This window comes from Falco biarmicus, chromosome Z, assembly GCF_023638135.1.
Source record: "Falco biarmicus isolate bFalBia1 chromosome Z, bFalBia1.pri, whole genome shotgun sequence".
Classification (NCBI taxonomy): Eukaryota; Metazoa; Chordata; class Aves; order Falconiformes; family Falconidae; genus Falco; species Falco biarmicus.
Genome location: NC_079311.1, coordinates 8,276,185 through 8,420,363, shown reverse-complemented (window position 1 = coordinate 8,420,363; position 144,179 = coordinate 8,276,185). Strand labels below are relative to the sequence as shown.

Genomic DNA, 144,179 nt, shown 5'->3' with positions numbered 1-144,179 from the left:
TCATAGCTCCAGGTGTAGAAAGAGCAGATCAGTTGTGTTGCAGGGGCCTTTCTGTGCACACTTCAGCAGGACTCCGTTGGGCACCGGTGGGGGTGGCACGGACGGACGGCTTTCAGCCAGGGAACAGCGGACTGTGTGCTCAGGTGCCGCGCAAAAGGAGAAAGGCAGAGAAGGGGGAGACGTGAGGTGGCAGGTCTCTCCACAGGCTGTGTGCCTTGAAACAGTCAGGACGCTGTAAACAAAGAAGAGGCATTTATGGGTGCTGGGGACAGGTCAGGACAAGCTGCGTGTATGCAGAATTCTTCTGTCCGTAGCGGTGAGAGGGGACCATTCCTTCAATTTTAAATCCTCGTTGGTTCCTATTATATATATTTGCCTCATTTCTTTCTTGGGAAAACAACTACTTAAGGCAATGGGTAGTTATTATACTACACTAATATATTTACATATATATATATATGCACTATACTAATATGTAATAACTATATTCTTATGACATACTAAAATATAATATGATGAGGAGTTACTATACTATATGTACCAGACATAGAGGATTATTGTTTCTCTGTCTCGCCTCACTTAGACTTACATTGTTAAATAATAATAATGACAATTATATTAACAACAACAATAATAAATTTAAAACCATTCTTGATCTGGATTTAAAGGATTATTTTAGCCTCAAACAATTTTCTGATTTGTTAATTTTTATGTTATCTTGAAAGTGGATTTTTTTCAATCAGAAACAATATGATTTGATTTGATTTCTTTCATCTAGTGTAAGTAACATGGAATTTGACTTAGAAAAGAGAAAGCCGGTACTTTTGGTCCTGGAAACAATGTCTGACAGCAGCATTTCCGTCTGTAAAGTTATACACCTGCTTTAGAGAATCTGAGATAAGACAGCAGAAAGCATGTTTCAATTTCACAAAGTATTGATGCACCGGAAAAAATAAAATAGAAAAAAAAAAGAAACTCATTTTACCGTTGCGTTGCAGTGAAGTTCCCTTCTCAGCAGGATAAGCCCATTGAGGAGTGTGTTCCACGCTGCTTTCAGCAGCAGGCTTACACAGGACTGGCCTACGAGAGGTACCCGGCTGTTTTAGCTGAGACGTGCTAACTTTGCTTCCATCTCTGGGTAGCTGCGCTTGAGGTTGCACTGCTTTTCCACTATAAAAATATCTTAGCATACGGCTTTAATTTTTTAATTTTCAACATCATATTCAGTCTCTGTGTGTAATTATCAAAGATGAACATGGGATAATCACGTGAATTGCATGATTCAGAATGGAGCGCATCATGGCTTCAGACAAAATGATAGCTGCTTTTGGTGAGGTCTCAGAAGTTAAGAAAGGGAGCAAATGTCTGTCTTGTCGTGATGGGACAGCTACAGTGGAGGTAGGGAACCGCCAGAAAGAGAATTTTGACCTTTAAGAAGTGCTGACTTGGCTGGTTGTCACTTGGCTGTTAATGGCCCTCAGATGATGATTGTTCAGTGAATCGCTTGGAAGACAGCAGAGAAGTGCCTGCATGTTGTCAGGTCAGTGTTAATATAATCATCTTTTTCTTCTGGACTAAAGGAATGGTTTAGCACAGAGCCTGTAAAGTAGGAAAGATGCTCTTCCCAGGAGTAATAAACCAAAGAATTTTATGATTCCTGCAATTGAGAAAATAAAAAAAATGGAGAAACATCCAATTCCTCTTTTTAAAAGCTGTTAATAATCAGTGTTAATACAAATGTAAAAAGCGCGGAAAATGCTAGAAGACAATTCTGAAGCACACATTCCATTTCTCTGCAGACTGGAAGTAAATTAAAATGTGAAACATAGCAAACCTAAGGACTTAACAGGGAGAATGTAAAGACTATCCTTAAGTTCTTAAAGTTTAATCAGCTATATCCATAAGAGACAAACAGAAATAGCAGAGCAAGGAAAAAAATCTAGTTCATAATATATTGAAACAAACAGTATAATTTGAAGAAAACAAACTGCATACTTGCAGTGTATCATATACCTTTATTAAAAAAAAGTTGTAGTTGAGCCTGTTTAGAGCACTCAGAACTCAGTGAATAAATCCATTAAAACTAAAGTCATACATGTAAGATTTGAAGGAGGATTAAAGTTAGTACATTTAGAAATCTTGGATAGTTAAACCCAAGGAATTCTTTAAAGACAGCTCATCTAATGGATGCAACAAAACCTTTTTGCAGAATACTCTTTTTCCTGATGCAAGTACCCATTGTCAGTTGATTATCTGCAATTATTGTTTGTGATTGCTGAATTCACTGTAGCTCTTACGTGGCTGTGAGCTGGGATTTAAGATTATGTTTGGGCGGAGAAATAACACGGGGGTATCTGTGAGTATCAATTCAGCTAGCAGAGTAATAACCAAAGCTTACCTTTGAAAATGAGCGGTTTACAATTCAGCCAAGCATGGGCAGTACTGTTTTATTGCATTACAAAGAAAACAGAAGTCCCATTCTTCCTCCGTTCTGGAGTGCTTTGAGTTCTGTGTAATTAGTAAGTCTCATTATTTTCATTTAGATGAGTAAACTGAGTTTTAGAAAATGAAGTCTGAAAGAAGTATATCAACATTTGCGTTGTCATTGCCCTAGTAAAACCAGTAGCTACACTGATGAAGGCCTCTATGGAACTAGATATCAAGTCCTTCTCAGGTCTGGGTACCTGGAGGAACTGGATTCAGCTGTCAGAAAAAAGCTGGTGGGACTTCAGGTTGGCAACAGTTTTGAGATAGATTTGTCTAGATCGTCTCCCCTAGTGAGCTCACCCAAAAGACCACTCCTTGCATACAGATGAGGCACGACTTACAGTTTGCTTTGTGAACAGAGAAGACTCTTCAGTGATTAAGTCAGAACAAACCCAAAAGCTATTTCCACCTCACTGGTACTTGCCCACGGTGTCTTTAGGAGAATCTCTTGCTTCCACATTTGGAGTCAGGCTTGAGAGCTGTAGTAGAGCCCGAGTAATTGACTGCAGTCCAAGGGAGATGGATTTTCCTTATTCTGTGAGGCTTGGTTCCATGTTCATGGTTTCGTGTGTCACAGTGTTATGCTGTATGTCTGGGACCTGCAGGTTCCCAGAGCTGTGGTGACTTTCTCTCCCATGTGACAGCCACATTTTGCGGTATGGTGCTTGCCCTGAACAAGCTCTATTTCTTCCTGAGAAAAATGAAGAAGGTGTATTTATTCTCTTTGTAAAGGGTTCTGCTTTGCTCTGCTTTGCTTTCAGAAAGTGGCACAGCCCATAGTGAAAACAAGCAGACTGTATGTATCATCTCTGTCGTGATAAAAAGGAAACCTGAAGAGGCCAAGAGGTCAAAGAGCTATTCATTGGGAAAACTTCAGAGCAGAGCTGTAGTGCTTGTGACCTCTTCTTCTGAGGATTAAGCTGGAGAATCTCATCATGATCTCTAATTTAAGTTTTTAAATGACTTACACTAAAACTCTCAACAGCACATTGTAGATTAGGATGTGCTGAGCAGCAGCTTTGAGAATATAAACATCTTTAATGTTACCAGGGACAGAAAGAATAGGAGAAGGAAATGGTGAGAGAAAAAGAGTAATTTGATAAAACTTGATTGCTGAGCTTCCTCCCCTCCAACCCCGCCATTATTTTTCTGACATCATGGGACAATCACGAGATGGCAGATGGTGAGATATGTTAAACTAGAGCTAACCTGTTGTTGGGCAAATAGTTCTTGAAAACCTTTTGTAACAAAGCAGACTAGATTCTTCATGAAATGCCACCCAAATGCTTTTCTTTCCAAAAGGTCCTGCTGTGCTGAAAATACGGATCTGGTTTTATTGAGATTCAGCATTCTTAAGCGTAATTCTTTCCTCATTTAATAACTCTCACCTAAAAACTTCCTTTTAAATTCTTGCACCAGCTTTAACTGGTAGCACCCCTTCCCCTCACTGTATTTACTTGTGTTCCAGGCTTGCCTGAGGTATGCAGATGCCACTTTTGCCCCAGAGCAGTTCTCTGGGGTTCAGTATGAGTCTATCACCAGCAGAACCCACTTCACTTGCACTTGTCTTCTTTTCTCACCTGGGCTGCAAGATGCTCAGCTGCTGTCCGTGCAAATGAGCAGCCACAAGAGTGAAAGAGGGCTGCTCTGAAATGGCCCTAATTACTCCAAAACAGCTGAAACTGGCTCCAGATACGTCAGAGCTGGCAGTAGCGCTTTGCTGAAGGAATTATCTTTCTCTGGTGGATGAATGTGCAGTGGCTAGGTCTGCCCACTGTTAATTTCTCTGAACGTCCTCAGCAGAAATTCAGAACTAGTATAATTTTTAGGCTTATTTTTAGTGCAGAATTTCCCTTCCTTGATTGTGAGCTTGTATGAATTATCTAGCAGCAGTCTGCACATTGATACAGAATTGAGCAGTGTGGTTGGTAGGAGAAGCTACAGCATGTTTATTTTTACAGCCTTTGTGCTTCTTACTTAATTCTTGCTTGGGGGAATTGTTTTTTCTCCTTCTTCAGCTGCTGATGCCTAATAATCTCTCTGGAGTTTGTCTCAGGCCACACCACAGAACTTTAAAAGGGCATGCTGGCATATTTGAAATCACCTTTTTGTGACCCTCTGCTTCCTTCTAATTACTCAGTGCGCCATGAAGTCTATTCCTTTTCAAAACTGGGAGAGGAATGTAGGAAAAGAACAGTAATTAGCGGAGAGCCAGAGGGCATAAAAAGTGAGATTCTTCAAGACTGATACTGTCCTCCTCTTACAGTTAAATTTGTCATATTTCCATAGAAATACAATGTCTTCAGATGCACCTGAAGTTCAGACCATTCGTAAGAAAAAGCCAAGTAATTAAAACTCTATGTGATGGGGCACAGGCAATGAGAGGTAAGAATGAAAGACGCCAACGAGCTTAACTTTAATTACGCTGATCTTCTGATTGGGTGAATTTGAACCCTTTGGAAGGTAACCATTAGTGCCCTCATCAGTAATATTTTACCAGTTTTTCCTTCTGTAAAAGAAAATAAGGTGTGGATCTCCAAAGACAGAAGAGCCGGGGAGTACCTGCTGCATACAGCATGCTTAAATGCAAGGTGTTGGCCAGGATCACCCCGAATCTGTTGTCATTACAGAGAAATTTATAAGACGTCTAGCAGAGAAGACACTTCATAGAGGAAGAGCTAGAGTAAGTTACCAAAAGGAGAGATTTTCACTTGTTAAGTGAGAGAGTTGTTAATTAACCAAACAAATGCAAAAAGTAACAACTGAACTAAAAGAGACTCCTGAAAGAAAGTGAAAATGTTTCAGGTGATAGGAAAAGACAGGTCATTTCATGAACAGGAAGGAATGACCAAGTTTTGGAAAGGACGATCTGGTCTGTCTCAGCCCTACAAGTCTTCCAAAGGCCAGGTTGGCTGTACAAGCCAGAATGTGCCATAAGAAACGGACTCTCTTTAACATGCAAACAGATTCTCCAGCAAAGTACGCTTTAGGAAAAATGATGAGTCAGTCTGCTGGTGCGGGAGGAAGACCACTTCTGGTTTAATTTAACCATAAGTAATTTAAAAGTGCTTTTTCCTTTGTTTCTTCACTTCAGTCTCTGTAGCTGTTCTCTATACTGAATGTTATGATACTTTTGTTTGTGTTTTACTTTAACCTGGCTTGAATTAAGAAAGATTTCACAGTAAACTGGCTAGCAAGACATTCTTCACACAGCAGCACAGCGAAACTATAAGCCAGGACACTGAGCCTCTACCTGCCTCTCTGCACATACAGAGTATCCCAGGTGTACCTAGATAATGTCGCAATGGGAGTGAGTTAGCAGCTAGAGCAGTGGCATGAATGTTAAGAGAGTAAGAAGCATCTTCTAATGAGGAAGATTATCCAGGCAAGCTTTCTAGTACTTAACAAAATCACTTGGGAGCATTCTCTTCTACAAGGATTTTCTCCAGTAGAATTAAAATTTTAAGAAGACCTAGGGAAGGGAAGTTTTATGATGAGTATTCTGGCTCTGGTTGTGTTCTTACAGGAGCTCAAATACGGCAAAGCATAGCTGTACCCCAAGGAGACAGGGAACTGGTGCTGCACAGAGAGGAGGAGACCCTGGCAGAATTGACAGTTCTCTGATAAAGTCAGAGAGCTGATGTACTTTCAGGTCTTGGCTTTTCTCTGGAGCTTTGCTTTTTTTGGTGCTGAAATATTTGGAGAGATTGTATAACTGCTGCTTACGCTTATAACTTTTCTAGCAGTAAGCATAGTTTATAGTCTGTGATCAAGTCAATAGATAGCTGTGGCAGGAGCTAAAGATTACATGCAAGGTAGTTCAATCGGTATCTGCATGCAAACATTCTGGCAGAGGGGAGAATCGCAGGCAGCGGCATATATACTGTCACATAGTTTCAAGGGCAAATTTAAGGGTTGACGCCACATTACTGGAGAAAGTCTCTGTTGGAAAGTGCAAGTGTAAACAGACCTCTGAAACCTACTTGTGATGAAGCACATATTCATACTAGTTACGGCAGCATACAAATCTTCAGATTTAACAGCAGACTTTAGCTCAAAGCCTGTTCCTTCTAAAACTTGGAAGATGTTAACAGCAGAGTAAGGACAGTCCTTTTTTAATTCCAGAACCCTAGTTAAAAGGACACTATGACATTTGCATGAGATGCACATAAGTTACTTTGGACCACAAACCTTCATTTAAAGAAGCTGCATAGTTTTTAACATGTTTGATGTGACTGACTTTAATCTATGTGAAAGTGAGTTGAAGGTACTGACAACTACACCATACCCCCTGCCCCCGACCTCCAAGTTTTGAAGCTGGAGTCGGTGCATGCAAACATGATGAGGGGAGACTCAAACTGATATCTCTTCTGTATTGAGGGTGTCCAGACAGATGACGACCTTTTCCCAGAGAATGCCCAAGGCCTGATGGCTAATAACTGGGGTTGCAGAGTTCTGGGCTCGTTGCTAATTTGTATTCACAATATGCAAAATAGACCAGTGATGAAAGAGAAACTGAGAGCATCTCGTCTCTGGATTTTCACTAAATCATTGATTTGACTAGGTATATTAGATTCAGAATAGCCAGCTTTGAATTCTTTTGCGTAAGGAGACTTGAAACTGAATCTTACTTAAAGGATTCATTCTTTATCATAGATGGCAGATGTCTTCTGATGCACAGGGTGGGTCAGGTCAGTAATCTGCAGCATATAGCTTCTAAACAGGCTAAAATACTTTCATTTTTGTTCAGGTTGCATAAAATTTTAATTTTGGCTCTCCCACCCCCCACCCCCCCCCCAAAAATAAAATCCCTGTCATATTGGACATGACTGTAATGAAAATATCATTAAAGGTTGTTTACATGTTCTTCCCTCATGTATTTTTTTTGATTTCACTTAGAGATGCTACAGCTGGTGTGCTGTTTCTTAAGATTTCCACCAAAAGTTTTCAACTCTCCTACCATTATTATCTGTTTGGAGTCCTCGGTTTACCTAAACCAGAGAACGTGGCTTCCTTGAGTCAAAACGAAGGCCTACTCTCTCAGTGACCCAGTTTGTCCCTTTCTTTATTCAGTCTCATATGGTTCTTAATGTGTCACTGAGTTTTTAAAATGCAGGTATAAATGTAAGCATCACAAAATTCTATTACAGTAAAAACGGTGTCTTTAAATTACTGTTTAAGGTCACATTTTCATTCAGTGAAAGGAAGTCTGGGCTGTGATACCATCTAGTGACACTTAAAGGAGAGCACTTCAAGCCAGTCTTCAGAGCACTGACATTGTTTCAGTGCTAGTATGCATTAAAAAAAGTAATAAAGGACAAACATTTCATTCATTTTGGAAAAAAGCTAACCAAAAAAACCCCCAAAGCCCAGCAGTGTTTTTTCTTCCTGATACCTTTATTGTTACAATGAAGAGGATAATGAAATAGAAACTTCTGGGTGAAAGAGAGTTTTTTCACACTCAGTTACAATCATTGTTATTCCTGGATCGACTGATGCATCATAGATATCAAATGCTTTAAATTCAAATGGCTTCAATCCCTGATTTAACAACTGATGCATCATAGATATCAAATGCTTTAAATTCAAATGGCTTCAATCCCTGATGTAACAGCCATGTTTCTAGTTTCAGGCTTTTTGTATTTTCAGGCTTTTGCAAACCTGAGAAATACAACTTCATGTTCCTTCAACACTATGGGAACACTGGACTTCACCATAAAGATTGACTTGTTTTACACCTAAACAGCCAGCTTAGTAGTGTGAGAAAAAAATCAGTGTAAAGTTTTCCTGATGTAGTACATAGGATAAACATTAGGGCCGTTGGCTGTAAACCTACTTAATGTTCTCAGTAGTCATGTTTTCACTTTAAAAAAGGACTTGGACATTCCAAATGTGTTCAGATGCTATGTAGCCCCATTCTCTACAAGGCATTGAGACCTGCCTTCCAGCTGCTTCTTCACCCAGCACACCATGGACCCACTTAGCCCGCAGCTGGACAACTGCTCCAGAAGGATGCTGTGAGGGACAGCACCAAAAGCCTGCCTGCAGTCCAGAAGAACTACACCCACCACCTTCCCTTCATCCACTGGGCGGGTGACCTTATCATATAAGGACATCCAACTAGTTAGGCGAGACTTTCCCTTTGCAAACCCATGCTGACTGTGCCTGATCACAGAATCACAGAAAGTCCCGAAGAGGAGGGCCTCAGCCTGTGCGCCTCGCTGGCCGACAAGAGGCCATGGGACTGGTAATGCTGGGCTTTCCCCAAAGCCGGTGAAACCAGGGCTGAACCAACGCCTCAGGCGTGCGCAGGCCCCCTAGGGACTTTGATGTTCCTCTTTTTAACCTAATTATGAAAGCAGAAAATAAAATCTTAAAACTGCAGGATGCGTCTTTGCCTCTCATGACAAGCACTGCAGCTGGCATTGATGTTGCTGCCACCAGTGGTGCTGCCTCCTCCCTCCCTTGGTGCTCTGCAGACCTTCCCCCTCATGGCTCTGCCACAACTTCTGCAACACTGTCTATCAGGGCTTGTCCTGAAGCCCTGATCCAGCAGTCACAGAGTGTATTTCTTTCAGGTTCTTCAGGAGATTACATTCCTTTAGCTACTGCCATCTCAAGTCTTACTTTCAATGTGTCTCAGTTTATTACCAAATAATGAATTCCAAGCAAATAGCATGTTCCTTTGTACTGCTGTTTAATTTTAGCTTATTTTCTCATCCTATGTGATCCTGTAATACTGATCAATTAAAATTAGTTTTGTCAGTTAAATATCTTTTCAAACTTAGTCTAAGACTTTTCCCCTTTTTGAATTTTTTCTTGGGTTTTTTGTATAGACATCCTTTGAGTATACAGACTTCATTTTTTTCTGTGGAGGTATTAACATATTAGCAACCCTCCAGAACCAGCTTTTCCCTTTTTTTCGAAACTAAGGAATAATAGTAGGATGTTTGCAATGGAGCTTTTATTCAACAAAACAGCAGTCATTTTGGAAATAAGTGGTCCTGAGCCTTGGTTGACTACAGGCGGACAGACCAAAGGAAGGTGGCTGCACTCTGCCTCAGCTGGAGGGATGTTTCCCTGAAGAACTGCACCTCTGTCCAGTTTCCAGCTTTCTTCACCTGTAATTTGCACGTGCCAGTCCCAGAGGGTTGATGTGTGTTGCAGCAGGAGGCAACTGGGGCACAGCAAGGAGAGCCTAAGCTGGGGCTGGACACTGTGCCTTGGAAACTGACACGAGTGGTCTTCCAGAAACCTGGCCCACAGGTGAAAAACTGGCTCTTTGTGGAAAAACATCAGTATGGCATGACCACTTTTTTCCATGGGATTTCTTTCCTGTCCTGGGAATCATGCAGTGTGGCTGCCTCTTCATGACAAACAGCCAAGGCCATCACCCTGTGGTGAAGGTCACTGTGTGCCTGCAGAGCTTGAGGGTGGGGTGGGTGATGAAGGGATCCAGCTTCAGCTTAGAATGTCTGCTGAAATGAACGTCAAAACACCTAGTACTTCAGCCGTGGAGGACTGCACCTGTAGTCTGTGGTTTCACAGTGAAATCCCTGGACAAGCTAAGCATGCACAGAGGTGTTCACAGGTCCTCAGCGTGAAATTTAAAAATACACATACAGAATTTCACTAGTAATTTTTGGTTTAATTTCTCTTTCTTGTTTTTTCCCCACAGGTTCACATGCGGACTTTTTGTACCCTTTCTTATTATGTTAAAACTGCAGCATCGTTCCCGGTTGTTTTGTTTGTGCTACTGAGAATTACCTCAATGGTCTGTGTAGAAGGTTTGATTTTTTTTGACAATCTTTTTCTTTAATAAATACCTTTTGCACTAGCCTACTTAAGGTAATAACAGCACTTGTAATAAGACTGCATTTCTTTATCAAATCCTATTTCCCCTTCTAGATACATTGAACATCTGTTTGGGATTTATTATTTTGGTTTCCATTCTCTGCCCTCCTGCTAAGGAATAAAGCATTTACCAGTTTTACTTGGCTCTGAAAAGTGAAAGGCAGCGTGGTCTCGTTGAAGTAACAGGACTAGAGGCCAAGGTCTGCCACTTCCTTCTGCTCACTTTGCAACAGAATCACTGGAAAAAGTTTGCCAGGCTTTGAGAGGTACTCACCAGCCAACTATTCCTGTTAATGACGATGATATTTGGAGCGCTGGGCGCATTTTAAAGCTATGATTTTCTATTTAGCTTGTATTTAAATGAAGTCAGAGCATTGCTTTACATTGGTGATGGAACGGGCAGGTTATGCTTGCAGCAGGTTTTAAAGCTGGTGAGTCCTTCCATTGCTTGTATCTGTCCCCTGGATACAGTTATCCCACCACCTTTCTTTCCTGCTTCCTTCAATGATGTTTTTCTCTTCTTTTGTTCCTTTGTTGTTCTGCCTCTTGTTATAGTAGAGGGGTTCTTTTGTATTTCCAGAGAGCTCTTTCACTCTCCAGATTCCTAACCCCGATGTCACTTTCAGCTTGGACACATCCTGTAGCTTTTCATGTTGTCTCAGCAGAGCAGCCATGGGATGGGCTGGATTATGTTGGTTTGATGCTCCTGTCAGTCTCTGCAAGCTCCACTTAAACCCACCTGAAGTCCCTGCAAACACAGACGGCCTGCATGTAGCCCTTAAGCAGGCATAACACAGGTGTTATCTCCCTTCCCAATCTGTTTAAAAGCACGGTATTGGTGACTTGCCCGAAAGACAGACCTGTGTCAACTGACTCTGCTTATGTGAAGTTCACTTCGTACTGTTGTTGTTCTCAATATTTTTAAGGCTTTTTAAATTGTACATTTATTATATAAATAGTCTTACAGAAATTCCAGAGCAGCACAGGCTCATGTTTAAGACTTCTGGATCTAGATTCGCCATACCTTGTTTTTTCTGCTGTCTCAGTACATTATTGACATTGAATAGTATTCACTTGCCAGCACGTGTTCTTGGAATAATCTAGCAGTACGCTAACAAGGCGTTTAGAAATTGTTATAAGAACTCATTTTTCAGATCCCAAACCCGTCATATTTACTCTTCCAGAACACTGATTTCAGTGATATTTTCCATCGTTCTGTTTAGCCAAGCGGTGCTAAGGAGAAAAAGACTGTGAGATTAGTTTCTGATGCTCTCCTGGACTCAGACTCACCGAGGTTGACAAGGGGTACAAGGATGGGGTGTGGAAGGAATCTGAAGCTGAAACAGATCATAGTGTACAGAGCTAAGGTGGTGTATCCAGAGCAACTCAAATACGTAGTTAGCATTAGGTCTTCTGAGTCCCAGTCCAAAACTTCAACTAGAAAATTAATCTTTGCATGTTCAGTGAATGCAACATTTATAGAGACAAAGAAATTATGAGAAATAAACTCTGTTTTTATCCCCCTCAAAGTTATTTTGGAATTTATATCAATTCTGCAGAATAAATGAATGAGATTAATACAAATATAACAATCAAGTTTGGGGGAGTGGGGTTTTTTTGGGTTTTTTGTGGTTTTGGGGTTTTTTTTCCTAACATGGTTTGGTTAAAATAATTATTTTTGTTCAGGAACTTAAAGGATATTAAAAAAATCGGTGTCTTTTGGATTATCAAAGTGTGGGAATGGAGCTGCTTTTACATCCAGAGCTGTTTAAGGGCTTACCTTTACCTGGCAACATAACGAGTATTTGCATAAGGCTTTGATCTAGGTGTCTGAATAGGACACCGTGGTAGTGTGCTAAGAATCACAGAAAGACGGCACAGTCGGTGTTGGAAGGCACCTCTGGAGATCACCCCCTCCAGCCCCCTGCTAAAGCAGGTCACCTACAGCACGTTGCACAGAATCGCATCCAGGCAGGTTCTGAATGTCTCCGGAGAAGGAGGCTCCTCCAGCTCTCTGGGCAGCACGTGCCAGTGAGCTGCCACCCTCAAGGTAAAGATGTTTTTCCTCACATTCAGATGAAACTCGCTGGGTTCCAGTTTGGGCCCGTTGATCCTCGTCCTGTCACTGGGCACCACTGAAAAAGAGCCTGGCCCCATCCTTTTGACACATGCCCTTAAGATATTTGCAGTCATGGACAAGATCCCCTCTCACAGGCACGGCTCTCCTAGCCTGTCCTCATAAGGGAGATGCGAGATGGTCCCCTCGTCAGCTTCGTACTCCTCCGCTGGACCCTCTCCAGTAGTTCCCTGTCTCTCTTGAACTGGGCAGCCCAGAACTGGGCACAGTACTCACATTAGTATCAAGTGTTCTGAATTTCTTCTCTCAGCTGCTTACTTCGCATTGTAACACGTTGCTATTTCATACGATTTTCATCGCCCAGGCAGACACTGGCACAGGTGAACCCTGCCTGCAAGCATCACTGAGCAAAGGGTTCTGAAAGCTAAACCAAAAAATTATTTACTGCTTTCTATACAACTCTATTTGCACACTTTTTTGCAAATCAGTTTCGTTATGCCACCAACTCTGCCAAATAATGTGTCAAGAGGTCTGCACCAATCCCAGGATATGACGATTTTTCAGTAGGGAGCTACTGTGGAAGTTTTCTTTTAGCAGCTTCCCCGAGTTCCCTGCAGACTCTATCGCCCAGCCATCTAGCAGCGTACGGACAGAAATGAATACTCCTTAAGGAAGCAAAAGGTATTAGCCAATTACAGGAACATCAGGCAAGTTACTGCATTCAAAGTTACCTTTGTGCTGCTTCTTCTGAGTGCTGGGAGGCGTGTGGAGGGCTTGGTAATAAATGTGAGGCTCTTTCAAGGCAATTACTCTCAATAAAAAATATTCTTGGCAGCAGAATACTTTCAACGAGAAAATGTATACCTACCTCATACAAGAAGTGAGATGCCAGAAACAGACACAGCAAATTGTGACAAATTGAGAGTCATGAGATGAAATGAGTGATGAAATTAGTAAATTTCCTCCATTGGCTGGCCTATTTAGGAAGGATACACCTCAGTAAAAAATAAACTGCCAAGCCACAGTAACGTAAAAATGTGAACACCTGTGCCAGAGATGTGTGTCACCTTACGCCAAATTAGACGCAAGAACAGTAAGTAGGGGAGAGGCAGTTTAGCAGAACAGGCAGAGAAAGCAGCTCTAATTTCCCTTTTTGACATGGTAAAAAAAATATATAAATTAAATTGGAAGGCAGCACATATTGCATACGATAGCAGGTGAAAAGTATAGTGTAATACAAACATACACTGCAAAAGTGAAACCTAGCCACAAATAATTAAGACATCTAATTACCTTTTTTTTTTTTTCATTTTTGGATGACACTTCTTTGCAGCATTTTGCTCTTTCAAGGGAAATAAAAAAGCAATTAGAGTAGAGCTGAAGGGAAATGTTGATTCTGATTTTCCGACAAAGGGCTTTCCAAAGCCCTTAGCTGTTACCCAAACATCTTTCTGATGCCAGTAGTGGTGGGTGCTACCTGTCTGTGAGTTACCTATGGCGAGCAGAAGTTTGAATGAGGGTTAATCAGAATAGTAATGTGCCACAAAGGAGGATCTTTTGAAGGCAATTGCTCATGAAAGAGAGAAGTAGAACACACAGGGAGCAATGGGAAACAGGCAGGGCAGGTCATATGCAGTTACTTCCTAGCCTCAGGTCTGTGTTTTTATAAAACCAGAAATGCTTTTGCTTATTTGCAAAGAACGTGTGGAGAAAAAGCAAAAGCCTTTGCTTGGCTGCAGGTTGGGAAAATTGCCTGTGAAGGTAATTCTTAGTATTTCCGCCATTACTGGCCAAGTGGATGAAGGGGAGTCCTGTGGCAAGGCTACGGCAGTAGGCAAAGGGATCTTTGTTCTCTGGCTAGATCTAGTCAAACAAGTTGTTGCAGTCTTCCCCACTACCTTACATCTCCCAGTGCCTCAGTCTCTTAAAGGAGAACAGTGTTAACAGTGAAGAGCGGGTGAGATCTACATAGCGTCATTGTAGTACCCTTAGCCCGTATTGTAGGAAACAACAGCATTTCAGGTTGTGGCTGTACTGCCACTTAGCTGGGGGTTTGACTCCGTGTCTCAGCTCCACTCCACTCCTTACACTTTGCTTTGGCAGAGTCTAGCCCAGGCAGCTGCCTTCAGGCCTGAGTTTTGTCTTGCATTTCAGCTGCACAGAGAGGGTGAAGGCATGGCTGCTGATAGTCAGTCCAAGGGCAGGTGTTCTTTTCAAATGCTCCTCTCACAATGAGCTTTGGAGGAATGAGCTTCCATCAAGCCAAATATCTTAAACTTTAGAAAACACAGAGAGGTCTTTGAAGTGGAAGTCCCTTCAAAGGGGCAAACGAGTGTTGTTACTTCCACATTGCTGGCTGCTGAGTGTAAAAATTCAGAAATAGTTGTGGCCCTGCTTTGGAAGGGAAGAAGATGCTTTATGAGATTGCAGTTAGGCAGCAGTGGCTGTGTATCCAAAAGGTAGCCATCCAAACCTTCAGTCTGCCAGCAAGAGAGCAACACTTGCGTGTAGTTCATTGGGATGTGGTGGCAGTCCTGATTTCAACAAGTCACTTTGCCTTTCTCAGAGTGGATTCTTTTTTTAATTCCTGCAGCCCTGCCTAATTTGTCACATGCATGATTGCGAACAATTGAAATAGCTAATGAACTTAAGTCAATTAATGACAATGCTTCCAAATAGAAGTGGTTAGCTTAGCTTCTTTATACCTGCCATTTACAGCAGATGCTGCAATGGATGGTGATCCTAACAATCACTTTTTGGAAAGACTGGGGCAGCTGCCCTATCCAGCCTGCTTAACATTCATCCTCCAGGTAGCTCCCACTGCCGCAGCGGGAGGCATGGGCTCCCTCACCAGGACAGTGCATTAGCAAGGGCATTAGAAACAGCACACTGCAACAGCTGATATTTTCCCAGGTTTGATAACACAAACATGAATTAACCTTAAACATCACAAGCTGTCCTAGCTCCCCGAGGACTGTTCTGTAGCTGTGAATTTCCCCTCAGTAATGACAGGCTTGAGTTTTACGTATTCCATGCAAACCACAGGGCATTGTTGGAAAGTACAGCCTGCACGTGGAGACAATTTCAGTTGATGGTTCAATGTGCTGGTGGCTAAGAGCTTTCTAGTTTGAGGGCTGTGTGTGTGACCATGTTTTCTCAAGTAGAGGACATGTAGGACAAGGATGGGTAAAACTTTGTAAGTTTGCTCCATTTGAGGTGTTCCATCATTGGCCACCATCGTTGCTTAATTTTCTATTAACGCCTGCCAGTGCTTCATCCCTGCCTGCTGGCCTGAACTCTTTGGGGGCACCTCAGCAGCAGGGCCAGGCTGGCAGCCCTGGAAAAGAGCAGGAGAAAGAAGGTTTGTGTGCTGTATGGCTGGGTGTGATCAAAAGGAACAAGATCTCTTTGCGCCTGATGCTGAAATCCCAGAGAAGGGTCCCCTTGCTTGGCATGCTGCCTGGGATGGAACGAAGAGGAAAAATAGGCTGGGTCCTGAAGGATTTTTTGTCTGCGGCAGGCAGGGAGTGTCTTGTCTTGAGGAGAGTGGTCTCAATGTCATCTAATCTTTGCCAGGACTGCTGGTTTGGAGAAAGGACCATTTTTACTTCTTGCCAGTAAGGCTGGCATTCAGGGCTGTTCATAATCTGTACACCAATTATTCCAGCGAGGCTCCAGCTCAGGAAGGAGAAGTCGCCTTCGCTGTGCCCATGAGGAGCCGTGGTGCAGCGGACAGTGCAAGGGCGGGAGCTGGGAGAGCTGCGTTTTGCCTCCAGCTGCAGCAATGGCCTGAGCTGCTGAAGCTCGCTTCCACCAGTGCCTCATTTTCCCCGCCTAAAAACCTCGGAAAGTCATGTGGCCTCGAGGACTTTGGGATTTATGGAGACCCAGGTGGGACTTTGCTATTGAGTGTTGGTGGACGTGTGGGATCACAGGAATTCCAGCTGGCACTGAGAGATTTGCAGGGAGGACTTCCAATCCCAGGACTGAAGGCTCCAAAGCAAAGTTCTCCTGGTAAGATGTAAAGCATTATTTCTGGTCTGTGATACCTGCCCATCAGTCAAGATAAAAACCCTGCTGCGTTGGGTTATTGAGGGCTCTCCTGGAAACAATCTGTCTGGTAAAATTTCTGTCTGACATACTCGAGTATATATATATATATATTTATATATATATGTATGTGTATATATATATATATATGTATGTATGTATGTGTATGCATTTCTGTCTGGTATAGTGCACTCTGCATATCTGAATATATTTATATACATGTATATTGTTATAAAATTTTAAGCACTCTAAAAGAAAATGGGTACTGGTAGTCCAAAGGGGGTATTTTAAAGAAATCTCTGTTGGAATGTATTTTGGGACATTGGAAACAAATAGGGGGTGGTTCTGGGGGAAATGTAACTAAAGGCAACCTGGCTAAAAACTGTAATCTGTGGTGGCCATTGTATAAACTGGATGATGCAGGAAAATGGCCAATGAACAGCACTTTGAATTATACGATGTTACAGCTGATGTTTTCTTTTAAGGCAAGAAATGGGACAAAGTTTGATATACTGATATGTTTTCCACTGTAAAGAACCAACCTGAATGGCAAAGAGAGTGTGGTATAAATTTACCTCCCAGTGGTGCTTTTGTCTTGGCTTTGGAAAAGGAGAAGAACAGGTGCTGCTCTGCTTGTAGTATAGGACAGGGATGTTTAAATTGTATGAACAAAAGAAAGATGATGATTTAGAGATAATGGTTGCTCCTTGGCAGAGACTATGAGAGAGTTCTGACGAGGATGTTAGTGATGTGAGCAAGGTAATAGAAAGTGGTGGCAGGTGAGCAGATGAGGCTGGTGGCAGGGCAAGTGGCTGTGGACAGGGAGAGCAATTTAGGGGGCAGAAGGTTTTAGCTCAGTAGCAGGGCGGGCGTGGGCCAAATGAAATGAAGGACCCATGAGAGTGAGAGTCCTGTTTTCAATAACAGGCTTCAGTAATTGGAAAGCAACTGCTGGAAATTACAGGAACGACCCCGAGAAGGTGGGTGGTGCTTTTGAAATTATAGTCGTTGAAACACCAGATCCAGACTGGAAGGATATAGAGGCAATAATGCAGGTTTTGTTTGATAGCACTGAGAAGGAGATGACTCTTCGAGCAGCTAGAATACATGTGGAAGCTCAGGTTAAGTCAGGAGCTTTACAAGGAACTGTGGAGCATCATTTCCCCTCTGTTGATCCGAATTGGGACCTGAATATTAACGCACACAGGATATTTTATAACTCAGTATCAGAAATGGATTTTGTTTGGCATTCAAAATGCTGTGCCTAAGGCAATAAACATGTCTAAATTGCAGAGGTTAGGCAAGACAGAGTCCCCCCACAGATTTCCTGAATAGAATGAAGTATCCCACAAATATACAAATATTAACCCTGAATCAGAAGAAGGACAAGATCAATTAGCCTCTCTATTTGTGGACCAATCCTCAGATAATATTAGAAGAAAATTATAAAGTCCAAGGAAATGATGCTTGAGATTGGGGAAAGTTGTTAGTTGTTGACTGGATTGCATATAGAAATAGAGAGAGTCAAAAGGAAAGAGTAAACAGCAGATTGGTGGTGGTATCAGAGGACAATACTACGATCTGGAGAAGGGTCTGAGGATGGGGTGGACCCCCAAGAGAGGGACTCTAGCCTGGGCCTTGGTTGCGTGATAATCAGTGTGCACAGTGCAAAAGGGATGGATACTGGGAACAAGAGTGTCTGCTTAAGAATTGGACCCCCTCTGCCCCCTTGCTCCCAGTAACCAAGGAACGAGGGGGAGCGGAGGAGTCTCTCCCAGCAGAACCTCTGGTTAAAGCAGGGCTTGGAAATGACAAGTTGAACTTTCAGTAGATACTTGGGCTACTTACTCTGTTCTGAACACTTTAAGGTGGGAAGTGAGCAATAAGAATATAAGTATTGCTGGTATTACAGGGACTCGTGAAACTCAGCCATTCTTTAAACCTTTAACAACGAAGCTGTGAAAACAGTGGGTTACTTATCAGGTTTTATATTTGCTGAATTCTCCAAAACCATTATTAGGGAGAGATGTACTCGAAAAATTGGAAGCAGAAATTTGAAAAATGTGGAAATAGAAATTTTAATTTTGGAAACTAAATATGTCAGGGCAGCAGCTTCGTTATTATAGGATATGATCTCTTGAAAGGAAGAAGATATTTCCGGAGGTCGAAGATGCTGTGATTCCTATTGTATGGGCTAGAGAGGTTCCAAGAAAATCCAAATGGTCAAAGCCAGTAAGGACTGACTTAAAGCCAGGATCATCCATGGTAAGAATTAAACAATATCCCCTAAAGCTGGAAGCTAGGAATGGGCTGGTACCAATAGTTTAGAAAATCTTGGAAGTACAAACTGTTGGTGGAGTATGAGTCAAAACCCAACACCTGTATTTTGTCATTTAAAAAGGCCAAGGCTGAAGATTACTGATTGGTGCAGGATTTAAGATCAATAAATCAAATAACTTGAGATATTTAACCTGTAGTAGCAAATCCGTGTACATAATAAATAATCCTTACAGGGAACAGGGATGGTGTACAGTTTTCCATTTAAAGGATGCCTTTTTCTGTATTCCCCTGGGCACTGACAGTCAGGAGCTTTTTGCTTTCAAATAGGAAAATCCAGAAATAGGACAGAAAACACAAAGCTTTAAAAATAGTCTGACAATCCTTGGAAATCAGTTGGCAAAGGAGTTAGAAATTTGGAGAACAGAAAATTATCGGGGACCAGTTCTACAATATGCAGATGATATTCTGATCACAGCAGAGACTAGAGAACTGTGTCTTCCCCTGACGATAAGCCTTCTCAATTTCTTGGGAATTAGCGGATATCAAGTATCAGAGTATAAGGCTCAAGTTATCCAGGAGTGAGTTATGTATTTGGGGGTTGAAATCCTGAAAGGCCAGAGACAATTGGGATCTAAACAGAAAGAGGCTGTTTGCCACCTCCCAGAGCCTAAAACTCTCAAGGGATGATGGGCATTTCTCAGAATGATCGGATGCTGTTGGCCTTGAAGAGCCAACTATGGATGATTCATGAAACCTTGGTATGAGCTACTGAAAACTTCCTGCAATGGGTCTATTGATGGGACAGAAGAGGGTAAAGCTGCTTTCAGGTGGCTGAAGCAAACCTGTGGAGGCCCCCACACTGGGAATCCCGACGTAACAAAGACTTTTGAACTTTTTACTCCTCAGAGAAAAGGTATTGCTTTAGGAGTTCTGGCACAATTTTTAGGGCCTCAGCGGCAGGCTGGAGCTTACTTCTCCAAACAGCCGGGTGATGTGAGCTCAGGGTGGCCTGGATGCCTTAAAGCAGCAGCAGCAGCAGCAGCACCTGTGCTACTGATGCAGGAGGCCCGTAGGTTCACCGTGGGGCAGAAGGTAACCGTCTCTGTACCACAGTGGTCATCATGGTACTAGAATGAAAAGGAGGACATCGGTTGGCCCCCTGCAGAATGTTAAACAAACGGGTGGTATTAGTAGAATGAAGTGACATATGTCTTAGAACTACTTCAGTTATTACCCCTGCTGTGTTTGTTTCTCTATTATAAAATGTCCTTCAAACCAACATCTTCATTCAGACAAACTTTCCTTTTGATTAAAAGGCGCTTTTTGAAGGAAAATGTTCTAAGAAAACATAAACTGATTGGAAAATGTGACCAGCTGTCATTGCTACTGTGTGCCAAGAGTATGCCAACATGTCCCTTTCTTGGAGGGCAGCAGGAAAAGGGAAGTTGCCTGAGCTTTTTTTTATCTAACAATTCAACAGGTCACTGGCTGCTCAAAGGTTACTGGTAAGAATTCACAGGCAAGGCTCCAGAAATGGTCAAATGACCTAATTAATCAAATGAAATAATACAGAGGAAAGAGCCTCTAGGTTGCCCCAAGGGTGATTTGGATTGGATATTAGGAAAACATGCTTCCCCGAAAGGGCTGTTAAACATTGGAACAGGCTGCCCAGGGAAGTGGTTGAGTTACCATTGCCAGAAGGATTTAAAAGACATGTAGATGTGGCACTTAGGGACATGGCTTAATGGTGAACTTGGTGGTGCTGCATAAACAGTTGGATCTGATGACCTTAAGGGTCTTTTCCAAGCTAAACAATTTTATGATTCTATGAAAATTTGTGGGATCATCCTTCCCACAGGGATGCTGATAGACTTTTGCCTTAACCACACATACCAGAAGATCCTGAGGGAAGAGAATGGCGCAGTAGTTGATATTCTTTTTTTTGTCAATGGTGGACCACCGAGAACTGGAATGGAAGTTTTGCTCCCACCCCTAATGTACACAGGGTGGTTGTATCTGCCACCCAGGGGATGGAGTGGGGCACACAACAGCTGGTGGGGTCCCAGAGACCTGCCATGAGGTTTGGCTACAGGTAACCCAGGGGACAGGATACTGGCTCTAGGATGCTTCTCATCACGCCCAGACTGGCAGGTTAGCATCTGTAGCTGATATTCACTGGTCCTCAAAAGGACTTGGGAGCAGGAGGGAAATGCCCTTTTTATTGTGCCATGGACTGAGGAATTGGCACCTTCCATGAAAGCAAGAGCATTGCACAGCTGGGGAACAGCCTGCAATCTGCAGCCAACTCAAATGATGACACAGCTAAAGAAGGGAAGGAGGGATTGTGCAGAGCCAGACCTTCACTCTGGGAGACAAGGGGTGAATTTTCTACCAATTCCTAAGGACTGTAAAGACCTGCTGCAACACAGAAAGCTGTTGAATGGAGGCCAAAAGGAAGAGAAAGGTCTTGCCCTACAAAGACATTTGGAATGAGGGTGATTCTTCTACAGACCATTTTATTTTAATGTCACATGTGAGATTTTCTTGTTTGACCAGTCCACCTCTGCTAGTCACAGCTAGGGACACCCCCTAAAACTGCTAGTTATGGCCCAAGGAGGTGGCTGAGCACAATGTTGTGTGACTGTATCCATGCTTTAGAGACCCCTGAGAGAGCTTCTTTGAGCTCTGGTGGCTTGCTGACTATCCAGCAGTATTTTTGCATGCATGCTACTTCCTTTCTGACAGTGTAGCAGCTGTACTTGATGTTCTTCCTGTTCTCCAAGATGGCTCACTTCCTTGAAAAGGCTGTAATTCTGTTACAGCTGTTATGTTGCTCATAATCAAAGCAATTAAGTAATAATTCAAGTTGCCACTTGATGAACCTGTTTTTGAAGTAAAATCTATATAAGGTGCTGCAAGCCCATCTCTGCTCAGTTAATCACTGCTGTGTCAAGCACTTTTCAGGAAAGCTTTCCATAAGACCCACCGCTGCAAGCCAGGGTCCATCAACGGTCTGCACTCCCTCTGCTTGGCAGAGCAATGCAGGAAACGCAAGGATAATCATGCAGCAAGCACAAAGCACTGAGGCTGAAAGCATGTCCTTCGAGGAGAAGCAAGCCTGTGACCCCCGTGGCATGCCCCCCAGCAGAGACTTTCCACAGGGCAGACAGCATTTCTGAACTGCCAGAAGATGCATGAAAGTGAAACCTCTGGATACCCTTTGTTCATTAATACTTACCAAATGATAACATGGTCATGAAGACAACAGTGATACTTGTGAAAGCTCAGACAAACAAACCATTGTCCCCAAAACCCAGGTGTTTCAATCAGACCTCATGTTTACATTTGAGGCACTTAAATGCCAAGTGATTCCCAGCTTCACAACAGCGCGCAGATTGTAGTCAATTGGTTTTGCTTATAATTTACCTCAGTTTCATACTAAACTGAGTGAGCATTAGATAACGCTTGATTCCCTGGCTGTGCATTCAAGCTGAAGTTCATGCCTGTGCAGCAGTCCAGAACAAGGTCAACAAGAGACTTAAATACCACGTAAGTCATTTAAAACACACTGATTCTTGGAACACTTTACCTGTCTCTGAATTATAGCACCAATCATTTGCAATTCATCTGCCTGTCTAAATATGTCTGAGTTCTACTGTGAATAATTATTAAAACATTAGAAAAATTGAAACAATCTACACCCCTCCATCAACTGCATGCACCTGTGTGAGCAGCAGATTTATTCCCACAGCCCTTTGCCACTTAGGGCATACCTCTGCGAGTGCTGGTTTAGGTCACCGCTCATTTACTGCAGAGCCAAAGCCGAATTCCTGGCACCCAAAAGCAGCTGAACTCTATCCCAGAACCATGCTCTCTATTTGTTTATCTTCTATGTCATTTCAGCTCCCTGCCAGGTCATCTCTACACAGGGGTGAACCCCCCCTGACAACTTTACGTCAATGAAGAGCACTCAGCCAAGCACTGACACATCTTTCGAAATGGGCATTAACTTAATGAGCTGTGCAGAGGTGCTGGACTGAATTTGTTTTCAGGCTGATCTCTGAACCCAGATAGAATGTTTCATTAGGTGGGAGCTGCTTGCACCTGCTGGACATTCAGTATCCAGCTGATAGCAGGGGGTTGTTCTTTCTTTATGGTGAGAAATGGCCACTCCAAGGTGAGTGTCTCCAGGTGGGATGGATGTGCCGTGCAGAGACATATGCCTCTACAGTGAGCTGGGGAAAACCAGCTCCTTGCCAGGGAGATGCACCATGCATCCCAGGGACAGCTCGGCACTTGCATGCTGCCTGGCATGCATTCAACCTGCTCCACCCCTTGGCCGTAGCCAATGCCATCAGAGGTGTTCCTTGGGTGATGGCACTTGACGATGCAGTGGGCCATCTGCCTGTGGGCCAGGCTGCTCTCCAGCTCATGCTGGGCTGCTCTGTTGGACCCTCAACACACAAACAACAGCCAGGGGTGGGGATGTACGGGGGGGGGAACTTTTTCCTCCCCATTCCACTTCCCCATGGGCAGCCAAGTGCTGCCAGGAGCATCACTGCCCACTTCTCAGGGACCCTACACAGGTTTTACACCTGCAGCATGCAGGTAGAGGTAGGGGGTCAGCTGGGGGTTCCCGTTACAGCTGCCAACACACATCAGCCCTGCAGCATGAGAGAAGGAGCTCCTCCTTACATGAGCTGGGCTGCCACCCTATCCAGGCACCACTGCATCCTCTCCTGGCTGGACCCAATGACGTCCACTTCCTGGGGAAAGGCAAAGCACGATCCCACCAGTGTCTGTGCTCAGTCCTCCTGGTCACACTCATCCCCTTGGGTCTCTCCAACCTTGCACACAGCAAGAACGCACCTGCCTGTCTGTCTTGCCAAAGGAGACAGGCAGGGAGTGGAGAAAGTGCCCCCCAACCCCAGCACACCCGCTTGTGTAGCTGAGCCTGCCTGCAGTGACTGGGAGGGGATAAGAAGGTGCTGTGGCTGTGGCCTCTGATTCACTTTCGGGGTGGGTGGCCAAGTGGTTTTTCAGCTTAACATCAATGTCAAGTGCTGCTTAGTTCCACTACAGGGAGACAGGGACAGATCCTTACCTGATATGAAGAGGTGTAGTTGTTCCCTGGACCAGCGGTGCTACATATCCCCATCTCCAACTACCACCTTCCCTTTTTACTCCCAAAATGTTTTCTTCCCCATGAGAAATCCCACCCATACTGGACAAGAGGAGATGGACTTGACTTTGGTGAAAATCCCCAGTCATTTCTAAGAAACATTCAGCTCCACAGGAGGAAGGCATGTGTTGCTCTCAGCTCACTTGACTGCAGCACACATCTATTGAATTTGTGAAGCCGCAGCTACTGGAGGGAGGTGCTTAGTGCTCCGAAACTAGTAATTTTTAAGCCATCCTGTCTACACGTGCCAGCTGAAAAGCACAGCCTAAATGTGTCCCAAACACTTAAAATCCAAAATGCCATTATGGTGATATGAGGTCTGATTATTTTCCTAAAATCTCATTACTTTTAAATTCAATCTTTTAATTATTTTATGGCCTGACTCAGAAGAAAAAAACCCTAATGGAGCAGTGGCTTCACAGCCCTAGGGGCTTTAATTTTCTTCCCAGTTTCATGATGCCCTTGCAGTGATTGTATTTTGCTGTACCGTGCATTAGGATCCCATATCTTGTGCCAACTCTCATCATGTTCACTTCTTCTTCATAATTTAAAGCAGACTATATAAAGACAGGCAGGAGTGCATATTTTTATGATTTCTATAAAATACACTGCCGAAGGGTCTAGAGAACAAGTCCTGTGACATGTGGCTGAGGGAACTGGGGGTGTTAAGCCTGGAGAAAAGGAGGCTCGGGGGGCACCTTCTCATTCTCTTTGACTACCTGACAGGGGCTGTAGGCAGCTGGGGGTTGGTCTCTTCTCCCAAGTAACAAGCAACAGGACAAGAGGAAACGGGCTGAAGTTGTGGCAGGGGAGGTTCAGATTGGATATAAGGAAAAATTTCTTCATGGAAAGAGCTGTCAAGCATTGGAGCAGACTGCCCAGAGAAGTGGTTGAGTCACCATCCCTGGAGGTACTTAGAAGACGTGTAGATGTGGCGTTTAGGGACGTGGTTTAGTGGTGGGCTTAGCAACGCTGGGTTAATGGTTGGACTTGATGATCTTAAAGGTCTTTTTCCAACCTGAACGATTCTGTGATTCTAAGCACACATAGCTGCGGTCCTACTGTGGCCACACTGCTCTGAGCAAAGCAAAGCTGGGGGTAGATGTAATATCTTTTATTAGACCAACGCATAGAGTGGGGAAAACCAGACAAGCTGTCGGGCATGCGCTGCTTTCTCCATATCTGTATGTGCATACGTGTGCAATACATAGATAGAGATAAATGTATGTGATACAGATACGTGCCTGTGACATAGATACATATAGAACCTGTTCTGGCAGGACTCTGAAAGGCAGGACAATGTCTCACAAACTCCTTGAAGAGGGACAGAGGACCCTGATATGCTACACAAACACACAGCTGGTTTTCAGCTATTCCTTCCTCTATAAGGGCAAGTCTTACCCACACCATGTGGGCATGCTGCTGTGTGGGGAACGCCATCCCCTGGTCCAGCAGGTTTTCTGGGCTGGAAGAGTTCAGCACCTCACCAGCACTAAGGAATCAGTGAGGGAACAGGGCTGCAAAATCCGTCTGTGGAGGTTTAGGTAACACATGATATGTGTTGCCAAACCTACTGTGAAGAGCTGTTTCTCCATGTTATCATGGACTAGGTTGATGCCCATCCTCTTCTCCCGGTGATGCAAGCACTCCCAAGTGACCTGCTGGGAACTTGTCATCACTGCTGGCTACTGGGGCAGTGTTCCCTACAGGGATGCTCCCCATGTCCAGTAATGTAAGAAAAGAAATTACAGGTGGGCACAGAGGTGACAGCACAGGACCCAGGTTTAGCTGACAAGGAGCAGCTGAGCTGCAACATCAGCATTAAATCCACATGAAGGAGCACACGTGTCTGTGGTGCCACCACAGCTGAATGCAGGGACCTGTGTCAGGCTGGATGCTGACCTTGCCAGAGCCTCACAGTAAGACATGGGCTTTTGTCTCCCAAACCAGGATTTTGGATATACCACTTATAAAAATACTTGGTTAAGCAAATACTGTTCTGATGTGCTTAGCATGTGCTGACAAGGGATGCAGCAGATGGCAAGGGATTTGCTTACTGCTAACTTAACTCATGGTCTCTTAACAAAAACTTTATAATTGTCACGGAGCTGTAATGGAACTTCATTAGATGTTTGAAAGGCTGCAGATGTCTCAGCAGGAGGCTACAGCCTGCAGCCCACCGGACAGGGTGCTACCTGGAGAGGGGCCTCCAGCACAGCCAGGGCTCTCTCCAGTTGGTTCTTCATGTCTGTGAGTGTGTTGCTCTCCCCAGTCATTTCATCCAGCTCATGGCACAGTTCTGACTTCCAAAATCATTGACACGTTCTCCCAGGTTTCTGGTGCTTTTTGCTTGGGTTTTCTTTGTTTGCTGATATTTATTCTGAATCATGTGGGAGGTTTCAACTCTCAGATGCTCTGCACTGTGCCAGGAAGTCTCCAAATCTTTGTTGTTGGTCAGGTTGGAGCTGTACCAGTCATCGGGGGTGTACCGGGTGAAGAGGGCTGCTCTGTCAGAAATCAAAAGCAGCACTTTGCTGGGAGCTAACCCCTGGGAGCTTTTGGAAAAGGGAGCCAAAGCTGGGTTGATGGCAGCTGCTTGATAGTAGGTGTGGGACATCCAGAGGAGGCTGAAGCTCTGAGGCAAGGGATTGTAAGGAAAACAGTTCTTACACCTTGAAGCCATGGTGCTGATGGCAGGTAGGAACCTGGTAGGGCTTGATCTTTGATGAGTGTACATTGCTGTCAAGGGAGAGCCAACCAGCTCTATTCCTGAGCGCTGCTATTCAGGTATGTGTCCTGCACAGAGGAGATAGGAGACAATGTCACTGAGCTGCTGCAGTTGTGTTACATCTTACAGCAACACATGCAACTTATAATACAAGCAGTGATGCACACAGCACCCACACAATACCTGTCCAGGCCTAAACCTCTTGAAAACAAATCCCTTCTGACAGCAGCCCAAGCATTTGTATAGAGAAGATTTTGACTTTGTGGTTAGTATCTAGCATCAGGTCTTGAAACGCAGAGAGAAACAAATATGGCTGCTAAGGAGAACAACAGATATTATGCCTTCCTTTTCCTTATATCTGCCAGTCCAGTCAAACTTGAGTTGATAATTCTCTGCTGTCCATTTGTTTCTTTTGGCTAGCATACTTGCTGATCTTAAAGTACTTCAGCTGAAATTTCCTCTTTAAAAGTTCCATTATCAGCCCAAATAGCTCTGGGCACACAGCTGCTACCTACCCAGCATGATTTGTGGGCAAGCGACTTCATCCTCATCATTTCTATCTTCACTTGCATTAAATGCTTGAGTGAGGAGTCTGCAGGTGAGCTGAGCTTTGCAGGACTATATCCCAATTCGAAAAATCCCCACCTATGTCAACCTAAAAAGAACAGCCACATCTTGACTTGCAAAAGAAGAAAAATGTCTTTGGCTCACCTGATGTAAAATTAATGTGCTTGGAAACGAGATACCCCACAATGTCTTTTCAGAACAGCTCGTAAACCCCAACCTTGCAGTAACCCTAGGAGGAATGGCCACACAGGGAAGTTTTGCTACCAGTAACGGCAGGCAACACTGTGGGTGCTATTGCTCTTTTCAGATTGAGGTAATTCGTCAACTATTACCAGAAATATAATGCAGAATGCCACCAAAGGTACCCAGCACACCTAGTCTGAGGATGAATGTTCAGGAGAGCATGTTGTACACAGTATGAAGTTCTTGTGTGGTTACAGGTGTCACCCACTGGCAGAATAAGTCTCCATGGCTGTTGTCACCACCTGCCATGTTGCACAGATGAGTCCTTCCTCTAACACCGACCTATCCCCACTGCTCCCAGCCTGGCTCAAAGCCCCAATGAAAGATGAGGACACTGGCATACTACAAGATCCCTGGATGGGAGTGGGGTTTGACACAAAGCATGTGCTAAATCCTATTTGTTACAGTATGAAATCAACATTATGCCTTTAAAAATGGGATGTTTGCATGAAATAAACTCACTTCTATTCTAGAACAAAGCATCCACAGAAGCAGTCCCTTGACTAGAGGTGTAATTGTTCCTCCTGGGTTAACCTGATCACTTTGCACGTGCAGGTGAGCTGAGAGAGACTGGCTTGTTTTTAAAATCATAAAAAACCTTGGGAAAGACAGATGCCTTCATTTTAGTCACCTCTGCCATGAAGAATGCCTCTTTCTGCACAAGGGTAGGATCAAGGACTCAGGCTTTCCTACTGGAAAGCTTAACAGGCAATAGATGGGAGACACACAGAGAGAGGCAGCTCTGCCTGTGAGCTGCTGTGACTGTACACCAACGGTAACCGTCTTGAATGCCAGGGTCTCAAAATGCAGCTATTAAATAAACAGCAAATGCAGGAGAGTAACAGGTCCTTTAGCTAGGGCAAGTTGGACAAAAATAGGGATGAGTCAGAGGGGAGAGTGCACAGCCTGCCACTAGGAAATGAACTTTCAGGACTGTAGTTCCAAGCCTTGCCCAAGTTTGGCCATGCTGGCATGGGCTGCCCCAGTACCTGACTTGAAAGCAGCACAGCTGTGGGCACCGGATAGGCAGCAAATGTAGCAAAAAGACTTTCACAGACATGACCCTCTAAGCCAGTTTGGAAGAACTGAGGATGAAATATCTGTGCTTAGGTCCAACAAAAACCACTGTGCGTGCTGGTTCCACAAACCAGTCACTTCAGCCCTTTTGTCCCTGCCAGGGATAAATGACTGCACTTTCCCTAGCTCCCTATTTATACTTGAGCAACAGCATTCAGAGAATGGGAGATGACTTCCCTGGCTCCCACCCCTGCCAATAAATTGCTCCCTTTCAGATATTGGCAGGCACATTTCAGAAAGAGAGGTAAAAACCTTGGGAATGGACTGGAGTTACTTTTCCCTACATTTCCAGCTGAAATAAATGCCCCTGCATCCCCCTCGGGATAAACCATCCCAGGGTGACGCTTACTTCTTACCACCCCTGCACACAGACACACTTGTGGAGCCACTGATCACCTCATTTGGGTACATTTGGATGATATAAGAGATATTGGGGGGGAATTAGAAGAAATACTGGCTTTTTTAGTCCTCCCCTCCCTGTTAAAGTACGTGCTCACCCTTACCTGCCTGGGTGTAGGGTGCGCTCCAGGGTTTTGGGGGTGCCCGGCGTGCAGGGGTGTCTACTCACCACTGTGCAGTCAGGCTCGGTGGCAGCACCGCCAGGCATTGCAGCATCCCCAGTGCAGCTGGTGACACAGGACCAGGGGAGCACTGCCACGGGCACAGGTTGCTCAGTGACCAGGTTCTTCCTAGGCAACATCCTGCAGCCATTACAACAACCTGATGCAGCAACTTGACGGAGCCACCCCTGGGCAACAAAATACCCTCACACTGACATCCTAGTTCCTGCCCTGGACAACCTACTTCCCTCACTAGGCAACTTTGTGCAGCCCCGGGGCAACCAGGTTGGATAGGTGTTGAGCAGCTGAACAATGGTCTTTTTGGATTTAGTCATGGTCATTTGAATGGTCATTTGATTTAGTTTTAGGTAGTCCTGCAAGGAGCAGGGAGTTGGACTTGATGGTGCTTATGGGTCCCTTCCAGTCTGAGATATTCTATGATCCCATGAACTTGGTGCCCTCAGTGGGCAACCCGGGGCCACTACCCCTGCACAACTCAGCACAAACTCTGCAACCTAGTGCCTTTGCTGGGCAACTTGATCCCATCCCTGGACAACCCTGGTGCCATCAGCAGGCAACCCGCTACAGCCCCTGGGCAACCAGGTGCCACCTGTGGGCAAACCAGTGCCCTCACTACATAGCCTAGTGCCAGCACTGGTGCTCCTGGGCAAGCGGAGGCCTTGCTGGGGCAGGAGAGTGCAGCAGGCTGGGAGTGCTTGCACCCCAGATGAGGAGACGTGCAGTGCCCCCAGGAGCCCCACTGCAGCACAGCCTCACACAGCACCAGGGCAGTATTCAGGGGCACCCGGTGTCATCGGGACTACTTCCTGGAAGAGGGCCCTTCCCCAGTTATTTCAGGCTTTAGCTTGAGAAAAGGCATTGAAACAGGAGGAGCCGCATAGTGCCAGTGGGGGCTAGCACAGCTGCTCCGGCTAACCCAAGGGGGTTTCTCTCCAATTTTTTTAAAACACCCCATCAGGTCTGTTGTGAGGATCTCTGTGTCCCACTTCATCCAGAGGAAACCTTTTCATTTGCTTCATTTTACCACTTTAGATTAACTGTGAGCTACGTGGATGGCTCATCCAGGCTGATCCATCTGTCTTAGAGTCATCTTCAGTTCCCTTCCATTTTCCCAGCTATTGCAGCTGCAGGCTGAGATTGTACCAGTGTGTTCTACAGCCTGTCCTGAGTGCAGTGACACCCTGCCCCACTGCTCCTCCTCTCGGTGCACATGCACACCCAGAGCTGCCCCCATGAGAAAGCCATGCCTCAACTGGCAAAGATCTGACATAAAAAATAACTCCAACTGCTTTGTGTTACAAAGTCTGGCACACTTTGATTTTCCTTTAAACATGTGTCCTGCTTTAGCTGGGTGAAGAATCAACTTAGTCAAACTGCAATAAAAAGTTCAGTACACAAGTTGCTTTTTTATAGCTAAACCAGATAAAATAATTTCAATTAAAGCAAGGCAACACACACACCCTTGGACCAGCCTTGCTCTCTGGTCCTTGCATGCTCCCAGCATCCATCTACACTACTCTTACTCCCTGGCTGGAGCTAATTTTGTTTAGATTAATCACTACACAACAACGGACACCACTTATTGTGGTAGGTAACCATGCATTTTTTGAAGTATCTACTACATTAAGCAGAATGTATGACCCTTTGGTCCCAGCAAAGTCTGGGGTGGCTTTTCGAGTGAAGGGCTTGTGACATACCTAAAAGCTACAAAGATGAGGAGAATTGGCATGGGTAAAGCAGTCACACTCACAAGCTGAGTGACACTCAAGCAAGAAGTTATCAACTGCATGCAGTAAATGGTCCCCAAATCCCTCATGCTCTGGGTACCACACTGAATGAAGCAGACTATTCACATCACCTCCATTCATTCAAGTAATGAAGCTCGGTTCCTTAATTGTGACTACAACTCCATGACAGCAAATACACCAAGATGCCTAAGTACAAAATCTACCGCCAAAAAGTGTCAATCTTTCTGTCACAGCTCTACATTCTTGCTATCTATTAATATAGCATTACACTGGATCATAAGCTGCCCTTCTGAAAACACCCAGATCCAGATCTTTTATAGCATCCACCATAAGTCTACATGAACCCGTAACATCACTCAGTCGCGGTTTTATGCCACTTTTGAATGTTGCTGTCTCTCCTATAAACACTGTACCTTCCTGAAAGGGATCAACTGTCTATTCAGTACCAGAATAATTTTCAAAAGTCACATTAATTCCTAGAGGCTTCAAAAAAAATTGAACTGTGTGTGGTGCATCCCATGCTGTCACACTTGAAGCGCCAGGATGCTCACAGGCAGTGCATGCTGCCATCTGGCCTAGGGCTACTTCAGGGAGTCAAACAGGCTTCAAGATTTTATCTATTTATGAAAGCAAGGCTGGCTCCTAGGGACCAGCTGCACACAGAGCTGCAGCCACGGGCATGGTCCTGCAGCAGGCTCCATCTGACTGGGAAACACATGAGACTTTCTAGGGTTTTACTGGGTTTCCCACATTCTGGTGAAAACGACGAGTTGGCCGTGAAACACCGACGGCCAAGGACTCTCAAGGTGAGGCTTGGGCTGCTTTGATCTCTTCGTGTAGCTGATGGAAAAAGATGGCTCTGACCCCTTGCTGCCACAGCAGAGGTTGGGACTTGCAGGAGGAGGGCTGCAGACCAAACCTAGAGGAGAGGAAGAGGAGGCTGGGCACGCTGGTAAGGAGAAAGAGCCAGCTTTGGAGAGGGACAGCCACTGGAGATCATCTGGGCCTCTCCCCTTCTCCATCAACAACCCCTCAAAAACCTTTGTCATTTAGAGAAGCTCAGGAATTTGTGCTGGCTCCTCCAGAGCCCTGTGCAGCACCTGAAAGTGCCACCGTCCTGCTGGTTGGTTAGAAAAGCCAGCTCCCCAGTCTGCTGGCACTGATCTGTGCTCTGCAGGCAGAGCTCCAGCAGGGTAAATATCCATGAATAAATAAGAGGCAATGCCAAATTCCAATTTGCCATTAATTCCAACTCGTTTGAGTCACTCTCTTGATATCCTTAAATAGCTACAAAAACGCAGTCCATTAACAGGTTGCCCCAGAAGGACCCATCTCCTCTCCCTTGCTCTGGTTTAAGGTGGGATTACCTCTGTGATGTACATGAGCCTGTACTGGAGTAAATATAGCATAAGGTAAGGAAGAATCAGCCTACAGTTAGTGCTGCAGTGCAGCCAAGACTGTCTGCACGTGCTGGTGAAGGCTGGAGAAACCATCTCGCGCTGTCAGCACATCAGTACGTGCAGTGCTGTCCTGTGCTCTGTTCTGACACAGGAGCTTTTCACACAAAAACTGTGAAAAATGCTTATTGTGAAACCTTGTCTTTCTCTGAGGTGGAAGCGCGCTTTATGTATCCTGTTGCCCTGAAACAGCGGTGAGCAACAGTCCAAATATTCTGCACAAATCAGTGACAGTTACCTAAGTGAATAATTCCTTATGTATGTATTTCATGTGCATTTGTGGGGTTTTTTTAAACATTGTTGAGGGGGTTAGTGATTGTTTTCCCAGAACCTGCATTTTCTGCCAAAGTTCACATCTCCTTCCCCACCCTGACTTTTCTATCTACAAACTGAGGGGATATGTTTGAACAACTGCAAGAGGACAAGGGCAGGCTGCGGCAAGGGGAGGCAAAGCAAAACTTCTTCCCTGTCCTGCCCACACCCTCATTTCCCTGGTGCAATGGCAGGGGTGTCCATTCCCACCCCTCTCATACCCTCATCCTGATGGAGCAAGCACGTCCCACCTCCAGCCCTGCCTGAGAACTGAGGGAGAGGCTGTTGTCTACAGGGCAACATTTCACCAAATTTCTCAAAGGCACTGGGAAAAAGATGTAGTCAAACCTGCGAGACCTCCTGTGTGGGGACGCAAATGCAATTTGACACTGACATACCTCTCTGTCCCCACACAAAATTGCCCTGGAGCTCAGGAGCTACATGCGACATGTGAGAGAAGCCCAGCTGCCCCAGGTTGGCCCATGAGGACACACTGAATGGGAGCTACCTCACCAAAGTTTAGACATTGCAATCTAAGTAATTTTTCTTTATAGTCAGTAGGAAGAAACAGGTCTCTCCAGAGGCCATTATCTGAACTATCTTAAGTGCTGGTTTTAGCATTAGGCAAATTGTGCAAAGGAAAGTGCATTTCTTCCATGTCCCATAAAAGATGCACAGAGCGATACCCAGACTTTGACATCTAACCGACCATCAAGGGCAGATGAATGCTGACTCTCTCAAAAACACCCTCAGTCCTTCAGCAAGGCCAGACCTACTGAAAATCTGCCCCTGAAGTTTTGGTTTCCAAAGATACCAGGCATGGAAAATTGGCTCTAGATGAAGATAATCCTCACCTCCAAACTTGAAGGTCTTAATGAAGAGAGAAACCAATAAAGAGATCAAAAAGTAGACTAGTAGATGAATTATTCAAGCTAACAATAGTAGCGTTTGGTTGAGCTTTCCAAACAATAAACATGGCATGAATAAATCCCTCCTTGAGCTCTCATAATGAGTCACAACCTCAAAATCACAGATGCTCAGAGCAGGCTGCTCTGCCCATCCACAAGGTTAAGACACAGATAACTGATGTAATCACAGCAATCGCGATCTCAGAAAACTTAATAATTTGCTGGTGATGTTCTAAGCAGTGCCCAAGGAACTATAGGAAATAAAACCCAGTGACTCTGGAGAAAGTCTCCCTGTAGCCACTTCAATACACCATGGGCTTGTGGGTGGGGTCCTGGATTTTGCTTTCTGTGTTGGCCTCACCACAAAGTCCAAGGCTGTGGGACAGTCATACTTTAAATCGCATCCAACAAGCAGAGGGGTTGCTCACACCATAAAGTTCAACCAACTCTACACACAAAGAGGCGTACAAGCAAGTAGGAGACAGTCCTATGCACACCCACTGATTCATAGTCATATAAAAGGTCTAGACATCAGCATGAACAAAGATGAATGCATGCCCAGAGCAGAGGATGAAGAGCACCACACCACATCTCTGGTTCCCTGGACCTGCCAGGAGCCTCACGGGAGTTTTGTTCTTCCAACCAAGTGCACACAAGGTCACATTTTGGGGTCACCTCCTTGGCATACAGGAAAGGCCTTATGAAACCATTCCCAGCTACTTCTCCTTTGTATATCCCAGCTTGCTGGTGAGATAGGCCCTTGATTTACCAAAGCTGCAACCTGCCAACCACCACAGGGGCTGACTTCTTTTCAAGGAGAAGGCCAGGCAAAAACTCTTCAGAGCTGACAGCGCTGCGGTCCAACAACTGATGGAGGGGGCAGAAGAGAAATGAAAACAGTTTATATTTGCCTTGAAATGCCCTACCTGGGAAAGCATTTAACCACATGCTGTTTGTTAACACTACAACCAGCCTCATTATTTCTGTGCAATTCAAACACAAACTTGAAATTGAGTATCTGAGATCTGCCGAGTAGAAATAGACGGCTTGCATAATTGATGCTATGCACATGCTTTTGTGCATAGCTGAAGCGAGTTATTAGTGGCCCCTCCGTGGTTGTGTGCACTCTTATTTCAGAGCAAGATGTGAAAGCAATTAGCACAATGGGAAGACTATCTTTAAGGCTGTGGGGCTTTTTACAGGATAGTATCTATTTTTGGACCTATTTTCTTGAGGTGAATTTTGGCAGGCTACTCATGGACTGGCTTATGTCATGGATGGCTATTGTTTATAAAGTTTTTTACTGCTTTGGCAAGGGCTTAGCTTGGAAAGGGGAGAAGGGTTATGATATTTATTTTTTCCCCTGTCATTATATTCAGGCTACTATTTCACAGAGAGCAAAAGGATCACAAAATCTGCAGAGCTGATGAAAACGACCTTGTCTTCTGCCTCCTCAGGGAACAGTGAAGGCTGAATGCAGTCCTGTTGTGGAAGTGCCCAGAAAACTTGTCTGGAAAAAACCCCAGCCCTCATGGAAAATGCTTCTAAAAAGAAAGAAAAAGAACCTCTCTCCCCCTGTCTCTCCTCACTCTTCAGCTCCCCTTGCAGCACTGCCAAGGTGTTCTTTCCACACTCATTTAAACATTCTTCACCACAGCAGCAAACGTTTGCAAAGAAGGGCTGCACTTCTGCACTGTCCTGTGGCACAAACCCTTACTTGTCTTTTGCTGCCGCTCAGAAGGACACGACTGGAAAGGAGCCTTTGCTGCAGAAAAGCCCCTGATTCCTGGCCTGTAGCGCTTGCCTAGATGACGAAATAATACCGAACAATCCCAACAGACCAGCTACTCCAAACACTGCTGGAGCCCCAGAAGAGAAGGGTCCGTGTAGCAGTTCCACCAGTAAAGCATGGTGCTAGCTAGGTCTGCAGTACCCTTCCCCACTGCTATCATACTGGTCCAGCTCAGGGGGAAGAAAAAGATTTCCTAGTGCACAGTTACCTCCATAAATGCTCAGCAGATGCAGCAAATGTTCCTTACAGCAATGGTTGCCACAAACCTGCTGGGCACAGCATTGGCAGCTACTTGATGTTGTATTTAAGCTGCTGGAGTGCATCCGTTCTATTTCTGCAGCAGCAATGCCCCACAGCTGAGCTGTGAGCAAGGCTCTGCTGGGATGCATGTGGTACATCCAGGTCAGGAAATAGGCAGCCAGCTCAGAGAAAAAATACTCTTGATAAACAAGTGAGACATGGGGGTGTGCTGACCTAACTCCTCCCAGGTCAGAGGAAGTTGGCCAGTGCTCACTGCAGCCTTTCTCCCATGCTCCCTCCCTCCCTGGGCTTAGGATACAGCCCACTCTTCAGGCTTGAGTACGCAGCTGAGAAAAAGTAGAGGGAACACCTACTCTGCTCCAGCCCCATACATCTGCCCAGGGGACCTCAGAGGGCTGCAGCCACAACACAGTAATTTAGATACTAGTTACTTTTATTAGAACTTTCCAAGATACAGGTGGCCTTGGCTGCTCCCTCCCTAACATACACACAAAACGCACAGAGTGCTTGTGCCTACAGTTTGTTTTAAAACACCACCCAGACTGTGCTTGACTGATTTTAATACCTCTGCAAGGAGATAACCTACAGAGTTACTTCTGCTAAAAATGAAGCAATAATTCCATATGTCACTATCACTTATTATTCAGGATTACTCAAGGGGTTTTCTAACTCCAGACAAGATTTCCTTTTATCAGATTTGGCCACTGAAAGCTCTGATAAGCATAAAGCGTGTGTATTTACAAGCCATTTTGATAGGCAACTTAAACTCCAACTACATTTAGTGGTTGGATAACACAGACAGAGCAGCCTACCTCATTTGGCCAAATGTTAGGCTGGAATCACAGCCTGAATCTGAACTGTCTTTTCCTTTCAGAAAATTTTACTTTCTTACCACATTTGTGACTGGCCCTTAGAGCTGTCCCAGAACAAGCCAGGATGCCAGAGAAGGATCACCAGTGAGATGAATCTCAGTCTGCTCCCAGCTGCAGCCTGTGATGCTCAGGGCGCTTGGTGGTTTAGGTCAGCATCACGCTCTGGTTTCCGTACACCAGCAGCTGCTGGGGTTTGAGGGTTACTGAGGGTGTTTACTACAAAACAAAGGGAAACCATTTCCATGTAAAGTTGATAAATAATTAAGACCACTGAGGTCAGCTTAGATCCTGTAAATTACTTGATAGCATTTGGCAGATTTTTTTGCTAGAAAGGGCAGATGAAATTTCCTAATAAAGACTCCTTTTTTTCCTACCCCTGTGAGTGTCTTTCATCATGCATCTGTCCCCCTGGTGACAAGCCAGCATGAGCAGTGTTTCTTTTCTGCCAAGCCCTGCCACAGGCCTTTAGAACTATCATTAAGAATTCATCCCACCAGTATTTTGCCTGATACTTTATCTCATATTACATGTAATTTTTATCCTTAGAACACTGTGGTCCGCTTAGCCAGATGGAGTATGTGGCACGTGCTAAAGATAATGTAAAAGCAGGGTTGAATCAATGGGTTTATTCCCTTGCGAGCAACCAGTATTTTCAAGCAAAAAGTGTTTTCTGATTGTACCTCCTGAAAAAGGTTAATTCTGGCATGTTTTGGAGAGATGAATATTGCTCAGAGAAATTGGTAAGAAGATGAAAGTCACTGAGGTCTCTGCACACTCAACCCTCATAAAAGCCTGCTCCAAAAGGCACCTACAGGCCATTTTGGTTTGGGGTTTGAGTTGACAGCTGGTATTTTCACCTGCAACCCCTGAAGGGATGTGCCAGCCTCTCATTTTTCCTCTAAATCCATGGCTTCTTCCTGATTCTTGCCTTACACAGTTATAATAAAAGGCACAAGCACTTTTCAGGACTCCTGGGACGGAGTGGGGTGCAGAGCAGTTGAAGAATGAGCAACCCACCCAGAGACACAGCCCATGTACTTTACACACAGGTGCCACCAACCCGATGGCAGGACTCCTTATTGCCACAGATTTCCCAAAGCCACCTCTCTGTTGATCTATGGGTGCACAGTAGGATTTGTTCTGCTGCAGCGAGCTCTGCAAAATCCATTCCCGGGGTCTGCCCAGGAAGAAATTCTTTTGGACAACTAGCTGGTGCATGAAAAAAGTCTACAGGGACCCCAAAGCCCCTTCTGCCAGATACCTCCCCAAGGCAGATGGGGGAAGCCATGCCAGGTATCTGCATACCACAGGGGAATCACGAGCATATCCTCATGGAGACAGGCTCTAGTTCTGGTGCTGAAGCCTCAGCAGCGTACCTGCAGCACAGGTCCTTCAGTTCTTGCTGCTCAAGGACTGCATAGATACTTGCAGCTGGGGACTCCTCCTTACCCAATACAGACTGGCTGTATGGCAGGCATCACCCATTTTGTTCTTCAACCATACTTTTTTTCTTAACCTGTGTTAAAAAAGCTGGCCAAAAATGCTTTCTGCCTGGTACCACACAGCACTAACAGAGATACAAGTCTCTCTGAGTAGCAAGATGCGGATAAACAATATTAACAAGAGCATCCCCTTGCTTGCTGTTTTGTGCCCACTCCACAGCAGGAAAGCCACACAGGCTGGGCTTTCCCAGTGTCACCAACAGTCCTTGCGAAGAAAAACAGTTGGACAAAGATGTCCTGCACCCAGAAACTCATCATACAAATAAATCTGAGAGTGGGCAGGAGGGGCCTTGCTGCTGGTGAGCCTGAGCCAGAACACAATCTACCTTCACCCATCAGCTCTACAAAGCAAAATAAAACATCCTGATTTCACCTTAGAACAATGACAATAGATAAAACCATATAAAGATAATGAAGCAAAAAATAACTAGATGTGAAATATATAATGAAAGCCAGAAAAATATGCCAGGAAATTTGCATTTTTCCACCCTTTGCTGAGAAACGGTTCTGTGATGTGCTTGCCCTGACTGTCTGCAATCACTAAATACTAGAGCAGCCAGAGCACCTATAGAGATCAGTGACACCTGAGAAACCAGTAACAAAACTCTGGGCTTTCAGTGGGACCACCACTCACCTAAGCACAGCAAGGTTTCTCAGTGATGTCTGTTTAGCAGCAGTATCTGCCTAGGCTAGAGCTACGGGCAGTGACTCCTTAAAAAGAGTTACCCACTAGAGTGAGACAAGTATTTACCCTGAGCCAAGTAACTACAAAAATCCAGCACAGGAGTGTCGGGGCATGTGCCTTGCTGTGGAGAAGCCCTTTGAGCCCACTTTCAGAGACAAAATATAGGGAACGGAGGTGTAAAAACTGGGAATAATTAGCTGGGAGAGAAGACTGAGAGAGGCTCTTATCAATGTCTACAAATACCTTAAGGGCAAATGTCAAGAGGATGGAGCCCGGCTCTTTTCAGTGGTGCCTAGTGACAGAACAAGGGGCAACAGCCACAAACTGCAACACAGGAAGTGATCTGTGCAATCTGCAAGGGAGACGTATGGAGGTCAATCTGATCAATCTCCTAGAGATGATTCTAAAAAAGCAGAAAAGAAGATGGGGTAAAAAAAGGTCAAAGGAGACAACCTGGCATTTTTATGTACTTGTCGTTTGGCAGCTGGGTCTGAAAACAAGGGCAGGAGCATCATGTGAATCAAAAACTTTTGGTTTACTCAAGGACAGTCCATATTCCTTTGGCACACTAAACTCCAGTGTGCGTGACCCTCACCACCCGCACCCTGAACAGGGATGCCCCGAAGGGCCATTTGTGTCACTCAGTTGAGACCATTGCAGCCACATGGAGGGGAGAGCTGAAGCCCTGGACCCAGCAATGCAAGTTTTCATACATGAATTTCAAGCTGAAGACAGGACTGGTAAAGCATACAAGATACTGAGACCACACAAAGACTTGCAACAAGAGCTGGATGATTAACAGAACAAATCACTGCTTGAAAGAATGTGCAGTAGAAGGAAGGAGTTGAAGTTACTGTTTTGTAGGGCAGTAAAACATGGAGCAACACATCGAGACAGCAAAGGATTAGCCAGAGACAAACTACCCAGCTGCATGGTTTGTGGCCAAGAGCATGACGTGTTGTTCCAGGCTGTGACTGTTGAGGCTAGTCACACAGCTTCTGAGAACTACCTGAAGCAATGTTACCCAGCAGTATTCAAGAGTGAAATCAAGTCAGCCCATCTGAACCTCACCCCCTTTAAATACATGGGGTGGGGGGAAAACCCCTAAGCCACAACTGTGCTACTTACCTCTGAGCTAACAAATGCTTTGCCTCGAATCAGCTCTGGTGCTGCATAAACTGGGCTTCCACAGCACGTGTTCAGGAGATATTCAAGGCCACCCTAGAATAACACAGAAAATTGATCACACAGAAGCATTAGCTTTAACACAGCTTAAGGCTCCTTTGGCATATTAAAGGCCTCAGAGGATTCATCTTGCTCTGCCGTGCTTATACATTCACCTTATATTTTGCTTTGGTGTAATACAGGGCTTCGCTAGGCAAAAATTGTGTGAGGTCATGAGTATCCTCTAAATGTTCAGATCCCAAGTTGCTCATTCATCCATTATCCTAGCAGTCTTTCCCACAGCACCTCCTCCAATAAGAATACTTGCCTTTGCGACCACAGAGAGATGGAAAGAAGTGATCCAAGAACTGCTGGCAGGCGGCTAGCTGGTTATTTATGCAAATATTTAATGCAATAACTTTGTGAAGAACCACTAGAAATGCTTCCTTATTAAAACCACGTTAGTACTTTTCCCAGGCTTTGTTCTGAGATCAGAGTAAGATGACATTATACCATCAAGATGACTAATAGTCTTGATTGCCTGCAAGATGTTCTTTCTAACACGAGTCAAATAAAGTGATCTGAGGACAAGTAGCTGTCTTTGGATCAGTAAGACCTCTTTCCCATTAGCTTGTTTATTAACAGCACCCACCTAGCATGTTAAGCTGAAAAATAGAAAGGGCTCCCAGGAACTAATTTTAAAAACAGGAAAGAACTCAGTACAAGCATACAGAACCAGAGGATTTATAAATGGAACAGGAATAAACTATTTGATTCTATCCACAATATACACATACATACAAGTCTTTTTTGAAGAAATGTGCACCAGCATAAGCTTTGTATTACAAGCCTTTATATGTGGCAGCAGGTGATACACATATAGGATTATCTCTGCCTTAGATTTTGGTAAAAGATGAAGTGTAAGAGAAGTAAACGATCCAACAGTCTGGTCATTACATGCAGTTAACTGCTCTCTCATGCATTTAAGGCCTTACAAAGTAATTAGCAACCAGATGACAGCTTGGATGCAAACACCCTGAATTTAGGGTCTGTGGGCAAGTCTCTGCATTGCACTCAAGTCAAACATGCACTTCCTATGTGTGTGCAGCAGCTGATTTAGCTCTGCTCTGGAAAGCAACCAATACTCTTACCTTTGGTTTTACATGAAGTCCAAAGTCTACCAGCTTCAAATTCTGTTCCTCACCAACCAGCAGATTTTCCTGGTAAAACAGAAAGTGGTAATGAATGCTTCTATAACCTAAGTGTCCAAGAAACTATGCTTTCTTTCCCCTTACTTCTTCTTGTCATTAGCAGCTGGAATCTACCTAAAGCTCTCCTCGGGAGTTTGCTTGGTTGCGAATGAGTACACCCCATATTCCAGATGGGGAATACTAGTTCCTGTCTGCTGAGAGGGGCCTGGGAGGGGCAGAGGGTTGATAGACAGCAAGCTGAAAAAGAGGCAGCAGTTTGCTCTGGCAGAAGAGGTGGCCAGCAGTATCAAGGCCTGTATGAGAAAGAGCACAGCTGGGAGACTAGGGAAAGTTATTCTAGTTCTGTGCTCAGCACAGCTAGTTTCTGTCCCCTAGTACAGGAAAGAAACTGAAGTAAGCTCAGTGGATGGCTACCCATCTGCTCAGGATGCTGGAGCACTTGCTCAATGAGAAGAGGCTGAGGGAAAGATGTTCAGCCGTTAGATGAGAAAGCTTCAGTGGAGACCTCGTGGCAGCCTTTTAATATCTACAAGGAGGGGAGGAAGACTGAATTAATCTCTTCACAGCAGCGCACAGTGGGATAATCACAGACAACAGACATTCAAGCAACACTCAGCTGGGAAATCAGGAAAAGTCCTTCTCCTTATAAGGACAGTGAAGAGCAGAACAGGTTGCACTGCCTCATCCTTGGGATAGTTCAAAGATGTGACTGGGTAAAGCCCCAGGAAGCTTTAGCAGGAGGTTCAAGCAGAAGCCTCTAGAAGTCACTTCCCACCCAAGTTCTTACATGATCCTAGGAATCTGCCAGCTCTCCAGCTACAAGCCAACTCCTTCCACGAGGTACATACAATGCTACATACAACGCAGGGAGTCCTTTGGAGACAAAGGTTTCATGAGCTGCCTAGGAAAACGCTTGTGCACTAAGAATTTGCTTTTCTCAGAGATGTCAGCATCTCTAAAAATGCTAATTCCTAACCCCTTCAAGCAGAAGTGCACTCAAGTCTTTCACTCCCTAAACCTACACTTAAATTCTGCAATGACAGCAAAGCCCCAGCCTGGGTCCTGTAGCATGTATCTCCCCCCTACACCCTCTGTCTAGCCATCGCTTGTTTAAGCCTCCAGTGTCACTTCTTCCTTTGGGGATGAAAACAGAATGGTTTGCACAACAAGGTGGCACCATAAAGACTCTCTCCAGGTACAAGCTGGAATAAAGGGGATAGCAAAAACACCTAAGCAACATTTAAAGTCAGATCCATGTCTCTGCTCCACTCCCAGCTGGAGCATGTTGTTCTGTTTCTCTTTCAGAGGAAGCTCCTTCCTCCATTATAGCCACATCCAGCTCAGCTGAGGAATACAATAGAACATAGAAATAACGCTCTTCCAGAAGACCTTTGTTAGATAAAGAGCTCTAAGCACAAGTGAATGGAGAAGGTATGACTTACTCTGGCTTCTAAAGAAATAAGAGTAGCTGTTCATTATTATTTATGCAACTCTGACTCCTAGTCACACTTACTGGTTTGGGATCTCTGTGGGCATATCCCTGACTGTGAACATAAGCAACTGCTGGCTGAAACAATCTGCCAAAAAAACACACAAGCTTCCTCTTCTGAAAGATGGTCCTCAGAGACTATGTAATCAAACAGCTCTCTGCCAGGACAGTACTGCATGAAGACAGGGGAAAAAAAGACTGTATTTAGAATACAGCAATGAAATCTAAACGACAGCAGCTCTGGACAGCAACTAGAGGATACTATTCCACTCCCTCTGCTTTATTGCAGTAGTGCCCAAGCATGCCCTGGGTCAGCACTGCAGCACACCAAACAAGCTGAGAAGTCAGACTCTTGCCTGACACGTTGCAACAGATGCATCATGCTAACATCACAGGCAATACAAATTGCCAAGGAGGTGACAAACACACAGGAGTTCTGGGGTCCTGCTTGTGCTATTTTAAAACAACTGAAGCCCAAGGTAGGAGTTAGAGTTATCCCACTCACTGTAAAACAGTGAGGAGTGGGTTTTAGAAGAAGAGAAAGCATAGAACATATTACCAGCTTCATTTCTAAACTAAAGTATCTTGAACATACTCATCATTGAGATAAATTTTAAGAATGGTTTCATTTAATTGTTATCATCTACCACTACAGCTAAACCCAGGAACCTTCACCATGGTAGAAACACCATTTCTTACCTCTGAGATCACAAATATTCCCTTGGATGTCTCTATCACATGATACAACCGGCAAACAGGCTGGTGACTTAAGCTTTTCATGGCATCAACTTCTAGTTTAACATGAGGCAAGTCATCGTAAAAGACCACAACAGCAAGCTATGAAACGGCCAACTCTAGACAGCCTGTACTTCACAGTAAACAGACTATAGCGCAACACACAGCTTCACAGCATGCAGCTGAGAGCATACAGCTCAACTGCTCAAATTCAATCCAGCAACAGCTCCGCCATTACTCCCCTACAATTCTGGCACATCAATCAGTGAAACCAGAGGGGCAGACACAAAATAGCTAGTATTCTCATCAGCGTTATCTTTGAATTCCTGTCATAATCTTTAGCTTTCTCAATTTCACAGCCAGCAAGCGTCACCCTCTCTATAAAAGGGCACAAGATTTGTGGTATTCTGTTGAAATTCTTTCAGGTCTACAGCATTCATCAATAGCCAAGAGGACAAGCAAGCAGCACTTTGACCTGCCACATCTGTGCATTGCTGCCACAGGAACAACAAAAGATTCTACCAACCTTTAAGTATCTCCCAGCTTACTCCTAGAGCAAGCTTGTTCATGACCTTTATCGCAACTTGTTCATCACGGAAGCGTTGTACAAGTTTTACCTTTGCAAACCCACATACAATTTAAAAAAAAAAAAAAAAAAAGATGCTTACAGCTCAAGAGTGATGACATGCTTTCACACCTTTAATAGCACGGTTATGCTGGACTACATAGCACGTACACTGTGCAGAGTCTTCACTAGAGGAAGAAGCGATGGCCGCCCAACTTCCCACTGCATTTTCAGAATTCTGTCCCCCAAAACACATGCAACATGACCTACAGATTTTGCAGTAACGGTTATTCTAGAGAGGCTCTGAGAAACGCTGAAGCAGTTAGATTGCACACACGCATTCGTAGATTATGCCTACCTGTTCCAATTGTTTCACGTAATTCATAGTACGGGAGAATTTCCTCATAGGAGAAAGCGTAGCCAGTGCCCACACTCCTCCACTCCGAGCAGACCCACAGAAACTGAAAGCACCGTTGTTGCAGCTCCGGTGCTGCACACCCAGCAATAAAATCACCGGGCAAGTAAGCCCGGACGCCGCAGGCTGACGGCACAAGGCGCTGGCCTCTTTCAGGGGCTCCTCGCTAACGCCTGGGAGCGAGAGCGGGCAGCTGCTCTGCAAAAGCAGCGGTAACGGCCCCGCCACAGCCTCCTCCGCAGGGCAGCGACCGGGACCCCAGAGGACGCTGCAGCGGCCGCCTCCTCCTGCAGCCTGCGCCTGGGAGGCAGCGCCGGGAAGAGGCGGCTCAGAGCGCTGCGCTCACGACGACAGCGCCCAGCTCTGCTGCGGGCCGGGGGCCTCTCGGGCTCCCCAGGGCCCTGCCGCCAGAGCACCGGCGAGAGGCCACCCGGGCGGGACGGCAACCGGAGGCGAGGGGAGCAGCCACCAGAGGGCAGTGCTGGCCGAGCTGGCCGCTGCCGTTCAGTTCTCGCTGCCACTGCGCCCGCTTCCGGGCGGGGCGGCCCAGCGGCCAATCACCGCGCAGCGCTTCACCGGAGCAGGCGGAAGCGCGCAGTGCATGACGGGAGGGAGGTGGGGGCGGAGCTGGGCGGGTGGGCGCCGCCATGGCGGGAGGGTCTCCGCTGCCGTCTCGTTGCCACGGCCCGTCCCGACAGAGACGGGAACCAGCGCGCGCTCCCGTCGGGAAGGCTGCCGCCTCCTCCAGCCGGCGGGCAGCGGCGCGGGACGGGCGCCGCCGGGTCTGCCGCCGCGCACAAGGTGGCCGCCCGGCTCGCCGCGCTGGGGAGACTACGCTTCCCAGCATGCTCCGCGGCCCCTCCGCGCCGTGCGGCCCCTCCGCCCGGCCCGAGACTGCCCTGCCCCGGGCACCGGGGCCGCTCCGCTTTGGAGCAGGCTGGGGGGGGGGGAGGCCCTCAGAGATGCAGGGTTTGCTGTGTTACGGCGGGGATAACGCGCCACAAGCAAATAAAGGGGGACACACACCCCCCAGCTTTGGTGTAGCATCTTGGTTTTATAAACTGCTTCTCCTCTGGAACCCTCTCTGACAGATTAAAGCTGTTCGGAATGAAGAGAAAGACCCACATTCCCAAGAGTAAAGTTAAGGTCTCTCCAGAATAATAAAAAAAAGGAGTGTTTCAGAGAGAGACAATACGGCAGTTCCCTTTGGGCAAAGCAAATGTGTTCTGCTTTGTGGAGATGTCTCTTCCAGGTGGGGTGCTGCCAGTTAACGGCTCCTTGTGTCCTTTTGTCCCGATTACTACCGTCTCCTGTTACAAAACCCATGGATTAATTTCAGTGCCACGTTCTCAGCCATTCCCTGAGGGACTCACACACTAAAGACAAGGAATGAAAGGGTTGGAGTCCACCTCATCACTGATATGGACGAAAACAAGGCAGGATACCATAGTGCTGAGGCTTAACCCCGGGCGAGCTGCAAAGCTACACACAGCTGCTTGTTTGGGTTGGGGAAAGAAAAAAGGGAGAGTAAAAGTGAGCAGCTTGGTGAATCAAGATGAAAATTGTTTCATCACAGGCAAAGGGGAATTGGAAGAAGACAAAAACAAATCTATTTTTTTTTTATTTCACTTGGGTGAATAAATAAAAACAAAGCAAGCAATCTGAAGGCAAAGGGCAAGCACCTACCACCGCCCAAGGGTAGATTTATGCCCAACCAGCTGCCAAGCAAAAGCGGGCTAACCTCTGGAACCTTCAACTTACCCATCAGCGACCTGGATGAAGGCACTGAGCGAGCGCACCACCAGCAAGTTTGCTGATGATACAAAATGGGGAGAAGCGGCCGACATGGCATGCAGAATCAGACTCCAGGGTCTTATCCGATTGTAGAGTAGGTATGTTTATTCAGCGCTGGGCAGCACCAGGGGTAGTCCCACCAGTCATGTGTGCCAAGGGCAACAACTTGCCTCAATGTATATAATCAAATGCTGCATATACGTAAGATTTCCAAATACGCCTATACATATTCATAACCCCTAGCCCCACTTCATATTAAAATTAGTTCCAAGAAGTCATTTCCATAAGTTCCTCCCAACCACACTTGCATAGTGCATCTTGGTGGGCGTTGTGGAGATGAAGGCTTGGTATCTCCCTTGCTCTGAACTTTTAACCTTCTCTCTTCCCGCAGACTCAGTTGTTCCTTGGTCTTTGTCCAAACAGAGTTGGTTTTAGCTAGTTCTCATCACAAACTGTCCTTCAGGAGGAACTGTAGCCTCCCTGCTTCAGGTAATTTACACAATAGTAAAAGAAAGCATTATTTATCAACAACAATCTAGGTAACAGTTAAGCAATTAGATCTACTAAAATTTCTTTAACCCCATCCCTCAGACACACTAGACAGCTGTACTGCCCTTCAGCCAGACCTGGGCAGGCTGGATGGTTCGGTGCAGAGGAACCTTGTGAAGGTCAGCCAAGGCAAGTGTAGGTCCCGCACCTGGGGAGGAACAGCCCCACACACCAGGACAGGCTGGGGCTGGTGGGCAGGGAGGCAGCTCTGCAGAGAAGGGCCTGGGAGTGCTGGTGGGCAGCAAGATGCCCATGGGCCAGCAGTGTGACCTCGGGGCCTGCTGTCTCGCTCTCAGTTGTTCCTGCTACTCACTGTGTGTTTCCCCTCCTGGCCAGGCCGCCAGGCAGAATGTGAGGATACAGAGCTACCAGTGGAGAGGGAAATTGCAAGGACCTGGTAGCCCAAGGAGCCCACTGATGAGGCAGTGGTAATGAGCACCTCCCTGGTTGGGAGTCTTGGCCATGGGGTTGGCAGAGAGACTGGCATGAACCAGTGCATCAGCCATCACAGGGGTGGCACAGACTCACAGTGATCAGGGTGCTGCGGCTCAAGGGCCTCCTTCCAGATCCTGCCTGCAACTGCTGTGCTACTGGCTCTGGAGGGCGAGGGTGAGGAGGACCCCTGCCCTGGGAAACTGCTGGCTGTGCTGCTGGAGCTGTGTGCAGAGCTGATGTGTGATGCTCTGCACACTGGCACCACCTGAGCAGCCGGACCTGCCTCCTTGCCCTGCAGGACACACCTAACCCTGCATCGTGGCCCCAAGGCGCCAGCTGCTCTGCTGGGCTGCAAAACCAAGAGGAAAGGTGCAGGAAAGATTTTGCCTGCCCTGCCCTCTCCAGGGACATCCCAGCCTGAATGTGTGTGTGCTTTCTGCAGCGCTTCAGTTTTCTGGGGCAGGGGACGGGCAGGCCATGGCCCACAGCTCCAGCGGGTGTACTGCCTGTGAGGCCTGAAGCAGCAGCCAAGTGCTGTGTCAGGGCAGTGAGAGGAACGCTTGGGATGGCAGCCCAGGAAGGAACCGGGCATCCTGCAGGCCAGCAGCAGAGGCCTTGGCACAGCTGGCCTGCCTGTGTCTCCCTGCCATTGATAAGACAACTGTGGAACTTCACGTGCATTTGAGCTCTTCACCTCCCTTCTGCCTGGCCCTGCTGCCCCCAGTCCCCCAGCAGAGTTCTGCTGGGCCCCCCATGCACCCCTGCAGAGCCTTGCCACCCCCTAGACAGCTGTAGGGACCACATCAGGTCCTGCATGTGCCCCTGGAAAGCCCTGCTGTCCACTAGGGCCCCCAGACACTAGGCCCCCTACAAGGACCCCAGACACGACCCTGTGGAGCCTTGCTGTTCCGCAGACAGCTGGAGAGGCTCCAACCGGCCACACATGGAGCCCCAAGTGTGACAGTGCATTTCCCACCCAGGGCCACTCTGCAGCCTCAGGGATCCTTGTTAGGCCTTGGCCTCTGTGTAATGAGCTGGGCAGTAAAGCATCCCTTGACCATACCAGCAACTCTTGCATGGCTGAAGGAGAGGAAACTCTGCTGGCTGTACCAGAAACATCCTTTATCTGCACAACACCACGTGCTGGCCTCGGGGCAGCCCTTATCGGGAACAGGACATACAACATGCCTTAGAACCCTGTTACGACTTTTTTTTTTGGTTATGAACACTGTTATGAACCTTTACACCATTGTCAGCCCTTGAAATTAATGGCAGGCCACCAAAATAGGAACATAAAAGTTTGGAAAGGCTAACTATTGCATATGTCGCTCTCCTGCCAAACATGGTTTCTTTAACAAGGTTTCTTGAAAGGTGAGTGGAGGCCAGTGTTTTAGCGTATTAGCATTAACATGAGAAATGCAATGGGAGGAGTCCAGACCACACTGCATCAGTAAAAAAGGTTCCTTAAAAGTCATTAAGATAGAATAAATATAGTTTCATACAGGTTAGAATACAGCAACCTTTGTGATAAATTGTGTATTCAAATTCAGAAATTATTCTCTCTTTTTTACGCCCAGTGGTTTGGCAACCTTGTTACTATGGAGTGGTGGGATGATCTGAACTTAAATGAAGGGTTTGCGACCTTTATGGTGTATGTGTCAGTCAATGTTACCCATCCAGAACTGAGTGCTGTAAGCATCCCCTACTGTATTGTAACTGCCTTCTAAATCCACTAATTAGTAAGGACAAACATGGAGCAGATTTGTGCTGGGAACCACTTCTAAATTTCTGTTTGAGAGGATTATCTGATATGAACGCTGAAGGGTAGGAATGTTGATTTAACTATATGTAAATATTTTCAGGAATTTATGATGGAAATTAATGATTGCAGTGAAAGTGTATTTTTTTAAAAGACATTTAGGCTTCCAAAAATGTAAAGAAATTATTATATCTTATTTCACAGACCTGAAAACACTAAAACCTTTCCTAGTTTTAGCAGAGGTCTGATATAAGAAATTTTCTACCAAAGTGAGATGAACAATGCATCTGAGCAGTATTTAGCCATAGCACTACAGTGGCATGGTAATACGGAAATCCACCTTTTTGGTTGGTTTTTTTCTTAAGATCTATTTTATGGCAACTGACTGGTCTGTCATCAAACCGTTGGAATGTGTGGGTGTCTTTTTGGAGTTATTTTTAAGTCTTACTAGCCTGACTGTTTTAAGAGTCATAGAATAGATCACTGAACAGTTTGGGTTGACCTTTTGTCCTGGTTTCAGCTGGGATAGAGTTAATTTTCTTCTTAGCTGGTGCAGTGCTTGTTTTGGATTTGATGTGAGAACAATGTCCATAGGACACTGATGGTTTTAGTTGTTCCTGGGTGATGTTTATACTAAATCAAGGACTTCTCAGTTTCCTAGGCCCTGCCAGCCAGAGGGCTGGGGGGTGCATGGGAGATTGGGAGGGGACACAGCCAGGGCAGGTGACCCAAGCTAGCCAAAGGGATATTCCATACCATATGATGTCATGCTGAGTGTATAAACTGGGGGAAGAAGAAGGAAGGGGGGGGACATCTGACATTATGCCGTTTGTCTTCCTGAGTAACTGTTATGCTTGACGGAGCCCTGCTTCCCTGGGGATGGCCAAACACCTGCCTGCCCATGGGAAGTGGCGAATGAATTCCTTGCTTTGCTTTGCTTATGCTTTTGCTTTACCTATTAAATTGTTCTCATCTCAACCCTTGAGTTTTACATTCCTTTCCAATTCTTTTCCCTGTCCCTCTGGGAGAGGGGGAGAGAGCGAGTGGCTGTGCGGTTGCCGGCCGGGATTAAACCATGACACCTTTAAAGGTCATCTAGTCCAACCCCCCTGCAATAAGCAGAGACATCTTCAACTACATCAACTGTTGAAGTTACTTCTAACTCATTTGGCTGTCTGTATTACATACTTTTTTTATTGGTTTTTTTTTTAATATGCTCTGGAATAAAAAGGAAGATCTTTTGCTTTCTTTCAGTCCATGTGGATTGGACTGAAAAGTGAATGAATAGGGACCCGGTGGTCACTGAGAACAATATAATAGTAATACTTGTTTTTGCCTTCTGTTAGGAAAACTGTTTCTTAAGGAGATGTTTTAATGGCAGTGAATGCATTAAATTCATCACATCCTGTATCTACTCCTGTGGAAGATCCAGCTCAAATTTTAGAAATGTTTGATAGTGTTTCTTGTCAGAAGGTAAAATATGTAATTGCTATTGATTTCAGTTGTACTGCTTGTACAATTGTATTTTACTGATTTCATCCCTACATATAAGACATCCCTGACACATGGTGTTAATGGTTTTATGACTGGAATAGTTTCTTGTCCAAAACATCTGAGCGGATTAAAGTGGCAGTTGCTTCCATTTGTAAAATGTTTCCTCTGTATGAATGTAGTCTTAAACCATTTTTGGGGTTCTTAAACCATGGAACATTTTTCACTGGAGCATTATATGGTGCTGCCCTGTGTAGTAATTAAAAAAAAAAATTAAAACAAATATCATAACTTACTCAATCAAGACCAGTGATCACCAAAAAACAACGTACTGTTTCAATATACACAGAACCTGACTTTTTTTAATCAGAGAGACACCAAAAGTGAAGTGTTATGTAGATCAGTGGCATGCTGAAAATCTTCTGAAACAAGCATCTTGCCAGCTAATGAGCGATTTTGTAGAAACTTTTGTCACTCTTTGTTCAGGGATCCTGTATATTAAATATGCTGAAGCACTACCTGACTGATGTGTTTAAAGCTGAAGTCGTGCAGTATTTGCAAATGAAGATTTGTGGAACAGCACGACAACTGCAAGTATTCCTTATTGTCTTGGGTTTTTTTCCAATTTAATAACTTCTCATGAATAATATGTCTCTCTAACATATAGTACTGAAGACTGTGACCAGTACTATTGATTATGACATCAAAGAGAGATTACCAGAATTATTTTTTTTTTCCTTTCAGATTTGCCCTACGGTACTGACAAGAATGAACTAAAAGGGGATGTGGGTTTTGCAGAGGAAGCCAAAAATCATCTTCAAATGCAGTAAGCATCTAGGTTTTTACCCATCAATATTTAGGAGTTTGACATGAATCTGTGCCCTCCCGTGTTACTGTTTTGTGCTGTGGCATTGATATGTGCACCTTCCAAAACCATTACCTGCCACCTGAGCATGGTTCTAGCAAAAGTGTAAGTTTCTTCAGTTCTATTGGAAATTTGTTTTTCCCAAGACTGGACACAAATCCTACTCCTGTGCCTAGGGCTGACTGAAAAACGGCAATACTTTAAGAGATGTCATGAACTATATGGAATTGTCTACAAGAAAACCTGCTGGAGATGTTGTGATATCCATCCAGCTAAACATACCTATGTTCAGCAGCTTGTACAGACTTTTTACATACCCATTTCTTGTTTCACTGTCAGAGAACTCCCATCTTCTACTCTTCTTATGTTTCCTCTTTCTCCCTCGCTAAAACCCAGCACTGGACTGAACAAGAGACTCTTGATGTGAGGGCACTGATGGACACTTGGATGCAAAAAGGTTCTCCCCTGGTAACTGATCCAGTGAGAGGGAAGAACGTCCACCTGCAGCAGGAATGCTACATGAAGGGAGCAGATTCTTCTTCATCCACAGGGTAAACAAAATGGGGGAAATCCCAGCACACAAGCCAAAACACTCTCCACTGGCACACCGTGATGTACAGTAAGAGCTTTTACTGTTTCATAAGGAATGCTGCCTGAGTTGTTCGGTTGTGAGTGTTTCCCTGTGTAGCTCAGAATCAGTAGTACTTACAGGCATCACTGGACCCTGTGTGCCTGTCTGAGGTGCCAGGACCTGCAGAGCTGCGGTGACTGGGCGTCAGGGTGAGCTGGGTACACCTGTGCTGGAGACATGCTAGTGGAACTGGACTGGAAACTCTGTGGTGTTGTGGCTTCAGTGTTAGTGATCCCTGGAGCAAACTAAATGACAGCTAGCTAGGCTCTGCACTGAAGTCAGAGGTGTGAGCACAGCCCGTTGCTGTTACAGTGCAGGCAAAAGATATTACTGCTCAGTGGTTAGGCTGTGACAAGTTGGAGAAGCTTTTGCAAAGTTCTTTCATTAAACAATGCACTTCTGTTTTGCAATAGGTACTTGAGGCACATTCCCCTAACCTACATTACCGGTAAATCTGACACTGTTCAGAGATTTTTGATGACAACTAAAGCAGGTAATTTCTATGACTAATTAGGCAATTATTTATTCAAAATTTGTTTGCAAACCTTTTAGTTTTGCAGGGTTTTTTTAAGAATGGGGAAATGGAACTACTGGTACCAGAGAACCAAATTTTTGTCAGCTCAGTAATATCGCTATCACAATATCTTAATATATTCAGACACCATGTTACTCTGTTCTTTAAGTCAGTGAAATGAGAGTAATGTTATTATTGGGTATAGTACTAGGATGTGTTTCAATCACTACGAAAAAAATGTTGAGTTACATTTTTGTTTCCATATGACATTATCCTTCCAGAAGAGGTGGAGTGGATTAAATTCAACGTGGACATGAATGAGTTTTACATTGTGCACTACAAAGATGATGGATGGGGTCATCTGACTAATCTTTTGAAAGAGAACCATACACTGGTCAGCAGCAATGACAGAGCAAGTCTCATTAACAACGTATTCCAGCTTGCGATGTAAGGCCTTCTGTCCAAGTCTTAAACAAATACAAACTCTGTATTTATGAGTATGTATCACTGAGGAAGGAACTGTTGATAATGTATGTAGTACGCACTAAATCTGTTAAACAGACTCAGAGCATATTCTTTTCTTGCTTACAGCAGTGTAAACCCTGGATTTCTCTTGACTGCAGTGGATTTATCTAAGCCTATTTAGTGAAACATGTCATGTTCAATAAAAACATGCTAACGGAAGGATGCTAATGTGAAGTTATGGACTAGTATAATGTTTTTGGCACATGGAAAGATACTGGTGCCATTTGCCAGTTAGAAACCAGGCTGTTACAGTCATGAATATGTGATGCAATGCTGGTCATGATTAGTATTAGTTCTGTGGATGCCTTAGAAAAGGCTGCATCTTAGAGGTGCTTTGTATACCGTTGTGCATAGCCTGGCGCAGAGAGCTAAAATGACAGAAGTAACTACTCGTCTGAGTGTATGGTGTTCAAGAAATAGGGTAGTGGGGAGAGCTGGAAGATAATTAAGACCTTACAAATTTGAGGTGGCAGCTCACAAGGTGATGCCAGCAGGGCTTGTCAGGATTTTGATTTGGACAGCAGAAAAAAGGTCTTTCTAGTTTGAAAAGAGGAGAGTGAAGAGATTGTTCAGCATGTTCAAGGAGCTTAGAGAGGAAAGGAAGAAGGGACAATTAAAGACAGAAACTGGGTCAAGCAGGGTGCATTTTATGATGCGTGACTAGAACATGTATTTTGAGGCTGAAGAGACAGGTGAATAAGGACAAAATGAGTATGTGTGGGGAGCTGAACAGAAACATGGAAAGGAAGCAGAAAAAAAGTTTGGCAGGAGGATGAAAAAATGGACAGGGAGAGTGAGAAAAGACATCTGTCATTTTCTCTTGGAAGAAATCACTGAGATGAATATCCTGGCAGAGGTAGAAGACAGTTTGCAAAGTCAGGTAAAGATAGTGAAGAAGCAGCTGGGATTTTAGCTTTGAGGTTTACTGCAGGCTAAGTATCTGCATGTCATGCTAGAAGAGTGTTGCCAAGGAAGTGATCTCAGTCATTGGGCTTCTTCTGTGGTTTGCAGAGCAAAAGCGGTAGCAGAGAGGGAGAGACTGTACTTGATAACCTTAGCATATGAGGCATGGGAGAAAAAAAGCTGATCTTTCTACATCATTCTCATACAATCCATTTCTTAGTTCAAAGATTAAATATTAGGTTTCATAGCTCAGCCACATTTCACTTCAAAAAGCAAAGTTAAAAGGGATTTGGCAATACCTTTATGGCTTTCCTATTTGTATAGTTTTCAGAAAAACATTTAGCTTGGATTTTGTTTTCAAGTTTACCTGTGAAGCTTAATTATGACTTCTTTTATCCCCTCTCTTCTACTTCCTTAGAATAAAAAACCCCGTCAATTTGCAAAGCTTTAGATTTAACTTTGTAACTGAAATGTGAAAGAGAAATCTTGCCTGTACTCCAAGGTATGAATGAGATGATACTTACATACAGGCTTGTGAAGTGGAGGGATATGGATGGTACAGAGAAACAGTTAAAGGTAAAACATTTTAAGTACCTAGAACTTTCTAATGCTGCTTGTACCCTGTAAAACACACTTTAAAATACATCTTTACTGTTACCTTATTTTAGGGGTATATAATCAGCCTATTTAAAGACCCGATTGACGGGCAGTCTTGGAGTGATGAAGGCTCAGTGTCTGAGCAATTGCTTAGGAACTTGCTCCTACTGTTTGCATGAGTGCACAGGTACCAGCTATGCCTAGACAAAGTGAAAGAATATTGCACCGAATGGCAGAAATCCAATGGAACATTGAGGTCTGTGCTAACTATTACTATTGTTTCTGATACTCGGTTTAATTACACTAGAGTTAATTTATGAACAGAGCTAAACTCAGTCCATTCTGCAATCTGAACCTTCTTAGTTTTTGTATCTTATACTTCAGCTTCCCAGTGTGTTCACTGTTTGGTGCATAACGTGCCCAAACTAGCCCGTACATCATGCGGTTCTCCACAGCTTGGGTTGTTAAAGATGTTCTGAAAAGTGAATATCGCATGTATTCCTTCGTTTATATATCTGAAGACTGACCTATAACCACTGTAAAAATAGGTAATTACTGTTCATGAACTTCACCTAATTTTTGTTTCTTGCTATGATGTAAGAATTCCCTAAAACACCCTCCAAAATGTCTTTGAGAGATTGTTCTGGACAGGCCAGACAGCCATTATCAGTATGTGACTGGGTGTAGCCAAGAAAGAAATATATATTTAAAAAAAAAAAAAGGAGGGGGGGGGGGGGGGAGGGGAGCCACGGGGGGAAGGAACAATGAGTCCAAAATTTCTGGAAGTCATTTCCAAGGCAGGAACAATACCGAGATATAGCTTGTTATATTTAACTGTTTACCAGCCACAGGGATCACTTTCTAATACCCCTATACCCCTGAGGAACCAGTATTTTTTAATAAATTGTCTGCTATGCCAACTGATGTTTGGTGGTGGCATGGTTGTGTTTCTACATACATTTCTGAATAGGACGCGGAGAGTAACTTGTTATTCAACTTGCAGCTTGCCAGCAGACGTGAAAGCAGCAGTGTATGCTGTTGGAGCAGACATCCAATGGCTAGGATTTCATCCTCCGTAAATACAGACTGAACTTGTTCAGTGTAGAGGGAGAGAACACTGAATTAGCTCTTAGCCTCGGTGGAATTAAGGACAAACTGCAGTGGTAAGTAGTTACACAGGAACAGAAATGTGTTTGGGGAAAATCTGCAAACACTGGAACAGGAAATAGAATTATTCACTCTTGTTTCATAGCTTTTGAATTCCATGATGTATAAAATGCTTTACAGAATAAATATGGTTGGAGGAAGTGGCTGCACATTTCCATTCCTGTGTTTTGGTGTCATCAAGGTGCTTAGAATTCGCAGTAGCAAATTAGGACAAAATGCCATTAAACAGCCATTCAGATACCTTATCTTTGCGTGACAGACAGTTCTTGTCTTTGTAGTTACTCTGGTTATAGGTACATATGCTATCCCTTTCTTTTAAAAATTCGAGGGCTCCTGCTTTTAAAGAGAGCTGAGCACCACTGAAGCTTTGAGGTGTAAGCTTCAAACCGTGCATTCTCTGAACCTGATTTCTACTATTTAATGGGGGTGACAGCATGGGACACAGATTTAGCTGTGTTCAGGTATCACCTGAGACATACCTTAGCTGTTTGATTACTCATTTATTCTTGCATTGCACTGCGGTTTGGACACTGTAGTCATGAGCAGCACTTGCAAGCCTAAATTTTCCACTTACACTTTGTGTAGAACAAATACCTTTCTTACAGGAGAAGGAGTGAAGTTCATATTAATTTTGAAATTTTGAGTAGGAGCAAAATGTAGCCTTGTTGTTATCCTTTATATTCAGAATACAGGTCTGCCAAATAACTGTAACTGTGAAAGTAACAGAAATGGGAAAGATGGATGTGGCTGAGGAGTATGTTGTGAAAAGTTGGAAGTAACCAAGCAGAAATGATGTGTCAGGACTTGTAGAAATGTGAACTCTCAACCACAGCACCAAATACTAAGGGAATGGTAATTTGTCAGCTTTATCTATCGGTCTAAACAGCTTCCATTTCTGTTATTAATTCTTACGTTAATGGATCAAGGTCTGCATGGTGACACAAGAACTCAGGATCTTCCGCATATTAGAACATCTAGCTTGGGACATTTTTAAAAGAAAATTGGGAGAAATTTAAGAAACGCAAGTTGTTTTACTGCTCTCTCTACCCAATTGTACTTTAAAAACTCTATACTTTCTACAAAAATAGACATTTTCTGAATGTAAGTGATTCTTTTTGCCAGGTTTGAACTCAGTTTGAATTCCGTAGCAAGCACTGTCACTGGCATGACAAGTTGGTACTTAACGAGGTCACAGCTTGCACAGGTAAGCCATTCAGATTCTGGTTTAAAAAAAAGAGTTGTAGTATAACTGAAAAGAAAATCTGGATTAAATCTTAACATGTTAAAAGCACGACCAGTTATGAGGCATCAGGGTAACAGCCTGCTGTTCCCTTGAAAAAAGATGATACTGGTGATGAGTTAGATTACTTGAGGGAGAGGATTAACTCAATGGCAAGGAGAAAGATGTTCATTGTTTAAGCAGCAGACTTTGCTGCAGAGTATGCATATTTGTCTGCCAAAGTGTTCATGGTTTACCTGCCTCTAGTAATATCTTCTACCCACTCTGCAAAGTACTGAGAAAAAAATGTAACAATCAGGTTTTTTCTCTGAGCAGACAGAAGAAAAATGCTGAAGGACAGTGAGAAATACACCACTGTTCTAAGTCTTCTATTCTGGGGAAAATTCTCCATGCTCCTGGATGTCATATATGATAATCATTTTGCCTACTTGTTCCACAATCTCTGTCAATCTTAAAAAAACTCAAGACTGGTCAGTGTGCAGTTTTAATGGCATCTCTAACAATTTCTTTTCACAAGTTGCTGCTTTTTCACCAGTTTAAAATTTTCTGCTTTAGGGCAAAATACAGCTGTGAGTAATGCAACCATATTAAATATAAAATTAAAGAATATAGGTGCAGTACATTGGTTTTCACTTAGTTCTCAATCTTCATTTTAAATCTTTTTTAAATGACTCATGGAGTGTGTCAATAGCAGTGTTTTGGCCAGTGGCACAGAGTGCAGGGACATTTTTTTGTCCTACCCCGAAATGTGACTGCATCTCCCTGGGAGATCCGCAACACTTAGGTACGAGCCTCTGAATACAAAGTCAGTATAAGGTTGAGAAAGAAAATCCGGCAACTCCCTTCCTCATATCCTATTTGTATCTTTCTTGTACTTTGTACAATATTTACATCTTACATTGCACTCATTGAGGTCAATTATCAGAAAATTATGTATTTGATTTATGCAGTATGTATAGTCACTGTGTCTTTTGAATGTATCGCTCCACCATTAACACCAACTCAAGTGTGAGGCTGTATTACATTCCCACCGTAAGCCTTGCGATTAGGAGTGCCTCCTTTAAGAAAAAAAAAAAAGGGTGTGGGGGGAGCAGGACAGAGGGAGAGGAAACAAAAACAAGTGAGGAAGGCAGCTGCCACCACTTCCAGCAGCAACAGGGAATGCGATGAATGCAAGGAGTACAAGCAGCCCCCAGTTTCCCATGGCTGCATTCCCAAGTGCTTCAAAGATGCAGCTAATGGGTTCCCAAGCACTGGTGGAGTTGGAGAACACCCATTTTGGCTCACAGTCTGGGACGTTAAGTGACGGTCCAGCGAAGGTGTCACACAGCAGAGCAGCCATCAGGCAGAGCAGGGGATACTTGTTCTCCCTGGTGATGCAAGTCCACATTGGAATGCTGCTGTCCTGCCTGCGAGTGCTGCAACTGAAATGCTGAAGGGTTTGTTAAATAAGCGGGAACCAGCTCCTCACCTGACATAACAGCTCCTTCAACTGTGTTTTGTGTAATTTGATTTGAAATGTAATCTTCCTCAGCTGCTGAGATCCAGCCACTATGAAACCTTTATTAAAAACTGTTCTTGGGGTGGAGGGTGAGCAGGAAGAGGGGTGGAAGACCCAAGGCCGGCTTTGAGATTCACAAATTTCTTGCTGGTCTTTCTGTGCAACTAAAAGACACTGCTGTCTCTTCACCAACTGTTCTTTCACACTTTTCTCAACAGGTGAAAGAATTCTTCAGTTCTCTGGAGGAAAAAAGTGCATGGCTTTGCTGTGTCCAGCAATGAAACCATTGAAGACAACAGACAATGGACGGATCGAAAATTTGAGACTGTCAAAACATGGTGGCAAAACAACCACCTGTAAATTAAGGGACCTTGCTTATGCTTGTCAGAAATAACTGAAAAGCACTGAAAAACTGTGAAAACTCAAGGATGGAGGGACAGCACAACTAGTCCCTTTGGAAGGAGCTGTAAGGCAGTCTGATGCTGCTGCTTGGTATTTTTCTCTCTCATGGTTGTGTTTTGCTGGGAACAGAACTAGGCCATTCATTGCTGCCTTTCACCAGGCAACACCTCTACAAGGAACATGGAACAGTGAACAGAGGTGCAGGGGAGGCTGACTACTAGAAATCTGAAATACACTGCTTCTGAAAAAGCAGAAAGAGCTGGGAGACAAAGAACCAAGGTAAGCTTTCCACCTGCAAATGCTGAACCTTCCTCTGCCTTTCCTGCAAAGACACAACTGGCAGCTCTTCTTAACCCCTAAGTGCGGTAAATCTCTGGAGCAATTTATCTTTACGGTTTATGTTTCCAGGAGAGTAACTTTTTACAAACACGTACCTCAGATCAAGCATCACATTATTAAAAAAACCCACGTACCAACTGTAATTAAACTTTGTAATTTACGTCTGCCAAAGTAAATATGAGGACTGTGTCCCTGCATGCTGCACGTAGTCTGTCAGGGGGCTGGAGGCAGCTGTGACAGGGTGACGCTGAATTCCTGCTGCACTTCTGACACCCCCCCGGCCCAAAACACCAACCTCTCCCAGGAGTCCTGCCCGACCCCTTTTGCTGCAGACATCAGTATGTATATCTTGGGGGGTGGGGGGGTGGGGAGGGGGGGAGCGTAGAAGTGGGTGAATTTTACTTTAGATGATTAAACATCAGTTTGTTTTGGCTAATTATCCTTTTTTCACCTCACTAAAATGCAGCTATTGTTACCTGTACTCACAGTCAGTCAGTCTTAACGGTCTTTATATCTTGCTGTAGGGTAATTATAAGCACTGTGAGCTAACTGCTCTAAAGAGATAAATTACTACGCGCTTGGAAGGGGCAGTTACTTATGAAAGCCAAGATGAAATTTTGGAGGTGGATTTTTTAACAGGCAGTTGTGAATGACTGTCTCTGCGTGCAGAAAAAATTCATTTCTGTACTAAAAAAAAAAAATCCAACTAATTACCACACATGCTTAAATGCCCTTGATTCCTTTGCTGTTGCAACCATGCCCTTGCCATGATTACATAGTGTTTATTTCTTCTGCAGTTATGACTGGTCTCAGTTTCCTCACTGATATGCTGAAGCAGCCAGAAACTTTAACAAAGATAAAGACATAGAGAAAATGTATAATCTGGAACTAACCATAAGCTTTTTCCTGTGCCTTGCTCTTCTGTCAGCTAGAAATTATATCTGCCCAAGAAATGGAAACCTATCTTACTGGAGTTCAGAAAGGCTGTTGGGTTCTGCTATTGACAGTGAAAAGCTCTGGCACAATGTTGTAGAAAATACCATTTTCTTTTGCTCGCTGTATCCTTTTATATATGAGAAGCATCTTGTGCATCAACTCATTAAGAGAAACAGGAATTCTGAGTTGGCTGTGCATCATGTGTACAACATTTTCTGGTATTTCGGGTATTGTCGTTTGCTTTAAAATGTCTTCAGATCTGAAAACGGAATGCAGCAAAAATACAGTTTACGTATTCTAGATAAAGCACTTGTGTCATTTTGCACATTCATTTCTTTTGCTGTGGTGAGCAGTAATTTGTGTTCCTGTTTTCTGCTTTAAATGCTTCATCTCCAGTTTCTCAACTTCAGGGAAAATTAAGTAGTGTTCCTAGTATACCACGGCCCCCTTCTTACTCCACACTCCCCTCTTGTTTGTTTGTTTTTTTAATTATGGAAGCACCAGTTAGCCAGGTTTGCATTTTTTTTTGCAATTGCAGTTAGATGCATTGCAGCCCCCTTCAGCATAAAGGGAGCATCACAGACAGGAATGTTGGTATGTCATTATCTCAACACAATAAATGTCATTGATAGAACTGTATGAGCTGATGCTAATAAACACTTCAGACTCGGTTCTGTGACGGCAGTGTGCTCACAAAACCAGAGGCATGCCCAGAGAGAATCCGGATGAGTACAGGGATGTTGGGCAGGGTTCACCTGCTTCATGAAAACACAGTGTTTCTTCTGATGACTGTTAATCATCTGTGTATTATGCTTTTCAACAGAAGTTCTAACTGGAATTTTTCAGCAAAATAATTGCTTCCTTTCTGAAAACTTTTGTGCTTACTGTTTAACTGCTTCCCTACACAATGGAAGTCCACAGGTTCAATTTGGTCCTAGTTAACTGCAATACAGCTTTGAAAACCAAAGGAAAGGGGAAAAAACTGTAGTTGGATCTTGATCAGATTGTGAGGGCCTTCATGAAGCATCACTGATGTATTTTGCAAGTGTATTTTTTAAACACATTCGGTTTTAATATGACAATGTCTGGGTTTTTTTAATTATTTCTAGAATTTCTTTTGTCTTACAGTAGCTATTCAGATAACAGCAACCATGAATGAAAAGTTACTATCATCATCATGCACTCATAAAAACTTTTATTAGTGTGAACAGAGGTTCTGAGTACAGACTACAGAATACAGTCAAAAGTCTAAATATCCCCAACTTAAATCTCCAGGCTGTCTCTGTCTGCAAGGCTACATACTAGAAGATTTTGGCATCGGTACAAACACTGGTATGTCCTTCCCCAGCAAGCTAATGGTGAAGCAGTACATGTCTAAGGATGTGCAAAAAGATGTTTCTGCAGGTTATGAAGACAGACGAAAACACACTGAGGCACTTGGCACACCTCTGTTGCGACAGCCCCGTCTGCAGCAGACTAACGAGAGGTGCCTGCTCTTGCCTGTTCTCTTGGAGAGCAGGTGAATGCGACATTGGTCCTTGCAGCATTGATTTCTGCCCTATTTCTGCGTTCCCTTCTGGAGTGCAAGGAACAGAAGCAAGGACTAGAAACAGTGCAAAATAAAGTAAGAAAGTCTGCCTGTTGACCGGAACTTCTCTGACCTCTGCTAAGGCTCATGTGCCTTCTTTATCTCCTCTTCTGTGATGGTAACCCTGTGGTTATTACCCTAGGATTTGTATCTGTTCAGGCCAGGAGACTCCTGCATTAACAATGTAACAGGACAGATAGGACTGGAAATAAAACAAACCCACTAAAATCCTTATCTGGTGTGTTAACTACAGTTAAGGCAGTATCTAAAATACCTATTCTACTACTAGATGTACTTGAAGCAGTTAATCCCCAGTTTTTCATTCTTTAGCTACCCACAGCTTACCTATGGTGTCATCATCAGGAACTGGCTTGAGAAAAGCTGCACAGCCAGGCTGAAGCGGGCTGAGGATAACTAAAGCTCATTATATTCCAGAATACTTAATGCAATGTTAAAAATGCTAGCACATAAAAAAATCGTTTGAGATTTACAGGCACTATGTGATTATGTGCAAAAGTCTGCAGAATTTTTTTAAATTTTTTTTTTTTTTTTTAGATTTTAAAAATTTTTAGAATTTTTTTTTGGCATTGCTGTTGATTTATGAAATAGTTTCTTGCAAATATAAAGCATTCTTTCTCTTTGAAAACTAAAGAAAATGACATAAAAATCTAAGTATATGAGTATAATAAAATGAATGGCTATGGAAAAAGAAGAAAAGCTACCTTAGTCTACTACTGGAGAAAAAAAATATGAACAAAGTCCAGCAAGTACCACTGTACAAAACCCACCCAGAATAACCACATGCTTTTTGCATCAGCTTTTGTTCGTCAAGAATAATTATCCACCAACAGAAAGATGCCAAGATCCTGAGGGGAAGAGAAAGTAAAACAGTTAAGAGTGTTTATCTTCTTTAACTTGGAAAAAAACTCACATCTGGGAAGAATGATTGCAAACCTGAGTCTATAGTGACAGAAAGAAATCCTGGAAGACCTAATACTACAAGGCATTTGCTACTGTTTGAAAGCAACACCGCAGTAAGGGTAGAAGCCCACTGCAGATGCAGGGTAACGATGCATCTCTGTCTTGTCCATTTGAAGCCAGCTGCCAAATCTTCACAGGGGATTTCACTGCACACCGTTACTCATGGCCTCAGAGGAGCCAGGACCGCCTTGGCGGTCAGAGAAGAGAGGATCCTCTACAGGTTGTTTAGAATGACAGAACCTGGACCCTCCTGGCTGGCATGTGGGTGGACAGAGCCCAGCACTGGATGTGCCCTTGCCTCTCTCCTCCAACACCCCAGGAAACCCTCCAGCCTGAAGCACTTGGACCAAGCACCAAAGTGTAGTGACATGGATACTTCCATGATGACAACGAAAGACTTCAATTATTTACTCTGACATTAAGCATGTGATCGAGCCAAGTACAAAGAAGTACATGGTGGCAGTGGAACACGTGTACAGAACCAGGCTGTGTTTGTGCCAGGAAAGCTGAGAGCAGAACACTGAAACCTGCTATACCTGCCAGCTTAGCTGTGGGGCTTTCTGTATCTGTTCTGGACGCTGCTCCAAAATTAGCCTGGTGCAGAAATAATGATATAAACTCACTGTTCTAAAGATAAAAACAGTTGAGATGTGCTTGGTCTTCATTGCTCTGTAAAAAGGTCTTACTAGGGAAGCAGTATGTCATGCCTTGGAATCTTCCGTTACACGAACCTGAAAGAATTTAGCTACATGAAGAAATCCTATACAAACTGTACAGACAAAGGGTGTTACCAAAAAAAAAAAAAAAAAAAAAAAAAAAAGGCGGTCCTTTCTGCCTAGGAACACTGACGTTCAAAGTCATTCCAAGTGGTGTGTCTAACAGCATCTCTAACCATGTCTTGGTTCAGTTAAAAGACAAATCACCAAAACTCAGCTTTAATAGCACTAGCATGAGTTGTCTTTGAGGTAGTTCAAAGAATAGGGAGGAAGAAAACTCACCCAGTGATGTTAATGTTTATTTCGTTTTCTGCTTCTCAGATTTGCTGCTGGAGGACTGTCCCTTCCCCTAAAGAGCAAGAGAAGCAAGAGATAATAAGAAACTGTGAACTAAGCTAAAATTTGAAATAAAATAGTGACAGATACTCCTCAGAGGTCACAGTTCAGACATAAATATGATCTGCATTTGAAATACAGAAAGTTTAGCAACAGTATTTTAACTTCTGTTGTGTATATGTATTTTCATTTTTCCACCATCACTTTCTTTGCTTCAGATAAAGAGGGCTGTGGCTGACTTCTTTCATACCCTATTTCTCAAATGCCTTTTACCTGTGCTAGTGATCCAGTCACAACTCAAACACTAATGAATAAATCCTTCTGGAGAGAAGTTAAAAGACACACATCCCCAGTTTTACATCGAAAACTCTTAAGACAGTGCTGTTGTTACACAAAAAGCATGTATGGCAATTTCATAATGAAGAAAAACCCCATCAGTTGAAACAGGGCACACAAAATTTTCAGAGCAGATGTCACCATCTGATCCAGGCATCTACTGGATGTATCCTGTGAGAAAACAATGTGATGGGGAAGTCTCACCCTCACCTAAAGCCATTTTCTGTATTTCTGGATGATAAAAGCCAAGCAACCTTTCGGGTTTTTTTACAAATAGAAACTGCCTTCCTTTTCCCACCAGATTCATTCTGCATACTTATTTATAAATGTATGTAGGTTTCCATTCCTTTTTTAAAATAAGTTAATAGTAACTTGAGAAAAAGACATGTGGTTGAAGAAGTACATTCTAATCACTCTTAGAATGCTGTTACTTGAAACCGTCAAGCAAAGAGAGAAGTGATGGGGATCCCGAGGCTGCTGTAGGCATATGAAATGTGACTCTTAGGTCAGCAAATACAGGAAGGAGAAGCCTGTGGAGCATGCACTGAGCCCCCTGTAGAAGACCACACTCTCTCTGAAAGAAACATATTTCAGCTGCCATTTACTGAAAATTTCCCTTGAAATAGACTGGTGCTTTTCTCCTATGTACGTGCTTACACAAATGGATCAAGTTCAACCTATTGACGCCACATTCTCCCCAAAGTAATACCCATGTAATATGAAATCAAAATGCGGTTTCTCATCTTTCATGTTTATAGTGTTTGGTTACCATGACTATCTGTATTATAATACATATGTTTCTACCGTTTTAGGGTCTTTGGTTTTTCCTTTACTCTTTGGGGTTGGTTTCGTGCTGATGGCTTCCTTCTCACTTTTCTCCTACACTCCAAAGAAAAAACAGTGAGTACAGTTATAAAGGACAGAGAACTGACAGCTCCTACTTTTGACAACTGCTGTAACATATTTTTTTTTCTAGATGTGATTGCTGAGGTGGGAGAGAACTCCAAGCAGGACATGTGCCTGTAATTACTGGCCTTAGTCCACAGCAAGTTGGAATCTGGAGCTTTTTCTCATACTGGGGAGACTAGGGCACCAGAAACCATATACAGGTAAGAAAGCTGGTATATACGGGCAATTTTTGTATTTACTACAAAGTAATGATGTTGTATTGGAAAATTTAATTCCAAAGCTCATAACCAAGTAAAAACAGCACTTAAAACACCAATAACTTGTCTTACGCCATTTGCGGATTCGGTGTCAGGGTAAGCACTGGGGAAGCACTGCAGTGGTCAGGAGAGCTATTTGGAAACACAGCTGTTTCCTCCCAGGAATTACATCTGATTTGAACTTCAGTTTCAAAGCTGCTTCTTCTCTGCCCCCCAGGAGAGGAACAAACAGAGCATAAAAGCATAAATAATTACAATCAACATTTTAAGGATGGACAAAATTGTAATTCACTTTTGATAACTGGGTGCCTTGTAGTATAAGCTTAAGGAAGCTAACGCAGAATTTCATTTGGGAACTGGTTATTTTTTCACAACTGTGACTGTCCAGGGGATTTATTTTTTGACTTGTAATAGACTGGTTTGGCAAAGACCTTTGCAGGAAGCGGGCAGGTCACTACTGCAGGAGAAGGGCAGGGACAGGCTGGCAGAAGTCAGTTCCAGATGAGACAACGGCAGCTGCTTTACCCAGCTGAGTGCAAAACTATTCACCATTCAAACAGATGTGTACCATTCCCTCTGCCTGCAGGTGAGGGACCCAGGGCATAGGATAGGACATGTCACATCACAGAACCACAGGATGGTTTGGGTTGGAAGGGACCTTTCAAGGCCATCTAATCCAACTCCCTGTACTAAGCAGGGACACCTTCCGCTAGACCAGGTTGCTCAGAGCCCCATCCAACCTGACCATGAATGTTTCCAGGGATATGAAACATCCTGGGAAAAATCCCCCCCATCCTGGGAAACATGGAAGTGTTTCAGGGTCAGTTTGGATGGGGCTTTGAGCATCTTGGGCTAGTGGAAGGTGCCCCTGCCCATGGCAGGCAGGTTGTCTTTAAGGTCCCTTCCAACTCAACCCGTTCCATGATTCTATGGGGCATCTACCACCAATCTCTCTGGGGAACCTGTGCCAGTGTTTCACCACCACCATTGTAAAATATGTCTTCGCTATATCTAGTCTGAATCTACCTTTCTTTAGTTTAAAACAAATACCCCTTCTATCACTACTGGCCCTACTGAAAAGTCTGTCCCCATCTTTCTTTAAGCCCCCTTTAAGTTCTGAAAGGCTGCTTTAAGGTCTCCTCTGAGCCTTTTCTTCTCCAGGCTGAACAACCCCAACTGTCTCAGCCTGTCCTCATAGCAGAGCTGTTCCCTCCTCCTGACCACTTGTGTGGCCTCCTCTGGACATGCTCCAACAGGTCCATGTCTTTCCTGTGCTGAGGACCCCAGAGCTGGATGCAGCGCTGCAGCGGGGGTCTCACCAGAGCAGAGCAGAGCAGCAGAACCCCCTTCCTTGACCTGCCAGTCTTGCTGCTGGTGATGCAGCCCAGGACACGGTTGGCTTTCTGGGCTGCGAGCGCATGTTGCCGGCTCATGTTCAGCTGTTCATCCCCCAGCACCCACAAGTCCTTCTGGGCAGGGCTGCCCGCAACCCCTTCACCCCCAGCCTGTACTGGTACCGGGGGCTGCCTGACCCAGGGGCAGGACCTTGCACTTGGCCTCGCACATGAATGTAGTTAATACTAAGCCTCCTTTCTGCATGGCACATGCAAGCCATTTGCTAACAACAGGGAGTTACAGGTTCTTAACTAGCTTGAGCACTTGTAGAAAACAAAAGGAGTTCATGATTTTCACACCGATATCCCACCAGCTGCCCCAGAGTGCCCTTGGGCTCCTCTGCTGAGGAAGCATGTAAGGTCTCTGTAGTGGCATGTATCTCAAAAGCCACACAAGACCTCTCCCTCCACCCAAGCTCAAGGTACCAAACACCAGGTTAAGGGCAAGCAGAAAGCACGTCCGACAGTGATTTTTCTCACATGTGGCCAAATCTCAGTCCCCTTCTTAATGCTCTTTTCTAGCACCATACTTTCTCAAACACCCTCTTCAACTTGGTGACCTCCAGATTTATGCAGTCTCCACTGCTAGTTCATTTCAAATAGCCTCGCATGTGCAGCACTTTGCTGGGGGAAGTGTGACAGCTGTTTGTCAGCTGTGTTCAAGATTACATGTCAAATAATCAACAGTCCATTTCTCATTACCTCTCCAGTCAATTCTTTCTTCTTCTTGTCAGCTTTGCTATTTTCCCCAACACATCTAAAACCTTTTTCTACTCCTAGCGCTCCTCTCTGCAAAACCCTCTTGAACTGCTTCTCAGTTCCAGCCTGCAACTATTGCTAGGTAGTGCATGCAACCACTGAAGAAAGATTTCTTTGCCTTTACAGTTTTTGGACACTCTAATCTGTACGAAAACTGTTACCACAATTCCCTGCTCAACTTACTTCTCCAAGCCTGTCCTGTCTCTCTAGAAGACTCTAAATAGCAAACCCCCTCCTTCTTCTAAGTATTAGTACATAGCAAGACGCATCAAATTTCCAGTACAGTGGTAAGACAATCACTACATCTGCACAGCATCCTCAGAACTGGCTAACGCCACGTCTAAACTGAGCTATTGCAAACAAAAGTGAGGAATTTTCATAGAGTAGTAAAAAACTTTATTTTGCAAGTTATTTTCCTATCTTTGAGCGCTTTGGGGCAGCAGAAGCTTTTGCACAAGTAACAAAGTCACCTGAGAGGACATCGATAGCTACAGAATCATCTGTAGGCTTCTGCAACGATTTTAATTCTGAAGTCACACAATATGCAATACTTCCCACAAGTTAAACTAATGTTTCAGGAATTTATGTCTACTTTAATTACCCCTTTCTTAAGAAAAAACATACCGGAGCTCTACATGTATGTTAGAACAGAGATGTCTGTCTGAGGTTTCCAAGATATACAACTTTCTTGAATACTGGACCTGATCATTCACAGTGTAGTTGTTGCATAAAAACTGTATTTATTGTGAAGAGTTACTCTTCACAGAAAGAGGCCACACTGTCAACACTGTTACTATTACCTACTGCATTCAACAGCATTTATAAGCATTTGCAATGAATCATGCCTCGAGCCTACAGTGACACTACTTAGGAAAAAAAAAACTATCAGAGCACACAGCATGAAACAAACACAAACCAAATATATCATAAATGTTACCTTTTTTCCTTTGTGTTTGACATCATCCTTTGCTGTTGGCTTTTCTGGTTTACCCTTGCAAAGAAGAAAGATTATATTCTCATTTTGAACTGGTCAGATTAGTTTTAGGATACAAGCACTTATGTATGACATTGGGAGTTTACAGATTAACAAGGAAGTTGCACCATTCTGAACTGACTTCTCACGCTGTGTACTCAATGTCAGTTCACGACATCTTTTCATGGTCTGTTACTTTGACTACATCTGTGATAGCATCTTTCTATGCCTGGAAAAACAGCTTCCTGAGCCACAAAAGATCAAATCGCTGTCAGAACAGTCATGTGCTCCAGGCAAATGGCAGTTTTACAGGGCTTTAGGTATACCACCAATGTAAAAGTACCTGTACATACACTTTGTCCCCCAACGTGGAACATAAAGAGTTGGAATGAATAAGCATTATTACTCACAGTTTACAAGTACCTCCTGTTTAAAAGCAGACTATAAATTCAAGGTGTTTAAGAGAAGACAGCCTATTTGTTCACCTGATCTTCTGGAGTGCCCAAAACACTGAGCCACTGTAACTGGCATCTACACTGCTGAATCTCCAGGACATTGATTGCTACTGGATGCTTCAAAGTGATTTATTTGTCCACCTGAAAAAATCCACCTAATTCTTTTTTTTTTTCTTTTTTTTTTTAATTAAATGCATGCAAGCCTATACATAGCTACTCTAAGTATAGGATATTTACATGTTTAACCTTAATACATATATATTGTAGACACACTTACTCACTTATTAAGCTTCCCTGCTCTCCTCGTAATTCTGAAGTAGACAGACTGGCTCATACGTGAAATTTCTAGTGTTGCAAATACAGACTAAAAAAGCTTTTCCTTACCTGCTCGCCTGATTCCAGAAGTTTTTGATAGTCAGGTGGAATAGTATCATCTCTTTCTCCAAGTTTATCTCTGTGTTCAGATTTAGCCTCTTCCTGAAAGAAATTTTTTCAACAGCTTAAATACTTGTATTAGAAATATTAGGAAACTGTAAGTCAGAGTGCTCACTAGCTTAGGACAGATGCCTTTTTTTATTTCAGAATTTTAAAACCACCAGAAAAAAACCCCAAACTTATTTCATTATGAAGTGTGTTTCATGCCTAAAAATCTAAAAATTACTAGCTCTCAGTAGGTGTACACATTTAGTAAGTTAAACATATATATACACTGCAGCATCATAACGTAAACATGAAGTTATGTCAACTTTCAGTTCTGCTTTACAACAGTATGACTAGAAGGAACATTCCATACTTCCACATTGAACCTTATCCATACACTGTAACTTTAACACAAAACCGATGTTCCTTCAATGTCTTCCTTGTGAAGGCCAGTACCTTTAGTAGAACCTAGGGCACTATTCTACCTCACACCCAGACTGATCAAGATGAGCCTACACATCTCATCAGGCTTAGAAGCCAGAGTCAGGTTCAAATCCAACACAACTAGAAGGCAGAGCACCACAAGCTCCTGAAAACTCTATCAAGGAGGGAAGCATTCCTTCTGCTACGTTTATCTTTCAATTTAAGCTGCTTTGATTACTGGCAAACACACCAGACCCATGCTGAACAAAACACTTTGTTTAGATACAAGTAGGTTTTAAAACATATTGCTGAAAAATATTTTTGTATTTGTCAATGCAGACATTTTTAAAGATGTCTTCTTTTTCTATTTTTTTAAAATTTTGAATATAAAAAGGCATTTTCTGTGCCTGTGTAAAAAAACATACATGAAGAAAGCTAGGCTCCTCCAGCTCCACTGAAGCACAGGAGCTGCTGAGGTCTTGCACATCAGGCGTACACCCCCTTGCTATGGCAAGGGACAACACTACCCAGGCTATACAAATCTGTTTTGAAGGCAGCCAACAACCTCCACACAAGAGCCTGGTCTGAGATTAGAATCTCCTTCTAGGTTCCAGCCTACATTTATTCATAGGCAGCTTCTGGTCATTTTTTTCCCCAGTAATGTCCTTTACCTGAAGTATCTCAGTTGCCAATTTACTATTACTACTACTATTATGCAGAAATGTGTCTTATTTTCTTATTAGCAGAAAAGTCTTTATGCAATTATATGAAGAAAGACTGAATGTTGACAAAACAAGCAGAAACACGCAAGTTCAAAATGGGACTGATGAACACGATCATCAATGAACTTGGTATTTGTGGGGTTATAAAAATCAAAAGTTTGACAAAAAGAAGGCCACAAAATTAATTTTAGAAACAGAGACCAGAGAAGACACCTGCAAAATAGTTAGAATAACTTCATTTCAGTGCCTTTTACTGATATTATTCTAACTATTTTGCAGGTGTCTTCTCTTTGTAATTTTGTAAATTTCCTGTAATATTTCAACACTCGCATCCAAGTGAATTAGTTAACATACAAATTCAACATTTTTCACAAAACACACAAGTAATACATCTGATTGAAGAGCGGTTGATATGTAGGACAACTGAAAGAGTATGGGTTTTTTTTTCTAGTAACCATAGAAATATATTTTTTATATATATATATATACACATTGAAATACAGAAAGCCATATACTCCTACAAGTATATAAGTAGTATTGCAGTATTAAATTTACTAATTTATAAATTTACTAAATAGATTTAAAAAACCCCTCATAAATCTCAAAGTTAAATATCTCAAGAGATTGCTGGGGAGGTTTTTTGCTTGGTTTATTTTTTTTTATCCTCAGACTGCACAAACTTCAGAACGTGTTTTGTTACCTTTACTTTATCCACAACTGGTTTGTTATCATCAGGGTCGGGTTCCCTCTGTCCTAGGGAATCAGACAGGAGATCCAAGGCTTCATCCATCTCCTTTCCGCCCTAACAAAGTATTAACACATCCATTACAGCAAATCTTCACTAAAAATAATATAATTCATCAAACTAATATAAGTACTGGCTAATGAACTGTCAACTTCAGTTAACAATGAACCATCAGCTCTCCCTTTGTAATTACAATGCTATGTGACAGCGGAGGGAAAAAAATTACAGACTATTTAGACCTACAGAAAACATAATTTCAGGAAGAGTCTATAGAATTTATTTTAATGGCTTTCTTTTGTTACACAGAAGATTAACTGATCTAATGAGAACAGTTCTATGAAATTGCTGGGTTTTGGTAATTGCTATTCATTTTGCAAGTATCACTATCACTGCAGATTAGCTACTAAGGAAGTGTCAATCTGAAAACAAACTTATTAAGATTTTTATCTTCATACAGTGTAGGGTCTTTTGTTAATTTACATCAGTTTTATTCAAGAACGGATTAGAAAAAAAGCCCTTAAAACCAAATGAAACCCAGCTTGGAGGAGCTTCAAATCCAACTTTCAAATCAGTCTGGAGACACTAGATGGAGCTCCCACTGCACAGATCAAAATGGAGAAAGAAGAAGCCAGGCAACATTACCACTGAACCCAAGGAAGGGAAGTTCTGGTATTAAAAGGAGGTCTTGGTGCTGCCTCTCACTCCATTAACCCTTCTATAGGCTTAACAGATGACTTTGGCACTATGGTAATGACATACTATTATTATTTCAAATGTTCTCATTACACAACCAGGAAAAGAAAGGTGTGGTTCAGCTAGGGGCCCAAACCTAAAAACTCCCCGTTAGCCAGTTCTTAGTTGGAGGTAAGGATCCACAGAAAAAGTTCTCACTGAGGGAGAGGCTAGAGGAGCTGCTGAGCACACTGAAGGAACTGTAGCAGCAGCAATAACATCCAAGGAATCTGCAGGTGTTTCATCTTTCTTGATTTTCTGAAACAAGACACAGCCTCATTACTAACCAAGGACTGAGAAAAAAATATGCATCAAATTCCATGCATCTAAAATGCAATGCCGATACCGTGTATTTCTAGGACTTCCATTTTTCTTAGAAGCTCTACTTATTTCATACTGAAACCTCTTCCTGGGAAGCACTATGCAACTGTTTTGCACCTCAGTTTGTTCAAGTTCAATCTTCCATCTCAACTACTGGGTTAAACCCTGGCATAGCTTAAGTCAGACAGGTTTAATGTCCTTCAGAGGAGCTAAATTCTACCAAGCCCATCTATATTCCCAAGTGACACTTGTAAAATTCTCAACTGCACAGCGTTACTTATGCAAGCAAAAGGTAAAAAAGATACAGCAGCTAACTTATCTGATTTTTTTATTATTAGTCCCGCTCTCCTATTAATTTATTGAAAAAAAAATTCAAAATTTGAGTTACTGAATTCTACTTTTAAAAGTTTACATAATCTTTAAATGAAACAAAATATCAAGATTATTGAAACAATTTGAAAATAAAACAGATTTTCAGAAATCAAACATACACACCTTGATTACAGTCGGTGCAGGTAATGGTGAAGATGGTGGAGAACAGGAAAATCCTTCTGTCAAACCTGCTGAAAGTTCATTTTCACTCATAGGCTATCATTAAAAAGAAAGAAAATAAGAGGCTTTTAAGCCTTTTCATATATTAAGAATTGAGCAGATAACACAATCTATCTCCACTTTTAAACTGAAGACTGGGAAACCTTACTGACATTAGGGTAAGTAATTAATTAATGAATATTTATAAGAATATTCATGTTTTTACCTGGGTTTTTTCTTCTGGTTTTGGTAAGAGTGGTTTTCCATCTTTATCCTATAAAAGAAAAATCCCCTTACATTAAACCAAGTAGTCCTTAAATGACCACACAACACGGGAGCACTCTGAGAGCATTCACTGAATGACAGTATAACACAAGAGAATGATCTATCTAGTAACCTCTAACATCTACTGCTGTTATTCAAGGTGTTACTCAAAGAAAATTTTAAAATACTATAATTTAAAAACATCTGAGTGCTGAAAAGTGATTCAGTGTGAGATCCTGAGCTTCCCTCCTTCGTGTTCCAATCTCCATGGAAGTAACATAATAAATAAAAAATCCCAACTTCCAGATTGTTAACAATAGTCCTGGATGCAAAGTCCAGAAAGGTCGTATCTTTTCACAATGGCAAGTGTTGTGCAAGTCTTGGCTATACCTAAGCATTCCATTTATGTCAAATGAGTTGTGTGGTGATGTTTGTATAAAACACCACCCTGAAGCACTGCGGGTTTTTTAAGAGCTTTGACCAATTACAATTTATTAAATTCTAAAATACTAAAAGCTAACGAGAGATTCCAGTGCACTAATCTTAGCCAAAATCATTCACTAATACTTACATCTAAGCCACTTCTGTGCCTACGTATGCATCTAATGACAGATAACAGATATTCAGAAACTACAACCAGAATGTTTATATACTATAAAAATGGGTGAACTAAACATCAACGTTTCAAAATGAAATGGCATTTCAGTTTCATCCACATATTCTGAGGAATGAAAGGGAAGTAAGACTAAGCACATTAAATAAATTACTTTTTCTTCTGTTAATCTGTAATCTGGAGGAATTGTTTCTTCATCTTCACCCAGTTTTTTGCGTTGTTCCTGTTCGTTTGTCTCCTGTGCAGGCAAAATAAAAACAGTATTCAGACAAACAAATAACTACAACCCAACATAAATGCAAATGAGCAAGCTTTCAAAGTCTTCAAGTCTACTGATTCAAATTAGTCTTTCTGGTCCAATCCAAGTACCAGACAAAAATTTCATCAAATTAGATGAGAGCCTTTTCTCTTGAGAAGGCCTTCATTTCTCTGGCTGTTTCTTCATCTGTGTGTCAGAAGCATCTCTACATATTTCAATGAAGAACAACAGAGTTAAGTAAAGAGATGCACTGACCAATAACAGAATAGCATTACCCTTCCAAGCCTTTTAATTCTTGACTTTTTTTTTTAATCCACTCAACAGCTACCTGGCCTGCACTGAATGGAAGGCGCAACAGAGAAATTGGTAGCTGACTTCCCCATACATGTTATGTTGGAAGATGACAACTGAGCAAGTAAAGCCAACTTTGGGAACTCTTGTTTGATAGCATTCCAGCCCACCAGAAGCACTATCCTTTCTACTTTTGGCTTTAGTCAGTACCATCTGGCTCATGGTTTGGGGTGGCAAATGGGGGCAATTCAGACTGTTGCTATGAACAGCATTGCCTTAGACAGACTACACTTACTTCAGTGACTTACTTAAGGGTCTCTGTTAAAATGACAAGATCAGTGACAAACCCCAAATTCTTTTGCATCGTTCCTAGCTTAAACAACCCATCATATATTTTGTTCCCTTTGAAAAAGAACCATACGGTATGCTACCTCAGATATCCATGTTAATTCTGCTTTGGTTCAGCAGTAAGACACTAAGTAAATGCACTTTTCAGAAGCTGAGGGAATTACTGTACTGTAATAGGCAAAACTGTTAAAAAAATGTATTCACTGTGTTGAAATCCTACTAGTACTTCCTAAGCAGAACACAACTGGTTTTACAAGTAAATTTGTTTTTTTAAAAAAGTGAAAATATTATCCCTAAGTTGTTTCTAGCCTGAGAAAATATAGTAATCCTGAAGATAATTACATCAACAGTCTGGTTTTGAGGTCTGACTGTTTCTGTACCTTAACTTTGTCCACAGCAGGTTTCCCTTCATCTGGATCTGGCTCCCTCTTTCCTAGGCTACTGGACAAGGCTTCCAGGGCTTCATCTGCCATGTGACCAACCTGTAAGTGTATCAATGCAGTAAAAAGCAGTTCTTAGTTTGGAGTTCAGCTGCACTGAAGTTCATATAGTACCACCACCAGCCACACATTAGTAAAGGTAAAAATTGAGAAGCAGACTAAAAAACTGTTCACTACCTAACTGTCTTCACACATTTGGGATCTGCTGAGTTCAAGACATAAGGAAACTCTGACACAGGTTGTTCTGTAAACAAGTTTCTCCCTTCCAAAGACTTACAACTAAAATGTTCCACAGGGCAGGTGTTTGTTTGTTTTGGTTTTTAACAGAAGTATAGATATAATCTAAGGAGATGCAAGAATATCAGCCATTAAGGCAATCTTTCAAAATATTCAGTAGGACAGTCAGTTAGCATTTTTTTGCAGAATTTGTGTTTTCCTGCAGACCTATTACATTGACAAAGAGCATCCCTTTTAGAGCATCAAGAGCTAGAGTAGACCACAAAAACTGTCAGTCTGCCTTCCTCTATTAAGAGGGTCACTGACCTTCCCTGTTCAGTTTGTGCTTGACTTGATACTTTTGGAAAGCACTCAGCCTTTGTGCCTCACCTCTAAGGAGGAAGAATATGCAATATTGAAATAAGCATCTTGACAATAGGTTGTACCATTGCATAAATGAAGCGCTGAGTTTTGCTTTAGCTCCAGCTAAGACTACTCACTGAAGACTCAGCTGATGGAGCTGAATGGTGCACAACACAAGTTCTGGCATGAGGGGCCACTTCATCCTCAGTAGTTTTTGCAGACACAGGATCTGAAGGCTTCTGAAACAGAACAATTACACTGCCTTTTACTGAATATGCTCAGAAACCCAAGATGTACCTGTTCCTGTTAAGTGGCCTTTTTTTTTAATACAGTACAAAACAAGTAAGAAAAGTCTAAATTTAAAGGTAGAAGACCCTCAAATAAGGACCAAGTGCTGACACTGCATGTTCCACTGAACACAATGAGGGTGAAGAAAACAGAAACAGAATTAAATATTTTTCTTGAAAGAACAGTAGCATTATCCACTCTCAGCAAAACTATCAGTGATAGCATCTTCAGTAAACTAGAAAGACATACCTTGGATGTGCTGCTGGGCTTTGATGGTATGGATTGCACTGCAGGCTGTGGAAGGTAGTCAAAGTCTTTTGAAAGTTCATCAAAAACATCAGATTCACTCAAAAGCTGCAAGAAGACAGGTGTTACAGGTGACTCACTGTCATTTATTTTTTCAAGAACTACAGTTCAGCTACTCAGAAAGCAGGAAATCTTTTGTAATCTACACTGAAATAACCTTTCACATCTACATGCAACACAACAGCATGAATTTTGTAGTGCATAAAATAAGAAAACTACTTTTCAGAATGAGTCAGTTGCTTTGTTATGAAAAGTCAATATAATATAGAGAACATTACGTTCAATACTGTTTACAGGACTACTGAAAATAAAATCTCTTAATTAGAAAAAAAGAGAATGCTAATATTTACTATATAGTATTTACTGTAACAGCATCATGTTGTTGTAATGCTTCAAGTATAAATTACATTTAGGTAGTGGAAAGCAGCACCATCAGATCATGATTCTCTCATTCTCATTTTTCTTCTTTTTTTCCAGCAGAAGTACAGTTCCTTCAGAGGCAGTATCAGCTGGAAGTTCTCTTAGCTTGTGCACTGGCTGCTGATACTTAGTGGTTTTCACTGCACATGTTTTACGGAAAAGTTAATAAACAGCAGTTTTAGTTCCCTACTGTGTGATCTGTTACAATTTGTTGATACTATGTGATCTAGTACTAAGTGATCTATATACTTCTGTGATCTATTACTAATGCTCCTGGGAGCCTTCCAACTGCTGTTTACACATGTTTAAATCTTTGCTAGCAGTGATTGCCACTCACATGCTGCGTGGAACTGAACTGGTTAGGGCTCATTTGGTCAAATTCATAACATGTAAAATTAGATTTCTAAAGGAGAATTTCTTTTTTTCCCCTCCGACTTTCCTTCCTTTGTTGATCAGTGCCACTAGGTCTTTACAAAATGCCTCATCACGTAAGGCCTCACTTTTCATAAAATTTTAATTCCCCTTTAAACCACTAAATAAAAAATGCATTTAGGCAATAACAACTTTTTTCCAGAAGTCATGCCACTGCATGTGCTTAAGGGTATGCAGATTGGAGACCCAAAGCAACAGAAGCCCTAGTTCAAATCATCAAGAAAAAACTTTGCATTTACTAGGAGATCAAGAAAGAACTGTAAGTGATTGAAGATTTTTCAGCTATTAACATAACTTTTCTGTTTTGCTGGTTTTGGTTTCACAGATCTAAATTATTGGTGATACTACAGGAATACTGGTGAACACATCTTGTTCAAAATCACCTTCTTCAAATACTGCAACATATGACTTCAATACCCCTGTGACTCACTTACAGAACAACTATTGTGTCTCTGATTGACAGAGGTGGAAGAGCATAGGAATACTTATTCTTCTGCTAGCCACTTAATTCTTTTGGCATAAGACCACATGATTCTGACTGAGCTCATCTTCTACTTTGGTTTTGGACTGCACTTCAACTATGAACCAATCTCCCTTAAATCATGCCATGTTCCTCTTCTGGAGCTTTTCTTTTTTTTTTTTTTTAGTGTGCCATCAATTTTGTGCTCTCTGTGAAACAGGAAGGCTTGTCTCTTAATGTTTGTGCCTCGTTCCCTCTCTTTTTTTCCTTATGACATGCTTAGCTCTACAGTTATCATACATCACCCACTCAAGACAACTGCATGTCCAAGACCTGACCTGCAGATTTTCACAGATGTAAATTCTTTTGATTGCTGTCTTTGCATTCCAATGTATTTCAAGCTTGAATCACACAAATGACTTCATATTTCTGCTAAAAAGGCACAGTGTCATTCTTGCTCAGATTGGTCCTGACCTTCATTCACACTTGTTTCAGAAGAACTGAGGTTGCCTGTACTTTTCCAATTGTGGCAGCACTCCTCAACTCACAGTATTTCCAAAGTGAAGCCCTCAGTTTCTTCAGTGCACAGTTTGTTTCCTTTCCCTAATTTTTGATTTCTACCTGTACATTTTAAACTAGCCTTTGTAACTGTCTCCTTCAATCCTTTCATTCCATCTTGTACTTCCTAGACCATGATGGATACTTTTTGCAAAGTCCAAGTTGTTCTTTGTGATTAGGAAAATGTCCACAGTATTTTCTTTCTTTCTCTCATGTGCCTTTATATTTTATGATTCTTCTCATTTGATTAATGAGAAGAAGCTCTCAAGAAAAGATTTTTCCTGCCTTACCTCTCTTGCCCTTCAACAGCTCCAACAGACTGCTACAGAATACTTTACAATAACTCTTGATACAGCTTTTCTTTGTGTCAGCAGACATTTCTGTAACTCTCTCCTATCTTAGTAATCTCTAAACCTTTTTCTTACTATGAGCTCTTCATTTACAGCCACTGAATTTCAATAAAACCAACTCTTGCCTGACACTTCAGCAGGTTTTGTGCAAGTAAGTAAACACACAAGGAGACCAAGAGACTTACATAACGGCAGAGAGAGAAGTCATGACAGGGAGGGAGAAAACAGGGTATCTATTCACACTCCTACAATATTGTCAGTTTTCTAACCTTAGGTTTTTCTTCAGTCTTTGGCAATATTGGTTTTCCATCTTTCTCCTAAAAGTAAAGTAAATAATATTAACATTTTTCCATTGTTATAACAAGTGCCATACTCCATAATCACCAGCAGAATAGTAAAAAATAAATAATACATGCAAGATGAAATCAGTGACATAGTAACAGGAATTCCTCTAAACAGGGAATTCTTACACACCAGGTAAGTGGATAAGAAAAGCAAATGTGACGTCTACCCAACACAAATGGCCAAGACACCAAAAAGCATTCATTCCTATCAGTATCAACATGCACCAGGAATTAATTCCACAGTAAACCAGCATGAATTCACCCAGTAGTAAAACATGCTCTGCGTGCAAAAGTTTGTCTTTTGCACTTGAACAAACAGGGGGTTGATTCCCAGGTCTGTAGTCAGGAAGTCTTGACATCTCTAAAAAGAGGGGTAAAACTGCTCCTTTCAAAACAGAATCTTAACATTCAGCTCCTGCAAGGCCAGTTTACATAGCAACCTTGACAACATCAGTTATACTAATAACCGTCACAAAAACTTTCAATTCTGAAATCTATGAAGACATCCAAGTTCTATTGCTGTTTTGCTTAACTTTGAACAAATCTCCATCACTTGAAGTGACAATCTGAAAAAAATGAATGTAATTTTCATACCATTTTACAATAGTGTTTCAAGGTCATATTACAAAGTGATACTTAAAAGCACTTCTGCAAAGGGATGGATTTTACACCACCAAGCTTTAGTACTGGAAACAAGTAACACCACTCTTGGATAACGAATGTGTGACCTGGGAAGATTAGATCTTTGCTCAAAATGCCTGAAAAATCCAGTCACAACCACAAAGAAAGGGAAGGGAACCAGAAGTACAGAAATCACCAACAGGAGAAAGCCACTGATTAAATAGCAGTTTTGCTCATCTTCCCCATGTTCTTTCTCTCTCTGTGACAAAAGAACGTGCCAGACACAGTGCCCTACTTACAAAGCAATGGAGATATAAAAAACATACCAGCTCCAGTGTTAACCTGTGTTGTGGTATTGTATCATCACATTCTTCAGCCTTTTTTTGTGTTTTCTCTTTTGCCTTAAGAAGAAATCACAAAACAAACAAAAAAAATCACTTAAGAGGAAGAGAACAAAAACTCAAAATACACTGAACTTCACTATCAAGATCCTTCAGCCTACTGTTTGAAGAGGTACTAGCATCAGATAAAATTATTCCATGTCAAGATACCAAAATTCCTTAATTTATTCCTATCAAATTTCTGTGGTAATGTCATCATGATTTAAGAATCAATGCCGTATGTGAATATGGCTATATCATTTTAAATTCTGAAAAACTACAGACACGATTCAGAGCCATAACTTTGTGGCAGGTGCTTTTAGAATTTTCATGTGTACAGGTTTCCTTGGATTTCATCATTCTGATTATACAAGTCATAATTCTGTATCTTTTTCCATTGCTGCTACTGAAACACAACTTTTATTTCTCTGGACCTCCTTCAGGAAGCAGTGCATCCACGAAGTAATCTGAAGGCTCAGACTGAATCTGAAATCCAACATGCTCCTATGTGTCAAAATTGAGCTCTGACATCTTCTCTTGGCAACAGATGTTTTTCTACTATTTCCCTGTCATTTGCTCTGAGCTGTAAGTGAACACAGGGGAAAATAACTTAATACTAGCAGGGGTTATAGACAAGAGTTTGCAAGACTAAACTAAAAAGTCAAAGTTTAACAGGCAAACAAAGGGCTACTGCTAAAATCTAACTGATGAATGAAACCAAAAGTCTTAGAACATACAAAGGCAGGCAAGACCCAAACTAGAAAGATAATGGGGTCCAATGGGAAAAGCAGTACATACACTAAAACCGCAAAAACTTAACTAGAAATCAAACAGCAACTTAATGCAAAACAGAAGTTTGCTCTAAACTGTGCTCAGTGCTTGGGGAAAAAATACTGAGCAACTATAGCTAACACAGGGGAAGGTGTATGTACCCAGAGCCAAATGAAATACATATAATTTTCCAGACCACTTTACTATATTCTAGTCTACCTGCATCCACTCAGGATTTCTTCATGTCTTAATTCTCTTAATCACGTAAGACTCAGACATTCCTTAGGCCTTTGATATGTAAGTCACCTTGTTATTATTTTACACACATGCACAGTATCTAACAAATGGAACTTGGGATTCCATGGGAGGGTCTGAAAGCTGACGTTAAAAAGAGTAAGATGATACCTGTGACATCCCTGCAACATGGGCAAGATCTTCAGGTACCGGTCCAGATCCACTAAGAATATTAAGAAGAGCTTCCACTGCTTCACCTTCCATTTCCTGTATTTAAGAAAATATGCAAATCACGTCATTGTTTTTTGAATTGACACAGGTTTAACTTCCATGTCTTTTATGCTGTGTATGAAGCAATGCCCCAGCACCAGACAGGTCATTTGTCTTTGGCTTTACTTGATTTCCTTAACATCACATTGCAGGATATAGCACAGTCTAATCAAGACACATCTCTTCAGAAGGGAATTTAAAAAAAAAACAACTTAAAAAGAGCACAATATCATGTAACACAATTGCCACGTGCTTTGACATGGCATTTACACCCAGGAAGTGTAAGGTCACACTTGCTCTCTACATAGAAAAAAAAAAAGGTTTAGAAAACATAACAAAATTGCATCATATCCACATTTTAAACATACCACACATAGTTATGAAAACACATACATTTTTCCACTCTATTGCCTCTAGTCAGAAGAGGCCCAGTTACTCTGCAGAAGAATCCAGAAGGAAAAATCACCTGACCCACTAAGGCCAGATCTTTACGGTACAGTAGATTCTGAGGAATGACAATTTCTATTATTCCTATACTTTCCATGATAAACAGGATTTACATCTGAAAATGAGGATGATGAGCATCTCTACAAGATCATGCACACATAAAATATGACATGGGCTTGTAAACTTTAACCAGAAGTTAACGAGTCAAAGAATAACTATGTATGACTCCTCTGATTTTGTCTCTTTTTCCTTAGGAGGAACTGAGCTCTTGACGGAACTTGCTGCTTGTGCTTCCACAATTTCTCCTTCCTTACTTGGTTTCTTTGAGAGATATGAAATTACAGGCAAATTTGCAGAAATAAAAAGAGGAAAATTTTCAAGATAATTTTAAAGTGAAATACTAAGATAATAATGGCAATGTTTCATTGCAATAAAGACACGCGATAGCAAGAAAAATATCAATACCTCTGTCAGAGTTCTAATCTTTTCTCCAGCGGAAGCTACACAGGTAAAGTCAGATGCCAGGGCCTCTGCAATCTCATCCTCTGTCAGTGGTTTCTGAGCAAGAAATTGGCAACTAGGTTATGATTATTAAAGTTCACATAGCAGCACTGTCAAACTCAAGTTTAAAATCTGAGTGTGCTCCATGTTTACCCACACACACAATGACTTTGTAAGCACATGCTGCTAGTTGCTGTCACATCAAAATCAAAAATATTTCCCCTTATAGGTTGATCCATTTTTCAGATCAGTTTTTATTTTTCTATGTTAAGCTTATAAACAGTAAAATCAAGCTGGTTTACAGAATTCTCTTGCTAAGTACAGAAATTCAAGTAATCTTTGCTAAAGACATTAAGAAGAGACTCCTGCATGCACAGCTACTGTTTCTTCCCTTTTGTTATTACATCCAATACCCCTATGAGCATTTATTTACCTTGTTTCAGCTTTAGTGTCCTAAAAATTCTGACTTCTTTATTAAAAACATCTGTGCCAAGTTTCATTTAGTTTTATCAGTATCTATGCTATCTGGCACCCCACAGCCCTCTCCCTCTTCCTGAGATTTTTGGAAGACAGGTAACATAAATTTTCCCAGGAATCCAATAACTGCGTTATTTTCACCTTCCAACATAAAAAGAAAAAGTCTTACTTCATCTTCTTCACCCTCTTTTGGCAAGAGTTCATCTCTGCCATCCACTTTGCTCTAAAACGAAAAATGATTTTGTTGTAAATGGGCAGCAAAAACATACAATGTGACAGAAAACATGCATGAAGATATTTTTTTAAAACTCACTAACCTTCAACAATTTAACATACTCTGGAGGGAGACTACCTTCCCGTTTACCCAATTCTTCCAAGTAACTTGAAAATACATCTTCCTATGAAAAGAATGCACACAATGTTTTTGTACTCTTGTTTATTGAAAGAAATTTCTAATTCAGAGCTATTTACAGTGATACTTCTGGACAGAAAATGTGAGGGCTTGGCTAGGTCTGAGGGCCCATCCTGGACCACGACTATACCATGTCTTTCAGAACCTTGTGTCATGCAGATGCATCTTGACTAGCTTCAACAGTACATGTCATCTAGCAAAACTCTGCACCTCTGTTGCCAGATTGCTTCTGCACTACCACAAGCTATTTCAGTGTCTCAGACTATAGAATGTATTGCTGTACTTGGATTGAATTTCAAGTGTTTATAAATTCCAAAATTTTTATCATGGCTGAGTACTGCACTGAGTCATTGAGCTTGCAATCTTAATCCTTCTTATGTTACTCTCCCATTCTAACTTAGAAAAGTATATGTTCTTCCTCAAATTCCCAATGTTTTACTCCTTCTCAAGTAGAAAGGAAATCTAGGTTGTTTACTCTCTCTTATACCTCCATCACTGCCTTCTGTAAATCTGTTGGAGACCATGCTTGGAAGTCAGTTCAAAAACCAACAAACTTTCTTTGTTGATACTTCACTGTTTTCTACTGCCACGCATAAGTAACTGTGTAATTTCTGTTTTACTGAGAATGCAGTAAGATGCAACTGCGCAAACTCTATTTTTCCTCTCAGCAGATCAAAGCCGACAAACAGTGGATCAATGGAGCAGTGAGCATCTACAGACATATTTTAGAGATTAATCTTCTGAAAAATAAAAACAAAAACTATGAAATACCTTAACTTCTGGACCACTGTAAACAGTATTAGTAGACATCTCTTCTTGAAGTTCAGCTAGGCTATCTATTAGCTTATCTACTGCCAACTCATCCATACCAGTCTAAAAAATAAACAAATCATTATAGAAGTTATCATGCAGTACAAAGGAAAAAAAACCAAAACCTGAATCAGCTGGTGGATCTGTAGAAAACCACTGGCAACCAAACCAAAAGCTTTCTGTCAGTAGGTCCTGAACCTACCAGATTTTTCAGTGAGAACCGTTCTTAAAACTTGTTCCCTAGTGTCACTAACAAGATCATTTGTATTTTTTTATACATATACATACACACATACACCAGCTGATACACATGCATACATCTAAAAAAAAACCTCTGAGGACAAAGAGTAATTAATTTTATGCTAGTTGTGGTAAAAGTGATTATAAATACATCATATTTGACAAACCACAAATGACATGCCACCAGTTGGTTACCTATTCTATCAGCCCTTCACCACCATACATAATTGTTATATAGCAATACAGTTACCTGTTCATTTTTACTGAAACCGAAGCGTTTGAGAGCAAGAAACACTCTCTGAGCCATTTTTACAAGGGAAACATTTACCTGGGACTGTGTTTACCAACCTCAGTACTTGAGTGAACAGTTGCAGCTGATATACTTGCACCACCTGTGCCTGCACCAGCTGCACCAGCCTCCGTGGACATACACTCAGAACTAGGCTGGAGAAATAAAAGAACAATTAACAGATGGCTTTATTATATGGCCCTATGTTAAAAATTCTGGAGATGAAACAAAGTAAAGCAGAGATGCTCCACCCAGGCACGCATATCAATGTCCTTGTTCATCTATGCTTTGAATAAAAATGGTAAGTTGGTTCTACCTGCTGGCTGAGTGGCCTGGAAGTTGAGTAGCTGCAGCTTGCATGATACTGAGCCCAGCCTAAAACATCCAGCTCTGAGGCCATGCATATTGTTTTGGACTCAGCAACTGGCTAATGCACCTGCACAGCATCCAGATGCTTGGGCAGAGTGAGCTACCATCTATCTAAAATACAATGGAGACATACACTGCTTCTAGCATGATTTTGCTGTGAGAAAGAAAGCATGCTGTTTTAAGGACTTGTGGTTTAACTAAACAACTAAAAAACTAAACAACTAAAAACATTAGTGTGTCACCAAAGTTACTTTCATACTGAATCCCAAACATGGCACTGCACCATGGAAGAAAATGAACTCTATCCCAGCCAAAACCAGACCAGTACTGTACCTCTGTTTTGCCAGTAGAAGAAATCTGCAGTGCAGAAGAGCTATGAGGCCTCTTCCAAGTCCCTTTTGAAAGCTTTCATTTATATCTGACAGTTCTCAACACACCACTAATGCCAGCAGTAAATACTACCCAAGTAAGTAGGGGGAAAACTGTTTCAGGGAGTTAGCAAGACCAACACAAAATGCAGACTTCTGCACTAATGACATTCTCATTTACTGCAAAAAAAGTGGGTTGTAGTAGAGCAGGGGTCCTCCAACTACGGCCCGCAGGCCGGATACGGCCCCCCTTGTTCCTCAATCCGGCCCCTGGGATTTACAGACCCCCCCACCGGGGGTTGGGGGGGGAAACCAAGCAGCCGCAGATGACTGCCTGCCACTGCATCCGCGTGCCAGCCTCCTGTTTAAAAAGTTTGAGGACCCCTGTAGTAGAGCCACAGGAGTCCTTCACATTACCCTGGCCTTGTAGTCAGCTGGCTCAGTATTAGATCAAACTTGAAATTTATACAAAGTATGTAAATATCTGTAATGAAAAACAAGAAAGAATTTGAAAAACAGAGGATGTTACAGACATCTGGTGGAACACAGCCTTGGGAGGAGGGATAGACAGCGTAAATATATCAAGCTGGGACACAACAAGATAAGCTCAAGGAGAACCAAATGGTTAGTAAGACTAAACAGAAAATTGCTGGAACTATGTGTGAGCTATCCTAAATATCACACTAAAAGATTGACCCTCGAGCAAAGAGAGACTCCTGCTAACAAAGCCCCCTCCCCACAGCCCATGTTCTGTGGAAAGAAAGGATGCTGCACCTTTCAGTGGAGATGAGGCTTGCAAGAACCAAGGAGAGTTAAGGGTGACCAAGTGTCACTGTGAGCAGTTGTTCAAAGCCCACAAAGTGTTTTACTGCGTGTGAAGTGGTGTGCTAGCTGCATGGTTTGAGCAGACATCTCTGCACAGCCATGTGATAAATGCTATTGCGGTCCTGTGTGTGAGACTGGCTCTTTGTACACTGGGCAATGAAGTCCGTAAGAAAACAGCCTTTTCACCCAGTCATGCAGACCAGACCAAAAGATCTAGATCCTGACACTCTACCACACACTTTTGCTTCAGCTTTTTCTCCACTTGCCCCCCTGAAATGACCACTCCCAAACTTTTCCCCCAACCTTTCTCTTCCTAGATTTTTTGCAGGGTCTTACAGTCAGGGTGTATGGGGTACCCTACTGCAAACAGATAACCTGCTGACCTGCTGCATTTGGACCCAACCCTGCTACTACAAACATGCCTGGCAGTCCACAGGTGAAGGAGCTCCATGATGGCAATGCTCATACAAAGCAAGAATTTGCTTGACTGACCAGGTGGTCCCTTCCATTTGCCTTCAGTTGTGAAAGGGCCTGGAAAAAGAATGACTGCAAAAAAGCTTGCATGAATGACAGAGGAGCCCCAAACACGTAACACATGGGAGCAGGACCACATCTCTGGTGATCTTAATGTTACCTCCTTGGAGAGTGTGTTGGACAATGAAGACAGACATACAAAGAGGACAACAAAAGGTGGATGCACATCAGGATCACCAAAGAACCTGCGCAAACTACCAACACCATCTTGGCTGGGCAGCTCTACTTGCAGCTGATGCTTGTCCATTAACGCTGTCATGGGTTAGCCTGAAGTGGTATATTCAGGATGTTGCTTAAGTTAATTACTGGATAAAGCATGAAGTTTCTAAGTCCCAGATTTTGAAAAAGCACAAGGAGGCTTTTCATACACACTTTTAAACACAAGACAGCTTTTGAGCTTTTCTACATTGTGCTTTTTGGGGGCTCAGCCTCACTTTACAATATTCAGCATAAGAATTCATCTTGATGTGGATTTTTAACCCCTACAATAACATAAATAATAAAAACTGGATTGCTACTTCTACTACACCTTTGCTGTCTCTGTAGAGGTTGTTTTAGGAGGCTGATCAGCCTAAGTTTCAGCTACTTGTCCTGTATTATTTGGTTTAGAAGTTGTTGTCACAGGAGGCAAGGTCTGGCTTTTTACCTGTGCAGAGGTAAACTATTATCATTAGATATGAAATAGTTATGGGCTGGCTTTGTTTGGTTTGGGTTTTGAATTATTATTTTTTAAAGAAAGACAGGAAGAAAGACAGAAAGACAGACAAATACCACAAGAAGCTGAGAGAGAGAGATATTATACAACTTACACCACTGGGATCCTGATCGTTTTGCCTCATTTTGAACTGCTGTTCATTTGCAGAGTCTGTTGGCTATCATAAAACAAAAAAATGAGATCATTTACCCCTACCACATTTAAATGCTACAGAACATGATCTATACTAGGTCAAATAAGCATAAGACAGATTTAAAGACAGTTAACAGAACACTTCTTAGGCTACTGTGAAGCAATAAAGCATCCTGAAAGTTTTCCCCAAACAATCCATTTCCACACCTGTCAGCTCCTAGCTCTTTTCCACACAGGTATGTTACTAATCACACAGCAGTTCCATGTTGAACAGTAGTAGCAAAGAGTTTAGCTTCTTTTCTTAAAGACAGTCAAAGGCCAAAGTACAACCACTCACCAAAAGTGAAAGGTAAGTATTTACCTTGTATGACCACATGGTTTTTCCAGATTCTGTTTTGGTTGTTGGTGTGGACTGAAATATAAGTAACATATATATGCAGACAGAGATTAATACGCTTGGTTATTTCTAAGGCGTCAGCTTATATAAAGAATAACATCAGGCAGATTCATACTTGGGAGCACACACAGTATCTGACTGATACACAGTGTTTTGATCTCGCAGTTTACAACATTCTGGCACAGACCCCCTGCTCCAGCGATTTAAGGGCACTCAGACACGTGTGAACACACACACACACTCTTCATATGAAAAGCGACGAAAGAAGGTACTAAACAAATGTAACAAAGTTTCATTTACACCTGAAAGTTTTCTGCAGCCGTGCCACAAAATTGATTCCTGTGATTCACCAAGTACAGTAAGCAATACAATACTACTAGTAGAAACACGTAAGAACAAAACCTAGAAAAGAGTAGTTGTATTTGATAAGAAGAAAGAAAACTGAAAATGCTGGCCTCCTCACCATATCTTTCTTACTATTTTTTCCTGCTCTTGCTACTTAGGTGTGCTACAATTAACACAAACAGAGACAAAGGTACTGGAATGTCACCTAGCAATGCCCCAGAAAAGGCTGCTGCCTCCTGTGCAAGCTGCAGAAGCTCTGGGCACTGAACAGCCAGGGGAGGACATGGACCCAGGGAAGCATGACCTGATCTGCAGGGAGCAGCCCCGTGCACACCCTGGGAGACGTGGATCCTGAGGCTGAGGCCCCTTCCCTGGCTGAGGCTGGAAGACCTACGCTTCCTCCAGAACTGGCACCGGACACCAGCACCATGTCTTCTTGCACCATGCCCACCAGAAGCAGAGAAGTTCTGAACTCTGCCTAGGAGATAAGGGGGCACAGACACAAGCCTTCCTTATCCCCTCCATCCTACTAATACATTGAGCCTATTTAAAGTTACTAAGAGACAAATAATGGAAGTTTTTCCCCGGTAGCCTATTAAAAGTCAGCAAACAACCCAAAAAAACCAGAGAATCCATTAGGAGTAATTTAAATTTTTTCATTGCTTTGTACTGTTTTCATTTCAGCTGCCAAACATTGATTACTGTTTAGATATATCCAGCTTCTGTTTTGTAGCTGACCACACAGTGAAATTTGCTATACACATTTACCATTTGCTATGCAAGTATTCACACCCACACACTGAACCACAGACACTTGCCTGGGAAATCCTGAACATGCATAAAAATGTACATGCCTGGGCATAAGCTGGGCAAAGGTCTTTAAGCTGTAGACCACAGTAAAGGACACAACACCGTAGGCAAGTAAGTAATAACAGGTAAAATACTGATAGCGAGGGAGGACAAAAAATCCCCAACTCCAAAGTGGGGAAAAAATTTAAAATAAAATTTAAGAAAAAAAAAGTCTCAAAAAAAAATCACTTAGCCTCTCAGATTCCCCCCTTTGGATTTTGTCTTCATGTCTAACCTGATTAAAGCACAGTACTCCTCAGATTCTGTCATGGTTATATGCTCCCATTTGTACACCTCCCAACATGACTACTATATGGTTAACTCAAAGGCACACACATCCATTTGTGTACCCGTACACTAAACAATCCTGTATCTAAAAGGTAACCCTGAATTTTCTCAGTTTTTATGCTAAAAAAGTTGGACATGTTTATGCAACATCTAAAGCAAAGAGTAAATCAGACATGAGATGTCCTTTGGCAGCAAGGCTGATACAAGAACTATTTACTTCAAAAACAAGAAAGGAAAAAAAAAGTAAATATCTCCACTGAAAAGCAAGAAAGAATTTGAAAAACAGAACATGAAATCTTTACAAGCAGATAACTAAGTATGGTCTTGGGAGAAGGAACAGACCATGAATATATCAAGCTGGGACACAGCAAGATAGCTCAAGGAGAACCAAATGGTTAGTAAGACTAAACAGAAAATTGCTGGAACTATGTGTGAGCTATCCTAAATATCACACTAAAAGATTGACCCTCGAGCAAAGAGAGACTCCTGCTAACAAAGCCCCCTCCCCACAGCCCATGTTCTGTGGAAAGAAAGGATGCTGCACCTTTCAGTGGAGATGAGGCTTGCAAGAACCAAGGAGAGTTAAGGGTGACCAAGTGTCACTGTGAGCAGTTGTTCAAAGCGCACAAAGTGTTTTACCGTGTGGGGAGAGGTGTGCTAGCTGCGTGGGTTCAGCGCCCAGCACCCATCTCTGCACAGACACACGATAACCCAGATCGTGACTCGCTGTGTGATTGTTCTGGCATACCGGGTGAAGAACCCAGGTTTGGGGTAAAAGGCCACAAAGAACAGCAGTGCAAGCATGAAGTTCTAAAAACACAGAGTTTGATTTTTCCTGACATGGGACTGCTGCCTGCTCAGGACTTTAAGCACTCTGCTGTTAAAGAGCACAGATTCAGGTTTTCCTTACGTGCTTTTCAGAAGAAAAGTAAACATCTTTTGCGCAGGACAGTAAAACTTTCATTTCTGTCAACACCCAACAATAGCTGTACAGAACATAAATTCAAATTCTCAGCCTGCCAAACCATTTATTAGCACCTGCATACCTTTTTTGTTAACCTATATATATATTGTAAATTTTATTTTACTTAACACAATGCATTTTTTGTGTAGGGTATACATTATTCATCCTATCTTTAAAAATGTGTAGAATTGCTCATACTGTAAATTTATCTATGACAATGCTGAAGAATATATGGATTCCCATGGGCAATCCTTTGATTCAAGACTTATACACACGAAGATGCTATTTAGACAGACTTCTAGCAATAACAAAGTTAAAATCCAATAAAAAAGAAATTATTACCAAGCCAGTCAAACCAACAATTTTAGCACAAGACTACACATTCAAAGGCACCTATTCCATCATCCTTTAAACTGAGTCAGTGGTGAGCAGTCACTGCCTGAAGCCATAGCATCAGTTCACAGTGTACACTGAATTCCTATGGAGAAAAAGGTGTTCTACCTCCCAGTCCACTGCCTGCTTTGATCTGCACTGTGCCAGTATCTGAGGGACCATACTTTAAACTGACTCAGGAAACTGAAGAATAGCTGAAAAAGAAAAATAGTACTTTTAACTAGTTCCTTAATTTACACTGCAGTTGCACAGAAGTGTGCAAAGGGAAGAAAGTGGCAAGAAAGCGGCACGGGACATGTCTTTGTCGGTGGCAAAATCCTTCATCCACTCCTCCAGCCAAAGCCACTGGGTGCCTGCTCTCCACCCTGGTCCTCCAACCTTCCCACCTAACCCTGGGGCTTCACCTGCAAAACACGAAGTTCCACATTCCTTCTTCTGCTGCAGTGACTCACAGTTCTCTCAGAAGAGGCATAATACTGAGGGTTAATTTGAAACAAAGGATTTGCACACAGGAGCTAAAGAGAGACCCAGAGCACATTTAAGAGCAGCTATGCACTAGAGAGACTGTAAGAAAAAACATATCAAGACGTGGTTATAGCAGGCAATTAGGAAAGATTTAATTTGCAAGAAATTTAGGACTAGAAATAAAAGTGAGTCAGCGGCCTGATTTCTTTCAAAAGAAGTCAGCTGTCAAAAATGCGGGTAACTTGCTTAATCCAGCAGGAGGAAGACATTAATAATGCAACAGACGTTAAAATAAAACATTGTCTTACACATGCAAATGCAGGGCATTCTTTCAAAAGGATTTGTGTTTATCAGTCTCACAGTGCTGAAGTATGCCTCTGCTATCTATTACAGTCTCATCTTGCAAACAGCAATTTTAAAGATCTGATTAGAAATTTAGCACATTCTTCTGAGAGTTATTTAAAATTTCAAGTAGGGAAAGACCATCACTGTTTTTAGATAGCTGTCTGGGTTAAACCGTATGGAGAACAGCATCAGTTACAAACATGATACAAATGAGCTTGCTCACAAACATAACAGGAAGATGAAACTGGAGACTTGCAGCTACCTTTATTTATGAGTAATGATGGTTGTGCACAAATGGAAAAGGTTTAATCATCATCAGCTCATTGCTACTAGTCTGTCTTAGGTGTGTGCATGGAGGAAAAGGGTTTTAGAAGTTGAGGGGAATGTAATGGCTAACACCAAGTACGGAGAAGATGGAGCTAGACTGTCTTCAGGGGTGCAGGTTAAAATTACCAGAGGCAACTGATGCAACTTGCAGCAAAGGAAGTCCCCATTTGATGAAAGTAAAAAAAAAAAAAAACACAACATAAAAATGGAGGTGAACAAACATCAGAACTGGCTACCCAGGGCCGCTGTGTAACCTGCACACACACAGGTGTTCAATGCTCATCTGGCAAGGCCTGAAGCAGTCTAACTGACCTGCAGAGCTGGGTCTGCCTGGACCAGAGGGTTGGACTAGATGACCTCCAGAGACTCCCTGCAACCTCACTGCTCTAAGGTTCCTTTATTTCTATTTACACACAGTGTAGACAGTCCTAATTTCTACTACTACACAAAAGCCTGCTGGTCTAGTTAGGTACTAAGTACTTTTGTTGGTTTCATTGTTACTATTACAGAAAATGAAAGAGGGAAAGAATCATTAATCATTTGTTTAAATAATAGATCTAAATTCTGTTTGGCAATGGAGGCTTAAGGGAAGATTATGACTCGGTACAAGTTAAGTACATGACTGATGACACAGCTTTGGTGCTGAAGAAGTTGTAGTCATAAAACAAGACAGAACAAGCATAAAGGACAAAGGCAAGGAAGCTGTCAGACAGACAATGAGACAATCAACGAGAAGATGCAACTGTACAAACACTAAAAGCTGAAACCTGTCCTGAATTCTTTGGATATGTGAAAAATTATCATTAGGTAAATAACCTTGTAATTACACTGGGGGGAGCCATATACATGTCACAAAGTGTAACTCATCTAAAATTAAAATATTTAATTAAAAGTTTGTTTATTGCTGTCATAAAACCTCTCAGGGCTTTGCATTGTATTTCTTAAGTATTTTTTTAAGAGTAAACTAAGCTGCAGACAAGAAATAAACAAAGCAAAGTTACTCAGTATCAATGTGCTAAAAAAGAAATTCCATTGCTTCATATATTTGTGCTTAACTGCAAGCATGAGTTTCTCAGGAATTCATACCTTTTTTTCAGATGGCTTCACAATTTGCGGTTTTGATGTGTCTGCAGATGGGGACTGCTTCTGAGAGAAAAAAAAGCAAATTAATTTATTTCACCTTTGTTACAAATACTTCTATTAAGCAAGCATAAGCAACCTGAATTCAATAGATATCCAGCTAAAAATTAAGAATAAATTATTATTGAAAATTAGGGTCATCATTTTAGGTCTTCTGTCTTGCCTGTATTTATACAATACATGTATGTAGGATTTTGACAGCATCATGCCTATAGATCTTCTCGAAACATTCTTTTTCCTCAGACATACAAAATATTTAATGATATATTGGCAAACTCAAACATGTTTTTTACTCAAGAAGAGTAACTAATCTGTATATAACACAAACACAAGTGTTTCTATGTAACATGGGACCCTTTCGGAGAAGCAGCAAATGACACGGTCTGTTCTCCTAGCTTCAGTGACATTAATCCAAGAGCAGCATGTTTTAATTCTGCTGTGACTGTATCAATCTTCAATGGCCAGAAATTAATATTCTAATTTTCTCATCAATACTTTATACAGATGCAATACTACTACTCCATTCCTGTTTCATGCCCCTATGCTCAAAGCTGTATATGACATCTTGATCACAGCAAGATATTCATAGTTTACATTTAAATGAACAGATCAAGTTCTCATTTTTTCTAGATTTTTCTCTTCATGTTTACCATGCCACTTGCTGTACGACAACACGCATTGTCTGAATGAACTCAGAGGCCACATTGCTATTCCATACTTAAGAGTGACTTTTTACTTCCACGCAGAACTTTTTCTCCTTTCTGTAACTTTTCATAGTACAAGCATTTCTCAACAATAAGACCAAAGTTGTACAGAATTTAAAAGGTACACTATGACAGCAATGACGTGCTCTCCCTGCCAGCGTACCTGGCACACCTTAGTAAGACGTTTGACTACTCTAAATATATACTAGAGAGAATTTGCAACTGTCACACTACAGAATCTTCTTCCATATATGTATATATGTATAGACTGACTACGTAATGGACGGAAACTTTTGTATGGGTGGAGATGTTCATAGGAATGTATAGAGCCTCCTACACCAGTACAGCGAACAAAGGTTTTTAAACAATCTTTTCTTATATTTTCACTACCACCATCAGGTAATCTGTAGGCAACAGCATATTTTTCTTAACTTGCTCTTCCATAGTTTTTCCTTTCCTTTCCTTTTCTTTCTTCTCCAAGAAATTAATCTGAATTCCTTCTACATGACTAACAGGTTCTGTTCTACACCTTCATATTAGTCACCCTAGTCCCCCTCCACTTAAGAAAAACACATTTACCTGAGCTCTTCTCCCTTCCTCCCCTCAGAAAACTACCAAGCCATTTTCTTACGGTACACTGAAAAATTCTTTCCCAAGTTCTAGCACAGCAGCACTACTACAACCTGTAGAGATGAGTGAAGACCTCCTGAAGAACTGAGCTGCTTCGTTCTACTCTGTCCAGCTGGATGGCAGTAACTAGCAGAAACTATGCAATGAGGGGTTTAAATCCTCATGGAGGAAGAAGAACAGTTAGGGAGTAGAAAGCAGTTTAATGCAGGGCTGCTGATCAGTGGCTAATGGAGAATGCGAAGCCATCCTGCCTGTAAAGGCTGACCTGGGGAACAACAGCCCATCATACCAAGGAGCTGGAGGCAGGGAGCAGGAAGGGTGGTGGAAAGCACAGGGCACCCTGCTGCAGACCACCTCTACAGGGCAGTACTACCATGATCTTCTGGCTCCCTCAGGGGCACAGTGTGCCTTGCTTCATTTATGGCACTTTTTGCCCCAAATCTGCAATCTGCAAGGTCTTCAATTTTCCACTCTCTCCCCCAAAGGAGCCACTACAAGTAAGAAAGGGGTCCTTGCTCTTCCAAGCCCTTTAGTGTACAACCACCCTGAGTCTTGCAGACTGACAATGCAAGAAGCTGCCAAGGTCCAGCCCCTCATGGTAGCCACCACACAGCCTGTTAACACCAGCCAGACTCTGGGGGACCGCTTTTTACTGTGGGTTGTTCCAGTTTTCCTCTCCCAAGGGCTATGCGCCATGCCCAGCCATGCCCAGCTGTTAACCGGCTGCATTTGCTGCAGCGCGACAGTTGGACTGCAGAAGGGGTGAAGCCACACACCGATGTGTGTCAGACATGGAGGTAAATATTAAAACACTGCCTAGCGACCGGCATAACAACCACCTGATGCACTGCTGCTGCAGCATGCACACACCCTGCTTGGACCCAGGGGTGTCAAAACCCCACTGCAGCCTGGGCCAAACACTCCCTCACAAAAAGGTTAAGCTGCCAAATAGAAAAGCAAGAACAAGGAGAGTTCGATTCGCCCTGGTGGTTCAGGCTCAGCAGAGAAAGCCAAGCAGGTGCTCTTGCGGTGAGAGCAAAGTTTTTGTTGTGTTGTCAGGCATGCCCTGGAGGGCAGAGCTGACAGCCGAGGGATAACTGAGTGTCAGTGGCACTGACGCCTGTTCCTCCGGCAGTGTTCCTCCTGTGGGTGGCTGCACCCCTGTGGGTCCTGCCCAGACAGGGGTACAGGTGTTGGAGGATCCATCCAGGCCCACAGGGAGTTCACCAGCAGGGAGCAGGTGGAGATGCTCCCTGCAGAGGAACCCACCAAAAGCACAAGACTCCCACGACCACCAGAGAAGGGGCTCAAAAGACAGAGAAGAGGTTACAGGTTAACAGTGATCTAGCAAAGACTCGTACCTGTTAATTAACCCACCCTGCTAGCAGACATGCTGGTTGACAGGCAGCATGAGGGCTGCAGGGTCACAGCCTGTGCTCTCATGAGCCTGCACTCAGGCAGGACAGGCACAGACAGACAGATAAGCACAAGAACTGACCAACAGACTCGGATGCTCTCGGCTGTCAGTTAGAGGATGGCTCTCCAGGAAGCACAGATGAAGAGACTTGGGATCTAATTTGGTAACAGAAGGAATACCCTTAGACACTCCTTTGCCAAATTAGTGGGACAGTCTTCACACTACTGCTGAAAAAGACAACGTGAAAGCCAAAACCTGGGTCAGTAAAACAAAACAAAAATGCCTACCAAAAACTGGTTATCTAGTCTCACTGTGTGTCCCTCAGAAATCTGGAAATAAAAGGGAAAGTGCATTGGGAAAAGAAAAAAAAAAAAAGTAAACATGACACCAAAAGAAAATGATTTTAACTGTTCAGAGAACTGGATGCAAATGTCCTTTGAAAAAAGAAAACAGCAGGTGAAGAAATCCGTGAGAGCTTCTAGCTACGGAGAGCTGAAAATCACTGAAGCCACCCTATACGCAATGTAGCAAGAGCTATGTCCAACCAAAACTACAAATTTTGGAAATCACTGAGAAGATTTCATAGGACTCAGGAAAGTCATTTGCCACCCTTAGAAAGAAGCACAGTCAGCTACCTTCACAAACAGAAGAGGTGCTGGAAACATTTACCAAGTAACCAATGCAGAAAGATTTAGATGCTAAGAAAAGAATAAATAAGGATCAACAGACTGGTCAAGAATAAAGCATGTAAAGACAATACAACACTCAATACACTCAAACATGGAAATAAGCTTGGTGGATAAAAACAGATGAACCTCCAGAGGAAGGCGTGCTGTCACTGCAACTTCTCACAGAACCTGAGGTGACATTTTCTCAAATGAAATGGGGAAGTTAGTGTAACACTGAATTACAAGCCTGTTTTAAGCCAGCCTCCAGCCTGCGTGGTTCACAGAGCTCCTGATGGGATCTCTGACAGAATGGTAGTAGGTTGAAGGAGACCAGACACAACAAGGTGAAAAAACCAAAAGCTAGGTAGGCTGCAGTACTCCAACAGTACGTAAAGTTACAATGTCCCAGGCTGAGATACTTTTGCCAAAATAAAACAAGGAAAGAGGAATCTGAGATAAAAATCTGTTCCCATAACAACATAAATATAAATGTAAAATATGGGAATAACTTTCCATCCTTCTGGCTTGAGCTTCTCTAGGTCAAGTCCTAGGACAGTTTTGGCCATCATGCTGCAGTACAGATGAATAAAGATCTAAGGACAGGATCAGGGGAGAAAAAAATGAAGTAGTACATATGAGGGTCCTAGTAACAGGAAAAGCAAGTTGGCACCTCGTGTTTTGCCCTCCCATCAGGGAGCCAAGAAAATGAGAAAAGAAGAAACTGGCTTATTCTATAAAAAAGAATCTCTCAAATCAGAGCTCAAAGACCTTTCCTGTGGCAGAAGCTACCTAGATGAACCAGGCACTTTCAGCCCTGCCAGCCTTTGGGCCAGTTTATATAAATATTCCCTGAGTGATCTAGCTGTACTCAGCCTAGGAGAGAGGACTGAAGAGCCATCATACTCTTTTGGGCTTACACACCATACCTATGAACGAGCTGGGACCGCTTCAGAGGCTTGGAGCTAACATCCACTTTATTATTTCCATATCACTAACCTACAGGGTTACTTCAATACAGTTGTGTGAGGCAAGCAAGGGAAAACCTAATCCATCTGACTACAAATGGTTGCTTTGTTACATGAATCGTTCAGTTACTAAGCTTTAATTAACATGTTTGTAAAATGTGGGCAGCAAATGCTCTTGAGAGAACTCTGTGAAAAATAATGGGTTATTTCCCTTAAGTGTAAAATACCATTTCAGCTGTACAGGTTAAATCTCCTCACTTGCTTGATGGGATGTGGTAACGCCTATGCAACCCTCACCTCCCTGGACACACAAAGGTTGTCAGCAGGTAGGCCAAGGATGCACCTAAAGGCCATTCCAGCACCTCACAATGCAATTGCTAACACCGTGAGCAAAGCAATGCAGAGTCTTCAAAATGCAGTCACACTGAGGAATCAGTGCTGTGATCTGTGGCATGAACACTATTGCACTAATTCTCCATTAACCAAGTGGAGTTCCAAGACACAATCTGAGCCAACATCTGCATCTGTGTATATGTACAAATACATATAAAAATATATAAACATATATATTTAAAGCTACAAAATAGCTAAAATATGCAGTGATTTAAAACTGGGGGGAAAAAAGCAGCACTGATGCTACCTCTTTATATATATTATTATTATAGTATCTATAAAAGCCGAGTTAAAAATTACAAATCTGACTGCTTGTGTGCCATGTTTCACACCAAGTAATTCTGGAAATACCCTACTATTTAGTAATTACTGTTCTTATACATAACTCTGCTATTAAGTTGTTAAGAAAAACAATACCTGTTTAAGAGAAGGATAAAAAACCCACACAACCAAGAGAACAATATTCTTCCCAAGATTTCAAGCTCTCAGTTAATTTCGTGGAGGTTTAATACTAAAAACTTAATGAAGTGGAACAGCAGGATATAGGTTTCCAGTTAGTACCTTTCTATTACTCAGACATAGGTATATTTACATAAAACATTCCTACTACATATGCCACTACATCGTCCTGTTGTGATGAGTTTGTTTGTAGAAGTAATCAGCATGATTTTTTTTCTAAACAATTTACATTCCAATTTCCGAGGACTTACTTTGCCACATGTGACCACTGGCATGCCTCTTTCATTTCTAACACCTATTACCATTGCTGAAATTCACAAACACAGCATGTTATAAACAAAGTCTACAGCCCATGCCAGCTACTGGTGGAGGGGGGTGGGGAGGGGGTGCATCCTTAGAGTATGGTTACTTTTTCTGTAACTAAATTCTAATTAAATCTAAAAATTTTTGCTGATGTTGTTACTGTGATGCCACTGAACTCACTACAGCTCTGCCCCAACAAACCCCCAAACTTATCACTGGTTGCCATAAAGCAAACCAAACAGGATTTGGTATGTAAGCATGGAGATTCATTTAAATAGGCAGTTTGTTGAACTCATGCTTTTGTGATTCTTCAGTTCTTCAATATACATGGTTTACATACCCATCTTAAAACCAAATCAAACCAAACCAACAACAGCAAAACTCCCTATCTCTAGGGATGCTTCCTGTGCTTTTAACATTCATAAACTCAGCTGGTGTGAACATAACCGAAAATATATATAAAAATGAGTACTATTATTATAGTTTAAATTTCCACAGCTTGACAAAGATTTACGGCCAGCTGAACATGAGCCAGCAGTGTGCCCAGGTGGCTAAGCAGGCCAACAGCATCCTGGCTTGCATCCAAACCAGTGTGATCATCCCGCTGTACTGGGCACTGGTGCAGCCGCACCTCAAATACCATGCTCAGGTTAGGGCTCCTCACCGCAAGAGGGACGTAGAGGTGCTGGAGCGTGTCCAGAGAAGGGCAACAGAGCTGGGGAAAGGGCTGGAGCACAAGTCCTATGAGGAGTGGCTGAGGGAACTGGGGGTGTTTAGTCTGGAGAGGAGGAGATTCAGGGTGAACCTTACTGCTCTCTACAGCTGCCTGACAGGGGGCTGCAGGCAGCCAGGGGTCGGTCTCTTCTGCCAGATAAGAAGCGACAGGACAAGAGGAAACAACCTCAAGTTGGGGAAGTTTAGATTGAATATTAGGAATAAATAAAATTTTCACTGAAAGGGTGGTGAAGTACTCAGGCTGCCCAGGGTAACGGTGGAATCACCATGCCTGGAGGTGTTTAAAAAACGTGTAGATGTGGTGCATACCAACGTGGTTTAGGGATGGACTCATCAGTCCTGGGATAACTGCTGGACTTCTTTTTCAACCTAAATGACTCTATGGAAGATTATAAGAAAATTAATTTTAGAGATAAATTGACTCCCCCTTAGACCTATGAAACTTAGAAACAGATTGGCCCTGCTCAACTATGCATTCACAGCTCAGAGCAAATGTGAAAAATAAACTGCTGTAAAGTACCTTCATCTGCAGAGGGCAGACAAACTTCAACAGGTCAGTTTTCTAGACATCAAACCCTGGTTCAGATGCTACCCAGGGAAGGACCAGTGTGTGAGGAGACAAGTGGGTGGTGGACTGCTGACGAAACTCAACCATGAGGAAAGCCTCATCAGGACTTTTCTGTGATCTTAGGAGCACTTCAGAATTCGGTTTGCCACCTGACAACCTTCAAACTCCACACACATTCTCCTCCTGAACAACAGCACAACTAATAACAAATAGTAGGATTATGTTGGTGCTTCTTTCTCAGACCAGAAAGTTGACTGTAATATATCAGAGACAAAACCCAAAGACCGGTGTTAACACAAGACCATGCTTCTCTGCAAAACTCAACTCAAAAGATGATCTGGGTTACTATCATTGAAAAGATTAACCCCGAAATTTTATTCTTCTGCAATTTTCTCACCACACAAACTATTTGTAACACATGTTCATCTATACCAGAAGTATGATCAACCATCATTTAGGAATGCTAGAAAAGCACATAGGAAGTAAACCCATTTTTTCATAAAACACATTTTTTCATAAAACAAAAACATGACAAATTTTTAACAGAGACTGGTTTGAACCAGAAAACTGAAAAACTGATTAGCTCATGAAGTGTTTTTAAAGCCTCAAGTGCTGCTAAATTTATTGATAATCGCAGCACATGAAGCCAGACAACTTCCATACACAGACTCACTGTTTTCTTGTATTTTGATTACTAAAATAAGATTTCTGCCATTTTGGCACAGAAAGGAAACTTGGCAATATTTAATCACTGGATTTTATGCATCAACTGATACATAATCAAAGATGATTAACCATGCTACTCAAATTTAAAGGAACAGGTTTTTAAGCAGTGTTTTTTGAGACAACCTACTCGTATTTGAAATCACGTGTTACCAAGCATGACCTGTAAGATCAGTACTATATTTACCACAGTGCAGAACAAGGCTTCATACCACCTAGAAACTAACTGATCTGCAAAACCACCTTTAGGTTAGATGCCTGTTTTAAGATCTGTGGATTTCAGCAGCCTATGTCAAGTCCAAAGCTTAATACTGGTATGTTTGTTTTTCTTTATTTATTAAAATAACTGTTATGTCACTATTAAGACTCTGAAACAGCTTTATGCCTGAACAGTAAACAACCAAGGGCAGTGAATGACAATTTACTTTAAATAATTTTTGCACCATTTGACTCTTTTCTTCCACTTCCAACACTTTAGTTGATGCTTACATATATGCAGGAAGTTAGGGATATGCAGAAAAATCATCCCACAGCTGATGGTAAAAAGCACTATGCATTCATTCATTTCTATCTCCCACTGTGTCTAATGCTTTCACAGCTTTTTGTGTTTGGAAGCTAAGGAAAAGAGCTTCCTACTTGGTCACAGAGCACGCGTATTACCTACGCATGAAGAACCTTCACATACACACAGCTCAATCTGTGAGCAGAAGAAATTATCTGGACTTAGGTATGTAGCATGGCTATTGCTCTATAACCTTTGCTATACAAGGGCAACTTCTACTTAATGTCCTTTCATGATTATTGCAAGTGAGGTGGGAAGAAATGCAGTATATGCCAAGCAGGGTAACATAATTCATTTGCTGCCTTCAGATTCTGCATGTATGCAAACAGACCAGCACGTTAATTAACACCACAAGTTAAACACTCCTTGTTTCTTTTAAATGGAGTTAAAAGCAAAGACTGCAAGAAAGCTCTGGGTTTGTAGCCAGGTTATACCTCTCCAGCATCAAATGGGGGCTTTGTTTTACTGGAAAAGTTTTTCAACTTACAGCATCAGAGAAGTAAAGGCATTTTATCCTCAAACTTACTTTTCACCATCAAAGACGTTCATTTTATCATCATTTTGATGAAGAGTGATCTCAGTATTACCACTTGATCACAGAATGGGTTACCTAACCTGAAGCTTCCCTCAGCTATGCATTGAGAAATACTTCAGAAAAGCCATACTTCTGAGCATCAGTAAAACTCCTCACTGGGCATACAAAAGTATCATGAAAAAAGTTCTGACATCAATAATTTGTTTTAAACTCCCCACTCTTATTTATTCTTAAAATGTGCTCTGTAATTCCCTCCCTTTGGAAACTTCCTGTTTCTATAACAATAAATTCTGCAAACTGGCACATACTGAAATTTCATTTTCATTCAGTCATATTCAAATATTAGAAGCAGCATACCAGAACTGTCACCACTCTTCTCAGGTTCCCACTCTGCACAACAGAGCATTACAGTAACATAAGACCTGGTCACTTGTAGCGGAACTCTCCTTTTTTGCAGATAGTTCAAAAATCATCTTTGCAGTTCTGCATCCTGCAGAAGGTTAGTATTTAGCTGTTAATTACTGCAGCTGTTTCCATCTCTACATGTTGTTTTAAACACCAGAATGTTCCAAAGCTATCTGCAGCAGCAAACTGCAAGCTGATAAGAGAACACCAGGAAAGCATGCGATTAGGTGCCAGCCACATGCCAGCCACACAGAGCTGCTGAGCTCAGCTAGGATTTGTGTCACTTGGTCTGCAGTATCACCACAGGACAGCATGCAAAGCCCTTCTCAGCAGAGCTGGAATAGAAATGGGGATTACAAACAGAACCGGTATTCTTTAAAGAGCGGTCTAAAAAGATAGAAATGTCACGCAAAAGAGAACTTAATCTTAAAACCAAAGATCATCGAGGTTATGAGTTTGGTTGTTTTTATTACAATAATCAAACTAGACAATAATCAAACTAGGCAATACTCAAACTGGATGACTGGCAGTCACAAGAGCTAGTGCGTGATCCCCTGAATTAGACATTCATGAATTAGACAGTTTTTCACCCCCAGGATGCAGAAACAAAGAATTATTCACTAACCCGTATGAACTGACACACACATTGTCACAATGACGTTGGGTAAATAATATAGGATGATACATAAATAATATAGGAGGATAAACAAATGTCAGCAAGTCAAGGAATCTTAATAGAACTTTGCTGTTAAAATATCTGAGCACATCGCTGGCATGACTTGGTGGGGGCAGTGGAGGTAGAAGTTGGGTTTTCTTCTTAGGTTATTTTAGAAAAATTCTATTTTTAGAAAAACAGTGTTTTACTATTCCTACTTAAAGAGTCAGTCTGGGGCACTTCTTACATCAGCTTTGGCTCTTAACTTGGGACCTCTCAAAATTGCTTCATAAGGGCCCTCTGCATGCTCTGAAGGAGTCAGCACGTTACTGTTCAGTTAAAAAATGTAAAATCTCCACCTTTGTGAGGCCTTGTCCTGCTTCACAAAGGCTTCCTTCTTGGGGATGAAAAACATTAGTTTTCTAGTCAGTTCAAGCACGTCTACTAAGCAAGGTATAAAGGCATGAACAGAGCTGACTTCTTCCAGAAGCAGGAAGGTTTCTCAGCCTTAAAATGCTCCTGAGGAGCTCACAAGGCTACTGACCTCCTTGCCTCCCTACAAAGTTGGCAGAAGAGACTCAGGACGAAGTCCCAAGCTTTTGCAAGTGCAGATTTTCCTCCCTCAGAAAAACAAAGAGCAGAAATTATGAGAATTAATGCACTGGATGACAACTCACTGAAAAAGGTGTACCTTTACCTTTTGGAAAAAGAGGTTTCTCCTCTAGCCCCTCTCCCAGTCCTCCAAGAGCCACTGCTTTCAGGGTAATACAATTTTGCCTAGATTTCAAACTGAGAGTGTCTGAGTAAGGTGCAAAGCCCCAGAACTAGAGCTATGAGAAACACTGGCCAAGAAAGTTGACCCTGAAACTCCCAAGATGAGGTACAGAATTTTCTGCGAGCTCTATACACCCCTCATCTCTAATCACTCCTGTAAACAAACGAAAAAACAAAAAAGTACCATTTTATACAAGATGCGGGCAGTAACAAATACATTAGTCTGGAAAAGAAAATGTCCTGTGTAGAAAAATTGTTATCCAGTATGGTTTATGTCAATTTAAAAAACCACAGCACTGAAAAAACTAGTTGTCAAAAAAAGGAACAAGAACTCAGCAGAGGTGTCTGCAATGTTTAAGAACACTGTTGTTATTTAACATACTACTTTCATTTTCTCCAAAGAAGAAAAGAGTGTACTAGTAACAATAATCAAATAGTCGTGTGACCTAAGCAAAACCTACCTATCCAATTTCTACTACAGAATGTACAGTAATATAAAGTTTATTGAAAACTATTACTTTTTCCCATGTTTGTTGTATCTGGTATTTTAGCATCTTATGAAGTAAACAATGTCTTGGTGTAAGTTATTGATACGTAAGCACAATTCAACCAAAAAGTTGCTCTTACAGATCCCCATACCCTGACTATGCAATATTTTATATGTCATAGGCATAGAAAGGTCTGCATTGGTATGCCAAAAAAATTACATGGACTTTTTTTTTTTGAAGCAAGAACAGCATGGGTTGTGAGAAAAAAAAACCAAAACAAAAAAAACCCCACAACAAAAAAACCAAACCCACAACAAAACCAAACAAAAATTATAAATATGGAACTTAGACATTAGTTTAAAAGCATGTTCTTCCTCACCCCTCTTCAAGGCTGCCTATGTCATGTCAACGGCTTGTTGTGTAATGTTGAAAACACACAGGCTTACACAGTGTCTAAAAAGCCTGTTTCCAATATGTTAAAATAATTTTAAAAAACAATTCACTACATACAGCTAGCTCTGGAGCACTTCAAGCCTGCCGATGACAGGATCACATCAGAAGCCCTGGAAGTCAGCAGCTTGTGTTATTTCAGCCCATAAAATTCCCGGAAGGGAGAAGGGGGAGGAAGGAAAAAAAGAAAAAAGAAAAAAGAACTGCAACAAACACACACACAGAAAAAAGACAGCTGCAACACGAACATAATTTAGCCTCAAGCAGATACAGTGGGAAAGCAAAGCCTGTATGAATAGCTAACTAACTTACCTGTTACACGTGTGCCTTCTGTTTCCAGCAGGAATGTCAGGATACAGCTGCTTTTTGCCCAGTGCCAGAGCAAGCTGCGGTTTTGGTTTTCAGGAGGTGCCGGCCAAACCCTCAGCGATCCAGCGAGCTGAGCGACGCGCTCCCCACGCAGCAGGCACTGCCCCACCTCCGGCACAGCCTGCTGGTGCCCGCACCAGGGAGGCAACCCAAACATGCGGGTTAGGGCCCAACAGCACTGCCAAAGCATGATGTGGAGGTGTATGTGGGAGCTCTGCCTGCTGCACCACGGCGTCTCTTCGCCAACCCATGTCCTGTTTCTTGAGATCGCTTCCGGAGGTGGCTTCACAGGGTTCCCTCACCAGACACAGCCGTCACTGAGCTGATGGCACAGAGCGGCGTAGAGCAAAAGAGGGGACAAAATGCTTGCCAGGATGGCGCAACTCTGGGACAGAGCTACTTTTAGCTTTCAAAAAGCAGTATTCATCTTCCACCTTTTGAGTTAGTAGCACTGGTGCTGAGAGAATGAACCTACTGATTCCCTTTAACACTCTCATTTTTATTACAAGTTTATGGGACATCTCCTCCCTAAATCTGGACTGATTATCCAGACCTTCTGAGTACATGAACATTATTAATCGAAAGAAACTGAGATGGCTGGACCAGTTAAGGCCGCTGAAACTTGACTGATTAGGACTACTTTTAAGCACAACAAATCCAAGTAATTTATATTAATTTAGAACTTTAAAGGTGCTTCTTCAAATATCAATCGTGACCTGCTCTTGAATTTTTAAAATTTTTTTTGGCTACAGAATCAAATTCTCAGTACTTGTAGTACAGGTATTTTGTATGGACTTTTTTCAACAGAAAGCCCCCACACCATTAACAAAAACTTCAACCTTTTTTTCATAATAACCTTTTGCCATCCTTTATTTCAAGGGAACAAGAAACAAAAGCCAGCCCTAAAAGGGAAGCAAAAAGGGGAAAACACCCGAAGATATGACACAGACTGATGAAGAAAATATCCCATTTTCAGTTAAGTACAGAAATTTTTTGGTGAAACGATCATATTATTTTGATCATTGCACAGCTTTACAAGTTGCAGCTTTTGCCCTGGTCTCCAGGTCAGAGGCTTCTTTTACAGCCCCACTCTTCAAATACAGAGATGACTGTGGGCGACAGACACCATGTCCCATAATGTTACACAAATCCCACTCTTCCACACAGGAGGCAGCTTCTGTACTCCTACAGTTTCCAATTTTCAATGTTTTGGTCTATTTTTAGCAAGCTGCTGCTACCAAGAAAAGCAGCACTGTTCTCTACACGGACACAGTTCTTGTGATTTTCACATGCAGGCCTAGGTGCTGGCAACAGCTCTAATGGCAACAGCCCTATGATATGCCACACTTGCTGCAAAACACCTATAAACTGAGGATCTGTGCACCATGACACATGTCTACTCTAAGGAGAGCATGCAAAGGAAGTTCTCAGATAGCTCATTTATATATTTTTCTGAATAATCTCAAAATTGAGAGGCAGTCTTTCCAACCTTCACAGTATGACTGGCAACAGAGGAGTAAGTTTACACATTTCTGTGGACATTCCAAATCAGTACTGTAACTTCAGACGCCTTCTATTCAAAAATGCCTGCCTTCCCAATAAAGTGTCTGTGCAAAGCTCACAAAATAAAAATTTAGTGTCAGTTAAGTAAGGTAAGTAGCAGGAAAAAAAAAAACCAACCTAGCCAACTGACAGTAGAAATCACTTTTCGTGATAATACAGATAAAAGTTGTGACAGAATTTCCAGTCTGCTGCAGAAATAGCAGGACCTTCACTTAAAGGTATTCAGTAGTTGCTTTTTTTTTCCTTGCTGTTTTCCAGACTGTTGCACAAGAAAGTAGATTGAATCCCCCTTTAAAACAATGTTAATTTGGATGCCAGCTCAAAGTAACTAACCTTAGACTTTTTAAATCATTAGGATAAAGAAGCTTCCTCTGAAAATATTCAAGATCAGTCAAGTCTGAAATAAAAACACTTCTAACTGAATTTTCACTGTTGTTGAATTCTTCTAGCACTGCTTCAATAAATTGTCCATGAAAGTAGTATGGACAAATATTCTCACTTCACTAAGCTATAGCAGCCAGGAACAACAAAAAAAAGTAAAATTACTCATTAGGAACTTATTAAGAGCGATGGAAAAAATCTGCTACATAAAAAGCAGCAAAACGTCATTTGATATCAATAGAATTACCATATAAGAACACAAAGATCTAAGCAAGATCATGAATCCAGCTGTATTCAAATCATTATTGCCTTCTATTAATAGCCATGACTGAATACTGAGCTAGAAATTGGCTTTCCTGTGGGCTACAGAACTGGCAAAAACAATTTAAAAGGCTGTAAAACAAAACACAGACAGAGCACTGGTATAGTACCTTCTGTAAAGGAAGGAGGTTCAGTTTTTCACCTTCACTGCTGCTAGCTGATAATGGTAGTGATGACCTCTTGGTTTGTGTGCCTTGGCAGTTAACGTATACATGGAAGAGGCTGCTCATAAGCAACTAGTAAATATTCCTGATGATCATAACCTTACTTGAAAACAGCTTTTTACTCCATTTATCCAACACAGTTCTACTACAAGGCATGTGCTTACTGAAAACACCCTGGTACAAAATAACAGTCAAATAGGACTTCATGTCAAAAAGGAAAGTAAGGCTTGTGATAGACAGAAGGAGGTCAGAACATATGTTTCAGTTAAAGATCTTAAAATTACTTATTTAAAATCATCTAGAAATTGGGCACATCAAAGTTGTGGATTAAATTACTGGGTGCCCTTAACACAACAAACACAAAAGCCGTACAGATATAAAAGAGACAAGAGAAGCAGCAGTTATTCCTTATACTACACAGACACATATGCAGTCAAGCAAAATTCCTGTAAGAAGACAATGATCAGAAACAGTGAGTAAATACTGGCTGCAATGCCAGGAACTTAACAGTGAAACAATAAAGAGCACAGGGATAACATTAAGACAGAAAGAATGGCAGTTCAGATAGACATTGCATCAAAAATGAAGCCAGACAGGTAAGTGCTTACTCTTAGGAGTAGTCCACACTATAGGATACCATCACAGGAAAATAAAACTACCCACATACTAGCCAGGCATTAAGCAATGGCAAGCATTCATCACACACAGGTTCCCGTATCTTAAACTCAGAAACACAGGCGGCCCATGCAGAACACAAGCCATCACTCAGAAAGCAATAATAACTGAAGGAAAAAATACTTAGGCCGTAATACAGAGGCAGCAAAAGCCCCTCTGGCTATTCAGTTCGAAGTAATTTCACCACAGGGTAAGAGTAGGTTAAAAAAAATGAACAGCTCTAGCTGAAGCAACTTAACTGCCCCACACCACCCACCTCTCCAAATCAGCTGATACACAGAGATTATACTCAAGACAGTCCCATCCTGTATAGCTCTCATGGCAACTACATACAGACAACTACATCCAGTGTAACTATCAGGAGTGAAGCCCTGACAAACTGCTATAAATAGGAAGAAAAGCAACAAAAGTGTTGGGCTGTCTTGAGTGATAAATAAAAGCACTGAAAGGCACAACAAGATTTACACCTTTGTGTCCTCCTTTGTTGAGCAGAAAGGAAAACTAATTACGTAGCACAGGGATATCTTTAGAAGTATTATTTTACAAAAGTACTGATTAAGGTAATAAAAAATCCCATTCAAAAGAGAAACTATTCCTGCTGATAGGATCTTTCAAATGATGGACTAGATGCGGGATGCAGTGGCAGATTCAATTGACTCCATACTGTACTTTGGTTCAGGCTGACTAAGAAGCAACTGGTCTCATGTCCTGGGGGTGAACTGGTAAGCTGGAAAGCCCCTGGCTCACATTCAAGGGAGTGAAGGTGTCTTGTAAAATATTTCTGAAGGTGGTTTCAAAATCCAAAAGTGCCAGATAACCAAAGTACAGAACAAGATATGAGAGCTAAAATGAAGACATCTGTCTTGTCTGTGCTGCAGACTCACTACTTCACTCTATAAATACTGCCATCAGGATGGACCCAAGGTGAACTCTCCCTGAACTACAGCTGGACTGCAAACCAGGTGACTCTCCCCTTGAGCCTTTCAAGGTTTGAGATTCCTTACCTAAGACTAAGAGATCCTTCCTTGCCCAAGGTGGAGAGATTCCTTACCTGTGACAGGTTCTCGATAAGTGACTGATAGCATGCTGAATCAATGCTGTGAAACATTACTAATACATATAGTTACTCAATATTATTACAAACATTGTACAGGTAATTCCACTAGACGTAAACCATTGTTCAAATCTGAGAACTAAGATTGGACCCAGCTGAAATTAGGCTCCAAAATAATTTTACAAAACAAGGGGGTCCACTCTGAACCTTGTGACTCGCCAGGAGGCCCTTCTTTACTTTTTTGCATCTCTGGTCTCTGTGTGAATCACTCTAACTCAATTCTAACTCAATCTTCCTGTGTATGTTTCTTCCATGCAGCAATTAATGAGGTGAACCTTGCCATCAAACTTACTTAACACTGTCAAACCATTGTTAACCTTTGTTAAACTCCATCAAACTTCTTGAACTGCCAAATTACTATTTTACTTCAAAACATGTTGCTGCTTCTCTTGAGTGAGGTGCATTCCACTCATCCATGACAAATATGCACCTAACAGTGATTACCAATTACAGCCATCAGTTCACATCTGGCCACCATCAGAAAGTGCATTTTCAACATCCTATTTCTGTACTATGCAAGACCTGAGCACTCTTAATGTGATACCTGCTTCTCTTCAGGAACTATCAGCTGCACTCAGCAAGATGCAAGTGATCTTTACAACGCCGGTTACGCTAACTTCCTAAAGGACTGAACTACTGCAGGAACTATGAAAGCAAAGACAGTTATCAGTGCTTCGATCTCATCAGCTCCCACTGAGTAAACAGAATCCAAAAATATAAATAGTACATAAGGGTGAAAAAAGGACCATAGCCCCTGAAGTCAAATGAATTTTACCACTGATAGCAATGGGATCGGGATTTTTTAAAATAACTGGGACACTTACAAAGAACATGTGAAACGGGATAATGTTATCAAGTCCATTTCCTCAAGAAGTCAATGCTGGTATAGCCATATGCTTCAGTTAATACTTATGTTATAGTAATGAATAGCTTCATTTGCTAGCGTGGTTACTCTGTATAAATAACGTGTGCCTTACTAACCACTATTCCTATAACACTATTGAAGAACTCGAAGACTGATAAAAGGGGAGAACCTTGCCTCAGAGGGTGCCAGCAGCCAGTTAAAAGACACCAAGTCAGCAGAACAAGACTGAAGCTAAGGGAAAGGTAAAGGCAGCAGGGGGAGCTCGTGACCACCAATTAAAGAGTTTCCCACACCACCCCACCCCTATCTGCAAGCAGCCTGTGTGCTAATCTACATGGCAAGTGAGGCTAATTTGAATGTAACTAACCAATAAGTGTGAATTTAGGCGAGTGTTGCTAATCATGTACAAGATAAACACACTGCAATTCTTCTGCGTGGCTTGTTAGCTTTGTGTATTTGCCACCTAGCACCCACCTCTGCACAGACATGCATGAAACAAGTATCTCAAGCTCTGTGTGTAAAATTGGCTTATTGCATGCCAGGTATTGGACCCTGCTTGTGGGACAACACTGGCATTCTGCTGACTTGTGTTCCTCTTTCATTTCAATTCACTACAATTTCTAGCAAGACATGAAGAGCATCACTATAGTTGACCAGCTCGCAGGTATGTGATTAGACAAGGCCAGCTTGTTAGTTAACTGGATATTTATTTCGACAAAACATGAATATCCATAGTGAAGAACAGGACAGAATTTGAAAAACAGAGGATGTTACAGACATCTGGTGGAACACAGCCTTGGGAGGAGGGATAGACAGCGTAAATATATCAAGCTGGGACACAACAAGATAAGCTCAAGGAGAACCAAATGGTTAGTAAGACTAAACAGAAAATTGCTGGAACTATGTGTGAGCTATCCTAAATATCACACTAAAAGATTGACCCTCGAGCAAAGAGAGACTCCTGCTAACAAAGCCCCCTCCCCACAGCCCATGTTCTGTGGAAAGAAAGGATGCTGCACCTTTCAGTGGAGATGAGGCTTGCAAGAACCAAGGAGAGTTAAGGGTGACCAAGTGTCACTGTGAGCAGTTGTTCAAAGCGCACAAAGTGTTTTACCGTGTGGGGAGAGGTGTGCTAGCTGCGTGGGTTCAGCGCCCAGCACCCATCTCTGCACAGACACACGATAACCCAGATCGTGACTCGCTGTGTGAATTGGCACTGTGCACAGGGTAAGAAGCTCCAGAGACCATTTCCTTAAGGATTCAGTACCTTAACAGCAGAAGGTCCTCCTCCACTTGTCTGTGTTTTGGGGGCTTGGCTGAGATTAGCACTTGCTGGTTTCTTCTACAAAATAAAAGAATGACATAATAAATATTAGAAATGTTGAAGAAAAAGGAACGCCAAGTAAAACTGAAACACCACCCCCGCCCCCCCCAAAAAGGTACACTAAAACAATGCCCATTAGAACATTTTATGCAAGGCAAGTCATACAAAACCATATTCTCCTAACTAACTTTAATTCATGCAGACTCACTTCAGACAGTTTTGCCCAGCCCAGCCTGAGTTCTCTTGTATTGTTTTATGGACGATATATAAATCTATGCTATTTCCTGTGGCAGAGTGACTCTTTTAGTTAACAATTAAAGCAACAGTAACCATATATATGTTTATATACTTTAATATATACTTTATATGAAAAAGTATCAATGATGATATTATACTTTAATGAAAAAGTATGAATGAAAGTAAGATGGGTAAACTACTGCTGTACAGACCTAACCTGCGTGACAAACATTAACAACTCAGGCAGGGAAATAAAGATACAAAGCAAAGGGCAAATTGATGGCTCTTCTAGTTAATAAATTTTCTTGCAACTGAAACAAAACTATGACATCCTCATTGAACCCCAAGTCTTCAACCAATGCAATGTTTCCACCAACTGTTAAGTACCACTAAGTGCTGCTGCAAAAACTGATTGCTGAAATTGCATCTTAATGAAGATGGAGAAAATAAGCCATTAGTAATGAACACAGCAAAAAACACCAGTTTTTGGAGGCAGCAGATGGTTAAGACCTATTCATTTTCTCTGATAAGTGGAAACTCAAGGTTAACAGCACAACTAAAACATCCACACTTTAATTACTCTCTACAAGCAGGGAAGTCTGCAGAATGACCAGAAATTCAATCATCAAACTTGCATGCAAACTCAGAAGCACCAGTTTTCAATTGATGGGGTACTAGGTACTGTAACAGACTGGGAGACTTAAGACACCTCTGTCATAAAGGTAATTCCATCTCCTCTTTCTTATTTAGCTCCAAGATCAGGAGAGTATCTCGAATAAACAAAGCTGCAGGTTCAACTTTCAGCCTCCCGTCAGAGCTTGGGGCAGTGGGCCACCCTCTGCGGCCATTTACATGTGATTAACATCACAAAAATGTGGCCCACCGGTACAAACTGACACTAAATCGGGTATTTACATCTAGAATTTCACACTCGGTATTGGCCACACGGGAAACAATGACATCCAAGAAGGATGTCACAGTATGTTGCAAACCCGAAGTGTAACAGTGATTTTTCCTGTTAAAGGGATATTGGGAGTGTGGCCACCTCCAGCAGGCACTCCAGCCCAGGACCCTCCTGCATGGCTGTACAGACCTGTCGCGCTGCTGCAGCCCAGCTCAGCACCCAGGGACCCGGGGTCTCTGCCCAGGCTGAGGGATGTGGTTACAAGTTCAACCAGCAGCAAAGCCTAGCATGTATACCAGAGACACACAGACAGAGAGGACACCAACACACCTGGCTATGCTGCTGCCAGCAGCACCTGCACACAGGACACACACCACACAGTAGCACCCACAGCAGTGTCTCCATCTCTGGGGGGCTCACAGAGGCAGGAGGTCACTGGTGCAAGCACATGCTCGGCACTCGCTGGGGTCACAAGCATGGGCACAGCTGTGGGTCCACTAAGCAGCAGTAAGGTCCCTCTGTCCCCCTTGCCAGCACCACTGTCCAGCCCGAACCTCTGACCAGTCGGTCCCCTGCTCACTGGTTGATCCAGCTCAGTGCTCAGTGCAAACACGCAGCATTCACGCCTTTGCCCCACCCGCACCCCACACTTGTGGGTCACCCCACAACCCACATGAATTGGAATAATCAAAAGCATGTACAGGTATGTGTGAAGGAATAAAAGCTGTGGCATACAGATGCTTATAATCTACTCTTCATTATTAACAGTGGCTTCCAAACAAAAAGCTAAAACACTGTTTCAGAGTGGAATATTAATTCCCTCATGTTTAATAAAGGAGAGGCAAAATATATATGCCTTTGATATGCATTAAGACTGGTGTCTAGAAATATGGATTAATATTTTGGACTATAGCATTCAAGCATTTTTTATAATACTGCAATGAGAATGTATATGGTACACCTCTTTTAAGGAAAAAAAAAATCACATGTAGAAAGAACATGCCATCTCTGACCTGGAAATGATTTTGACAACTGTTAAACAGCATTTCAGCCTCCAGCTTTCAATCTTTCATTCAAGAACTGCTTGAGCAGCAATCACACTATATTTCTTCCTACCATGCAAAGAGCATCAGGCACAACAGCTCCCAACTTGTACCAAATTTAACTGAAATAACATTATTTTTGTCTTGATTAAACCCCAGCCGGCAACTAAGCACCATGCAGCCGACCACTAACTCCCCCTGAAGCCCCAGAGGGATCAGGAGAAGAACTGGGAAGAAGGTAAAACCTGGGGGCTGAAATAAGAAAAATTTAATAATTGAAATAAAGTATAATAATAACAATAATAATAATAGTAACAACTGTAATGAAAATGAGAGACAAGGAAAGAGGAATAAAACCCAAGGAAAAAGAACAAGTGATGAAGAATACAACTGCTTACCACCCACTGTCTAATGCCGAGCCTGTCTTCAAGCAGCAATCTGCAGACCCCAGCCAGCTTGCTCCACTTTATATACCAAGCACAATGTCCTGTGGCATGGAATATTCCCTGGGATAGTTTGAATCAGCTGTCCTGGCCCTGTTCCCTCCCTCCTTGTGCACCGAGTCCTTGGCAGGGCACCGAAAACTTGAAAAGTCCTTGGTTCAGTGTAAGCACTACTTATCAAGGACTAAAACATCTGTGTGTTTTTAATGTTATTCTCAGCCTAAATTCAAAACACAGCAATGTACCAGCTACTGAGAAGAAAACTAACTCTACCCCAGACAAAACCAGGATACTTTTAAACTATGTTCTCCTTCTTAGCCAAAGAAGAAACAAAACAGAGGTCAGACAAACAAGCAGTGCTGTTACTCCTCAGAAACCCTCTGTTCCTCCATCAAGGGCAGGATCAGGGCCACACTCCCCTGTGGCCAGCCAGTGCTATGGCGTGGAAGCAGGGGACACCCTGCTAGCCCTCTGGCACTGGTGCAGGGGAGAAAAAAAACCAAATAAACCAAGTGGTTTCAAAAGTAGCAAGAAACCTCACAAATGCTCCAGTAAAAGTTGCTGATGCGTTTCCACAATTCAGAGCAGCAGTGGACACCCGAACAGATTTTTACTAGTCATCATGTCTTTGCTCAGCATTATGCCCCTGGACTCTTGAGTAACTCTACTGCTTTTTCTGGATAAGGCATCCTGCACGACAAGCATCAGTACTTACTCATTTTGAGTTCTCTCTGATGTTGTGGCTAATTAGCATCTCCTACTCAAACCTGTGTCAGACCTTTCCTGCCTTTACTTTCTGTCCTGGTTTTGGCTGGCATAGAGTTAATTTTCTTCTCAGTAGCTGGTACAATGCTGTGTTTTGGATTTAGGCTAAGAATAAACTGAAAACACACGGATGTTCTCACTCTTGGTAAGTAATGCTTACTCTAAATCAAGAACTTTTCAAGTTCCCTGTGCTGTGCCAGCAAGGTGGTGCAAAAGAAACCGGGAGTAGGCCAAGACAACTGACCCCAACTAGCCAAAGGAATAATCCATACCATGGGACACCATGCTCAGTATACAAACAGGAGTGGGGTTATCTGGGGACTGCTGTTGCTGCTGAGGGACTGGCTGGGCATCAGTCAGCACGTGGAGAGCAGTGGTATTGTGCATCACTTGCTGAGTTTTTTCCCTTGGGTTTTATTCCTCTTTCTTTCTCTTTCTTTTTCATTAGTACTGTTGTTATTATTATTATTATTATTATAATATTTTATTTCAGTTATTAAATTGTTCTTATCTCAACCCACAAGTTTCACCTTCTTCCTGATGCCCCTCCCCATCCTGCTTTGCTGGGGTGAATGAGCAGGCAGCTGCGTGGTACTTGGTGGTCAGCTGGGGTTAAAACATTACACTTTTCAAAGCTTTACTCTTCTTCTCTCAGCCCTTCAGGACTATATACCAAAGAATCTGAGAGATAGAGTCACTTATTGTTCTTTCTAGTTATATAATGAGCACATGGTATTTCACAGTTTTCCCCTCAATATGAATATGAACTCTTCAAAGACCTTCATACTTCTTTGCAATTTTTATAATGCATTACCAAACCTTTTATAGCAGGGAGGTGAACAAAATCAGTATTCTAGACAAGTATTGTCCACCAGCTATCTACAGGTAAGATTATAAAATTCTGCTTCAAGAATTGAATATTACAGGAATAATTTCTGACTTTCAAACAAAAGAAGATCATTGCAGACTCTTGTGAAAGTTGTACAAAGATTTCCAGTTGCTACCTCAGCTGCTTAAAAAATTGAGACTGTTTTGGAGGTAGATGTGAACCACAGTGGAGCTAATGTTGTTCAATGGGCCTAAGGAAAAGTGTTTTGATCTACTTCCACTTTTAACCATTATAAAGTCAATGGAACAAGTCTAATATACAAAGACATTCACATGAAGAAACACACACGCAGTATTCTAAGGACTCAAAAAGCAAAAGCATCAGGTCAAAAAACTTGGTAACACCCTTCTGTTGTTAGTGAGAAACATATCTCAGTGAGAGCTCAGAAACAGTAACTTCATAACCCACACTACAGGATTCGATTTCCACCCTTCCCACAAAGAAGTCAGCAATTCTATATTAAGAGCAACATGCAGTCAAAGAATCTGGCATTACACTAAGAATGTGTAAGTGAACAATGCTATTTAAGAAAAAACTAAACTGCCTAGAGAGGAAAGGAGGAACACATTCCCAGACTAGACAAGCCTGCCTTTGTGTTGGACAGAAAAGAAAGGTAATTACTTTAGTCATCCACTTCAGAGGACGGTTATAAAAGCCTTCACTGGCCTTGATCTGCAGTGCAGTTAAACACACCACAGCCCAGACAAAGTTATTTTCCACATAGCTTCTGCTATGAAGAAAGTATCAGGCACACCTGTTTCTGGCTTCCCTATATCAATGATCGACATGTGAAGCCAACAAGTAGACAACTAGTAACAGACGTTCTGTGGAGAAGCACTGCTCCTGCTTGCAACAGCAGAGACTCTTGGGGAAATAACGATAAGTACCAGCACTTGCATCCTGGCCTGGCTGACCCCCTTCTTTGCGATGCCAACCTGACTCACTGTAGTACACAAGGACCTACCTCTGAGCGGCTAACAGGGCTGGCAGCTGCTGGCAGAGAGGCGACCCTGCCAAGTACTGTTCCTAACACTGCCTGCAACCTGTATGGCTTCTGATTGTTAACAACAGCTGCTATGCTCAGACGAAAAAGTTGCCTGTGTACACTCAACGTTATAATTCAGCAAGTACTCTTGAACTGTAAATATCACTTCCTGAGGAGGCAGTATCTTGAAAAAATAAGTATTTTTTCTAAAATACAGCACTGACCACGTATTTGCAAGTGTGTCAGGAGATGGCTCAGATGTGCAACATCTATGTACGAATTTGGATTTGTATCGTTGGAGGAAAAACCAGTGTGCAGACACAGTGGAAAGCATCACAGTACAGTCACTACATCCATACTTCTGGACAACCGAAAAAGCAGGATGATCAGATGTGTCTCACCTGCACTGCAGAGTAGACACAGCCATTGAGGTCACTTCCACTGATAATAACAAGAAATAGTTGTGAAAGGAAGAAAGGAGCAAAGAAATATTCTCAGGAGGCTGCTCAGCAACACAAGACAAAACTATACATTCATGGAATGAATAACGAGTGACTACAGCCACCAGTTAATTATCTGAAAACTACCACTTTGCTATCAAAAGACAAAAATCTGTATAGGAGGAAATTCATTACCAACTTTTCTTCTTAACGTGTTCAAACATTTGATTTTACCTCTGTTGCTTCTGCTTTTTTCTCTTCCAATTTGGAAGAAGTTTCACTTGTCTTCTTGTCACCATGCTGTAAGTAGAGAAAACAGATGTTCAGTTATTAAGATCTTAAATTATACCTTCTATGTAGAGAAAAACCCAAACATCTTAGTGCATGTATGGTTCCTTTCCCCTACCACAACACAACAAAGGGGAACATGGTAAGTTTTCCTTCTCACCAATGGGCAGGACTTCTAAACAACCTGCTGGATAACTTTAAGTGAAATCAAGGAAAATCATGACTTCTAGGGAAGTACCTGTAATGTGATTGTTCTTGCAGAAAGTCCTGAAAGATATTAAGCTATCACTCATCCCTTAGCAGCACACAGCACTACAATACTTGCTTCAGAAACACTGTCAGTTCCACAAGCTTCAGCAGAAACCAAGCAGCTCTCAGAGAGACCAACATGACATGTGCAATCATGAAGATCCACTCCAACACCTGAATCTTCTTCAGACACATTAAAATGCTCATTATGCCCAGCCCTCCTTACATGGAAGGAAGCTGTTACTATGATTTCTAGAATTCTGCTGCTGATACACAACAAATGAATTCTATAACGATTCAGGCAGTGGTACACATTAGGAAATACAGTTCTTCCAGGTTCCCCAAACTTCCTGCATCTTTTATCCCCTCCAAGACTTGAAACCTCTTCCTCTCATCTAAATTGCTGACATGCAATCCAGTTTGCTAACAACATGCCACAACGCACAGAAAGTTTGTTCAGTGTGCACACTGCCATCCAGTGCCCATTTTACTCCCTGCATCTCTGAAAAGCGGTAAATATGGCCCCTCAAAAAATCTTTTTCCAAAGTATATTGTTTGACCACTAGGATAGAAAAGTAAAAAGCAAGAAATTTTACCATGAATGTAAAAGACAAGACAATACAGCTATTATCTAGTATCTCAGGTAGTATAACTTCTCACGGCAGCTGAGACATGTAGGAATGAGGATTCATGTCTGGTTTGTTTTGTTAAGTAAAGGCAGGAGATGATTTGAAACCCATTTATTCCTATCTGTTCTGAGGATCGAGCTGCAGGAGGTAAAGTTTGCTAACCCACTAAAGTAATGAGTTCCTATGGATTTTTTCTTTACATGGCTGCAGGGAAAAGTAATGACGCATGTATCACTGCACTATCTTCAACAGGAATGTGTTCAAGGACTTCGGCAGACAGGTTGGGAAAATACTACAGCTGAATGAACAAATAAAACCAAAAAAACCAGTGTCTCTCTAATCTGTTTCCATTATGATGGTACATGACAAAAATTTCAAAAACTGTTTTAGACAACCTCTTAATAATTCAAGTTTTATAATTAGTTTGGGCATGACTAAGACACTTAACAAGTTTTAAAATCGAAAATGCTATTCTCATATTCCAATTGTGCCTCTTCAGAGGAAAAACAAGCCCCGTAGGCTGTCGTTTCTGGTAAGAGATGAATTGATTCACTGCCTCATAATAGCACTTTCAGTATAGGCACAATTACCCAGTTATCTGCGCTTTTTACTGCTACAATAAAAGCAAACCACACACATACCAGTATGAGCAATGTCAGTGAGCATGCTCTTGCTGACGAAACCGTAACTCCAGAGCCAGCGTTGATATAAGGCGCAGGAGCTACAGCTCCTGCCCAGCAAAACTCTGTTGTATAGACTAGGCTTTCTTTCTATATGGATACCCTCAGCATCACAACACACCTAAAAGCCAAGTGATACTCTGAATCCAGCTAACTCAGCTAATAAAGCAAACAAGCCTTTCTGTACATTGCAGGTATTGTATTGGTTTTGTTTATTTTCCTCTTCAAATTTGGACACAGCTTTAAAAGCTGCAACACCAATTAAAGCCCAGGTGTTTAGGGTTTTTTTTCTTTCATTAAATCACGTCACAGAATGCAGGAGCCTTACTTAGTTCCTACTGAGTGTGCCAGGCTTTTACCAGGGCCAAATCCAGCATTACCTTTTCTCCCTAAGTCCACTTCCTCATATCCACACCAAGGAAACCTGTACCAGACAGGACCACAGCATCAACAGGGCTTCCAGTCCCACAACTATGAAGAGGGAGTTACACTGTATCCCAACAGAGGGACACAGCTCAGAGTGTCCTCTCTTGGGTGTTGAGGCTTCAGCATTCACCTGCTCCTGTTTTCCCATCCCCTAACCACACAGCTGTCAGGTGCAGTGGTCTGTGCTGTTTGCAGAGGGCAGGACAAGGGCGCTGGCAGGATTCCCTCAAGCAGAATATCAACTCCACATCCCTGAGGGACCCCATGGTGGCTTCACTGGCCAGAAAGGACAAGAAATGGACCAGGACAAGGACCACAACTTTGCCACCCCCAAACTGAAGTCAGAGAGATATTAAATGCATGCCATCTTCCCTTCAGAAGGTTATGTCAAACAGCACCTACAATAATGAGATTTTGACTTAGAGGCCAAATCCTGTTTATTTTAGCCATAGGAATAAAGCATGTATGGCCCAACCAAAGTAATTTTTTATCCACTAAGTGGGGAGTGTGTACACATTAAGCGCTGATACTCTCCGACCTCAGATAATAAAACAGCCTATGAAAGTATTACCTCTCTTGAAAGTGCCATCCTGAGGAGGTAACCTTGGAAAGCACAACTTCCTAACACACCTTCTCAGAAGACCATGGTGTTTCCTGAAATGGCCAATGCTTAAGATATGAGAAGGGATGCTGCTTCAAAAATGCCCTTCAGCAGCTCGCTTCTGGTCTGCACTTCCGAGCTCTGCACCTTCTAGTAAAAAAAAATAAAGAAGAATAATAATAAAAAAATCAACCTCAGTAAAAGACTAAGCTCATGTTTTCTGGGACACCATACATGCATTGCTCCTTTACACTCCAAAGTAGATAATGACAGAGTTGACTTCTCCTTTGGGCACTCTTTCTGCTCATCTTTCCTTACAATGCCAAAGAAATACATATATAACCAGGACAGTAGACAGGGGCAGCTCCAGCTCTGTCACACAAACAGTGGGCATACAGCTGAAGCTATTTCTAGTTTAATTAATGAGCTAACAACAATTTCTTATAGTTGCTAAGTTGGCCCAAAATATCTTCCACTTCCACTAACTAAAAGCAAAACACAGAAACCCACCCATAATCACACATTTACCAAATACACAAAGAATTATCATGAACAAGAAAGTTTATCCTGAGATCTTCATCCTGTTCTACAGTGCACAAGAACATCACGACACTCTTCCTTTATGGACACACATTTATCTTCTGATGCAGAGCATACATGAACTAGAAAGTAATAGGCCTAGGTGAAAAGCACAGAGCAAAATACTAAGAACTGAACACACAAGTGCATCTTCAGCCTGCACTTGCAAAAATCAGACGTCAACTAAAGATCTTGCTTCAAGAAATTCTTTCTAAGTCCCAGAGGCCCCATCAGCATTAACAAGCCTTTGGTTCACAGCCATTGCGCAGCATCTCTGAGGACTGCAGCAATGACACAATCAGTAACTGGGTGAGAAGAGACACTTCCTTGCAGGATTCTCATCTGAAGAAACTAACTTTGCATTACAGGTATTAAAGGGGAAGTTATTGTTCTATGCAGATAGGAATCTGACCTTTGTTTTTGAGTAGAAATTGAGAAAACTGAGATCTTTGATGGTACTTGGAAAACCGCCAGACCTGAAGAGATGTCAGGGGAACTTCAACCAAGCAGTGTAAGGAGTGGAAAGGTGAAACCTGGATTTCTTCTTACAGCCATCCCACTCTGCTCTAAATACACCAGCCAGTAAAAACCTCATTAGAGCAACCAGTGAACCTCTTTTGTGTCCGTTCCTGTCTCCTACCTTTTCTGCTTTGCTTACTCATCCTTTAGACTGTAAGGTCTTCTAGGCAGAAACTGGAAGAACCCCAGTCTCACATGGAGGCCTGCTGGTGCCAGCAACTGTAATGAAGTGTTTACAACGGAGCACATGGAGGAGCGGTTTCCTTACCTGACCACACCAGCAGTCACATTGTTTTAATGTCTTTTATTCCCATGGCTTCAGTGACCCTGGACTGCTGAGGCCTTTAACATCTGTGTCATCACTTAATGCAGCAACTCCCAAACTTTCCTCGTGACTCTGGGTCACCACACTGTATGACTGATTTGACCTCACACTAATGAATGATTGGAAACATTACTGAATGCTGATCCAAGCTACTTAGAGCAATTTAAAAATACAATTACAAACTCAACAGATCTAATCTACCGGGCATTTAGGAAACACATTAAAGTGGTGTCTTCTCTGAAAGCTACCTTACTGAACGCATACTTCCTATAAAACTTAACAGAACACAAACTTCTTTTCACCACTCCATAGAGAGGCCAACTCCTTCCTTATATGACTAATAAATTACGAAGAAGACTTCTTAAAGTAATTGCAGGTTCGTCACAGTAATAAGGAGTGACCTAACTCCAGCCAAACCACATGGAGCCATCAGAGAGCTGTGGTTTGCTCGGGGAGTCTCTAGCAAGTGACGACTATTCCTGGCAGCTCCACCACCCACCTGAAGTTAAGAACATGTTTCCAAAAAAAGGGCAGGCTGTGGAGAGTTTTTTGCAAAGCTGAAAAAAATCCCATGTAAATCCTGTTTTATGTCACAAACCACTGTATTTTGAACAAGCAATACAGTTTCATCAGCATTGGGCTGAAAATGATGAAAACAGCCAATAGCATGACAAAGCCTGGCGTTCAGCATCTCTTGTAAAAGACTGCGGAGGGATTATGAAAGCACATCCCGGGAACACCACGTTCCCATCTGACCTGAAACGCTACTACACCAGCGTTTAAAAAAAGCACCGATTTGCCTCCTGTCACCACAAACTCCTTTCCTTACCCCTCCACTGGCCCTCACGCCACAGAGGGGACGGGGCCTTCAGGCCGTCCCGCCCGCGGGACCCTCCCCAGCCGCGCCGGCTCCGGGCCGTTCCCCCAGTCGCCCACCACCCCGCGAGGGTGTCCCCGGCCCGGTCCCGCCCCGCCCCAGCCCCAGCCCCGTATTTACCATGGCGTACCACCACCGCGCGAAGGCCATGGCGCTGCGCGCTGCTCCTCACCGCCCGGCACGGCGCGGCAGGGCACGGGCCTCGCTCCGGCAGCCGCCTCCACCCCCGGGCGGCACCCGCCCCGGCAGCGGCCTCCTACCGCCGGGCCCCACGGCAGGGCGGCGCCCGCGGCCCCGCCGAGGCCGTGGGGCAGTCGGGGCTGCGCGTCGCGCCCGCCACCTCCGTACCCCCGTCACCGCCATACCCCACCGCTGTACACCCCTTCACCGCCCCCCGCCCCGGCCCCCCCGCTGCCGCCCCACCTTACCGCTGCGGACGCGGCGAGGGGAGGCTGCCTCCCCTTTCCGGCCTGCGACATGTCTGCGGGTGCCCCTGCCGCCTGCCCCCTGCGCTGCCGCGGGCCCCGGGGAAGCGGGAGGTGGCCGGTCGCGCCGCTCAACGGTCCCAGCGCCACAGTCGTCTCGCACAGCGGCCGGTCCCTCCCCTTCCTGCCGGCGCCGGGCCGGGCCCGGGCTGCGGCCCCGAGGCCCGCGGGGGAAGCGGGGGGCAGGGGCCGCTGTGGCTGAGCTGAGGCGGCCGGGCGGGCGCGGAGCGTGAAGCGGCGGCCCCGGCGCCCCTTGCCCTGCCAGCGCTGGCGGCAGGACGACGGTCACCTGCAGCAAGAGTAGCTTTTCTTAAACACGGGGGAGTTTGAGCAAAACACAAAAAGCACAGAAGCTTTCCTATTCGTCATACAAGTCGGTCCCCTTGGAAAAGCGTTGGGTATTGATACTCGGCAAGAGGCTGGTGCCCAGGCGCCTGCTCCATCGTGGCTTCCCCCAAGATGGAGCTGGGTGGCAGGTGCCTGTGGCTGCTCCGGCACCCCGGCTCTCCAGCCATGGCCATCACCTCGGCCTGCTCTGGTGCAAAGGGCGAGGGACACCTCCCCCCGATCTGAATGCCGATGTGAATGCCCTCGGTTCTGAAGTCAGGCATGTATCCTATGGGTCAGTGTGGTTGTGAGGCTCACATCCAGAGGATTTACTGTGGTTTAGGTTATTAAATGGAAAAACTTTCAAGATCTGATGTTTTTTTTAAGAACAAGTCACAAATGTCCCCATCCATGTGGGTCTTTACACAAATGAGCTACCCAGGATGCACTGGTGGCTCTTCCAAGACACCACAGGGACAGGTAAAATTAAGCACGACCAAACCACCCTGATAACAGCTGGAAAATCCTCCATGAATAGGAACGGTGCAGCCCTATGCCGGGTTTGGGTGAGCCTCCTATCAGTGTGCATGTGTAGCTGGAATGAAAAATTCACCACTTACCAAGAGCGGTTCTCCGAGGCTGCCTCGGTAAAGAAACAAACTGCAACTGAAGTGCTGGGGCAAATATTCTTGAAGTGTACTGGCAAGAGCAATGTGATTAATAACATGAAGTCAACCTCCAGTGAAAGGGGTTCAAAATGCAGTCATTGCCTCGCAGTGTGTAGGTGCATGCACACCCCAACACGGCTTGTGTGCAGGAATTGGCATGATTTGCAGGCTTTGTCGCACCCAGGAATTGTTTCTACACAGCTTAAGTAAAAGGAGTAAGCATTTGGGGTGTTCTGGGCCAGGGGATCCCAAGTTTCAGCTGGCTGGGTGGAACAGCCATTGGATAAGTTGTGTTACTCAGTAGCAGCAGCAGCGGTGGTCCCTGGACACAGGCCGAAGCAAGGAAGCCATGTCTATCAGCAGAGGGAAGCAAAGGTGTCAGAGTCATTAGGGACTGGTAGCCACCTCCACAGCTGCTCCCTGCTTCCACTGGGCAAGAGGCAGTAGGGCTAAGCCACTTAGTGGGAAGTCTGTAAACCCAATTAGTGCTTGTGGCTTATCCTGTCACACAGAGACAAGGAGATGAGTGGGTGACGGTAAACCCCTGGTGGCCTTGGGGTGTGGCTTCAGTCTCCTGAGAGGAAAGACTGTTCAGAGGTTGGTATGTTGCTTGCTTCACGCCATCCCTGCCTTTCCTTTCTGATAAGCTCCATGCAGATTCACAGCTGGTCTTTGAAGTGTTTCAGCCTGTGATGTGCATGGTTTTTCATTCCACTGGATGGGTCATCTGCCTAAATTTTTAAGTACCGAGCCTTCACCCAAGGTCTGCATTGCATCTGGCCATGGGATTGTAAAGCAGTTACACGGGACTATCTTAAAATCATGTACATCTAGGCAAGGTGCTTCGGGGGAGGTGAAGGCAAGGGCTGTGTTTAATTCCTGGCTTTTACACAAAGCTCTTGTGTGCTGTTTTATCTGGGGTCACTCTGACAGGTCTAACAGATTGTACTGCATTCTTTGGCTGCAGGCAGTGGACGCTCCCTGCTGACACAGTCCTCCAGGAAGCCTTCAGTGAGCTTCACCCCTGTTATTGCTACATGCCAGATAACAAGCAGCTGGAGCTGAGAGTAATTGAAATTGTGGAGCTGCACAGTGACAGCGTAGTAGTATGTGAAATCCTTGGTGATGTCAGTCTGTGTCATGCTGGATGTTGAGGGTGCTGCTGATCCAGAAGCACATCATCAATTTGAAGCTTTCCTAGTAAGAAGTTAGGTATATAGATGAGATTTGAACACCAGGTAGCTGCAGGAAGGAGGAGAGCTGCCTGGACACTTACTCCAGTTCCCACAGCTACTGCATGCATCTGTAGTGTTTTGGAAACCAAAGGGCTCCAGCCTTCCAAGGAAATCTTGGTTTAGGGCTAAGGGGTTGGCACTGTTGTTTCTATTAGAAGGGTCCTCTGATTTGCTACTGCTTTAAGAAAACATTGTTCATTGACAATTCCTGCATAAATTTATTCTTAACTAGTTTAGATTGGTTTTATATGCTTTTGTGTATTTATAGTCCAGACATCAATTTGTTCAATGTATATTGGCTGGAGCAAGAGCGGGTGGCCACATCATCAGGAGTGTGGGTTCTGTACTGTGATAATGTGTAATGGAAACAAGTATTTAATAGCCATTTAGAAATATGTTTCATGGATATGTTTACATGTAATTCAAGGTATTTGGAGTCTAAAATAGGAATCCAGAATCACAGACTCATTTCTCCCTGCCATACCCTGTCTCCAAAGTGCACCAGTTGTCAAATGCCTCTGAATAAGAAGGTGCTCAAAATTCTGGCAGGATCAGATTAAATTCTTGCCAAGTATACGTATTTTATTAGTATAACTTGCATAATAGTACTTCTGCAAGCTTATGAGTCATTTACCAAATTTACAAAATAACAAAATGAAGTACAAAATCTCTTGTGTAATTGGATTTTTATCTAGGGGAGTTTAAAAAAAGTCTAAAAGTAAGTAAAAATCCAGTCAAACAAGTTGTTTGTTTAAACATTTTCCTATTCTTCTGCTTTACCAAAAAACTCATCACAAGTTTTTGTTCTACTTCCTCCCAAAAGCGAAACCATCAGGATTCACTTTTTTTTTTTTTTCATTTGATGCATGCAGTCCCACCCTGTTTTAACACACCAACAGTAATGAAGATGGACAAGTACATTTCCTATCTTCTACTGTTCTTGTTCACAAAGTGTTCAGTAAATGGGAATTGGAACTTTTGGTTGTGGAAATCCGATTTGTTGATAAGAGTAAATAGTTTAACAACATCTCTGCTCTATAAAGCAATAATTCAAGTCCTTACTATTTAAAAGAAAGGTTTATTTCCATATACATTGATACCCATATTTTTTGTACATTATAAACATTCTCTTTTATAATGTAAATGGTATGTCCTCTGCTTGTTTAGTGTGGTTTAGAGATTTCCCATCCCACTGCTGAATGGAAATTTCCTGTCCACAGGCAGAAGTGCCAAGCTTTGACACCAACCAAAAGGAAATTAGATTTGATTCCATAGTCTTCCTGGGGGTTTGCAATTTTGTAAAACCTTAAATACTGAGCTGAGCTTTAATTAAAAAATAATATATTTGAAATTAGCTTTGAATAATTACTGGAGCTGAATGTGGGTGATACGTATGAAGGTTTTTATTTATCCAGGCATTCTATTTCACTACACTGAAATAGAGCAAAACCAAAAGCTTCAGCAGTTATGTCTCACAACTGACAGTGAAAAAAAAATATGTTGTAGCCTTCATCACACAAGACTTTTTTCCACCCCCATGTGTTTGGTCCTCTCTTTTCTCCACAGCCAGGTTCTACCAGGTAAGCCAAGCAGTCCCATCAGTTTGGGAAGTCAGCAGAGATTCAAGGCAGACAAGGTGAGACTATCATGTAGCCAGAAAGGTTCTATCTGTTGATTTAGAAACAGTTTAGGAATGTGTGCTTCCAAGCATTGGTTTGTTTAAATATCAGATCAGCTTTTAGCAAATCACAGGCATTTCTCTGAACTGGATACAGATATGGACAGTACGAGGTTACAACTCCAAAGGGAGGTCCAACAGGAAGTACAGCACGAAGAGCTAGGCGTTACCCCGATGGATGTCAAACATTGCGGCTGTGTAGGAGTGGCTAACCTAGTTCATTCCTGCCTGCTGGTTTTTTCTAAAAAGATCTTTCTTTAGATCAGGTATATTCTCCCAAGTGTAAACTAAATTACAGAATTACAGCAAAATGTATGTCCTAGACATTTGTAACTTTTATAAACCTGGTTTGTATTTGTATTTGTCTCAGATTCTCAAACTGCAGGCTTAGATTAGTCTGTAAGTAGGAACTGCAGATAAGGAAAACTCCAGCAAGCTCTGTGTGTGGTGAGGCAAAAACACCATGTGTGCTTAGATAAAGCCCATACACTAGAAGGTTTAAAAATCAATAGAAAATCATGCTAGTAAATAAAATATGTATCTTTTAAGAACAGTTTATATTTTCAATATACAAAATTTTGCAAAATGTTTCTTTCTGTGTCAGTGCTATGTCTTGCAAATAACAAAACCCATGCAAGAGATTAAAGTTTTCAGGTGAGGATGTTTTCTCACTTAATCTCCATTTGACACAGAAACAACGATTTCCTTGAGAGTAATACTCCAGTGCAATGCTGCACTTATCACTAATCATCAAGGTGCACAATGGTCCCCTCAGGGCAGTACTATCCTTCAGACGAAATTAATCCTGAGATTCTTGGTATTAATAGAAGCTTCACAGAGGAAGGGCTGTGAAAAATAGGTGTGGTTTTCCAAAACGCATCCTGTAAAACAAACTAAAATTTGTTTGTATTTGTTTGCAAAGTTGGCAGTAAGTCATTTATGTGGGTGACTTCCAATACCAGGGTAATGAAGAAGATGTTTTATGTGCCACCACATCTCTTGTTTATAGTTTCATTTATGTTTTCTTTTTTTCTGCTTGTCTCACCCATGCACAGATACACACACAGTTAGGGCTAAAGAAGCCCAAAACAGATCAAAGTATAATTTATAACTAATCCAAAAGCAAAAATGAAACAAACATTTGATTACTTCGTATATAGATATATAGATATATAAAAATATATACATTTGTAGATACATACACATTTGTATGACTGTCTCGCAATTATTTTGTACAAGTTTATGATGTAATGCACTACATCACTAACCAATATTCCCATGATTCCCTGGTAAAAGAAAAGACTAGTGACTAAAGACTTATGAATAATAACTCTGCACTGAATAATATGAATAATGAATAATAACAGCACTGAAATATACAATTAAGTTACACTGAACTTACACAACAAAATATTAAGCTTAAGACAGAATTTTCATAGGAACCTTGGAGAATCTCTGGGGCCAGGAAAGGCAGCAAAACATCTCCTCCACCTGCCCTCACTCAGCCTTCATAAGGGGTAGCCACAGCATAAGCCTGTAGTTGGGTATCACTGGTAGCTACTAGTGACACAAGCAGCACACGGTGACCATGACTTTTGACAACACTAAAAGACAGTCATTTTTATGGCAGTTCCTTGGGGCTGTTGGGAGAGTCCTGGACAGTACTGGTTGTTAGAAAACACAGAATGCTCTTTTGCCAACACTGCTAAATATCTTTTTTGCTTCCTGCTGGAATCTGAAAACTCTTCCCTGATTTCATGTTGGTTGGGCAAGGATGCTTCTTCTGGTATACTTTCAGCAGCCTGTGAAACAAGACATCAGTAATTACACTTGTAACTCTGCACTTGTAACTGGTTATGAAAAAAACTTAGGCAAACAAGAAATTCCTGTTGAGAGAGAGAGGGAAGTTATTGTGCTGGGCTCTGGCAGCGCTCGTCAGTTGTAACACATCCACCATTCCTACAGGGATGCATCCCCTGTGATGGCAGGGTTTGAAGACCCCAGGCTTTCATTTGCATTTCTGTGGGAGGCTGTTGCCTTTGCTGCTGGTAAACTGAGGCTCAGAAGGACTGAGGGATGTCTGGGTTCACGCAGGGTGCTTGCAGCAAATAAAGGCACTGTCCCTGAGTTTTGTTTGTACACAAACCTTTCAGTCCCACCACATTTCTGATCTGATTATCAAGCTTAAAAACAGAGTTCTATCAAAAATGAAGAAACATTATATAGCTTGTCCTCTTCAGTGTGCTGACCATGAGAAACCTCACCGCAGTTTTCATCTAAACATGCACTCATGCCTAATGGCATAATTATTTCTGCAAGATGTATTTGTATGCAGACACACATATTTGTGCAATCACATACACATTTTAAATATACACACACAAATAATGCATTAATTACAATCTAGAGTTAGAAAAAAACCATTTTTAAATACTTTGCCAGTCAGAGGTGCATGATATGCCTGGAAACATGGATGAGAGTGTGGCATTGCTAAATGATTGTGGATTGGCTTGATCAGAGTTAGTGGTTGTTGTGCATTTTGCAGCCTTGTTAGCATCTGGTTCATCCTGTACTTAACTGGGTTGACTAGTGCCTCATCTGCAAGTGAGAATAACATGTTAAAAGCTGCATTAATATTAATAACCACGTCTTAAAAAAAAAATAGCTCTATTTACAGCCAGCCTGACATCCGTGAATGTATTATAGCCATCTGCTGCTTTGCCGTTGCCTCCCTGCTCAGATGTTTTCTCAGTGGCATGGTTCAAGCTCTCCTTCATCACTGGCAACTGTATGCTCTCTACAAGACTAACTCTGACAGGTCTTTTCTTAGCTTAATACTATACTTTGTGCCCTTTAAGAAGCAGAAGTTCCAGTCACAACAACAGAAAGGAAGTCAAACAGGCTGGTCAGAAATGTTTTATGGAAAATTGCAACACTGCTTTGCAGGCAACTCTTCTGTTTCAGAAATGTAAGAAAATAGGAAACTGGGATTGGTCGGAAAGGAAAACATGAGTAACATGGAAAAATTTTATGGCTATATGCTGTTTTGGAGGCAGTATACATTTTTTGTAATTAAAGAAGAAAGCAAATTGAACTAACATTGGTGCAAGCCTCCAGTGCATTGCTCAGGGACATCCCTGCTTGCAGCAGCTCCCCTTCCTGCTCATGCCTCTCTGAAAGCATACACAACATTAATGGGGCTGAGGTGCAGATAACTTCCTCTTGGCATGCACCGCTTTCCCTTGGGAGTATATCTCCTTTCTATTTTAAGCCGTGCATTAGTTTCACGGTTGTCCTGAGGTGTGTGCTGGGGTAGTCCTGCATTGCAGCAAGACCTGTTTCTGCGCATGTTCAGGACCAGGCATCAGTGCAGGAGGACTTGGTTTGCAGTGAAACCACTTGGCAGAGCAACCCAGCCCTATTTAAATACAGCTGATGAGCAAATAGTTGTGAGAAGTAACGAGAATTTTGTTCTGCACATCACAAACCCCCCAGTCTGTCATTGCTGCCTGAAGGAATGTGCTGCTCCTCTGAGGCAGGCTGATGGAGACAGCCAGCCCCATCAGCCAAGGTGATGCTCTGCTCACTCCCTCTGAGCAGTGACCATCCAAGTGCTGTCTGGGTGCCCTTTGCCATGCAGCACAGGCTGCTCTGGGCCTCCCGAATGTGAATGACAGAAGCTCTGTTTGCAAATACAAAATGACTGTACCAAATGTGGGTAGATGGCAAGTGCATGTAGGCTTTGCAGGAGTCTCTCCTGTTGAGAGAGAGAGGGAAGTTATTGTGCTGGGCTCTGGCAGCGCTCGTCAGTTGTAACACATCCACCATTCCTACAGGGATGCATCCCCTGTGATGGCAGGGTTTGAAGACCCCAGGCTTTCATTTGCATTTCTGTGGGAGGCTGTTGCCTTTGCTGCTGGTAAACTGAGGCTCAGAAGGACTGAGGGATGTGAGTGACACCCAAGTGGGTGTCTGGGTGCCCTTTGCCATGCAGCACAGGCTGCTCTGGGCCTCCCGAATGTGAATGACAGAAGCTCTGTTTGCAAATACAAAATGACTGTACCAAATGTGGGTAGATGGCAAGTGCATGTAGGCTTTGCAGGAGTTTATATTTTGTGTACATCAGCTCCAGATGTTGCCAAATCTGAAGTATTTCAAGTCACCACAGGGCAGCAGAGCAGTTAACATCTGAGGGGAAGATCTCTGCTTGAGGAAATGCATTTGCTTGTTGTGGAGCAACTTGTGATGATACTGCCTAGGATGGCTCCACCATGCCCAGGCTTGTCTTGCCGAAACCGCCTGGCTGCTCTGGCTCACCTCAGTGGTGTGCTCTGGCCCCTCCCCAGCCACCTACCCCCCAGCATCAGAAGCGCACCCCTGCCCTGTTTCCAAAACCCGAGGCAACGAGGCTGCCTCCTGATTTCCAGGACAAGGACCAGAGGAACCCCCTGGCAGGGGAGCGGGGCTGCATGGCAGATGTCCTTGCTGGGAGGCGGGTTGCACCCTCGCCCAGAGCCTGCTGCTCTGCTCATACCTCTGCTGTGACTCACCACTGGCGAGCTGATGACGAATCTGTCCTGCTGTACTCTCCTGAGGCCCTGGGCCAGCGGCACAACAGCTTCAGGGTGGAGTAGTAAGATAAAGAATTAGTGTGTTATTATTAAATGTGGCAAAAATAATGGCCTTGAGTCAGAAAATGGTAGCTCCCTGCTGTAAGACCCTGAAAACTGAGGTGAGTTTTTGCAAACAGCATATGAATGCAAGTGCCCACCTCTGGTGTCAGGCACTGAGGAAGGGAAGATCCTCCTCCACCACTCAGGATCTGGCATAACCTGAGGAAATGTGGTCACTTGTGCTTGCCAGGGACCTCCTTCAAACCTCACTGCAAATAACTGTTTCCCACTACCCCGAGAGAGTTTCAGATCAAGTCCAAAAACCATTCTTTCTGCAGCAGTAAAGTGTGGTAACAGTACTTTACATGAGCCAGGTCCGGGTATCTGCAAGTGTAAAAATCCTCTTTCCCCATTGTAAGGGAAAAACTGGGAAAAAAGTGTATAGATCATGACACCAAAGTACATTATTCTTTTAAACAAGACCCCAGAAAGCTCTGCCTGCATTGCATACCGTTGTCAGAAGATACTGGATCTGTTTTAGTAGACGATCACACTCAGACCAGCTGTCAGCAGATTGCAATCATGTTGATATTTGTGGTGAACAAATAGTTAACTGCCAGTGTGCCTGTATCTGTGCCATGATGCCATCACAGACATTTCCTCCACATCCTCTGCCTCTGCTGCCAAGGCACAGGGCAGCTAAAGTCAGGGGACGTGCTTCGCAGGCCAAAGCGAGATAATCCCACATCCCTGGGGAACCAGGGCACCCCCAGGACAGACGGACGGATGGACGGGGACTGGGGGGACAGACAGACAGACACACACACCCCACCCCATAAACCCCCCCCACCACACCCCCCACACCACACCCCCAGCCTATAAAGCTGGAAATGTGAAAGGGACTCAAACAGGAGGGCTTGGAGAAATCATGACAGTGGTCTGTGATAGGGAGCAGCGTCTCCGGTTGCCCAGCCCTGCTCTTCCAGGAGGCTGGCGTGTCTCTAGGGTGAAGTTTGTTTCCAGGGTTTGCTGGAGTTGGTGTGTGGCTGCTGGTTGATTTTTCTTCCCTCTGACTGCATTCCTGCCATTCTCTGCTTCTCTCTGTCTACGCTCTGGCATTTTTACTGCAGGGTTGCAGACCAGATCTTTAAGAGATGCACAAAGCATGACTCACCCGTGGCTTTGCAGAGACTATGGCAGTGCTGGGTTGTTGTTAACCCCAAAACCTTCCTTGCCATACCCTGACTCTGCAGATGAGCTGTGTCCCTCTGCACAGACCTGTTGTCAGGACTGTGCTTGCATTCGTTTTTCTTGTTCGTCTTCCCAGAAATCTTGTATGGAAAGGTTTGCAAGAGTCATTCTGGGTTGGCTCTGAATTTCTGTAGAGCAACAGCATGCTGGGGGTGAGTCACACTGCTGTGCTTGCACTGCTGGGGGGGGAGATCTCCCACCTCTTGGTGGGGCTGTGCTGCCTCCCAACGACCTCTCCATCTCCCTGCCATGTGTGCCACACCTCTGTAAATGACCCAAAAAGCCACCAGCTACACCACATACCTAGAAAATCCCCACCTCAGGTAGCAGGTTTTATACCCTTGAGTTTCACAGTTGCAGCTGCCTGTTAAGACCCTTCTAGACTTTGCTAAATAAATTTCACCTGAGTGCTTTTCACTTCTTTTTGGACTGTTGGATGCTTAAGAGATGTCCAGCGGGCAGTGCAGGTTCTTTTAAGGTGACACATACTGAGATCAGTGTTTGCTGTACACAGACTTGCTTCTCCTCAGCCCTCAAGTCCCTCAGAAGAGGTTCATGAAGTACCCTGGTTTCAGTCACTCCCACTGGGACTCCAAACAGCATCAACTAAGCATCATTAATTAGTTTGGTTAAATAATGCTATTCAGCATTTATTTCTGATGCTCTGATGACATCTGGGAGTCTCAAGTATCCCCCTGTACTGAGAAATATTTACAGATGTGGCAGAAAGATAGAATCTAGGAATTTAAGCCCTAGGACCTCCACAGCCCTTTCTATTGCTCTAACAGCTCCAAGCATCTGTTGCATGATGGCACAGCGTTATCCTTGTCCCATGGTACATTTAGCTCCAGCTTGCATCTCCTCCTTTTCAGGATGCCCCAGTAGGATGGCAGGCTTTGATTTTTGCTGCCTTTTCTCTCAGGAACTCCCTTCACCCCCCTTGGGCCATGACTCATTTCCTCATATGGCTCATCTCATCCTGTCTGCTGTGGGAGCTTAGGGCTTGCTCTTCCCTTCTGCAGCAGCAAGGCTTTTTACAAAAACAAGTGAAGTGATCACGTTGTCGGAAATCTTACCTTTTTTTTTCACAGCATGCAGAGAGCCTTGTCTGTAGGCACCTCACTGAGGCTTGTGCATAGTCTGATATGTGAGGAAAGGTGGGGAAAAATCCAGTTACGTGCATATAAAGCCATTTTATATTCCTGTTGTACAAATGTGCAGAGAGGTGTGGGCAATAATAACTCAGTAAATTAGCCTCGAAATTCAGTCTTAAAATTGTAGTATAAATTGAAAGCTTAAGTAGCAAGTGAAGGCAGAATTCTCCAGGTTGTCTGTGCCACCTGCTTGGGTCCTTGGGGTGAGAGACAGGGAAATTAGGGTGCACATTTTGCTGCTCTGTGTGTGAGACCCTTCTTTGTACATACACAGGTCTTTACATTTTTCAGAATATGTGATCCTTTCTTTGCCAAAGAAACCAATACTTTCTCAGACTGAGAACAGGAAAATGTTAGTTATTCTCCTGCCTTTCTTAAATTATTCTTCACTTGTCACTCAGCTACAGTTTGTGTCATTATTTCTATCAATTTTAGGACAGAAGGCAAAGTGAGTGGTAGGAACCTTAAAATTATGCAATCTCCATTTAGCATAATGTGCTGAGATTTGGCTTCCTACCCCTATAGGGGAAAACAAGTATTTCGAGGGTGGATTTTTTTTTTAATTCTTCATCTGTTTGACTAGCCCACTGGTGATGTAGCAATGAGTTTTTGTGCTTCTGTGAAAAGTTGATAGACCTTGCCGTGTCCGAAGAGATGCACTCATGGATGCTGTGGCTGGAATTGAAGGACTGGTGTCATGTTTGGCCTAATGCATGATGCAGCCGGATTGTGAAAGGGTACAGAAATGGAAATCCAGCTTCAAAGTCAATGTCCAGGCAGATCTTGGGCTGTGTGGAAACTACCTTACTCTATGGATTTGCAGTCCTTATAGCCAAGAAATAACAAACTGCTGCTGATTCTTATCACATGCATCCTATGTTTTCAGTCTTCAATTCAGTTTTAACAGATAAAACATGGCACTATAGCAGTGAGAGTTCACTGCTGTAAATAAAAACACCAGAGGTGTGGTCAGACATAAGGCTGAAGCAATCTGAGCTGCCATACTGTGTGCTTCAGCATGTGTGCATTTGTGTAATTTAGTGCTGCCCTTGAGAGTTAGAACTTTCAAATTGGAGCACAGGGCACCTTACTTCATTATGGAATCAGGGCCTGCCCCCAGGAAGGACTTCTGGGGAGAAGTAGAAGCCCCAAGCTGTCCTGCAATGAAGGCATGGCCAAAGGATGCTCAGAAGCAAACAAACCGAGAGATGGCTAGCTGAACTGCCAATTAGTGCAAGCCCAAACCAAGGAGTGACACAGACCACTAGTGTTTTATTGCCATGTTTTGTCAAAAGCAGTGGACTACTGTGCTGAAATCTTGTTCCACCTGACCATTAGAGTAATAGTGGCAAGGACTGTCTGTGTGACGTGAATAGAAATTCACAGTAGCAATACTGTGAACAAAAGGAAAAAAATCCTCTTGTCTTAGCTTAGTGTCAGACCTCAGTAGTTTTCCTGCTTTCTGTGTTCTTGGGTTTATTTCTGTTTGTTGGTACACAGGGAAACATCTACCCTGGCTCAGTTACTGCGCTACCCTATGAGACACAGAGTCAACACATCTGGGTAAAAGCAAGGCTGGAGAAGCAGAGGATGAGGGATGGGGGTGCCTCACCTTGCAGAGTCTCCAGTTTTGCAGAGGTGGGCAGCTGGAGATACCCAGCTGTAACAACCCCCCTGCCGCAGACCTGGGCAGTGCTCCATGTGTACTGCTGGGACCCCTGACATTTCAGCCACATGACCTTCCTATGGGTAACATGTATTTTGGCATCCACCCAGACAGTATAAGCCTTGCAGCCTGCAGAAACAACAGGTCTGGGTGAGAAATGTGTGTTCTGCATTGCTTGTCTTCCACCCTTCATATGCAGCAACATGTCTATCACCTGCCTGCTCTGTACACAGTATTAATTAATTTCCAGTAAAATGAAAATTAAACACATGTTACAAAAAATCTCGAATGTGAAACAAATCTCTGTAGACTTTAATTTGACACATTGTAAAGTTTTTCAGGCAAGACCAGGAAGACAGTATCTGATTAATCTAATATGCAAATATAAGCCTGTTAGCAATTCATGTTATCAAATATGAATAAGACAGTGACAAAGCTGGGGTTTATTCCTGGGTGATGTGAAGTAATCCATCTCAGTCCTCAAGAACTATCCAGAGAGGCACTGGCTCTGCTGAAAGACTGAGAGGGGTTTTCAGAGGAGAATCTCAGGATGTACAAACAGAATTTTTAAAAGCAGAGCATCTGCTAACAGGTCAGAGCACCATCTTCGTCTCACTCACAAAGGACCAGTAACAGGACAGAAAAATAAATGTCTGTGTGTGTAAGAGGGATCCTTGCTTCCAGCTTGAACGGGGGTGGATGCTCAAGGAGAACCAGGTTACCTAATTAGGAAAAAATGAGAGAAAAAGAGGAAAAAGGCTGCTATAGCATTATAGCCTTTTCCATTGCATTTTCCTTCATCAGATGAAAAGATTTCCTGAAGTTTTAGCTCTTTTTTATTGCTGATCATTGGATGTTAGTCTTGAAATCTTTCCCTCAAACAGTTTTGAATCCCCTCTGCTGTAATCTTGGTATCTTCATACTCTTCCACTTCCTGCCCCTCTCTGCAGCACAGTGGCAGTGGTCTCCCATTTCTGCACTCGGCCGGGGTTTGAAGTTCCTGCCAGGAGCCTTGGGTCAATTTGTGCTGCTATGCAGGGCAGTAGGGGCTTTCTTGGATCAACCCTGTAGCAAAAAGAGCTCAGTGAGAAATTGGAGTGCCCAGGGAATGAACTGAGGTAGGGAGAAGAAAGGTAAGCGTGGGGTCCAATGGCAAAATACTGCATGGATTTCAGCCCAGGTAATCCAGAGTGATTTTAACTGACCTTCGCTAGGAGTAGCAAAAGTAGCATTTTTCATCTGTTGTTCATTGGCATTCAATCATGTTTTACATTCAGTGACACACCTGTCCCACACACTGGATGTGTCTGTTCTGTGCTGAAAGACTCCATGTGAGTGCTATGACAGTTTTCATGTCACTTGAAATATTTAAAAAAGAAAAAAGAATAGAAATAAAGCATGACAACCTCGAACATATGCACCACTGAGGAGTAAGCAGCATGCAAGGCTTGGACACCCAGCATAGGGAAGGAGCAGGCTGTTTGCTTCCTTGTGACACAGGGGTTGTTTTCCCCTATTTGTAGCACAAATTCTGGTTTTTGCTGTGAGGAGGATGCTGTAGGATGCCCTTACCAGTACAACCTTTCTGCCTTCTTTTTTAACTAAGTTTGAAAGTCTAAGGAATGCATGTGACAAATGGGAAAATGAACGAATAAGATTTGAATTAGTAATTTTTTCCTAGGGCTCCCTCTGCATGCAGAAATTCATGTTCAACAGCAAAGCTGGGAGCCCCTGGAGCTGGCAGTGGCTTTTCAAGGGGTCAGAGCTCCTGATGCCCTTGTCCTCCCTGTGCAAGGTACTGCCACGACTCCACTCACAGGCAGGGCAGGCTGCAGACTGGCAGCCCTTCCAAAATTAATCTTTTCTTTTTATCACCCAAAGCAGCTTACCTTGTAGCCATGGCAACTTGCTGCCAGACACAGGCAGGCCATGAAGCTGGTGCTGCCTGCTGCTTCCCACCCGTCGTGAACTGAGGCATCCCTTCGTGGGCCACAGCATTCCTTCGTGGGCTGAAGCATCCCTTCCTAGACCACAACATCCCTTCATGGGTAGCAGCATCCCTTTGTGGGACACAGCATCCCTTCGTGGGTGGCTTCTGGACCCAGGATGCAAGGCCAGAGACACTGGACAAGAGTCCCCATTAAAAATAAGCAGGGGAATGGGTCTGTTCTCCTCAGAAGGGCGATTATCAACACTTGGTTTGCTGCTGTCATGAACAGCCCTGTGCCACAGTACACATTCTGTCTCAAAAAGTCTCCTGTTAAGTTGCATATTCTGGGGTGAAAAAGGAATTTGCTCCCGCTTCAGCAGGAAGATTAAAGGTGTTAGATGGATCAAGTCATGCAGCCTGGCATTTTGCTTCTAGGCTTTTTGCTGTTTGTTATTGCAGACATTTGTTATATCCTGCCCTAGTCCAGCTGTCCTTTAAGATACCTTCTCAATACAGCAGCAACTTTGCTTAGTGAAAATTTCTTTAACAAAGATTTCTTAATGAATACCTTTACTTATGGTTCCTAATAGGTTTCTCTTCTTTATTCATATGGGCAGCCCAAACCCTTTCATTGCCTTGAGAAATCCTTCTCCTGAGGGCCTGAGGAAACAAAGGATGTAAGACAAAAGTAAACTCACACACTCTCTTGATGCCAACCGCACCTTCTTAGGGCTGTGAGGGGAATGGGGATATCCTGACCCAAGCCAGTGTGGTAGCAGCTTGATGAGAGGCATGGCTCTGATCCTGCTGCTCAGCTCCTGCAGTTCCATCTCCTGCTACCTGCAAGTATCACTGTAATCAGGAGCTGCAGCTCCAGAAGTCTCCATGTTGCTCCCTGGGGAGCCATTCTGGCTTTGTTGGAAGAGGGAATGCTGTCCCTGCAGAGTAACGCTTTCTGAAAGCCAGCAAAAAGGCCGTGCAGGAACCTCAGGTCTGCATTGCTCATAGTCTGCAGTACTGATATTTCTGTGTGGCAAAGTACCCCCCACTGGGTTTCACACCAAGCTTTGCTTCTAATATAATGGTGTCCCTGGAAAAGGGCAAATCTCCAGATTCAGAAGTCTGTTATGACAGGAGAGATGGGAAGAGGTGACTGGATGGCTGGAAAAGAGGTGGCACTTGTAAAACAGATAGCAATCCATACAGTGATGTAATATTATTCCTAAGAGAGGAGTCTGTAGGCATATTATCAAGCGCCACCACATAGAGCAGAAGAGGCTTGTGTCATCTGCCATGGTTCTGTTTGGATCTTGTGAAGGTGGACAATGAATCACAGAATCATTTAGGTTGGAAAGAACCTTTAAGATCACCAGGTCTAACTGTCAACCCAGCACTGCCAAACCCGCCACTAAACCATGTCCCTAAGCGCCACATCTACAGGTCTTTTAAACACCACCAGGGACGGTGACTCCACCACCTCCCCGGGCAGCCTGTGCTGATGCCTGACCACCCTTTCCGTGAAGAATTTTTCCTAGTACCCGACCTAGACCTTGCCTGGCACAACCTGAGGCTGTTTCCTCTCGCCCTGTCACTTGTTCTCCGGGAGCAGCGCCCGACCCCCGCTGCCCGCAGCCCCTGCCAGGCAGCTGTAGGGAGCGACCAGGCCCCCCCTGAGCCCCCTCCTGCCCAGGCTGCCCCCCCCAGCCCCCCAGCCGCCCCCCCAGGCCTGGTGCCCCAGCCCCTGCCCCAGCCCCCTGCCCGTCCCTGGACACGCTCCAGCCCCTCTGCGTCCCTCCTGCAGCGAGGGGCCCAGCCCTGAGCCCAGGGCCCGAGGGGCGGCCGCACCAGTGCCCCGCGCAGGGGGACGGGCACTGCCTGGCCCTGCTGGCCACGCTGCTGCTGACACCGGCCGGGGCGCTGCTGGCCGCCTTGGCCACCTGGGCACGCCGGGGGCTCACGCCCAGCCGGCTGCTGCCCAGCTCCCCCAGGCCCTTTTCCCCCGGCCCTTCCCAGCCCCCTGGCCCAGGCCTGCAGCGCTGCCTGGGGCTGCTGTGACCCAGGGGCAGGGCCCGGCACTCGGCCTCCTCGGGCCTCCTACCGGGGGCCTCGGCCCCTGGGCCCGGCCTGCCCAGCCCCCCCTGCAGAGCCCCCTGCCCCCCGCAGGGCAGCACTGCCCCCAGCCCGGTGCCACCCGCACACGGACCGGGGGGCGCTCGGTCCCCTCGCCCAGCCCGTCGGCACAGACATTACCCAGGGCCGGCCCCAGCACGGAGCCCTGGGGACACCCCCTGTGCCCGGCGCCAGCGGGAGGGGGCTCCAGCCACCAGCACCCTTTGGGCCCAGCCATCCAGCCAGCTTTTATCCCAGCACAGAGCACACCTGTCCCAGCCATGAGCGGGCTGTTTCCCCAGGAGAATGCTGTGGGAGACAGTGGCCAAGGCTGTACTAAAGTCTAGGTAGAAACCACCTACAGCCTTTCCATCATCCTCTAGACAGGTCATCTTCTCACAGGAAGACATCAGGTTCAAGAAGGACCTGCCTTTCATAAACCAGTGCTGGCTGGACCTGATTGCCTGGTTGTCCTGCATGTGCCACGTGATGGCACTCAGGATGAGCTGCTCCATAACCTTCCCTGGCACCGAGGTCTGGATGGCAAGCCTGTAGCTCCCCAGATCCTCCTTCTGGCCCTTCCAGTGTATGGGTGTCACATCAGCTACCCCCAGTCTTCTGGGACTAAATGACCGAAAGTGGCTTGAAGAGTGCTTCTGCCAGCTCCCTCCGTGCCCGGGGTGGATCCTACCCAGCCCTATAGACTTGTACGTGTCTAAGTGGTGTAGCAGGTCACTGGCCATTTCTTCTAGGTTATGAGGACTTCATTCTGCTCCCTGTTGCTGCCTTTCAGACCAGGAGGCTGGGTACCCAGAAAACAAGTGGTCTGACTATTAAAGACTAAGGCAAAGAAGGCATTAAGTACCTCAGCTTTTCCTCATCCTTTGTCACTATATTTTCCTGCCACATCCAATAAAGGATGGAGATTCTCCTTAGTCCTCCTTTTGTTGCTGATTTATTTATAGAAACATTTTTTTTTATTGTCTTCCATGGCAGTAGCCAGATTAAGTTCTAGCTGGGCTTTGGCCCTTCTTATTTTCTCCCTGTATAACCTCACAACATCCTTGCAGTCCTCCTGAGTTGCCTGTCCCTAATTCCAAAGGCTGTAAATTCTCTTTTCCCCCAAAGATCCAGCCAAAGCTCTCTGTTCAACCAGACATCTGCTAAGTTAAAGTCCCCCATGAGAGCAAGGGCTAGTGATTGTGAGACTTCTCCCAGCTGCTTCTAGAATATTTTGACTGCTTCTTCAGCTACCATATATCTGTGACTGTAGTGACCACAGCCATGCAGTAGTGAAAAAACATTTTGTAACTGTATCATGCCAGGAAATTTAGTGTAGTCTCTGCTTAGGGTAAAATAATGCATTTCTTCAAATCATCACTAAGCTTGATCCTTGTCATATTTTATGAGTAATTTCCTTTACCCTCCTAGACATTCTATGGCATTACTTCTGTTTAGTGACCACAAAGAGATGTATCTGCTCACTGCTATACAATAGTAAAGAGGGGAGGTGGGGTGGGAAATCATAACCACATTTCCAGTGCAAATATTTTGACTCAATTTCAAATACTGGTCTTCAAAAATCAGGTGAAAGCTGGCATTTTCATTCAGAGGCATTTGAGCTCAGTGTGTACAAATGCTATGCCAATCAACATTGTTCCTTCATATAAAAATGGAATTATTGCCTGAACTAAAACCTCACAATATGTTTGTCTGGTGAATAGTTTGAAATAGTTCAAATGAGATAGTTTTTTAGCCATTTTTTCTTGGTGAACGAAAGAGAAAACAGTTGCAGTGATGAACAGCTGCGTACATTGTCAGTACTAGGTGATAGCAACACATCATTGTACCACACAGGCTGTTCCCCTAGAGTGATTGTAACTCTGGCTGTCATCACAGTTCTCCCCATTCTGCCTGCCAGTGCATTGAACCTAAACCTGTATCCAATTTGCACGAAACAATTTTCATGCAGTGATGAAACCGATTTTCTCATTCTGGTTATTTCGTCATTACACGGGGAGCACAAATGTCATTGCAAGTGAGACACCTGATCTCCAGCCAACACACAGCAGCTGTATTGGGTCGTGGTTATCTGCCAATATTTTCAGTGTTTGTCCCTTTCTTGCAATCTATAATACCTAATCTTTAACACAGGCTACAGGCTTTTATTGCAATGATTCAGATGCTTTGAGGACAAGGAAATGTTACACATATGTGAAGACTTTTGAGCTCTTTTCCAGTGTAAAACACTGTTTCTGGTGTTTTCCAGTGTTCCAGGCAGAATGAGAGCAAGCCAGCCCGTGATAAATAAGGACAGATTCCAGCATGAAAACTAGTCCCTTACATAATTGGTTCATGCCCCTTTCTAGCTCCTTACAAATGCAACCCACCAGGGTAACACATGGAGCAAGGGTGACACTCTGTGATAATCTAGGAGAAGTACAGGGGCTTTTGTTTGGCTGTTTATATCCTTGTTGGTCAGGATCATTACAAATCCTCAGCAGATGGACTTCATTCATTGTGGTTCAGGTCCAGGCAGATGTTGTCCTCCCAGTGCCTATGACTACCCAGGGTTCCATTCAAGCTAAGCCCCACCAGCAAATGAGAAGGCAACACACTAGCCAAAACATGAGCTCTGTTCATCTTGGCAAGACTGTGTATTTTCTTAAGGAAGAGAAAAAGCAATTCTAAAACTTAAATTTTCCCAAGTAAAATCCAGGAAAACAAGTTGCTTCCTGGTCCTGGGAGTGGAAGGTGCCTTATTCTCTACAAATTTGTGCCTTCTAGTTGATTCTTTCCTACTGACTTACAATAAGGTTGCAGCAGAAGAACCCACCTTTCCTAGATATCCAAGTATGTATATGCTGAAGATACCATGAGATGCATCTGGAGATGCTTCAGCCTTTTAGATACCAAAATGCCTTTCTGAACATCAAAATAAAGAGAGAAAATAAGCAGAGTGCCTTCTGGTACCTAATGAATCATGATCTCTTACAGTGACAATTGAACACAGCTAGGTATTATTGCTAGCGTGGACAGTCCATATGGCCTTCTGCAGCTGGGTCTGTTGTACGACTAGAAAGAAAAACTCAGAATGGAGTTTCACAGGAGTTGAAGCTTTTTAGGAAACCAGGCTAAAAACACAAGATAGAATTTGCTTTGGGAAAACAGCTCAGGAAACAAATACATTTAGTCATGATTAGTATCTTGGACAAGATTCAGCTGTTTTCCAGCATTGCTTTGGGTACTGGCTATGTTTCAGAGGAGGCTTAAACTGGTTTTTTTGCCATACATGATTTCCCTGCATCTTCAAAACCAGCAGGTTTTGAGCATGGCTTCTGTGACCAGAATTATTGGCATTAATCTGGAAATCCAGCAGCCTCCTAACCCTGCTAGTACAGACAACGTATGGTCCTCCCCACCCCCACCTCCCCCTGCCCCCAAAAGGGACAGTACTACTTCTCAGCATCCTTGCTGAGAAACACCCCCGAGCTAATGCAGGTGAATTATGGTAGAGCTGCTTGTCTCTCGGAGCAACATGAGTATGATCTCTGTCCTGGAGCTACAGCTGAATGATGTTGCCCGATTCCTGTCATTTGCAGAAAGATGGCGGTTCTTTCTGACAAAAAAGGGGGCACCGATACATGAGAACTCCTTCCCTTGCATAAACTTAATTGTCAAGAGGTTTTACTCAAATCAGAATGAGAAATGGTCTCAGTTCTCATCATGCCTTCCCCTGAATAGCAAAGGCTTTCCCAGATAATGTGACATTCACATTGACTGTATAAATAGCTGCTGTGCCTTTACTCTGTATCAGCTTTGCATTATTAACCATTGCAAGTTTTATTGTGAAGCTTCATTTGCATTTTAGAGAAGCAACACAACTGGAGAGTAAAGGAATTTCACCACTGGCTCTGCAAGTGATTTGCATTTTGCAGCTATTGGGACAGTAGTGCAGAATAAACTTCATCCTGAAATCCTTTCCTCAGGGGTCCCCACTGCTAATGGTACCTTTGTCTCTTTCAGCACCAAATATTTGGTTGAACAGTCCCAGCTGACGTTATGCTGTATTTCCTTTCCAACTTCTTCTCAATTTTTAATATCTCCCATTAAATATTACTGTTTTGAATGGCTGATGCCAAACTGTAAAATTTTTTCTTTATCCTGCCCCAGAGTTTTGCAAGTGCTCCAGACTGTAGTTGGAAATACACCTTAAAGTATTCATGTTTTTTTATAGAAGTTGTTATCCTGGAAGATTGAAGCTATTACCTCCCTGCTGTCATATCTTTGGAAAGACGATCATTTTGCTAAGTAGGAGCAAGAATAATCTGTTCTACTCAACAGCCTTTTTTAATCAGTGGGCACATTCATGGCTTGTTAGCAGAGCACTGGCTGCCTCTCTGCAAGCTGTCAGCCTGCTGCAGTGGTTTCTTCCCCAGTCCTTTCCCTAAACTGCCATGGGAGAGCTGTTAATTAGAGCAGCTGGCTCTCCCGAAGGTTATGTGATGAACTTCTCTGCTGTGTGTAAGTCAAAGGACGTGGCTGTTTCACAGGGATTGCAGCAGTCTTGAATGCAGCCAGCATGATATGCAGACAGCTTTTCTGTTAAAAACCAGCACCAGACATGGCATTTGCTTCCCTCCCTCCCATTATACTGGCAGACAAATTTGAAAATAAATTGGGTAGATCAGAGGAATTTCAGCAGCCAGCACAGATGGTTGGTAATGTTGGGGCAGCCCTACTAGTGGTCAGACTCTAAGGGCCAGGCTTACCCTGGCGTCAGCAGACACAGTACTATGGAGTTTCAGTGGGCATGGCTTGCACTGTGGAAGCACCTGGATAAGACTAGTGTGCAGTTACATGGGTCTTGGTCCTACGGTCTTTTGTGTAGGTGCGAGTATAGGCACCGAGTAGTCTGCTGGCTATAGCTGCATCCCGCCCTAATAAAGGTATCGGAAAACTCAATTTCTCCATGCTGAGGATGACTTACCAAGCCTCGTTCTTCTTCTAGCTAAGCCTGGTTCAAAAGGGGAGTCTTGGCCTGACTGAAGCCAGCAAGAAGTTTGCTTCTGAGGTCATGGAGGTAGGATTTTAACATCCTTCAGGCCACTGAGACATGTCTTTCAGCATTGCCTGTTGTCTCTGCTGCTCTTCTGTTAACACACCTTTTACCCATTTCATTTAAGGTTTGTTCCTCTCTGTGCAGAAGATGTTTCTGGCCAGTAATCCTATTTCATAATCCCTTCCATACCTGTTCGATTTATATGGCCTTGCATCTCCCCTGATCTTCTGCAAAGCAGCAGTCAGATGTCTGCCAGCCTGTCCAACCCTATTCTCTGTTTTGTCAAGCTGCAAACATCTCAAAAACAGCTGTGTCCTTTTCTACCCTTTCCAGACACAGTTCAGGCAGAGCTGTGCAATCTTACACAGTACAGCCAAATTGCACTTGTACCATGAAAAGGATGCCCGGTGTTTGCTGCTGGGTTGTAAACCTTGAGTAAAACAGGGTCTGTGAAATCCGTTAACACATATCCCATTGCTTTCAGGAGGACCCAACGGCTTCTGCTGATGTTTTCTCGACATTGCCTCTGAGGCATGGTATTGAAAGACAGATTTTAGTGTTTTA

At 43.1% G+C, this 144,179-nt stretch overlaps 3 protein-coding genes across 13 annotated transcripts; all 3 read right to left on the bottom strand.

The window, feature by feature from the left end:
* Positions 1-21,244: 21,244 nt before the first annotated feature.
* On the bottom strand, positions 21,245-27,212 carry LOC130142693 (tektin-3-like). The gene is given in 6 exon segments (XM_056325005.1): positions 21,245-23,204; positions 23,447-23,514; positions 25,505-25,588; positions 26,126-26,244; positions 26,247-26,709; positions 27,174-27,212. Coding segments are annotated over 6 exon segments (1,146 nt in total). The 3' UTR covers positions 21,245-22,831.
* Positions 27,179-43,893, bottom strand: LOC130142657 (maternal embryonic leucine zipper kinase-like). Of its 3 annotated transcripts, none has more exons than XM_056324966.1 (6): positions 43,789-43,893; positions 43,227-43,343; positions 40,979-41,047; positions 39,792-39,884; positions 38,907-39,066; positions 27,179-27,313 (listed from the first exon to the last, which is right to left on the bottom strand). In XM_056324966.1, the coding sequence occupies exons 2-5, from the start codon at positions 43,305-43,307 to the stop codon at positions 39,055-39,057; spliced, it is 255 nt and encodes an 84-aa protein (XP_056180941.1). In that variant the 5' UTR covers positions 43,308-43,343; positions 43,789-43,893; the 3' UTR covers positions 27,179-27,313; positions 38,907-39,054. The 3 variants fall into 3 exon arrangements, with proteins under 3 accessions (XP_056180941.1, XP_056180940.1, XP_056180939.1); XM_056324965.1 differs by having other exon boundaries at positions 38,907-39,015; XM_056324964.1 differs by lacking the exon at positions 38,907-39,066.
* A 17,172-nt stretch (positions 43,894-61,065) lies between these two features.
* CAST (calpastatin) lies at positions 61,066-122,048 on the bottom strand. Of its 9 annotated transcripts, XM_056324489.1 has the most exons (29): positions 121,866-122,042; positions 119,108-119,287; positions 116,499-116,564; positions 110,502-110,576; positions 92,295-92,354; positions 87,197-87,247; positions 86,798-86,860; positions 83,952-84,047; positions 83,325-83,426; positions 82,459-82,539; positions 82,311-82,364; positions 81,629-81,721; positions 80,618-80,713; positions 79,388-79,462; positions 78,366-78,413; positions 75,820-75,924; positions 75,420-75,521; positions 74,644-74,745; positions 73,520-73,603; positions 72,715-72,762; positions 72,453-72,545; positions 71,796-71,894; positions 70,860-70,961; positions 68,979-69,071; positions 68,104-68,157; positions 65,086-65,219; positions 64,652-64,726; positions 63,458-63,524; positions 61,066-62,344 (listed from the first exon to the last, which is right to left on the bottom strand). In XM_056324489.1, exons 2-28 carry the CDS (start codon positions 119,123-119,125, stop codon positions 63,467-63,469), a joined length of 2,127 nt encoding a protein of 708 aa, XP_056180464.1. In that variant the 5' UTR covers positions 119,126-119,287; positions 121,866-122,042; the 3' UTR covers positions 61,066-62,344; positions 63,458-63,466. The 9 variants fall into 9 exon arrangements, with proteins under 9 accessions (XP_056180464.1, XP_056180462.1, XP_056180461.1 ...); XM_056324487.1 differs by lacking the exon at positions 119,108-119,287 and having other exon boundaries at positions 92,295-92,351; positions 121,866-122,048; XM_056324486.1 differs by lacking the exon at positions 119,108-119,287 and having other exon boundaries at positions 121,866-122,047.
* Positions 122,049-144,179: the final 22,131 nt, after the last annotated feature.

Excerpts from the sequence above, each read along its gene's own strand:
- LOC130142657 (XM_056324964.1), bottom strand. The coding sequence starts at position 43,307 with ATGAAAAGCTTAAGTCACCAGCCTGTTTGCCGGTTGTATCATGTGATA. Across the intron at positions 39,885-40,978 it reads GACTTCATGTAAAACCAAAG|GGTGGCCTTGAATATCTCCT; the intron begins GTAAGAGTATTG and ends GTGTTATTCTAG. Across the intron at positions 27,314-39,791 it reads AAGCATTTGTTAGCTCAGAG|GTTGACATAGGTGGGGATTT; the intron begins GTAAGTAGCACA and ends TGTTCTTTTTAG.
- CAST (XM_056324486.1), bottom strand. The coding sequence starts at position 121,916 with ATGTCGCAGGCCGGAAAGGGGAGGCAGCCTCCCCTCGCCGCGTCCGCA. Across the intron at positions 82,365-82,458 it reads AGTATGTTAAATTGTTGAAG|AGCAAAGTGGATGGCAGAGA; the intron begins GTTAGTGAGTTT and ends TTTTCGTTTTAG. Across the intron at positions 73,604-74,643 it reads CTGCTGTGGACAAAGTTAAG|GAGACAAACGAACAGGAACA; the intron begins GTACAGAAACAG and ends TTGCCTGCACAG.